General features: G+C 46.0%; 2 long non-coding RNA genes across 4 annotated transcripts; one reads left to right on the forward strand and one right to left on the reverse strand.

Moving 5' to 3' along the window:
* The first annotated feature begins 66,760 nt into the window (after nucleotides 1-66,760).
* Nucleotides 66,761-114,502, forward strand: LOC132537985 (uncharacterized). Of its 3 annotated transcripts, XR_009549382.1 has the most exons (4): nucleotides 66,761-66,875; nucleotides 67,034-67,174; nucleotides 107,809-107,923; nucleotides 112,090-114,502. It is a non-coding gene; the product is annotated as an uncharacterized LOC132537985 (long non-coding RNA). The 3 variants fall into 3 exon arrangements; XR_009549381.1 differs by lacking the exon at nucleotides 66,761-66,875 and having other exon boundaries at nucleotides 66,901-67,174; XR_009549383.1 differs by lacking the exons at nucleotides 66,761-66,875; nucleotides 67,034-67,174 and adding an exon at nucleotides 106,656-107,694.
* Nucleotides 94,099-98,489, reverse strand: LOC132538246 (uncharacterized). Its single transcript, XR_009549649.1, has 3 exons — nucleotides 98,395-98,489; nucleotides 98,118-98,198; nucleotides 94,099-94,352 (listed from the first exon to the last, which is right to left on the reverse strand). It is a non-coding gene; the product is annotated as an uncharacterized LOC132538246 (long non-coding RNA).
* Nucleotides 114,503-144,179: the final 29,677 nt, after the last annotated feature.

Here is a 144,179-nt window from a genome sequence, read left to right on the forward strand (position 1 = left end):
GGATACATGCTGAGGTCACCACATCTGCCCCAGCATTACTGTGATAGTTGTTTAGATCCCAGGTCCTTACTCCCCACCTGCAGGGGGGAAGCTTCACACGTGGCGAAGCAGGTCTGTTGGTGTCTCTCTTTCTCGCTTCCTCTCTATCTCCCTTCTCAATTTCTCTCTGTCTTATGAAATAAAAGCAAATAAGGGGGAAAAAAAAAAAACCAACCTAAACCACCAAAAACGTTGATACATTCCTCCTCCTCTTCCTTCTTCTTTTGTCATTGTGGCAGCTTACACTGCTCTGGGCTGACTTTTTCATACAGAAAGACAGAGACAGAGACAGAAGGAAGGATGGGGAGACACCAGGTTACTGAGGCTTCTCCTCATATGGTGGGAGCCAGGAAGTTGAACATCTCACCAGCTGGATCATTAATAAAAAACATACGTATTTATTGTGGATAAGGACAGAGAGGTGAAGAGGGAGGGAGGGAGGGGAGAGAGAGTTTGTGAAAGAGACCAGAACACTGACAATTCCTGAAGTATAGCCATGTCCAGGGAGCACACATCTAAGTGAGCAATCTCACCAGCCAGACACTTATTAACAGAGCACGGCTCTAGCACTTTCAATGGCAGGGGCTGAGCTCGGGACCTGGTGTTTATGAGGTCAACACTCCAGTCACTGCCCTACCTACTGGGCCGAGCCCCTGGAGGGTGTGAGACTCAGAGGCACCAAGAGATGGGCCAGCAGGCCTCCTCTGGGCACAGCGCTTCTGTTTAGTGGCCGCCACCTTCGAAGCTGGAGGCTTGAGCTCTAGTCTCTCCACAGCTGGCCCATGGTGCCCAGGGTTCCCACTCTTTCAGTTCGTTTCCGAGGGGGAGGTGTGCAACGAGAAAAGTGCCCTCCACTTGACTTCTCTGTCTGAGGTCTGAGAGCTTTGCTAATGAACTCAGGGAAGGAGGAGGGGGCGAGGGGGTGGACTTGGGTGCAAGGTACAGGCAGGGCAGCCAGGGGCAGCCTGGCAGCCTTAGGGGCTTGTGAGAAGAGACCCGTCTTCTGCAGACCTTGACAAGCCTCCTGGCCTCTGCCAGTGTGCCCTTACTAAGGCTCTTCACACCTCCTGATCAGGCTGCAGGCAGGGGTCACACTCCCTGTTCCCTGGACAGAGAGGCCTGGCACAGGGGAGCCTGGCCCTTCCTCTTTCAGCCCTTCTCTACCTCTAACCCTTCTCCCTCCCTCCCTCCCTCCTGAACAGACACTGACCTGGCACTTCCCCTCCTGGGGGAGGGGTGAGGGAGGACCCTCTGCCCAGCACAGGGCCATGTTGGCTGCTGCCCCAGGGAGCTGTGGGCACATGCAGCCATCACGCAGGCTGTGAGTCAACAGCCAGCGCTGTAAGTAAGTGGCGGCATCTCCCTGGGTTAATATTAACTGTCTGGGCTGGCTGAGAAGGGAAGAGAGGCAGAGGCGTGGCATCCCTCTAGGACATCCCAGCAGGGTTCCTGAAAGTGCACAGCACGGCGTGAAGGGCTGGGGGCTGACTGGGCCCCAGGGATACAGGAGCTGTCAGAGGACAGGAAGCCCTTCAGGTCAAAGTGGGGTCAGAGGTCAGGACTCGCTCTGGGAGGCCTTGGAAGGGTGACTCCTGGGCCCATGGAGGAGGGGGTGAGCAGGGTAGCAGGGAAAAGACATGGAGAGCAATTATTGTGCTGGCTGTTTGCTGGATCTCCCTCCAGACAGACTCTCCCCAATAGGGGAGTCTGATGGTGGTGGTGTGTGGGGGGGGTGGTTTTGGAGTGTGTGCGGAGAGGAGCAGCTCTGGGCTTCTGGCAGAGGGGAGGAGGGAATAGGAGCACACAGGCCTCTGTGCTCATCAGATGTTCTGGCAGGAGGGGACATGACAGGACTGACTCTGTTTCCGAGCTGAAGGTCATGGGTGTGAGGTGGGCCCAGACCTCAGCCCTCCAGCCTGTGGTGCTGGTGGGGGAAGCACCCCACCTCCCAGACTTGGGCAAAAGGGTCACAAGTCTGTGTCCCCTCTCTTGTCCTTGGAGTCTTATCGCCAGCTGATAGATAACCAGCCTGGTGGCCAGATGGCTCAGGAAGGCCTATTTAACTCCTTCTGGGATGGTTCAGGGTCAGCTCCCAAGAAACTGGGGGAAACAGGCCAAAAGAGGAAGATGAACTTTTTTTTTTTGCTTAGCAAATGTTTCCTGAGCTGCACAGAGTGACAGGCCACAGGGGGCACAGACCCCTGGGCCAGGAAGAACAGTTCCCCCTTTCCAGGAGGGAGAATGTAAAACTAAGAAGGCACTGAAACACCCACAGGAGGACTTAGCACCAGGGCTGAGGCACTAAAAAGGGGTGGTCTCTCCTCTCCTCTCCTCTCCTCTCCTCTCCTCTCCTCTCCTCTCCTCTCCCCTCCCCTCCCCTCCCCTCCTCTCCTCTCCTCTCTTCCTCTCCTTTTTTCCCTCCCTCCCTTCCTCTTTCTGTATCTCTCTCCCCTTTCTTTCTTTCTTTCTTTCTTTCTTTCTTTCTTTCTTCTCCCTTCCTTTCCCTTTTCTTTTCAAATTCCAATATCACTGTATTGAGCAAATGCTGACTGACAGGACCTCTGTTGCCACCAGGGTGATAACATTTCCTCATTTTCCTGAGTCAACTATCACTACATTTCACCCTTAAACAAACCATCTTATTTCACCGTGAAGCTCCTGTCCTCCCCTTTGTAACTCTGCCATCCTTTCTGACCATCTGAATTTGCTAAAACAGACTGCCATCATCAAGAATTCCAGGTGGTGTTTCTCTGCCCTGGGCTCGCATCTACTACCTACAGGGCCAGTTAAAACATGGGTGTGCAAGGGCAAGTCTTTTGAATAGGCCCCGGAGTGATACTTCAGGCCTGTGGATCACACACACTGAGAAGAGGGTGCCAGTGTTAAGGGGTGGAGTGAGGTTAATTGAACACAGAACTCAGTAAGATGAGGGTGGGGACCAGTTCCCTTGTTCCCTTCCTGCTGGCTGGAGGCAGAAGGAATGGAGGCCGGATGCTGTCTGTAGTTCACTGCATGGGGCAGCTACTCAGCTGGGGACAAAGCCTCCTCCACACGCCAGCTGTCCCTTTCTGGAGAAGCATTTGGAGTCATTGCTTGAGTTGACTGCCCACTTGAGAGCTTAGTGTGCTCTCACATGTTTGTGGGGTCTCATGGGGTTTAAGGAGGGGCAGGCAGATAGCATCATGGTTATGCAAAGAGACTCACTTGACTGAGGCTCCAAAGTCCCAGGTTCAATCCCCTGTACCACCATAAACCAGAGCTGAGCAGTGGTCTGGTAAACAAAACAAAACAACTAAATAAAAAATATTAAATAAAAAAGAATTACTAATTGTAGGAGACCGGGTGGTGGTGTGTCTGGTTGAGGACACGTGTTACAGTGTGCAAGGATCTGGGTTCCAGCACCCAGTCCTTACCTGTGGATCGAGAGATTTGCCGATGGTGAAGCAGTGTTGCCGGTGTTTATCTTTCTCTCTCCCTCTCTATCTTTCTCTCCTCTCTCAATTTCTCTCTGTCCTATCAAATAAAATGGAAAAAAACCCAACCAAAACAGCAGCCAGGAGCGGTGGGTTCGTAGAGCCCCAGCAGTTACCCTGGAGGGAAATAAATAAATAATATTAAAACAATCTCTCTCTATAGATATATATGCTGGATCTCAGACACCTCACAGGTAGCAAAGAGAAGGACTTTCTTGTCCTTCAGTGACCCAGTAGGTAGTTGCATTTTTTTTTTCTCTAGGGTTGTCTCTGGGGCTTGGTGCCTGCACTCAGAATACATAGCTCCTGGAAACTATTTTTTTTTATTGGATGGGATAGAGAGAAATTGAGAGCCGAGGGAACAGATAGAGAGGGAGAGAGAAAGACACCTGTAGACCTGCTTCATTGCTCATGAAGCAACACCCCCCCCCCCAACAGGGAGCAGGGGCTCGAACCAGAATTCTTGCATGGGTCCTTGTGCTTCATACTATATGTGCACTTAACCTGGTGCATTACTGCCTGGCCCCCAGTAACTGGGTTTTTGTAAAAATAAATAAATAAATATCTATAAAATCATATGATGGACTCATAGATTATATCCTTTATCCCAGGCCAGGGGGATAATAGTGAGACATCACTGTCTATTGATTTCAAATTCCCTTTGGTTTCCAATAGACTGGGCCTTGTGGGGTTTGCATGGTCTAAACACAAGTGCCAATGATTTGCCAAGTAGCCAGGGTGCAGACTAGGGGCTAAGTGGAAGTTGTCCTGAAAGGACACAGGCTCACTCCCAGGCTGTAGCCAGCTCAGGAACTTTGGGCTGGGAATTGGGACTCCCCCTGAAGCCTTGTGGGGAGGAGTGAGTAGTGGGTATCCAGGATCACAGAGAAAACTCCAGAGAGCCCTTTGACAGGGGTGACTGTTTACACCGAGGTTAAAACAGTCTGACTGACTCCCACACCTATGAACATCTAATCTTTGACAAAGGGGCCCAGACTATTAAATGGGGAAAGCAGAGTCTCTTCAACAAATGGTGTTGGAAACAATGGGTTGAAACATGCAGAAGAATGAAACTGAACCACTGTATTTCACCAAATACAAAAGTAAATTTCAAGTGGATCAAGGACTTGGATGTTAGACCAGAAACTATCAGATACTTACAGGAAAATATTGGCAGAACTCTTTCCTGCATAAATTTTAAAGACATCTTCAATGAAACGAATCCAATTACAAGGAAGACTAAGGCAAGTATAAACCTATGGGACTACATCAAATTAAAAAGCTTCTTCACAGCAAAAGAAATCACTACCCAAACCAAGAGACCCCTCACAGAATGGGAGAAGATCTTTACATGCCATACATCAGACAAGAGTTTAATAACCAACATATATAAAGAGCTTGCCAAACTCAACAACAAGACAACAAATAACCCCATACAAAAATGGGGGGAGGACATGGACAGAATATTCACCACAGAAGAGATACATAAGGCTTAGAAACACATGAAAAAATGTGCCAAGTCTCTGATTGTCAGAGAAATGCAAATAAAGACAACAATGAGATACTACTTCACTCCTGTGAGAATGTCATACATCAGAAAAGGTAACAGCAGCAAATGCTGGAGAGGATGTGGGATCAAAGGAACCCTCCTACACTGCAGGTGGGAATTAACTTGGTCCAACCTCTGTGGAGAACAGTCTGGAGAACTCTCAGAAGGCTAGAAATGGACCTACCCTATGATCCTGCAATTCCTCTCCTGGGGATATATCCTAAGGAACCCAACACATCCATCCAAAAAGATCTGTGTACATATATGTTCTTAGCAGCACAATTTGTAATAGCCAAAACCTGGAAGCAACCCAGGTGTCCAACAACAGATGAGTGGCTGAGCAAGTTGTGGTCTATATACACAATGGAATACTACTCAGCTGTAAAAAATGGTGACTTCACCATTTTCAGCTGATCTTGGATGGACCTTGAAAAATTCCTGTTAAGTGAAATAAGTCAGAAACAGAAGGATGAATATGGGATGATCTCACTCTCAGGCAGAAGTTGAAAAACAAAATCAGAAGAGAAAACACAAGTAGAATCTGAACTGGAATTGGCGTATTGCACCAAAGTAAAAGACTCTGGGGTGGGTGGGTGGGGAGAATACAGATCCAAGAAGGATGACAGAGGACCTAGTGGGGGTTGTATTGTTATATGGGAAACCGGGGAATGTGATGCATGTACAAACTATTGTATTTACTGTTGAACGTAAAACATTAATTCCCCAATAAAAAAAAAACAGTCTGGCTGGGAAGCCATCTGGTATTTGGCTGTGGAGGGTTTTTCCCTAAGCGTGAAGTTCCAGATAGTTCCCTGGAGAAGGTGGACGGGTACCGGGCCTGAGAGACTTGCCTGGACCACTGTCCACATTCAGTGCAGAGTCACTCCAGCTGCAGGTCCAGGTTTCCAGATTCCTTCGCCCCCACCTGCTGAGCAAGGAAGCCTGGGCAAACCAGTTTGGATCCAGGAAGAGGTTTGTTGAACTCTTCTTGGCCATCAAGACCCTGTTTGGGACAGGAGCAACAGCTCTGTTAGGATGTGGTCTGGCGGAAGGCCGTGGCAGCAGTGGCTGTTGAAATGCTAAAGAGTAACATCACCCCTTCTCTCTTCTCTCCCTCAGCTGCCTGCCTGCTTACTGTGCAACCCCCTCCATCCCCCCCATACACACACACACACACACACACACACACACACACACACACACACACAGTGCAGCATGGGATCATTTGCAGAACTATAACTCAGGGCATGTCTCCACTTCTAGAAATGGTCCGAGGCTGTTGGGTAATACAAAGGAGACTGTTTTTGAGACTGGGGTTTCTTGGAGAGGACATTCAAACACCCAGGTGGCAAAAGGCATTGAGTTGGTGTGACAGTGTGACAATGACTCTAGCTCACTCGGGTCTCTGACAGGTGTGTATGCAGACCTGAGTGCCCGTATGCTCGTGTGCGCATGCACGTGCGTGTGCATGTGCGTGTGCGTGTGCGTGTGTGTGTGTGTGTACAGTTCTGATGTGCTTGATGGTCAGCTCCTTTGTGTCAAATCTGCCTTTGGTTTTTCTCCATTGATTGACTTGCTGTTTGTTTTCAGGCAGGCCTTCTCTTATTTTGTTCATGCAACCAAGACCACGTGGGTCCAAACATTTCAGGTGACTTAGATGTCTTCAGTTAAGGGTCTGGTGAGATAGCACAGCTGGGAAGGCAAGAGCTTTGCCACTTCCACAGCCCAGGTTCCAGTTCTTGGCTTTCACAACACTGGGGGAGGCTACACTATTATGACCTCTTGGTTTCTCCTTTTCTACCTGGGGAAAAAAAAAAGTTTGGTCTGGAGAGGTGAGCCCTGGTGATGACAAGAAACAAACAAACAAAAGCTCTCAAAAACAACAACAAGAAAAAAAAACACACGGCCCCAGTCAAAGGTGAATTAAGCCAAACAAAACCCTCTCAGTTAACTGTGCAAGCCGCACTGTCTCAGCTGTGAGTGGGGCTGCGTGAGTGGTAAGAAGCATCTCTAAAACTTTCCCAAACCCTCACCTTCCTTGGCGCAAGGCTGTTTCTCCCCGCGATGGAGACTTTTCCTGAGTGTGAGGCTGCTTTCTTCTGAGGCAACCCCCACCCCGCTCGCCTCAAGTCCTGGGTCTTGTTTAGACTTGTCACTGAATAACATCCTTGTCCTGGTGGACTTGTTTCCTGGCCAGGCTCCCTCCTGCTACAGCTGACCTGGATTTTTTTTCTCCCCTTCTCCTCGGCTGCTTTGACCCTCAGAAGCTTTGCCCAACAGACTGAGTTACCTGCGGGCCAGACGCGCGCGGTGCTTTCTGATTGTTCAGGTTCTAGTTCTTAGGCAGATTTCACGCACTTGCTTTGCAGACCTGAAAGAAACCTTCATTGCTGGAGACGGGAGATCTATCTGTTCCTGGGCTTTGTCCATTTGCACTCCCGGTTCCCAGTTCTTTGTTTTCTTCGCCATCTAAGGCGTAAAAGTGGGCTTCTTTTTTAAAAAGTGAGCTCTGTGCTCTTTGTGAGGAAGGTGGGAGCAACCCTTTTGAGTGGCTGACATCAAATATGCATATTACAGAGCATGGCTACAATTAAAATTCTTTTTATTATCTTTTTTTACATCTCCAAAATTTGTATTTATTTATCTATTGGCTACAGATAGAAACTAAAAGGGAAGGCAAAGATAGAGAGGGAGAGACAGAGAGACACCTGTAGGCCTGCTTCACCACTTGTGAAGCTTTTCTCCTGCAGGTGGGGCCTGGGGACTTGAATCCGGGTCTTTGAGCGCTGCAACATGTGCACTCAATGGGGTGCACCACTACACGGCCCCCCTTTTTTTACATTTTTACTAGTTTGAGGGGGGATGGCATCCCATTTTAACTTTAATTATCTTGATTATTAGTGAGGTTGAACAGCTCATATATTTGCTAGCTATTTGTAATGATTGTATTTCTTCTCTGAGATGCCAATCTTTGCTCTGAGGAACCTTTAACCAATGTGTTCAAACCTTGCTATGTATTATACTGCAGTCATTTATTACCTTATTTTGTTGTCAACAGATAACTGCTATAAGTTATGGGGTGGGGAAGGAATTCAGAAACTCAAAAAGGTCATAGCATTTTGGATCACAAAGATTGTATGGGGACTATCCCTTGATTTTTATTTATTTATTTATTTATTTTAAAGAATTTTTAAATTTTATTTTTGTTATCTTATTTAACTTTTTTTGGAGTTCTTTTTTATATTTATTTATTTTCCCTTTTGTTGCCCTTGTTGTTTATTGTTATTGTTGTTATTGCTGTCATTGTTGTTGGATAGTACAGAGAGAAATGGAGAGAGGAGGGGAAGACAGAGGGGGGAGAGAAAGACAGACATCTGCAGACCTGCTTCATCGTTTGTGAAGCGACTCCCCTGCAGGTGGGGAACCAGGGGTTCGAACCGGGATCCTTACACCAGTCCTCGCTCTTTGTGCCATGTGAGCTTAACCCACTGCACTATCCCTGACTCCTTATTTTTATCTTTATTTGTTTATTGGCTAGAGACAGTCAGAAATTGAGAGGGAAGGGGGTGATAGGGAGAGAGACAGAGAGACACCTGCAGCCCTGCTTCACCACTCATGAAGCTTCCTTCCCCTGCAGGTGGGGACCAGGGGCTTAAACCTGGGTCCTTGCACACAGTAACATGTGCACTCAACCAGGTGCACCACCACTCGGTCCCCGCCTTGATTTTTACAAATGAGAGAATTCATAATTAAAGAGACAGAAGATGTGTTACAGTTAGTTAGTGGTAGTTAAAATGGATTCTAGTTTAAGTTTGTTTTTTCCTCTGTTCCTCACCCGCCCCCTCAACTATGAAGCCATGTTGATGAAGAATATCATTGTCTGTTCTTTTCTGGGCACTGTGTCTTCCAAGTCCAATTTCATGGACTTAACAGAAAGCAGTTTGCAACACTGTTGGTCAGGGGTGAAGGCAAGTTTTTTCAGTCGCTGGGAAGACTCTCCAGAGCTCTGAAAGGCATCAGCCAAGAAAGCATCTTCGATATAGCAAGGAATCTGGGCAAGTTTGGAAAGGAGGGTTCTTATCTCACCTCCAGTCTGCAGGCTTAGACTAGAGTCTCTGAGAATTCCCCACTGCTTCCAGCCCCCAGAATCAACAGCCAGAGTAATTCTTGATTAAATATAAGCCTGTCGATGTCCTCGGTTATCAGATGAGGATGCCTATGGACTATAAAATGGTTTGATGTTCAAATTCTGACACAAGTACGGTTTCTATACTGGGATTGATAGATGTGTTTTTTTTTTTTTTTTTTTAATAAAAAACATTTAATTTATTCCTTTTAAAACATGAACTCTTGGGAGTTGGGCTGTAGTGCAGCGGGTCAAGCACAGGTGGCTTAAAGCACAAGCACTGGTGTAAGGATCCCAGTTCGAGCCCCGGCTCCCCACCTGCAGGGGAGTCACTTCACAGGTGGTGAAGCAGGTCTGCAGGTGTCTGTCTTTCTCTCCCCCTCTCTGTCTTCCCCTCCTCTCTCCATTTCTCTCTGTCCTATCCAACAATGACAATAATAATAAGTACAACAATAAAGCAAGGGCGACAAAAGGGAAAATAAATAAAATAAATATTAAAAAATTATAAAAAACCCATGAATTCCTTTTCTAATTTTCTACGTTTTTTTTGTTGTAGATTAAAGATTTTTTTGTAATCACACTTCCTCTGCCTAAAGACCTCTAAATGTCTCATGTGTACGTCTTTTATTTATCTGGTTTAATTGGGGGATTAATGGTTTACGTCAACAACAGAATGTAGTAACAAAAAAAAAATACAGCAGTTTGTACATGTATAACATTTCTCAGTTTTCCACACACAAAAAAAATTTAAACACCCTCTATGTCCTCTGACACCATGTTCCAGGACTGGACCCTCCGTCCCACCCAGAGTCCTTTGCTTTGGTAGAGTACACCATGTGATTATCTTTTTAAATATGAAATTTCTCCCTTTTCCTTCCTTCCTTCCTTCCTTCCTTCCTTCCTTCCTTCCTTCCTTCCTTCCTTCCTTCCTTCCTTCTTTTCCTTCCTTCCCTTTTTCCTTCCCTTCCTCCCTTTATTTCTCCCTTCCTCCCTTTTAATAACTTTTCACTGGAAATGGGGTGTCTTTTTCTTGTGGCGTATCTTTATTGATTACTTCCTGGGGGTAAGGGGAGGTGAGGGGGCTGTTTATCGTGCTACTTGATCACGGGGTGTGTGATTTGACTGACATATCTGGGATACAGTTCCACCTGGAACACCATCCCATCAGCTCTCACCCTTCACCCCTCACCTTTTCTCTCACACTCTTCTGCTCACTTTGTCTCTAACCCCCTGACCTTGGACATTCCAGACATGCTCCCTCTGTAGGGTGGATGTGTGGCTTCCTCTGTTTCTCACTTGCAAGTCTCGGCTCAGATTTCTTCTCTGGATGGAGGCCTCTATTGGACAAGACAGTACCTGGCAGATGGGCAGTGTCGTCCTGTGTGTGGAGAGGGTTACAGAGAGGACGCTCACTCTTCCTCCGATCCTTCCTTTTCCCACAATGAAGCTAAATCCAAACTTGACTGAGCCCACTCTGAGCCAGGTTTGCCTGGGTTGAGTGGCCAGTTGGCTTCAAGTTTGCAGCCATGGAGGGAATCTCTCGTGACTGTCCTCCTCCTCCACTTCTGCTTCAGCTACTTCCTTTTTTGCAGTGTGATAGCCCGTCTTGCAGGCATGGCTTTCTCACAAACACCTTCGGGCCACGCTTCATCTCAGCATCTTCTTTCTGGGAATCCCTCTGGCTGCTGGGTTCCACGCCCTCTGTGGCGTGCAGCTGCCTCTTCATGTAAAGGTTGGTGTCTGTCCTGTGGACAGCCAGCCTCAGATCCCTGCAGAGGAGAGCCGTCGAGGAAACAGATGTTGAGAGAGTGATGTCCTTTCTGAGGTCACACTCTGGGGGAGCAGCAGAACAGGGACATCACTGAGCCTCAGTCTCTTTGATGTGATGCGGAGCTTCTAAGACTGTCTCCCACAACTCCGGGGTGTGGGCCATAGGCTGTTCTGGTTTCCAGTTGTCTTGATGACTTGGTGCTTCCACACTGAGGGAGCATCTCCAGGAGGCTGGCAGAGCCACTCCACATATCGGGGAGAGAGGCATAGGTTTCCTGCCTGGTGACTGGGAAGAAATTCTAATTGCTACCCAGGAGTGTGATGAGGCCTTGCAGAATGCCTATGGGAGAAGAGGGAAGATAGCTTCAGGGATATATAAAAAGGCTTTCATGCTTGAGGCAACAAAGGTCCCGGGTTCAATCCCCAGCACCACCATAAGTTAGAGCACCCTGTCTCTCTCCCTCTCTCTCTCTCTCTCTCTCTCTCTCTCTCTCTCACACAGCCAACAGGTGCTGCTAAATTCTAGAAGCCCAACTGGAAAATGAGTCAACATTTATGGCTCACCCTCACACCCTTCATTCAACTGATAGGTGGTCAATTCTGCTCTCCAGGCATTAGAGAAACAGTCACACATAACCCCTAAGCTGAGGACCCCAAAGTCCAGAAGGGGAGAGAAAACAACCTACAGAGTAATGTTCATAGTTTAAAGAGTTTAAAAGATAATGGGACCCAGGCAAGGGAGCCACCTGCAAGACACAGAGAGAGGCAGGCCTGTGGTTCTGAGCAACCCGGAGGTTCAAAGGGATGGGAGTAGGGTTCACAGGACCACCTGCCCCAGGAAATGATCCTTGTCATCTCTTTTTCCCTTTCCCCACACTGTTAAGTTGACTAAACGTAGGAAGGTCAAAGACCAGCATCTTTAATTTTCTTATCAGAACTGAGCAAGCTTGTCTCAAGTTACAGTGATCTTTCTGAAAAGGATGAGAATGTGAATGGCTAAAGAAGTTGGAGGGTTGGCTGGTGGTGGCACATCTGGTTTAGCACACATATTACCAAGGACCTGGCTTCAAACCCCCACTCCCCACCTACAGGGGGGATGTTACATAAGCAGCAACGCAGGTCTGCAGGTGTCTGTCTTTCTCTCTCCCCCTCTCTATCTCCCCTGCCTGGCTCAATGTCTCCCTCTGTCCTATCCAATAAAAATAGAAAGATAAAGAAGTCATAGCTTATATACACAATTGCATACTGCACAGCGGTAATAAACGCGTTTTCCTTTGTTACAACCCGGATTAGAGTAAGAGAGAATCCTTAGTGATCTCACTCACAGACGGAATCTAAGAAGCAAAGATACAGGTGACTCCTCAATGGATGAGAGTCTATGGCAGCAGATTTGGGGACTCAGAAGAAAGAAATGTGTATTACTAAGGGCATGCAGGTGACCTAAGTCCCTACTGTGGAATGGGATGGCTTGACTGAGGGAAGGGTAGGGGATCTTGGTGAAGCATGACAACAAACATCCTGTAAATACAGTATGAAACGCAAGGATCCAGGTTCAAGCCCCCAGTCCCCCACCTGGAGGGGGACTCTTCACAAGCTGCAAAGCAGGTTTATAGGCCAATGTTTTTCTCTCTCTCTCTCTTTCTCTCTCTCTCCCTCCTCTCTCAATTTCTCTCTTTTCTAATAAAAAGGAAAAAAAATGGCCTCCAGGAGCAGTGGATTCGTAGTGCAGGCACCAAACCCCAGTGATAACCCTGGAGGCAAAAAACAAACAAGCAAACAAACAAACAACAAAAACCACTTCATAGACTTCAGGTGCTGCCATGGAGAATTTCACTTCGATAGGTCAAACTAGAATGTTGTGCTTTCAGTCCTTCCATTACCAGTGGCAGGCGAGAAGTGTTTTCTAGTGGCATGGGACCCATCTTTAATTTGCTTTATTCCTCTTCATTCCCCTATTCCAGACACTCTTGTTTTTGAGCCAGTGGTATCTCTTGATTATTACCCCCTGGCCATGTCCGAGCCCACCTTGCTGCCACCCCCATCTACCTGGCCCGTCCACTTGGTCCCTCTGCTGCGGTCGCCCCAGGCGCTGATCCCAAACTGATAAGACATCTCATCACTGCTCTGTTCTGGGGGAGAAGCCCAGAGCACCTGATTGCCCAGTGCACCAAGTTCTCTTCCAGCAATCCAGGTGCTCAGGGAGGTTCTCTTCCTACTCTGCAAGTGTCCTTGGCTTCAGCCAGCTTCAAAGCAAACAGAGAGCCCATGGCCAAGTGCAACAGGAAGTCAAACTCTTACCACCCTGCCTTTCGCATGAAGGGAACTGTTTTCCTGCTGTTGAAAGTACAGTGAAGGGCTGTGTGCTGCTCCAATCAGCCTCCTGGCTTCTTCGCTCTGGAGAATGTGCATACTGGTTAGAGGAGGGACTGGTGAGAGGAGAAGTGGATTTGATGAGAAACGTGGTTTGACCTTAAGTAGGTTTGAACTTACTGTTTGCCTTAAAGGCAAGATATAGAAATAGAGAAATAGAAGTGGGTGTGAGTTCTGAGACCATCAGCCCATCTGATCTGCTGCAATATCAAGTTACATGCTAGGTAACCTCTTTTGAGGGGGGCGGTCTTGTCCCAGTCTCTCCTCCTATCCCCAAGCCTTCTACCTTCAGGCCAGACTAGCTTTTCTTTTTAAATAGGTTTAAAAAAAAATTTTTTTTTTCCTCTAAGGTTATTGCTGGGCTCGGTGCCTGAGCCACGAATCCACTGCTCCTGGAGGCCATTTTTCCCCCTTTTGTTGCCCTTGTTGTTGTAGCCTCGTTGTGGTTATTATTATTACCATCGTTGATGTCGTTCGTTGTTGGACAGGACAGAGAGAAATGGAGAAAGAAGGGGAAGACAGAGAGGGGGAGAGAAAGACAGACACCTGCAGACCTGCTTCACTGCCTGTGAAGCGACTCCCTTGCAGGTGGGGAGCCGGGGGCTCAAACCGGGATCCTTAAGCTGGTCCTTGCGCTTTGCGCCACGTGCGCTTAACCCACTGCGCCACCGCCTGACCCCCTTTAATAGATTTTAATGAATTAATTTTTGCCAGAACACTACTCAGCTCTAACCAGCCAACTCCCCCACCCCCCTACAACTTCTTTAGCCATTCACATTCTCATTCTTTTCAGAAAGATCACTGTAACTTGAGACAAGCTTGCTCAGTTCTGATAAGAAAATTAAAGATGCTGGTCTTTGACCTTCCTACGTTTAGTCAACTTAACAGTGTGGGGAAAGGGAAAAAGAGGTGACAAGGATCATTTCCTGGGGCAAGTGGTCCTGTGAACCCTATTCCCATCCCTTTGAACCTCCGGGTTGTTCAGAACCACAGGCCTGCCTCTCTCTGTGTCTTGCAGGTGGCTCCCTTGCCTGGGTCCCATTATCTTTTAAACTTTTTAAACTATGAACATGGAAGTCGGGCTGTAGCACAGCGGGTTAAGCGCAGGTGGCACAAAGCACAAGGACCGGCATAAGGATCCCGGTTCCAACCCCGGCTCCCCACCTTCAGGGGAGTCGCTTCACAGGTGGTGAAGCAGGTCTGCAGGTGTCTGTCTTTCTCTCCTTCTCTCTGTCTTCCCCTTCTCTCTCCATTTCTCTCTGTCCTATCCTACAACAACAACAATAATAACTACAACAATAAAACAACAAGGGCAACAAAAGGGAATAAATAAATAAAATAAATATTTAAAAAAAGCTAAACTATTAAACATTATTACTCTGTAGGTTGTTTTCTCTCCCCTTATGGACTTTGGGGTCCTCAGCTTAGGGGTTATGTGTGACTGTTTCTCTAATGCCTGGAGAGGAGATTTGACCGCCTATCAGTTGAATGAAGGGTGTGAGGGTGAGCCATAAATGTTGACTCATTTTCCAGTTGGGCTTCTAGAATTTAGCAGCACCTGTTGTTGTGGTTGTTGTTGTTGGTGGTGGTGGTGGTGGTAGGTGTGTGTGTGTGTGTGTGTGTGTGTGTGTGTGTGTGTGTGTCAGACACAGAGTGCCAGTTTTCCCGCTTTGGCAATGATGCCCAAAGCAAATCCTAATCCTTTTGCTCAGTAGAGGGGCCAGTCCAGAGACTTGCTCCATGCTTACCAAAGAAGGTGCCCTGTTCTTGTATTCCTGGGAGCCATCTGCTTTGGGCCCAACTCCTCTGGCTACAGAAGGAAAGTGCTCCCTTTAGAGCCCTGCCCCAGGGAAGGCACATCCCACCTGGCATGCCCAGATTAGAACTTCACTTTCCTCTGTTCTTCCCTGGGTGCTGGGGGTCAGTCCCTCCAAGAATCCTTCCTTGTTCACTCAACTGCAGTGAATTGGACAATAGTCCCAATAGCCATATATTGTCCTTGCAGAGCAAAGAGTCTGTGATGGGAGGGTAGGGTCACTTCGTGAATAGGGAATGTGTGTGGAGCTGGCAAAAAATAAAATAAAATAAAATAAAGACACCTGACAGAATGAGGTGGGAGAGAGGATAGAGCAGGACAGATTCTATGTGCACCTGAAGGAATTTATCCATGAGTTAGACTGAAAATGTTTGAGTGTTTATACAGCTCAGATCAAGCAAAAACCACAGGGCAGTCCCCAGGGTTGAAGAAACCAGGGGTGGGGAAGAAGGGGGACTAGGAAGATGGGTTGGCGGGGCAGATACCATGGCACTAAAATTCCCAGGAGTGACAGAATGGAGATTATAAGTGTAGTAAGGGTCTTTCCTGTGCACCACTGTGAAGTTCCCCCAGGGGATTGATAAACCCACTGGTGAACTTCCCAAGAGGCTTTACTTCAGCGATCTGGAAGTCGGTCCAGGCATCTGTTCAGGTCCTTCCATCTCCATCGTGCACCTTGGTGGAGAATGAATGCATGAATGAATGTGAGGGCGAATGAGCAGACACAGGGGAAGGGTGTGGTTCTTCTCAAGGATGGGAAGGATGTTATATGGAGAGGAAGAAAGGTTGGTGCAGGAACTTGAAGAGAACCTCTAGAAGGACAGTGGACAAACTCCTGGGATCTCCCTCCTTGAGTGCTGCAGCAGGTCTGGCCTCAGGAACCCTCCTTACCTTTCTCTGCGTGCAGAGACTGGGCCGCACCTCCACCTGGCATCTACTTCCTTGGGAGGCAGTCCTGCTCTGGGCCTGGCTCCTGCGGCTCCCGCAGTGCCAGCAGGAACTACGGCCCCTACATGTGCAAGTGGCTTAGGGAGTGTCACGTGCAATGTGTCAGTGTGTGAGGAAGACTGGTTTCCATCTTGGGGGAGTTCTGAAGAGATACGGACAGAAGGAAAGATGCTGACTGGAAGTGACTTCATCCACCCTAAAGGAGTTTGTTTAGAGGCCACATAATTGTTCATATGATTGATGACTCATGAGGTACTGTGCTTGTTTAGCACTTGTCCTCACTAACTACCTCCCCCCAAACTGTCATGATAATGACCCCGTAGGCAGGGGAAATCAACACTACTGGGGCCACGAGCAAACATGGTGGGTCCTGTGTCAGCTGCCAACAACATCCGCACCCTTGCCCCCACCACAGCAGCTGCTGTAGTCCTCCAGTTGAGAACTTTGCCTGGTAGAATTACAGTCATCTTTCTGACTTGTCATTTGACGATATAAGATTCAGAAATTTGGGGAGTCGGGCCGTAGTACAGCGGGTTAAGCGCATGTTGCACAAAGCGCAAGGACCAGTGTAAGGATCCCGGTTCAACCTCTGGCTCCTCACCTGCAGGGCAGTCGCTTCACAGGCAGTGAAGCAGGTCTGTAGGAGTCTGTCTTTTTCTCCCCCTCTCTGTCTTCCCCTCCTCTCTCTTTTTCTCTCTCTCCTATCCAACAATGATGACATCAATAACAACAACAATAATAACTACAACAATAAAACAACAAGAGCAACAATACGGAATAAATAAATAAATAAATATTAAAAAATAGATTCAGTAATTTGTTCCTGCCTAACATCACTGATGAATTCCATGGAAGAGTCAGGATTAAATTGCACTTCGGTCTGCCTTTTCTCTCTAGAACGGAACCTTCAAGACAACAGCATTTTTTTTGTGACTGTTAACCAGCAAATCACCTCGGTGTCTTTTCTCACTTCACCTCACCTCACCTCACCTCACCTCACCTCACCTCACCTCACCTCACCTCACCTCACCTCACCTCACCTCACCCCACCCCACCCCACCCCATCCCACCTCACCTCACCCCACCCCACCCCATCCTACCTCACCTCACCTCACCTCACCTCACCTCACCTCACCTCACCTCACCTCACCTCACCTCATCTCATCTCGTGCCTTTGCCTCTTCCAGCTGAAGGAAGCTTGTCTTCTCCTGATCCGACCCCTCTGACTGACAGTGTATTGGGCTCAAGGGAAAAGAATTTGGTGTCTTCCAGGCTGGGACTGTGGATCGACCTGTCAACACCCATGTTCAGTGGGGAAGCAATTACAGAAGCCAGACCTTCCACCTTCTGCACCCCATAATGACCCTGGGTCCATACTCCCAGAGGGATAAAGAATAGGAAAGCTATCAGGGGAGGGGATGGGATACGGAGATCTGGCGGTAGGAATTGTGCCCTTATTGTGCTATGGTCTTGTCAATGTTTCCATTTTATAAATATATACATATACATATACATATACACATACACATACACATACACATACACATACACATACACATACACATACACATACATATACATATATATGAATTTGGTGTCTCCAAGGGAACTGTGTCCAGGGAATAGAATATTTAGTATACGGTAGGCAGGCTTCCCTAAAAACGTCTGAAATGGGTTTTTTTTTCTTTGCACACATGCTCTTCTCTCCCCCCCCAACACACTAGCAAAAACAACAAGTTAGGAAATTAACACAGAAACAAATCAGGTGTTTTGAGATAAGTAATCTGTCCTCAGACTTTAAGGTTTTGGGATGGAAATATTTAAATGATTATTGTACTCACCTTCACTTTCTTTTTTCATTTACTTTTCATTTGGATTAGTGTATGTATAGGTATCACGGACAAGACTTAAACATCTATTTATTTAAAGTTTATTGATTGATGAAAGGAGAGAGAGAGACGTTGAGAGAGAGAGAGACAGGGGAAGAGAGCCAGTTATCACTCCTGTACGTGCATTACTGAGCTTGAACGCAGGACCTCATGCTTGAACATCCAAGTTTTATCCACTACATTACCTTCAGGACTGCCATGCACTCACTCACGGTTTCACTGAGGTGTTTGGCAATGTCTGGGCCCCACTAGAATAGGGATATTTATCCTGTGTTCTCAGTGTGAGCTTTTGCATGTATTCCTGTGCTTAGCATGAACTAGATGTCACATAGTGCTTGCTAAGTTCATGAAAAATGCTAAAATGCACAGAAAGATTACCATTTTAATGATTTTAAATGTTATTTTAATTTATTTTTTGTCACCTGTGTTATTTTTTACCCACTTGTTTTCTTTTTTTAAAAAAATTACTAGTGATTTAATAATGATTAACAAGATTTTAAGATAATAAGGACAAATAGTTTAATAAACAGGAACCCAAAGGCAGAAATAGACAGATGAAGCTAGGGGTTTTCATGTAGGAAGAAGCTAGGGAGTTGCCCATGACATTAGTAATTTTTGCCTGAGCCTGATTAAGTTACGTGCAGGTGAACTGAAAGTATTGTCTGGGAAGATGGTATCAGAGTTGAGACTAGGACTCCATCCGTGTTATTGCTGAGGCTGGGAGCCTGCACAAATTCAGTGTTCCTGGCAAGTAATTGTTTTCTTTCTTGCTTTTCCTGAGAGAGGGTGTGAAATTTAGAGAAATGAGAGAGAGAGAGAGAGAGAGAGAGAGAAAGAGAGAGAGGGAGAGAGAGACCTAAAGTAAGTACTGTTCCACCACTCATGAAACTCCCCCCCCCTCATGAGGATGAGAGATTGAGTCTGGCTCCTCCCACAGGGTAGCAGGTGCATTCTACCAGGTGAACCACCATATGACCTGGAGTTATTAAGTGTGTAGCTCAGAGGCACTAATGATTCTCCCACCCTTGTGGAATCATCTTCGACACTGCTGTCTCCAGAACTTCCTTGTCTCCCTGTAGGACGCTCATCTGTCCTCATTAAACACTAACTCTCCTGCCCTTCCTCTAGCCACCCCTGGCACCCACCACCCTAGTTTTGGTCCCTGAATGTGACAATTGTAGGTGTGCCTTATAAGTGGGATCAAATAGTATTTGTCTTTTTTTTTTTTTTAATATTTATTCCCTTTCGTTGCCCTTGTTGTTTTATTGTTGTAGTTATTGTTGTTATTGATGTCTTTGTTGTTGGATAGGACAGAGAGAAATGGAGAGAGGAGGGGAAGACAGAGAAGGGAGAGAAAGACAGACACCTGCAGACCTGCTTCACTGCTTGTGAAGTGACTCCCCTACAGGTTCTGTTCTTATTTTTCAACTTCTGTCTCTGAGTGAGATCATTCCATATTCATCCTTCTCTTTCTTACTGATCTCACTTAACTTGATTCCTTCAAGCTCCATCCAAGATGAGGTGAAGAAGGTGAATTCACCATTTTTAATAGCTGAGTAGTATTCCATTGTGTATAGAGACCACAGCTTATTCATATACTCATCTGTTGTTGAAATGGGCTACATTTTAATGCAAGTTCATGTATTTCAGTTCTCTAGGTTCCACATTTGAGCAAAACCATCCGGTAGCTGTCTTTCGTCTCTTTAATTCACTAAGCATACTCACCTCTAGTTCTGTCAATTTTTGTCCCCAAGGATACAATAGCATCCTTTAAAAAAATCATTTATTTTATTATTGGATAGTGACAGAGAAATTGAGAGGGGAGGGGAGACAGAGAGGGAAAGAGACAGAAAGACACCTTCAGCCCTGCTTCACCATACGTGAAGCTCTCTTCCTGCAGGTGGGGACCAGAGGCTTGAACCTGGGTCCTTGTGCACTGTAGTGTGAGTGCTTAACTAGGTGTGCCACCACCTGGCTCTGTATCCTTCTTTTTCTCCTTCTTCTTCGATTATAAGAATATTATTTCATTGAATATTTGTCTCATAAATTATTTATCCAATCATCAGTTGATGCCAAGCTCTTGCTTTCAGTCTAGTCTACAATGAGGATGAATTTTCCTTTCAGTCTTTTAAAATTGCATTTTGAGTTTTACTGCCAGTGCTATAATTAACTTTTCCCCCCCCTTTAAACCACAGCACTATTCAGATCTGGCTTATTGGTGGTACTGGGGATTGAATCTGGGACCTTGGAGCCTCAGGCATAAAAGTCTTCTGCAGAACTCCTTTGCTATCTCCTCAGTTCCAGAGCCATATTTTAAAGCATCGCATGATTAGAAGATCGTCTCTGACAATGAATTTTCAGAACGTGACTTAGAATCATCAGAGGGTTCCATTGTCCACTCTTGATTTTGTTTCAGGCTCCACCGAGCTCTGGATCTTTCTCTTTCGTCTGGACCAGCATGGGGCATGTAGAGGGGGCACAGTGTGATGGTGGTGGTGGTGGGGGGGGGAGGGTAGGGGAGGGCTGATAGGAGCTCTCAGCTTCTTTATGACATTCTGCACATGTGCATGTGGGACAGGGCTAGCAGCTGCCCGGCTGCATCACTCTCTGTCACTGTCTTCCCTGTGTTTCAGACTGAGTTTCTAACACCCCAGCAGCCGCCTCCTAGGGAAACTATTATGGGGGGTGTGTGGAGGGTGGGGGGGGGGTCAGAGGTTAAAAAATAGCTCAGTTCTATTAAAGCCACTTTACAAAATTGGGTCTTCCTGGTATCTCCACCATGTTTGCTCCGGTGCCCTTCCTCTGGGCTTCTTGTCTGTATTTCAGCTCCCCTGCTCTCCCCGGAATTTGCGGGCGCTGCGGGAGGCAGGTTCTCGTCTCCAGCTTCATCACGGGGAAGCTATTCTGAGTTTCAGAAGGCCTCATAAATCTGCTCCCCAGATGCAAGTCTCCATAAAAGGCCCCTCTCTTTTGTGCAGTCTCAAATTTCCCTGCTGTTTAAATTCAACAAGTGGATGATCAAATGGAGGAGGTTCATTGTAATACCAAAAAAAAAAAAAAAAAATCAACTTTTAAAAAACAAGCAAGGCTGTGAATTACGACCTCCCTCCTTGTATCTGGGGAGCAGGTGAACAGGCAGCTTTGTTGAATTGCAAGTCAAGGGTAAACTGAAGGCCACTAACCAACCCATAGCTTTGAGAAAGTAAAATGTCACCGGCGCTCTGCACATTATTTATCTCTTCAAAGGAGTTTCATAACCCAGAACGGAGCCTATTGGTGCCAAAGGGCAGGAGAGTTAGTTTTCCTGTAAAGAGGAAGACTTAAGGGGGAGATAGACAGAGCAGAGGCCCAGTTCTGTTGGGGGTAACCTTGACCTTGGAAGCGTAGAAGGTAACCTTGGAGTAGTAAACAAGGGCTTCACTTCCTACCACACAGGCCTAGATGGCATTGAACAATGAGTCAGGGACTGCTGGGGTGGTGCTGTGTGACCCTTTAAGACCCTGAGAAATGACGCTGAGCTGGACACCAGCTTGGGACTGATTTCTGGAAGCTTCCAGCCTAAGTCTTCATTTTCTTCCTCCCTCCCAGGCAGCAGGGCTGGACCTCCTCCACCCTGCCCCCAAGGCCCTTCTTTTGCACAATGGATGGGAAAAGCCTGCAGCCCTTATTCTATTTCACACACAATTCTCTCCTTTTTTTTTTTTTTAATGATTTTTTATTCTCAATCATAATTTTTTTTATTAGTAATTGACAAGATTGTGGTATGAGGGGTAAAGTTCCACACAGTTCCCACCACCAGAGTTCCATATCCCATCCCCTCCATTGGAAGCTTTCCTGTTCTTTATCCCTCTGGGAGGATGGACCCAGGATCATTATGGGGTGCAGAAGGTGGAAGGTCTGGCTTCTGTAATTGCTTGTCTGTTGGACATGGGCACTGGCAGGTGGATCCATACTCCCAGCCTGTCTCTCTTTCTCTCCCTAGTGGGGCAGGACTCTAGGGAGGTGGGGCTCCAGGACACATTGGTGGGGTCGTCTTCCCAGGGAGGTCAGCTTTTGCTTACTTTTTATGATTTTTATTTATTTTATTTATTTAATTTTTATCCCCTTTTGTTGCCTTTGTTGTTTATCCTTGTCGTTGTTGTTACGATTGCTGTTATTGCTGTCGTTGCTGTTGAATTGGACAGAGAGAAATGGAGAGAGGAGGGGAAGACAGAGAGGGGGAGAGAAAGATAGACACATGCAGACCTGCTTCACCACCTGTGAAGCGACTCCCCTGCAGGTGGGGAGCCAGAGGCTCGAACCCAGATCCTTACACCGGTCCTTGCACTTTGCACCATGTGTGCTTAACCCGCTGTGCCACTGCCTGGATCCCTCTGATTTTCTAAAAAGTAATATAAAGTCAGCACACACTGATAAGAACACTTTTAAACCACACTAGATCTTCATTAAGACAGACTCTCAGGGGCCGGCAAGGTAGCTCCCTGGACAGTGCATGGCTTTGCTATGAGCTCGACCCAGGTTTGAACCAAGCCCAACGGTTCTCAAAGGAATTTTTGGTGCTGTGATCTTGTTTACTTTCTCTCCCTACCTATCTGTCTCTATCTAAAAATTAGTCAATCAACTAATCTTTAAAAAAGAGACACTCAGCAAATAGGGAGTTGGAATCACAGTAGAACTCCGGACTTGCAAGCCTGAGCTCCTGAGTTCTATCCCAGGGACCACATCTGCCAGAATGCTGCTCTGGTCTATTTCTTATGAAATGAATTAATATAGATATTATTTATTTTATTATTGATTTAATAATGATTGACAAGATTGTGGTTTAAGAGGAGTACAATTCCACACAATTCCCATCACCAAACTTCCATGTCCCATCCATCCCTTCCAATGAGAGCTTTCCTATTCTTTATTCCTCTGGGAGTATGGACCAAAGATGTTTATGGGGTGCAGAAGGTGGAAGGTCTGGCTTCTGTAATTGCTTCTCCACTGGACATGGGCATTGACAGGTGGCGCCACACCCCCAGCCTGTTTCTATCTTTCCCTAGTGGGGCAGGGCTCTGGAGAGTTGGGCTTCCAGGACACATTGGTGGGGTCATCTGCCCAGAGAAGTCAGGATGGTGTCATGGTAGCATCTGCAACTTGGTGGCTAAAAAGCATTAAGCTATAAATAGAACAAATTGGTTAATAGGAAACTAAAGATAAGAATACAGCAGAAGACATTTGGGGTCTTCAGCTTGGAAGAAGCTAGGAAGTCTATTTTAGGTATATGCCAAGGACCCAATGACTTTACTAATTTTCGTCTGAGCCCAACAGTTAACATGCATATGGGCTAAAAGTATTGTCTAAGAAGATGGGGTCAGAGTCGGAAATAGGGCTAGAAAGCTGTATCAGGGCAGAGAGTAGCTCCAAAATATGGGAAAAGTAGATAAATACCATTAACTATAAACCCCATAAGTCTGATCAGGGGCTGTGTCTATTCACATTCAGCACAGGAGCCTGTGTGACCGAGGTCTGAGTTCACATTCCATGGCCATAGCTAGGAACATTCTAGGTTGCACTCATTTCAGGACCAGCCTTCCTCAAATGGCAGAGTATGTTGACCCAGCCTCCCTTCAGAGAGTGGGGCAGTTTACTGTTATTCTACGTTGTGGACAAGATTTTGTAGTAGTTCACAGAGGGTTGATGATGTTGTTCCTGCTGGAGATGACCAGCAATGGTGGAGAGAGGGATCTGTTAGAGGTCTAGGCCCATTATATCCATGTGGGAATCCCAGGATTCCCTGACTAGGGCCCCAGATGATGGGATGGACTGGTAGTGACCAAAAGGGCCATCATTAAAGTGTGCTGGTCTCTTGCCCTTATCCAGCCTTTCCCTTACTTTTTTTTTTCCCACCCACAGCATTGCCCAGATCAATGTTAATCCTCTTGAGTTCCTGTTTTACAGAAATGCAGATCATATATCAGATTGCTCTATATTAAAAGAGCGAAGTCTCATCTAGGAAGTGGTGCAAAGGCTGGAGCCATGCTTGCGAACATCAAGTCCTGATTTCCAGCCTCAGCATTGTCTACACGGCAGTTTCTCACTCTTTCAAAGAAACATCTTTATGAATCTCCATAAAATATGGGAATCAGACTAACCTATTATTTTACAACTTGCTTTTTTCATTCACAATATATCATGGACATGTTTCTAGGGGCCACAGACTGAGGCTTAGTCATTTGCAAGTTCTGTAGCCCTATGTTCAAAAGTCAGTGACTGTTTATTCAATCCACTGGGTAGGCATCATCAAATGAACTTTTTCACTTTATAAGTTGTATGAAGGCCTAGAAATTCTGTGCATATTAAAACTGGAACTTTTGGTTATGCAGAAAAGATTTCTTAAAGTGGGACCACCAGTTATGCCCTATTTATTTTTTAATTAAACTAATTGGACTGAAAAGTATCTCATTGTGATAGTATGCCTGTCCTGGCCAAGACTCAAGTTCAAGTCCACCCCCCCCCCCCCCCCGCATTGCGTTGAAGTATTATTCTCCCTGTCTTTCTATCTCTGTCTGTCTTTCTACCTGAAAAAGTTGGCCTGGGCAGTGAAGTCTAAATGGTTACTAATATTATTAATTCAATTTAAAAAGATTTTATTTAGGGGCCAGGTGGTGGCGCACCTGGTTGAGCGCATGTATTACAATGCGCAAAGACCCAGGTTTGAGCTCCCAGTCCCCACCTGCAGGAGGAAAGCTTTGTGAGTGGTGAAGCAGTGCTGCAGGTATCTATCTCTCTCCCTCTCTATCACCTTCTTGATTTCTGGCTGTCTCTAGCCAATAAATAAAGATAATAAAAAATAAATAAAGAGAAAGAAAAAAAAAAACCAGATCATCACACTGGTCCATGAGAAGCTTGGGATTTAACCCAGGACATCACACCTGAGAGTCCAATGTTTCATCTGCTGTATAACCTCCTGGACTTCAATTTAATTATTTAATTTAATTTATGGTATCAGCTATGGTGAGAGAACTCATTTCTCTGTATGCTCACACAAACCGCATGCTGCTAGAATTTCATTTTTTGCCACAGATATTTCATTATTATTTTAATCCTGAGTGCTTTGACCGCTGCCTAGCATTTTTTTCTCATAGAGTTATTGACCATTTGAATTTCCTTACATGTTAATCCCCCCCCCCCATTGCCACCAGGGTTATTACTCGGGCAGTGCCTGCACTACAAATCTATAGCTTTGGGCAGTCATTATTATTTTTTTCCTTTCAGTTTAATTAGATAGGATGGAGAGAACTAGAGAAGGGAGAGGGAGGTAGAGAAGGGAGAGAAAGAGAGACTCCTGCAGACCTGCTGCACCACTCATGAAGCTTTCCCTCCTGCTGCTGGGGAGCAGGGGCTTGAACCCAGGTCTTTGCACATGGTGATGTGTGTGTTTGACTGGGTGTGCCACCACCCCCGCATTGCCTGTCTTTATAAATTATTTTTCAAGCATTTTGGGGGTCATTTCATTTTTTTTGCTATTCATTCTGGGGTTAAAAAGAACTATTGGGGATGTTAAGCCTAAATCTGTCACAGTGACGGAGATATACGTGGTTTTTTCCTTGCTGTTATTGATCTTCTGACTTCATGGGACCTTTGATAAAGAAGACACTGTAGCTCTATGGCAAAGCTCTACCTTCCCCTTCCCCTTCCCCTTCCCTTCCCCTTCCCTTCCCCTTTCCCTCCCCTCTCCCCCTCTCCCCCTCTCCCCCTTCCCCCTTCCCCCTTCCCCCTTCCCCCTTCCCCCTTCCCCCTTCCCCCTTCCCCCTTCCCTTTCCTTTCTTTTTCCTTTCTTTTTTTCTTCCAGGGTTATTACTGGGGCTCAGTGCTGGTACTACAACTTCACTGCTCTTGTTGGCCATTTTTTTATTTCCATTTATTGGACAGGACAAAAAGAAATTGAAAGGGGAGGGTGAGATAGAGAGGGAGAGAGAAAGAGAAACACCTGCAGAACCACTTCACCACTTGTGAAGCATCCCTCCTGCAGGTGGATAGTGGGGGCTTGAACCCGGGTCCTTGTCTAGAGTAGTACGTGTGCCTGCCTAACCAGTTGTGCCACTGCCTGACTCCTGCAAACTTTTTTGTAATGTCAGGTCACTCCAACTATCTTGTTTGGTGTTTGAGACTTGTTTTGCTTGAGAAATTCTCTATCTCAAGTGAACTTTTCAATATTTTCTTCTATGTTGGTCATCATTTCTCCTTTGGTTAATTCTGCTTCTAAAGACCCCTTTTGTTTCTATCCGCATTGGTCATCATGCCAGGTTCCCCTGCATTGCTTGATGCTGTGGTCTATTTACATAATCACTGTTTTGCCTGAGACCCGCCCTGCCTCCAGGGTATTGGTTTAATCCCCACTGGTTAGAACCTTCACAATAGCTGAAGACCTGCCCTGCCTGTAGGGCATTGGTTTAATACCCACAGGTTAGATGGAAGCTTGCTACCTTCGAGCTCTTTTTTTTTTTTGCTCCACCCCCTCTCCTAGCCATTTCCTTTTTCCCACTTGCCACTTCCGGTTAAAGATCATATATATATATATATATATATATATATATATATATATATATATATATATATCTGATCAATAAAGAGAATTGCATTGCATTCCCGCTCAGCCACGTGTTCCAGAGTCTCTCTCTCTCTCTCCAGTGGTGCTAGCCTGGCACTTCTAAAACTGATATTGTTAATTTTTAACATTGGAAGTCTTAATTTCTCCCAGAATTTTTTTTAAAGTGTGGTATGGGTGAGAATAAACCTCATTAATTTTTTTTTCCTAGATGCTTGCCAGCTATAGCAACATTGTTTATAAAACAACCTTTTCCTCTCTTTGGATTGATTGTATTGTAATTTCTTACATATCCTTGGAACTGTTTCTAGGTTCTCTAGTTTCTTCCATGGATCTATTTGTCTGTTCCTGTGCCAATTCTATAAAATTTACAATGGTTCTAATCATTAGTTTAATATGTGGAAGGACACACTTTCTAACCTTTAAAAAGTTTTTATTTTATTTTATTTTTTTCCAGTTATTATATACTTATTCTCTCATACAAATGTTACCACCATTCTACCTCGCCTGTAAAAACACTCTCTTGGTATTCTGATTAAAATTCTTGGTAAATTACTATATTAATTTCAGAAGATGCAGACTATTTCATAGTTTTTCCATTTGGGATCCTTTTGTCATATATATGTATATGTATATATATATATATATGTATATATATTTATTTATAAAAAGGAAACATTAACTAAACCATAGGATAAGAGGGGTACAATGCCACATAATTCCCATCACCAGAACTCCTTGTACCATCCCCTCCCCTGATAGCTTTCCTAGTCTTTAATCCTCTGGGAGTATGGACCCAGGGTCATTGTGGGATGCAGAAGGTTGAAGGTCTGGCTTCTGTAGTTGTTTTGTTTTATATTTTTAAATAAAATTCCATGGTTTCATTGAAGGTCTGTATGCTTTGGTTACATTTATTCAAAGATATTTTGTGTTTTCTCTCCTATTATGAAGAAGATTTTCTATCAAAACATCAATCACCAAGAGCACTGTTGGGAATAGGTGGCTTCTTGTCCCTATAAACAAAGGGAAAGAAGACATCTTTAGCTCATGACAGAACCTTGTGAGAACTGATTTCAGAAAAGGTCTGGTGGAAACAGGGCTCCTGGCCCTTTTTGTCCTGTTACCCTTTTGGCTGGCTGGTCTGCTCTGGCCACTTCATGTCTTTGGTTTCCCAATCTCCTGGCTCACCTGTATCCCCTGCTTCTCTCAAAATCCTCAAGTCTTGGAAGATGATAGCTAGAGAATGAACTTAGGGCAGAAAATAACTCATGCCTGATTAGGATTTTTAAATTAAGCCTTTACCTGTTTCCAGACTCTAATAAAACTACTGATTTTTTAAACACCCTAAAAATACCTTCCAGGATAAAAGCCTTTTGCTATTTTTTTTCTATAGAGCAGGTTCATAGAAAAAACTGGGAGGGAGGGACTGACATTTTTCATATATCCCCACTGCTCTTGTATACATGCTGTATATACAGCCTTCCTTGCTATGGAAAACTTCCACTGGAGGTGGGCTGGGTGGTGGCGCACTTGATTGAGTGGACACCTTACGATACTCAAAGACCCAGGTTCAAGCATCTGGTCCCCACCTGCAGCGGGGAAGCCTTGTGAGTGGTGAAACAGCACTGCAGGTGTCTCTCTGTCTCTCTCCTTATCTCCTTCCCTCTCAATTACCGGCTTTTTCTATGGATAAGTAAAGACAAACTACAGTCATTCAAAATTCCTAAGTTTGCATTAGAGTTCACTCTTGGTATTGCACATTCTGTGAGTTTGACAATATAAAATGTCATCTATTATTATATTATTTTATGGAATATTTTCGTTGCCCTTCAAGTATTTTGATCCCTCTTCCTACCCTGGTCTCTGTCTAACCTGTATACTTTTTAACTGTCCATTCTTTTCAGACTGCAACCTTTTAGCGCTTTTTTTTTGTACTTTATTTAGTAACTACTAATCTTTTTTTTTTTTTTTTAACCTATCTCTATTCTCTTGCCTTTTCACAGAATGCCATCTAGGATGGAGCCTTTTCAGGTAATAGACACTTAAGTGTCTGTCATGTTGTTTCATGGCTCAATTGATCATTTTATTTTATTATTTTTATTTATTATTGGATAGAAACAGAGAGAAATCAAGAGGGGACAAGGGAAATAGAGGGGGGAAAGAGACACAGACACCTGCAGCCCTGCTTCACCACTCGTAAAAGTTCCCTCCTGTAGGTGGGGACCGGGGGCCTGAACCTGGGTCCTTGCACACTGTAATGTGTGCACTTAACCAGGTGCGCCACCGCCTGGCCCCTGACTGACCATTTTATTTGAGTGTAGAATACAGTCTTACAGTTGGAATGAGCCTCAGTGTATTTATTCATTTATTACAGAAGGTTATCTTGGATTTTTCCAAGTCTTGACAATTATAAATAAAACTCTATAAACACTTATGTGCAGGTTTTCGTGTGGATATAAATTTTCAGCTCTTTTGAGCAAATACCAAAGGACACAATTTCAAGATCACACATTTAATTTTATAAGAGAAAGCCAAACTGTCTTCTGAAGTACCTATATTATATCTTATTCCTACCAGCAATGAGAGGCCTTTTTGATCCACATTTGATATTGTTAGTGTTCTGGATTTTTACCATTGTCACATGTCTGTAGTGGTACCTTATGTTGCTTTAACTTGCATTCCCCTGGTGACGTGACATGGAACAAGTTTTTATGTGCTCACCTAATATCTGCATACCTTCCTTTGTGAGGTATCTGCTAAGGTCTTTGGCTCATTTTAAATTAGAGTTTTCTATATTGAATCTTCAGAGTTCTCTGTACATTTTAGATAACAACCTTTTTTCACTTATTTGCCTTGTAAATGTTTTCTGTCAGTCCGTGGCTTGCCTTCCAGTCCCTTGACATTTTCTTTATTAGAGCATAAATACAAAATTTTAACCATGTTCCTTCCTCCCTCTCCCTCCTCCTCCCCCTCCTCCTCTGCTTCCTTTTCCTCCTCCTTCTCCTCTTCTCTCCCCCCCCATTTCTTTCTTCTTCTTTTTTTTTTCTTTCCTTCTTTCTCCATCAGGAAGATTGCCCTGTGCAAGGTGTCAGGTGGTGGCACATCTGGTTGAGCACACATGTTAGGCCTTGTACACTCTTTGTTGGAAATGTACCTCAATATTTCACTTTGGTGTTGCTGCTAAAATGAGACCTCTTTTAATTTCCACTTGTTAATATCTGCTGTGCTGTATCCTTCAATGAGACCTTCTTTTTTGAACTGGTTGTTGCCAGCTAAACAAGAAGTTTTGAATTTTTCATATTTATTACATGTAGCTACCTCATCAAATTCTCCTGTTATATGTTTATTACTTTAAAAAATTATTACCACCAGGGTTATCATTGAATGATAAATCCACTACTTCAGGCAGCCATTTTTTTTTTTTGATAGAAACAGAATTTGAAAGGGATGGAGTTAAGAAGGGAGAGAAGAAGAGAGATACCTACAGCCCTGCTTCAGCACTTCTGAAGCTTCCTTCTTGCAGATAGGGACCAAGGACTTGAATCTGGGTCCTTGGGCACGGTAATGTGTGCACTCTACTGGGTGTGCACCATCCAGTCACAATAGTGTTTTCTTCAAATTATAGACTCTTAGGGGCTAGGTGGTTGTGCACCTGGTTGAAGGCACATATTGCCTTGCACAAGGACCCAGGTGATGAGTTATGAAGTAGTGCTACTCATTTCCCTCTCCCTCTCCCACTCCTTCTCTGTGCCTTTCTCTCTCTCTCACTGTCTCCTTTTCCTCTCACTTTCTCTGTCTCTTTAAAAAAAATAAGAGAGATCACATTATAGAATCTTCTGGTCTTCTGGGTCTGTAGTCACCTATCTGGCCTTATTTCTTTGAATATCTATAGTCGTTAGTTAATGTTCTTATCTTGCTGTGTTAATGAGAACTTCTAGAAAGCAAACTGAAAGGCTTTGATAAGGAACATCCATACCTTAGTCCAGATTTCAGTGGCATGGCTTTAGCACTTCACTGTTTAAAATGTTGTTAGTTTTAGACACATGAGTTTTTACCATACTTGCTTTATAACTCACGGTTGACTCTTGAACTTTATCAAGTGCCTGTCATTGTTTAATGTTATTGTTTCCTCCTCTTTGCATCAGCCAGGAGGGCCCCACGTTGACTGTTGCTGCTGTCAGCTGGTGTTACAAATGTCCCAGGTAGCAATGAATTGGCCGACTTGGGTAACCTGTAGTTTCCCTGTCAGTGTCAGTGGGAAGACATATATACAGCAAGGCAGGGCTTTACAGTAAAGGGTGGAGATGAGTTTGCCACTTATTGGGCTCTGGGAAGCATCTGAGTGCATTCAGGAAGCTAGGCAGGGGTGTGGGAAGGGGTGTGGGGAGGAGGCAGTTGCCAGCTGTCATCAATCAAAATGTCACCCTGAGCTCCTGAAGCTTGGGTGGGGCTAAGGGTGGAAACCACACTCACTAGGAGTTGGGTAGAAATTTCAAGAAACCACTGTAGCAGAGACCTGCATCTGGATGAGACTCCACCTGAGTTCTACCGAGTCTGGGTGTAGGAAGTGAGGAGCAGTGGATACTTTGGCTTCATCCTGCAGCCCGGGCTTCTTATAAAAGGCTCAAGAGTGTGCTTCCTTGTCTCTGCCAAGTTCTTGTCATGCAGAGAGTAGGACGGGCATCTGTGAATACGACTGGGTGAAAGTGCTGAGTAAGACTCACCTTGTCTTGTGTCCCCATAGATACTGAGTGATCTACTCTTAACGAAGAAAGGACTATTTCTTTTTCAAGTGTACATTTATTTATTTATCTATCCATTTTTATTTTTTATTTATAAAATGGAAATATTGAAAAAAAAAAAGGATAAGAGGGGTAGAATTCCACAAAATTCCCACCATCAGAACTCTGTATCCCATCCCCTCCCCTGAGAGCTTTCCTATTCTTTGTCCCTCTGGGAGTATGGACCCAGGGTCTTTATGAGGTGCAGAAGGTAGAAGGTCTGGCTTCTGTAATTGCTTCTTCACTGAACATGGGCATTGACAGGTCAATCCATACTCCCAGCCTGTCTCTCTGTTTCCCTATGGGGCAGGGCTCTGGGGAAGCAGAGCTCCAGGACACATTGGTGGGGTCATGGACTCAAGGAAGTCTGGTTGGCATCCTGGTAGCATCTGGAACATAGCTGAAAAACAATTAAGATATAAATCAGAACAAAAGGACTATCTTAAGACAAACAAACAAATAACCATGAAGGTAATCCTTTAGGGGGAAGGTGTTGGCGCACCTGGTTGGGCGCACACGTTGTAACACACAAGGACCAGAGTACAATCCCTCAGTTCCCACCTGCGCGGAAAAGCTTTGTGAGTGGTGAAGCAGTGCTGTCTCTTTGTCTTTCTTTCTCTGTCTCCCTCTTCCCTCTTTATTTCTGACTGTTTCTAGCCAATAAATCAATAAAGGTAATTTTAAAAATGTAAAAAAAATTATTTCTTTAAAAATATTTATGGGCCTGGGGAGACATCATAATGATTCTGCAAAAGGCTTTCTTTTTTTCTTAATATTTGTTTATTGATTTTTTTCCCTTTTGTTGCCCTTGTTTTATTGTTGTAATTATTATTGACATCGTTGTTGTTGGATAGGACAGAGAGAAAAGAAATGGAGAGAGGAGGGGGGAGACAGAGAGGGGGAGAGAAAGACAGACATCTGTAGACCTGCTTCACCGCCTGTGAAGCGACTCCCCTGCAGGTGGGGAGCCGGGGGCTCAGACCGGGATCCTTATGCCGGTCCTTGCACTTTGTGCCACCTGCGCTCAACCCGCTGTGCTACCACCCGACTCCCTGCAAAAGGCTTTCATCCCTGAAGCTCTAAGGTCCCTGGCTCCATCCCCAGCACCACCATAAGCTCAGCCTGAACAGTGCTCTGGTCTCTCTCTCATTAAAAATAAATAAAAAAATATTTTTAAAAATGATGCATTCATTATACGAGAGAGAGAGAGCACACAGAACTCTTCTCTGGTTTATGTTGTGTTGCAGATTAAATACTGGGCCTCAAGGACGCAAGTCCTGTGCTTGACTCACTGAGCCAGTGCCTGGTTACGTACACACAAATCCATTCGCAATAAATATACAGCCTCTATGAAAGAAAAATCTGATCTAGGAACTACAACAGTGGGCAGGCAAGATAGCTCACTTAGACAGCATGCTGTTTTGCTGTGTGTGCGACCCAGCTTCAAGCCTGGCTCCCATGACAGTGAAGCAAGGGTCAGTGCTCTGAACTCTTACTCTCTCTATCTCTGTCTCTCTGTCTCTAACCAACAACAATGCCATCAACAAAAATAGAATAATATATAAATAGCAGTGAAGGTTAAGTAGTAAATTCATCCCTAGAAAATAACATCGGTTGGCCTGTTGGTGTATTCAGTCTTTTTCTCTTTTCTCTGATCTGAGATCATATAGAATCTATATAGGGGATAGTTTTCTGTTTTGTCTTTCTTTTCTTTTCATTTATTTATTATTGGCTAGAGACAGAGAGAAACTGAGAGGGGAGGGGACACACACACACAGGGAGAGAGAGAGAGAGAGAGAGAGAGAGGGAGAGAGAGAGGGAGAAAAAGGGAGAGAGAGGGAGAGAGAGGGAGAGAGAGGGAGAGAGAGAGAGAGAGGGACTTGAAGCTCTGCTTCACCATTTATAAAGTTTTCCCTCTGCAGGTGGGGACCAGGGGCTTGAAGCTGGGTCCTTGCACACTGTCACGTATGTGCTTAACTGGGTTGCCACCGCCTGACCTCTCTGCTCTGTCTTTCTAGTGTGTCCAAGAATACAACTTGGATTTTGTTACTCTTCTGTGTACAGGATCATTGTGGAGTGACTCTATGAAGTCACGAACACTATCTGTGATAGTTCATGGAGTCCTGTCTGGGCTTGTGCCAATTCACAGAAGGATTTGAGGCCACTTCTCTCCACTGCACCTGAGTCCTAGGCAGCCTCGGTGCTGGGGTCCTTACTTGCCCGTGTGAGGTCTCCTCCTCACCATCTCTGGAGTACACCTGATGTCTCCTCTTCCTCTTGTCTTCCCCAGAAAGACTGTCACAATGCCACATCCCACCCTTTATGACAAAATAGCCAAATTCCTCGTACGACTCCTCACACCAGTTAGTGCCAAGCAGTTAGAAGAGTGACGGCCGTGAGTGAGACACGAAAGGCTTGGCAGCTTATGCAAAGAGGTGGCGTCTGGAAGAAATCAGCTTGACTTGGGTGAACTATTCCCCTAACACCCCATCCTTATTTTTCTTTAATTTTCTGCTTTTTGATGTTTTTTTTTTTTAAAAGAACTAATTATTTTAATGAGAGAGAGAGAGAGAGAAAAACCAGAGCACTGCTCAGCTCTGACTTACGGTCGTCCTGAGGAATTTCTGGGACCCCAGATATGCAAGTCTGGTGCACTACCACTGAATTCATCTTCCTGTCTGTCTGCATGTCTTCTTTCCTTCCTGCCTTTCTTTCTTCCTCCCTCCCTTCCTGCCTTTCTTTCGTCTCTCACTATCTTTTTCCCTCCTTTCTTTTCTTTCTCTCTTTCTTTCTTTTCTTTCTCCTTTCTTTCTTTCTTTCTTTCTTTCTTTCTTTCTTTCTTTCTTTCTCTCTCTCTCTCTCTTTCTTTCTTTCTTTCTTCCTCTCTCTTTCTTTCTTCCCTTATCTATTTATTTTTTTTACAGAGAGAAATGGAGAGAAGAGGGGAAGACAGGGGAAGAGGAAGATAGACACCTGCAAACCTGCTTCACTGCTTGTGAAGTGACCCCCCCCCCCGCAGGTGGGGAGCTGGGGGCTGGAACCAGGATCCTTGAGCTGGTCCTTGCGCTTTGCACCATGTGTGCTTAACCGTCTGTGCTACTGCCTGGCCCCCACCTCCTTTGTTTTCTATCTTTCTAGATTTATTTATTTCCTGACTGAGAGACCAGAGCACCTCTCTGACATAGATGGTACTGGGGATTGAACCTGGGCTTTGACACATGCAAGTCTCAAGCCACAGTGCATGGTCACGCAGGCACCCACCCTCCCTGGTAAACTCGCATGCCCAAGTTATTACTATGATTTTTCTTTTTAGATATTATTTTATTTTAGTGTGTGTGAGAGACAGAGGTCCTGGGAGGAGGATACAGAGAGACCAGAGCACTGCTCAGCTCTGGTTTACGGTGGTGTGGGGGACAGAACCTGGGACTTTAGTGCCTCAGGCATGAAAGTCTTTTTGCAGAGCCATTATGCTATCTCCCCTGCCCCTAAGTTACTGTTATTTTTAAATACTTGTTCTGTAAAGTAAAATTCAGGTCCTGTGATATCCCCACAGGTGCTTACTGTGAAACACCTGCAGCAGGTCTGAGGTGGACTTGTCTGCTGCCCATGTTCCAAAAGGCCTTCAGCATTGTGGGGACTCTTCTGTGTGTAGGAATCACCCTGGGATCTTTAAGAAACACAGACTCATTCTTTAGGTCTGGAGGAACATGAGCTTCCCTATTTCTTGGCTTTTTCTTTTAAATTCACATGAGGTTAATTGGACACATGAATAAAAATTAAAAAAAATTGCATTGGTGTATGGCAGGAGCTATTTAATTTTTATTGCAAATAATACAGTATTTGGTGTTTGCATTCTTATTGACAAGTGATGCTGTGGAAAGAGTACTTTTGCTGAATCTTTTTGTTTGTTTAAAGATTTTATTTATTTATCAATGAGAAAGATGGGGGGGGGGAGAGAGAAAGAACCAAACATCACTCTGATATATGTGCTGCCAGGGATTGAACTCAGGACCTCAGGCTTGAGAGTTCAATGCTTTATCCACTGTACCACCTCCTGGACCACTGTACTGAATCTTAATTCATCAGGCTCATGCTCCCTGAACTTCTTGCAAGCTTCCAGGGCACTTGCTAATTAAATTTCACTGTTGGTTTCTCCATGATCATTTGGAAGTGGTTTCTACCTCTCCAGTTCCTAGAGGTGCCCACCTCTAACGAGATCATGCAATAAAGTGAATATGAAGATGGACTCTCTTGCCCATACCCAGTGCCTCAGTCTGACCTTTACAGGCACCATTCTTGAAAGCATCCCTCCCCCCCCCAAAAAAAGTGTCCCAGTTCTCCAGGGCCCATGGACACAAACTCTTCCAGGAACTGTGTCCTCCTTGTCTTTATTGCTGGCAATCACATGGGCCAGTGCAGTGGTCCCACAGGCGCTATGCAATGTTTGCTTCATGAAATAGTCTAGTGATGTAACAGCCTGTCCCTGAGATTCCGGATGTTTTTCTCTCTGTCTCTACTGGGTTCTTCTTCTTTATTTTTTTAAAAAGTTTTTCTTAATCTTTATTTATTTGATAGGGACAGTCAGAGATCGAGAGGGAAGAGGGAAGAGGAAGACACCTGCAGCCCTGCTTCACCACTTGCACAGCTTTCCTCCTGCAGGTGGGGACCAGGGATTCAAACCTGGGTCATGTGCATTGTGACATGTGCACTCAACCAGGTGTGCCAACACCTGGCCCTTCTTTTTTGTCTCTAGGGTTATTGCTGGGGCTCAGTGCCCGCACCATGAATCCACTGCTCCTGGAGGCCATCTTTCCTCCCTTTTGTTGCCTCTGTTGTTGTGGCCTTGCTGTGGTTATTATTGTTATTGTTGATGTTGTCCGTTGTTGGATAGGACAGAGAGAAATGGAGAGAGGAGGGGAATACAGAGAGGGGGAGAGAAAGACAGACACCTGCAGACCTGCTTCACTGCCTGTGAAGCGACTTCCTTGCAGGTGGGGAGCCGGGGGCTCAAACCAGGATCCTTGAGCCAATCCTTGTGCTTTGCGTGGTGTGCGCTTAACCCGCTGCGCTACCACCCGACCCCCACACCTGGCCCTTCTACTAGGTTCTTCATACTTTTTTCTGTAATAGAGAAGAGGAAGTACCCTGGTCTTCCTGGTCTTAGGGGCCAGGGTAAAGGATCCAGAATGTACACATCATCACATTGCCAGTTAGGATGTGGGCAGAATTGTTTGAATAACTAGTTAGCGACCTTGGGACTGGCCTCCAGTGGCAGCGAGAGCTGAGCCTCTGTGGCTGCTTCATCCGGCCTCTGGTCATCACTAAGCTTTTTCATTTAAAAAATTATCGTTATTTATTTATTGTTTAGAGACAGCCAGAAATCTCGAGCAAAGGGGGTGGTAGAGAGGGAGCGAGACAGAGAGACACCTGCACCCTGCTTCACCACTCGCAAAGCTTTCCTCCCTGCAGTCAGGGACCATAAGCTCGAACCTGAGTCCTTGTGCATCATGACGTGTGTGCTCAACCAGGTGCGCCACTGCCCAACCCTCCAAGCTTTCCCATTAAAAATTTTTTTTATATATTTTTTTGTTTATTTTTCCCTTTTGTTGCCCTTGTTTTTCATTGTTGTCGTAATTATTATTGTTGCCATCGTTGTTGGATAGGACAGAGAGAAATGGAGAGAGGAGGGGAAGACAAAGAGGGGGAGAGAAAGACAGACACCTGCAGACCTGCTTCACCACCTGTGAAGCGACTCCCCTGCAGGTGGGGAAGCGGGGACTCAAACTGGGATCCTTCCCCCGGTCCTCGTGCTTTGCGCCACGTCCGCTGAACCCGCTGCGCTACTGCCCAGCTCCCAGCTTTCCCATTTTAAACAAGATCCCCAGACACACTGCTGCTGGTGGGTCACTGTCTGAATAGCAAGGTTTTGAATGCATGGCACAGTTTGGCTACTATCTGAAGCATGTCTGCTGTTAGGCATGTACGTTCAGGACCGGGCTGTGACACACATGGCTGAGCGCACGTTACAATGTGCAAGGACCCGGGTTCGAGCCCCCGATTTCTACCTGCAGGGGGGAAGCTTTGCGAGTGATGAAGCAGGGTTGCAGGTCTCTCTTTCTCTCTCTCCTCCTTCTCCTCCCCTCTGTAATTCTGGCTGTCTCTACCCAATAAATAAATAACGATAATTCTTTTTAAAAAAGAAACATATACATTCTACAGCTTTTGCTGCTGCCTGTCTGCAGATTCTGTTGTTGCTCTAATAGCCTTCGGTTGATAGGTCTCTCCATCGGCCAGGAAAAACAAAAAGTGGATGAGCTTTGCTATAGAAAGTATGGATTAAACAATCTCTTGTTCTGGCGAGCTACTTCACTTGGGAAGATACTGGCTATATCATTCTCTGTGTGCTGGAACCTGAACGCTGGGGTGTGTGTGTGTGTGTGGGGAGCTTCAGCTCTGTGGTGTCTTTCTAGCTCTCCGTCTGCTTCTATTTGGGAATAAAAAAAATATCTGGGAGTAATGAAGCTCCTACAATGACAAAATAATGATAAGATGACAAAAAATAACTTCCCTGTTCTCCAAGTCCGCACGACTGGGTAAAGGAGTTTCCAGCCTGTACTTATTTGGAGGGCCATCCTCTTTTTTTTTTTTTTAACCTATTTAGGATGATTTTTGTGACCCTCATCTTGCACTTCCTTATTTTTTTTATTTTAATTTTTAAAATTATTTTCCCTTTTGTTGCCCTTGTTTTTTTATTGTTGTTGTAGTTATTATTATCGTTGTTGATGTCATCATTGTTGGATAGGACACAGATAAATGGAGAGAGGAGGGGAATACAGACAGTGGGAGAGAAAGACAGACACCAGCAGACCTGCTTCACCACCTGTGAAGCGACTCCCCTGCAGGTGGGGAGCTGGGAGCTCGAACCAGGATCCTTACACTGGTCCTTGTGCTTTGCACCACATGCACTTTGCCCACTGTGCTACCACCAGACTCCCATTTTCTTTCTTCTTTTAAAAAATCTTTTAATTTATTTATTGAATAGAGAAAGCCAGAAATTGAATGAGAAGGTGCATATAGAGAGGGAGAGAGACAGAGAGACATCTGCAGCCCTGCTTCACCACTTGAAAGGCTTTCCCCCTGCAGGTGGGGACTGGGGGCTTGAACCCTGGTCCTTGGGCACTGTAATCTGTGTGCTCAGTCAGGTGTACCACCACCCGGTTCCCCATCACCTTGTATTTCTTACACTACTTCTGTCTGAGAGGCTTGGAATTCTCCCTGAACCTTCCCATTGTCACGGATTCCTTATTGTGACCCTGTGGAAGTAACACAAGGTTCTGTTGATGTGGAATCGCAAACATCTCTTGACCCAGCATGATTCAGCTAAACCACCATGGAGGAGCTAGACTCTTAGAGAGGTTGAGCAATTGGCTCGCCGTTTCCATGAGCCTCAGAACCAGGTAACCTTAGGCAGGCTTGCTGTAGAAGATGCGTCCCGTGGAAGGATTATCACACAGTCTGCTGAGGCCTTCTGTCTTCCTCTTTTGTAAAGCTTTTCTCTTCCACTGAAAAGCCCTATTTTGTGTGTGTTAGCAACAAAAACATTTCTTCCATGGGCATAGCCAAGAAACCAGGGTGTCCTTGTGACAAGTAAGGTGTTTATGTGGTCTGTCTCCCTTCCACTGAAAAGGCATCAGGGAGGAGCTGGGCATGGCAACTCCCAGTTGACCACACACATTTCCATGTGCAAGGACCTAGGTTCAAGCCCCCAGTCCCCACTGTCATGGGGGAACTTCAGAAAGTGCTGAAGTAGTACTAGAGGTCTCTCTCTTTCTTCTCAATCTCTCTCTTTTCTATCAAATTGGAAGAGTAGTAAGTATTAGAAGAAAGAAAAGGCATCAAAAATGCAAATAAAATTTCATTTGCATAAACTGTCTTCCTCCTCACATCTTCTCTCTGGGAATATAAAAATTTTTAAAAGAATTTATTTATTGATGAAAAAGATAGGAGGAGAGACAGAAAGAACCAGACATCACCCTGGTACATGTGCTGTTGGGGATTGAACTCTGGACCTTGTGCTTGAGAGTCCAATGCTGTATCCACTGTGCCACTTCCTGGACCACATGGGAATATAAAACTTAACTTCTGGACCCAAGGACCTGAGAGCAACTGTGGACCCCTGCCTTAATCCCCCCGCCTTTCCTCCCTTTGCTCTATCTTTTGACATTCCTGTCAAACTCCACGGTGTCCTCTGAGGCGACTCCACTCATGGGGGCGGGCGGCCTATGGCTACCTCTCAGGAACTCGTGGTTACTTCCGAGCGCAAGACTTGGGAGTGGAGCCCTGTGTGTGTGGTTGCTCCATGTGTCTTTGCTTTGGACAACCTGCAACCCCCCCACCCCCACCTCCCCCGTCTAGAAAGCCACTCCTAAGGCCTGAAGAGATCTTTGTCCATATAGACAAAGTTTGTGAGGCTTTAGGAGTAAGTTGCTTAGTGGACTTGTCCTCTGGCCTTGTTCTTCCTATTATTTCTACAGCCACAAACCTCTCACACAGAGGGGTTCTGCTATCATAGTCTCTCTCTCTCTCTCTCTCTCTCTCTCTCTCTCTCTCTCACACACACACACACACACACACACACACACGATGGAATGCATCCAACAGCAGACACTGACTAGGACTGCTTTGTCATCATTCTCCTTTCTGGACAAACATCACCCCAGTCAGTCACCAGGAATTTAAACACGTCATTACCTCATGAGTGAACGTCCAAGTCAGTCCCGTTTCTTATTCCTCAACTTATCTACTATTTTGCCAAGCCAAGCAATTAAAGCTGTGTAGATCGACATCTGCCTTGCTCACTCTCCTTCTAAACAGTTACCCTCATGGGAGTCGGGCGGTAGTGCAGCGGGTTAAGCGCACGTGGCGCAAAACGCAAGGACCAGCGTAAGGATCCCGTTTCGAGCCCCCGGCTCCCCACCTGCAAGGGAGTAGCTTCACAGGCGGTGGAGCAGGTCTGCAGGTGTCTATCTTTCTCTCCTCCTCTCTGTCTTCCCCTCCTCTTTCCATTTCTCTCTGTCCTAGCCAACAACAATGATGACATCAATAACCACAACATAGTTAAACAATAAGGGCAACAAAAAGGGAAAATAAATAAATATAAAAAAAATTTAAAAAAAAAAGAAAGGTTTAAACAGTTACCCTCCTGGCCCTTTATGTAAACTCTCTGAACCCAAATCCTACAAACTAAGCCTCACAAACTAGGATCAACCCATTCATAGCCCCTACATGGGTAGGGGGACTGGCAGTGGGGGTCAGGGTCAGCACTGTGGGCTGGACCATCCGCTTTCTCTTAGCTACAGAAAAAGACAGGATTTACAGGTTTGGGGCCAGGTTATTTCTAGGAGTTTCAGTCATGTTCTACTCCTGTTTGCAACCCCTCTTTCCCAGGTTCAGACTTCTGCACACTTCCGTCCTCTTGTTCATGGACATAGGGCCTCCATGTTCCTGTTCCCAGTAGAGCTAAGCTCCTGGCCTGGTCTGGATGAAAGGCCTTCTATATCCAAAGGGGACACAAAGAGGAGGGGAGTGGCATAAAGCTGAAGGCAATGTGCATTCAGATGTTTGCATTAAACATTAATCAGGCCTAGGGGAGAGGCTGGTCTCTCGTGCTTATACTTGTTCCAGTTCTTTGGTGTGTGCAGGGCTGGCTCTGGGAGGTGGGGGACAAATGGGGGTGGGGTGGGGGGACAAGGTCAGGTGTCCCCTTTGAGCAGCTCAGGGCTCAGGCCCTCACCCTGCCCTCACCTTGGCACTGTGGTTCAGACTACTAGGAGCAAGTTCAAAGAGCCAAGAGATATGGGAGTTTCCAGCAATATCCAGAGAACATCTGGTGGCCAGTCTTTCACCTAGACAACACCCCCAAGCTTTCAGAAAAGAGCAACTTGAGTTAAGGATCAAATGAGAATGATGGCAGAGGACAGAGAAGACCCAGGGCAAATGTAGGGGTGGATCTATCTAAGGGTGTGTGTGTGGAGGGCGAGGGGGTGGACAGGGACATATTTTTCCCAAACAGATTCAGAAAGTCATCAAAGTAGGTGAGAGGGGCTAGGGGCTGACCAACCATCCCCAGCCATTGCCAGCACTTCAAAAAAATATTTTTGAAGGGCTTAAGTATATTTTATATTGATAGTGTGTGAAATAATACATTATAGTTGATTGCATATAGGATGAGGTGAGATATTTGTAAAAGACCTGGTAAAAAAAAAAACACTATGCAGTATTGTACATGAGATGAAATCTTAGGAACTTTTAGTTCTTCTGAATTGTTGAATTATTCATCTAAATTAAAACTGCCCTTAATGAACTTACAGTTGCTCTTTTTAAAAAAGACTTTTATATTTCCCCTGGAAATTCTGCAGAAAAAGAAAAGCAAATAATTGGCATTTTCTATTGACTTCCTTCCTTCCTTCCTTCCTTCCTTCCTTCCTTCCTTCCTTCCTTCATTTCTTTCTTCCTTTCTCCTTCCCATCTTCCCTCCTTCTCTTCCTCTCTCTCTCTATTCCTTTCATTCCCAGAGCACTTCTCAGCTCTGGTTAATGGTGGTGTGGGGGACTGAACCTGGTACATTGGAGTCTCAGGAATGAAAGTCACTTTGTATTACCACTATGCTATCTCCCCTGCCTGTAACTGGCATTTTCTACGTTTCACATCCAAAGCAATGCATTGACACAAAAATCAGGGCCTCCAAGTTTAGCAGAAAAAGTAGAAGAAACGCTGGGTTAAAGATGTGAAATTTCTGAATAAAAGGGTAATTTACCAACACCAGAGAAAGTCAAATGGTCTTGAGAATGTCTCATTGAAATGTGTGACTTATGTGTAGAAGAGGCATTTGAAAATGTTTTTGAAAAAAAAAAAATTCCTGCTGAACTTGACTTCTAGTATTACCAGGAGCCTTGTGGAGATTGTCTTTGAAAATATTTTTATCATAGATGTTGGGGGAGGAGCTGGCTTGGTAACATGATTGTTCTGTACCCAGGGAGGGACCCTTCTCAGAGGAGACAGGGGCACGAGGTGTCTGTTCAGCTGAAGTTTCTGTGTCCTCTCTCTCTTTCTCCCCTCCCTCCCTCTCTCCCTTCCTTCCTTCCTTCCTTCTTTCCCTCCCTTTTTTCTTTTTAAATATACAATCTTTTTTAAATTTAATTTTATTTATTCATTTATTATAGAATAGAGATAGGGAAATTGAGAAGAGAGGGGGACCTAGAGAGGAAAAGCGACAGGAAGACCCCTGCAGGCAGCATTGTTTTGCAACTTGTGATGTTTTTCCCCTGTAGGTGGGGACCAGGAGCTTGAACCAGGGACCTTTTGAACTATACTATGTGTGCTTAACCAGGTACACCACCACCTGGCCCCTCTTTCTTTCTTCCTTTCTTTCTTTCTTTCTTTCTTTCTCTCTCTCTCTCTTTCTCTCTCTCTCTTTCTTTCTCTCTTTCTCTCTCTCTCTTTCTTTCTCTCTTTCTTCCTCTTACTTTTGAGAACCAAGGTTCTCAGTGCCTCCAAATCCACTCAGCCAAGGAACCATGTACTGCTCCTTCCTGTTGGCTCTCGTCACCAATGTCTGGGCCTGTTCCCATCCTAGCTTCACATGAAAGACTTGGAAATTTCTTCCTTTATTTTTTAATATATTTTCTTTATTTATTGGAAAGAGAGAAATTGAGAGGGAAGGGGGAAACAGAGAGCAGGAGGGACAGAGACACAGACAGAGTGAGAGACACCTACAGCACTGACTCACCACTTGTGAAGCTTCTCCCCACCAGTGGGGGCCAGGACCTGAACCCAGCTCCTTGCACAGTGCCACGTGTGTGCTCAACCAGATGTGCCACTACTTGGCCCCAAGACTTGGAAATCTCCATAGCTGTCCTCTGGCCCAGTTCTGTCTGGCACAACCACACTGCCCTGGGGCACAGGCCTGTGTTGGATCCTGCTGCTCTGTACCATCAGTCAGACATCTTAACAAAGGGCAGATACCCAGCTGAAATAGGTCAGGGAGAGGCAAAGCTCAGGGGGCGGGGTGTTGCTTCAGCATTGCTCAACTTTGCAGCTTCCTAGAGTGGTCCCAGACGCTCGGAAGGCTGAGAGCCACTGGCCTGGGAGTCCTAAGAATATCTTGTCACTTGGACTTGACTCTTGGCTCAGCTGTGGTGTTACCTTTGGGCAAGTTATTCGTCATTAAATGCCTTGGTTTCCCCGTCTTAAAAAGGAGAGTGAAGTTGAAAAACAAGATCAGAAGAGAAAAACACAAGTAGAACCTGAACTGGAATTGGTGCATTGCACCAAAGTAAAAGACTCGGGTGGGTGGGTGGGGGAGAATACAGGTCCAAGAAGGATGACAGAGGACCTAGTGGGGGTTGTATTGTTTTATGGAAAACTGAGAAATGTTATGCATGTACAAACTATTGCATTTACTGTGGAATGTAAAACATTAATTCCCCAATAAAGAAATTAAAAAAAAAGAAAAGAAAAGACAAGGAGAGTTATAAAAGCACCAACCAATGCACACAGTGTTGGTTTGAGCATCACTAAATAATAAGAATGTGGGGAGTTGGGCGGTAGCACAGTGGGTTAAGTGCACATGGCGCAAAGCGCAAAGTCTGGCATAAGGATCCCGGTTCAAGCCCCTGGCTCTTCACCTGCAGGGGAGTCGCTTCACAGGCGGTGAAGCAGGTCTGCAGGTGTCTGTCTTTCTCTCCCCCCCTCTGTCTTCCCCTCCTCTCTCCATTTCTCTCTGTCCTATCCAACAGTGACGACATCAATAACAACAACAATAATTGCAACAACAATAAAAAGGGCAACAAAAGGGGAAATAAATATTAAAAATAAATAATAATAAGAAGAATGTGTGTCTCTGTGTGTGTTTGTGTGTGTCTCTGTGTGTGTGTGTCTGTGTGTGTGTTTGTGGGTCTGTGTGTGCGTCTCTGTGTGTGTGTGTCTGTTTGTGTGTCTGTCTGTGTGTGTGTGTGTGTGTGTGTGTGTGTACTGTGCATAGTCAGCCTTTGCCATCAGTTCCATGAGGAGCCTGTCTCTGCAGGAACAGCCACGAGGGCAGCAAAGAGGTGGCAGGCATGTGCCTCCCTGGAAAGGAGGGTGAAGACTGGGGTCAGAGACCTGGGGAAGGGAGCACTGTTGCTTGTTTGCAAACATGGGAGAGGGGTCCCATGGCTTCCTCCAGCACAGCTATTGGTAGGAATGTGGGACAAGGTATCCCAGTGGGGGCTGACTCCTCCTGGCCAGGCCCAGGCTGCTGATGGGAGCCCCCATGGAAGGTGTATTTGAGGTGGGAGGGGCTGCAGGCGATAATGCCTGTGAGTCTAAAGCCACATCCAAGGGGTCAGTGGGGGATAGTGCAAACTGACTGCAAGTCAGGGGTGAGCGGGGCAACCCCTGCTGAGGGGCGCGAGGGTGGAGCTGCCCATAGCGGTGGGGTGGGAGGAGGTCAGAGCCCAGAGGCAGCAGTGTGGGGCTGGGGCTCTAGTCAGTGAGAAGCGGTTGGCCATGAAACCCTCTGGGTGAACTGGCTTTGCTGTAGGAAGAGGGTCACAGGAGAAGACACTATTATTGGGGTGTCAGAAAAGTCATGACATATTTTTCTGTGCAAAAACACATCATGACTTTGCAACAAATATATATATATATCAACCAGGGTTATCACTGGGGTTATATGTCAACACAGTTCTACTGTTCTTGGTGACCATTCTTTTTTAAAATAGAGGTTGAAAAGAGAAGAAAAGAGAGAAGACAGAAAAGAGAGAGAATACAGAGAAGAGAGAGGAGAGAGAAGTCAGAGAAGAGAGAGATAAAGAAGAGAGAGAGAGGTGAAAGAGGAGAGAGAGAAAGAGAGGAGAAAGAGAAGAGAGATAAAAGAAGAGAGAGAAGAGGAGAGAGGAGAAGAAAAGAGAAGACAGAGAAGAGAGAGAAGAGAGAGATAAAGAGGAGAGAGAGGAGAGAGAACGAGAGAGGAAAAAGAGAGAGAGATGCAGCAATATTCTGATGCTTAGGAAGTTACCCCCCCACCACCACCCTGCCCCTGCAGGTGGGGACTAGGGGGCTTGAACCAGGGTCCTCATGATGGTGACCTGAGTGCTCTAATGGGTGTCTGGGGTGAATATACTTTCTATTATCCGAATTTGTCAGCAGAGGCTGTTTCCTCACACCACAAAGGTCAGCTCCTCCTCCTCCCCATAGTGCACCCCTAAACTTGTTCTGCCTGGAAGGACTCTGGAGCCTGCCTGCCTTTGCTTTCTCAGCTGGGGCGGGGGACTAGCTTTCTCTAGAAACGCAGCTGCACTTCTCCCTCAGGGCGTCTGCCCTTGCTCACCCTGTTGCTAGGCCAGCACCTCTTGACTTCCCGTTTGCCTGAGCATGGCACAGGATCACGTGGCCACTGCTTGCTCCCCACCCCCCCAGTGTCTCCAGCTCCTCTTCAGGGCTGGCAGGACACCTCCCTCGTCTCCCTCCCTCTCTCTCTCTCTCTCTCTCTCTCTCTCTCTCTCTCTCTGCAGTTCTGTCCTTGGAGCACAGGAACACCCTGGACCTCAAGGCCTTGCAGGACTCCAGAGAGCTGCACCCTGTTGTTCCACTGCTCCTGGCTCATGTCCCCAGAGCCCTGGCTCTGCCATCCTGCTGCCCTCAAGATGTCGCCTGGCATTTCACATGCCCCTTTCTTCATTCTCTTTTTCCCTTTGGCCTTGCCCCCTCCTTCCCCATCCTGTCTGGATCCTTCAGTGGCCCTGCTGCCCTGACTCCCTTGGCCTTCCACTGGGTCCCCAGCCCCCCCCCCCATTCAACCCTGACCTCATGCTGTGGACAGGGCTGGAGAGATGTCTGGCCACCCCTCCTGAATGCTGGCCGGCTGTGCCCAGCCTCCTTCCTTGAACTCTGTTTTTAGCTCCTGATCAGATTCCACGACAGCTGCTCTAAATCTTTTCCGCTCATCTCCAGCTCGCTGACCCAGCTCTGCCTCCTCTCCCCAGCAGACCTTCTCCGGAGCTGGGACACTGACCACTGGATACATGCTCCTATCCCCCTTCCCTCCCTCCCTCCTTTCCTCTTTCATTCTCTCTCTCTCTCTCTAAAATACATGTTCCCTATTTCTCTTGTCCTTTGATTCTCTTTTATCTTTATCGTTTCCAAGGCTCAGCCTTCTCTCTGTGCCCCACCTCCCATCTCTTCTTCCCCTACCACCCCGCTCCATCTCCCTTCTTTTTATTAATTTTATTTATTTATATTTTATATTGGTTATTTAATAACAATGAACAAGATCATAAGATAACAGGGGTACAATTCCATACAGTTCCCACCACCAGCGTCCCATTCCCTCCATTGGAAACTTCCCTATTCTTTATCCCTCTGGGAGTATGGGTCAGAATTCTTTTTTGGGGATGCAGAAGGTGGAAGGTCTGGCTTCAGTAATTGCTTCTCCGTTTGACATAGGCATTGGCAAGTGGATCCACACCCCCAGCTTGTTTCTGTCTTTCCCTAGTGGGGCAGGTCTCTGGGGAGGGGAGGTTCCAGGACACATTGGTGAGGTCGTCTCCAGGGAAGTCAGGTTGGCGTCATGGTAGCATCTGCAACTTGGTGGCTGAAAGGCATTAAGATATAAAGCAGAACAAATTATTTAATAAACAGGAACCCAAAAGTAGGAATAGAGCAGATGCAACTAGGGGTCTTGGTGTGGGAAGAAGCTAGGAAATCTATTGTAGGTATATTCCAAAGGTCCCATGACTTCAGTAATTTTTGTCTGAGCCCGATAGCTAATAAAAGTATTTCCTGGGAAGAAGGTGTCAGAGTTGAGAATCCTTTCTCCCTTTCTTGTCTTTCACATCCATCTCCTCTGAACCCCAAGGCTTATTCTGATCTTCACCTTCAAAACCTATCAATGTAGTCCTTCCTTCATCTGCATCCCCTCCTCTCTCTCTCTCTCTCTCTCATCTTTTTCATTCCCTCTATTCCTCCCTACTGGGTTCCCTCCTATCGCCCCCCCCCCAACCCCCTGTCCCCTGAACCCTTTCTCTGGACTCATGACCCTGAAACAGTCTGCTCCCTTGATGTCTGTCCACACTTGAATTTCACCCAGGCTGCACGCGTGAGCTCTGTGGCCTTGACCCTCACTTAGCTTGTTCTTTCTCTCCCAAGGCTTATCTCTCCCCTCTGGACATGCTACACTGAATTCACAGAGTAGCTGGGAGCATTGTATGTTGCAAAACAGAACATGGTTAGTGCAAAATAAAAGGCATCCTTGGGGTCAGGAGGTGGTACACCCGGCTGGCTGAGCACATGCATGACCATATGTGAGGACACGTGTTGAAGTCCCCAGTCACTGTCGGCAGAAGGGAGGTTTCATTCATGGCAAAGCAGTGCTGCAGCTCTCTCTTTTTCTCCTTCTCTCTCTCTGTCTGTCTCTCTCTCCTCCTCTCTTTTTTTCAGTTTTTACTTATGATGAATAGTAGGTTACAACACTGTAAGATGACAGCGTCTAGTTCCACACCACACCCACAACCAGAGTTCTGTGTCCCTGCCCTCCCACCCCCCAAAGATAACCACCAGAGTTCTCACAAACCTTAGCAACAGTTTGCTTGATTCTGTTTTTCTCCCCACTTGCAGTTTCTTTCTTTCTTTTAATATTTTTTTTCTTTTTTCCCCCCTCTATTTTGTTCAATAGGACAGAAAGAAATCGAGAGGGGAGGGGCAGATAGAGAAGGAGAGAGAAAGAGAGACGCCTGCAGACCTGCTTCAACTCTTGTGAAGTGTCTCCATTGCAAGTGGGAACCAGAGGGCTCAAACCTGGGTTCCTGTTCATAGTACTATACGCGCTTAACTGGGTGTGCCACCACCCAGCCCCGTTTCCCTCTCAGTTTCTTTCTGTCTTGCCATACAAAAGGATGAAACAAAGAAAAAAAAAGAAAAGAGAAGAAAAGCAAAAAAGGAAAAAAAAAAAAAAAAGACCACCAGGATTGATGGCTTGCAGGCATGAGTGAGCCCCAGTGATAACCTTGGTGGAAAACAAAGCAAACAAACAAAGCCAAAAGCCAAGACCCCACAGGCTGTTCTTATCCACTGCTTATCTCTCTGCTTTAGCCTTTGCTTCCTCCCTATGCCTGTTGAGCTCCCCTCTGCCTTGAGGGCTAGGTCCCTTCCTCCCTCTGGTCAGGCTCACGGCCCTTCAGCTCCTTCTCCTGAGTCTTGTTCCTTGTCACACTGAAGGCTGAGGTTACCCACATCTGAATCATGCACAAGGGCCTCTGGGCTCTTTCTAGAATACGTTTGACTTTGTGACCTGGAACAGTGACTCAGTATCTGTTCTCACATTTAAAACAAATGTTTGGTGATAGCTAGGTTTCTCTTTCTAGCCTAAAAGCAAACAATCAGACAACAACCTCTCCCTTGCTCCTCCTCACCATAGGATGTGATCTTGTAGAATTGACAGTGAAACAGGGATTTCCCAGGCAAAGAAATGAAAAGATACCCATTTCTGACGATCGCTACACCTAGCTGGGTTGCTGTAGCCTCCGCACTGCTTGTGGGAAAGACGAATGCTCAGGTTTCTGAGACTGTCCTTTGACAGGTCGTTAGTCTTCCCTCACTTGGGGGAATTAGTCTGATTTCTCGTGTGGGAGAGGAAATGGTCAGACCGGCCCACCTCTCTGATTCCTTCCAGTTTGATCAAGCCACAGTTCTGGGATTCTATGCTTCAGGCATGAGACCCTCACAAATGACTTTTTTTTTTTTTTTTTTTTTTTTGAGGAGGCCGGTTTTCTGCAGGTGCGTCAGTTAATCACGTGTTTTCAGAACACGGCAGGGTGTGCCTGCTTTGGTGTTGGCGCACACAACGCAGCAGTGTTGGTAGCTGCATGGATGGTCTCACCTGAGTTGCTGGGGGTGAGGGTGAGTTGGCAGAGCAGGAGCTAAGGGGTCTGGGTGGCTGGCTGGGCTCAGTGGCTGTTGCAGGGGAGAGTCGGTGGTTCGGTTGGTGGCATCTGCCACTCCTGGCACTCCCTTCCACATGGTGACTCTGCCTTCAAGTCTCTGGGCTTGTCACATTACCCACAGCAGCCTGAGATGGCTCTTACCCCATTCACTGGCTCCCCCCCCCATTCATCCTTCAATCTGGGGGATTTACAAAGATTTATACCATTAAGAGCAAGATCTCAGCAACATGCTGTATGGGAAAAACGTGTTTTGCCCTGCCCGAGTGTGTGTTAGTTTCTAAGCTCTTCTGGGCAGGGACCCATGGGGTGTGTCATGTCTTCGGTGTGAAGCTTTAGTCCTTCCTGAGGTCACTGCTTCATCTGAGGCCCGTGTTCCAGGACCAAATCTCACTCCTGGCCAATGTGTGTGGTGAGCCCTGCTTTCAGGGCTCATCTTAGATGCCCCCCCCCCCAAATCCAAAGAGGTGGGAGGTGGAGGAAAGTCTATTCCTCACTCTGGCTAGAGAGCAACCAGCCTGGGGGCACTGCTCCCCCACAAGCTGGAGGCCACGTGTTGGATTCCCCTAGATGCACAGGTGTTGGGCAGGACAGAGCATAGTGGAAGCTTTCTCTCCTGTGAACTCACACCGTTCAAATCAGACTGAGGTAGGTCCTATCCATAGATTTTGTGGTTGTTATTTTTGCCTCCAGGGTTATCACAGGGGTTCAAGTGCTGACACTAAGAATCCACTTCTCCTGATGGCCATTTCTTCCCATTTTATTGTATAGCTCAGGGAGAAATTGAGAGAGGAGGGGGAGATAGAGAGGGAGAGAGAAAGACACCTACAGACCTGCTTTGTTGCTTGTTAAGTGTCCTCTCTGTAGGTGGGGAGTTGGAGGGCTTGAACCTGGATCCTTGTGCTTCATACTATGTGTGCTTAACCAGGTGCATCACTGCCCGGCCACCCCATAGCTGGTTCAGGAAGAACCCAGAATAGGACAGGGACATCCCAAAACAGCTGTTTAGACACAGAGGATGGTGGCAGACATGCGGCATCTTTCCTCATTCTGTCTTTGTGATTTGGGGGGGATTTATGGACCCCTTTCTTCTTTGCTGATTGTCCTCTCAAATGGGGACCAGCCATCTGGAAAGATCCACTTCATCACTTGGTCAGGGGTAAAAAGAAGGGGATGTAGACACTGCAGTAAGTCTAGATCTATTTCTCTGTCCACCTGCCTGCCTCCTTCCCTTTCGCTCACAACTCAGTCTTCCCTGCTCTGACTTTCTCCAGGGGAGTGTGAACACATCTTATTTCCAAAGAAGAGTGACTCTGCTCAGCATTCTCCTCCACAACTGCAGGCACTGTCAAACCCTGCCAGCTCACAGCAGGCTGGGAGACCCAGGAGTTAGGTGACAAGATGACATTCGTGGTCTGGGCACCGGCCGCCTCCCCAGCCTGTTCTTTGAGGGAGCCCATCCCATCTTGATACAGGGATTGGCACCCTGTGTCTGAGACATTGCAGATGTGTTCATTTTGTCTGTCTTGCTTTCCCTGGCTTTGTCTTTGGGGTGGGGGAGATAGCATAACTGTTACACAGAAGGTTTTCATGCTTGAAGCATTGAAGTCCCAGGTTCAATCCCCAGCAGTCCTCCAAAATCAGAGGTGTGGAGTGCTCTGACAGAAACAAAAAACAAACAAAAACAAAACAAAAAGCAAGCAAGCAAACAAAAAACTATTTGCTTTGTCTTTCAGAGGAGAAGAAACAGATGAACCAGATGGAAGCCGCCTCTTTCCAGTTCTCCAAATTGTAACAGTTGATAGAAAGTTCCAGAAATGTTACAGGGACAGTTGAATGGGGTAGAATCAGGAAACCAAACCACAGAGAGGAGGGGAATCAAAAGTAAATTTTCCTCAGGAGAAGTGGTTCTGTGGAACATCACAAAAGGAGGTGGTGGGGGCGTTGCTTTTGAGCAAGGCTGAAGTGGGTGGCAGATGTGGGCCTCTTGGTGGGAATCCCAGTCCCAGAGATGACTGGCCTCCAATCAGTAGTCCCAGAGAGAATTGGAAGAGATAGCAGTCTGCCTTCCACCCTGGACATCATGGCCGCCATGGAAACCAAGTTCTGTTGTGACCCCAGCAGGAGTTTGGGACTAGAAGCATACAAATGACATCACCCTGAGGAGGTGCTTCAGAGAAGAGAATGTAGAAAAAAACACAGGGGACTTTGAGCAGGCTGCTCTCTGGCTGCTGCTGCTTCTCCTGGCCGCAAGCATCTTGGCAGAGGTGTGCCAGGTTCCTTCATGGCTACTTCTCCTGGAAACTGAACACGTGTGACTCTGCCAGCCGATAAACTTTTAGACCCCTCTACAGCCATGCGCAACCATTACCAGAGCTGGTCATTGATTATCTTATGGGACTAAACTTTTGATAAGTATACTCAGACTTTATGGACCTAGCGTACTCTTAACCCTTGATGATAAGTGCTTATTTTGCCTTTTACCTATTTCACTCTAACAAACCTTGTATTGTTTAAACCAGTTCCCAGCTCCCGCTGTGAATGCTTTCACACACCGCAGCAGCCACCAAACCCTTTTTAAGTTAAATAACAGCAAAGTTCCAAATACATATGCTAAGTGAGCCAAGGAGAAATGAAGCCTATTCAGGGGACACGTGTCCCAGGTCCCTCCCACCACAGTGGACCACTGGGCTACACACCTGGCCCACAAAGCCTGCTCGTGGCTGTCTGTGGAGCCTCCAGAGGTTGGTTGGGGACAAGATGGCATGAGGGCTGGCAGGCTCTGGCTCACCTGCTGTGTGCTGAAGCTGTGGCCTTGACACTTGTGCCCGCTGGGCCGAGGCCAGGCAGCACTTGTTTGTGTGAGAAAGGAGCCCTGTGTGTTCAGAGAGAGATGGCATCCTGGGGGGAGGTAGACAGATTCAGACAGACTCAGGGAACAGAAGAATGAGACAGTAAGCTGTGGGGATGAGGTGACATCGTGGTGCTCAAAGCCAGGACAGTTTGCTCAACTCAAGAAATGGAAACTTTGGAACTGAGTTGGAAGTTTGAGAAGTCAGTGTGCCAGGGCCAGGCAGAAATCTGCCATCAAAGGAGTGGCCCACCTCTCCCTCTCCTTTCCTCTCTCACTTCTCTCCTCTCCTCTCCTCTCCTCTCCTCTCCTCTCCTCTCCTCTCCTCTCCTCTCCTCTCCTCTCCTCTCCTCTCCTCTCCTCTCCTCTCCTCTCTTCTCCTTCCCTCCCCTTTCCTTCCCTTCCCTTCTTTTCCCTTCCCTTCCCTCCCCTCTCCCTCTCATTTCTTACCCTCCCTTCTCCCCTTCCCCTCCTCTCCCTCTCCTCTCCTTTTTTCCTCTCCTCTTCTCTCCCTTCCCCTCTGTTCCTCTCTTCTCCCTTCCACTCATCTCTTCTCCCTTCCACTCCTCTCTTCTCACTTCCAGTCCACTCCATTCCACTCTCCTACACTCCCATTCACTCTCCTAACCCCCTCCCTCCTCCTCCCCTCCCCTCCCCTCTCATCTGAGTCTGTAGACTGTATCTATGCAAGATTTCTTTCCTTCCTCACAGGCCCGAGGTAGCTCTGAGTAGTCCTGGTGACAAAAAGATCACCTTCCAGCTAGGCGTGTGTGGCATGCTGACAAACCCCACTCCAACAGCACCTCGGCCTCCAGCATAATTCAATTCTGGTCTATGTTGGTGCTGGGGATTGAACCTGGGACTTTTGGTGCTTCAGCCATGAGAGTCTCTATGCATAACCACTCCACTATCTTCTCTCCGCTGTTTTTGTCTTATTTGAACAAGAGAGGGACACACAGAGAAAAATATAGAGACCCAAGCATTGTTCAGCTCTGACTGTAGGGGATTGAATCTGAGAGCTCAGAGTCTCAGGCACGAGAGTCTTTTTTTGCAGAACCATTATGCTGTCTCCCCCCCCCCCCCATCAGCAATTCTTCAGGGAGGTGTCTGCTCAGGCCACATGATGAGGTGGAACCCTGAGCTCCCCTTCTCCTGCTGAGCAGGCAGGCTGGCCACGTTTTTAGCAGGTAGAGAAGTAGGTTTGGGGGTGGAACAGGTAGGTGGGGAAGTGGTGGGCAGGGCAGAATGAAAGCTGACTCTGACAAGGCACTTTGACCAGGGTCAGGATGGACGCCAGTCAGGAACAATGGTCTGGCCGAGGACTGCCGCCTGGCACAGCTGGTAGAGCAGGGCTGCATTCGGTGAGGACGGGACACCACGTGGCCAGGAGGGGGCTCAAGGGCCAGCAGGGTAGAAGAGAACAGAAGTAGCAGCATGGGCAGAAGGGAGCTTTGTGCTGTGGCCATGCTGGGTGTGACCCAGAGCCAGCACACCAGGCACTTTGGGCAGAGTGGTCCCTTCAGTGCTTGAGATGGGCCCTGAGGAAGAGGTCATGGGGGCGTTCCTGATGCAACAGGCCCGTGGGGACACAGAGCCATGACTGTGCATGGACACAGGAAGAGAGCAGCCAGGGAGAGACCTCAGGAGGAGCCGAAGCTGCCTGCACCTGTGCCCAGATTCCTGACCTCAGCCTCCAGACTTGAGGAAGGGAGTGGCTGTCATCTCTGCCCCACCTGTCTGCGGCATTTGTCTCTGTTGCTGGATGGAGCCCTCTAATGTGTGTAGAGGGATAGTTACTGACCAAGAAGCAGAACTAGGATTCAGAGGGAAGCCTGCCAATGCCCACCCTTGCTGATGAGTCAGAGAGGAGTGAGCCAGGATGTGTGTGTGTGTGTGTGTGAGTGTGTGAGTGTGTGTGTGTGTGTGTGTACACGCGGGCATGCCAGAGAGAGCAAGGAGCTGAGGACAAAGAAGAGGAGAGGCTGCACTGTAGTAGGTACTGCAGATGATGGGGTTGGGGTCATGGAGAAGGTGAGCTGGGTGGGGTGGGCAGGATGGTGGGGCTGTCATGGAGCTGATGTTACAGACCTGCTATGGAGAGCGTGGGGCCATCTTGAAGCAGGAAGGGGTTAACATGAGGCAGACCGGGTTGGAAAAATCAGTGGAGGAAGCAGATTTAAAACACACACATTAAAAAGCACGTTTCTCATACTCTACCACCTGAGGAAGATGGGTCCTGAGATGAGTGCAGCCTGGAATGTTCCCAGGTGTGACCAGAGAATGTGAGCTCAGACCAATAGGGATGCAGAGGTTACACAGGCTCCTGTGCTGAATATGGGCCCCAGCTCAGATCAATGGGGTTTACACAGTTAACTGTATTTACATACTTTCCCCATATTTGGGAGCTACTCCCTTCCCTGATCCAGCTTTCTAGTCCTTTTTCCAATTATGACACCATCTCCCCAGACAATAACTTGGGTCCACCTGCATGTTAGCTGTCAGATTAAGGCAAAAACTAGTTTAGCCCTGGGCTCCTTGGAATATACCTAGAATAGACCTACTAGCTTTTTTCAAAGTGAAGACCCCCAAATCTTCATCTGCAATATTCTTGCCTTTAGGTTCTTGATTGGTCAACAAGTTGTTCTGCTTTACACCTTAACTCTATTTCAGCCACCAGGTTCCAGATGCTGACATGATGCCAGCCTGATTTCCCTGGGTAGACAATCCCACCAGTGTGTCCTGGAGCCCCACTTCCTTAGGGCCCCACCCCACTAGGGAAAAAGAGAGACAGGCTGGGAGTATGGATTGACCTGTCAACACCCATGTTCAGTGGGGAAGCAATTACAGAAGCCAGACCTTCCACTTTCTGCATCCCACAATGACCCTGGGTTCATACTCCCAGAGGGATAAAGAACAGGAAAGCTGTCAGGGGAAAAGGTAGGATATGGAGCTCTGGTGATGGGAACTGTGTAGAATTGTATCCCTCTTATCCTATGGTCTTGTTACTATTTCCATTTTATAAATAAAAACAAAAAACACATTGCCTAGGAAGTGACAAAGTGACCAGAACCTTGGATTTCAAAGCTCAAGATCTAGGGAGCTGGATTGTGGTACATTCACATGAGCTCACATGCTGCCATGTGCCAGGACCTGGTTTGAGCCCCGGCTCCCCACCTGCAGGGGAGAAGCTTCACAAGCCATGAAGCAGGTCTACAGATGTCTCTCTTTCTCTCTCTCTCCCTCCTGCCCTCTCTTCCTTCCTTCCTTCCTTCCTTCCTTCCTTCCTTCCTTCCTTCCTTTCTTTCTTTCTTTCTTTCTTTCTTTCTTTCTTTCTTTCTTTCTTTTTTTGCCTGCAGGGTTATTGCTGGGGCTCAGTGCCTGCACCACACACCCACTGCTCCTGGAGGCCATTTTACCCATTTTGTTGCCCTTGTTGTCATTATTATCATCATTATTATTATCACTGCTGTTATTGAATAGAACAGACAAAAATCGAGAGAGGAGGAGAAGACAGATAGGAGGAAAGAAAGACAGACACCTGCAGACCTACTTCACTGCCTGTGAAGCGACCCCCCTGCAGGTGGGGAGCCAGGGCCTCAAACCGGGATCCTTATGCTGGTCCTTGTGCTTTGTGCCACATGCACTAAACCCACTGTGCTACTGCCTTAACACCCCCCTCTCCCTTTCTATCTCCTGTCCCCTCTTAACTTCTCTTTGTCTTATCAAATAAAATAGAAGGAAAAAGAAAAAAAAATGTCCACTAAGATTATTGGATTCATCACACAGGTACTGAGCCCCAAGGATATCCATGATGACAATATAAAAATTAAAGATAGATAAATAAATAAAAGCATGAGGTCTCAAGTTCAATCCCTGAGATCATGCATGCTACAGTAATTCTATGGTTCTCTCGTGATAATAAATAAAATATAAAAACTATGCATATAACACACATAACAACCCTTACTCACACACACATGTGTACATCACAACATGCCTGCAATACCCCACATACGCACCAGGCACAACCACACAAACCACATGTTTGCACACGTCCACTCTCACCTACATACACACCACAGTGCAGACGTGCAGGCTGGGGGCCAGCTGGAGGCATACCTAGTTGAGTGCACTCATGACAGGGCACAAGGACCCGGGTTTAAACCCCCTGGCTCCCACCTGCAGAAAGAAAGCTTCACAAGTGGTGAAGCAGGGCTGCAGGTGTCTCTCTGTCTCTCTCCCTCTCTAGCTACTGTTCTCCTCTCAATTTCTCTCTGTCTCTATCCAGTAATAAATAAAAAAGGATTCTTTCCACATTAAAAAATATCTATACAGACTACACACACACACACACACACACACACACACACACACACACACACACACACACATTTTGCTTTGAGTTGAGCTTGAGGCTTCTAGGCCTGAGCACCTCTGTCAGAGTTGACTCCTGGGGCAAGGGGTGATGGGGGACAGAAGTCTGGAATTCTCTGGAGTGTTTGGATGAAACTGGGTCCCTAAGGCCTATTGTGTCTTACTTGCAGCTTCCTGGGAACAAAACCGGTTTTGATTTGTTTTCTTGTCTCTGCCAAGTCATTGGAGCATGGCCGCCCTCCTGCTCAGACTCAGAGGTTCCGCCTTCAGAGTCTGTGTTGCTCACTGGTTTGCTCTGCACTTCACTTTCAAGTGTGGGAGCTATCCAAGGATGCGGTTGAAGGTCAGGAGCTGATTCACATAGGACTTGGACAGGCAATCTGCCTTGTGCCTGGCCTGAACTGGTGTGAGCCTGCAGTGTAGCTAAGCCCCAAATGTGGATTCATGGTATCTTATGCCTTTAAAAACATATAGCTGCCATTAGCTAACTTCACCTAGCGACACATCGCCAACACTGCTAGGATGCCAGCAGGAAGGGGCCAGGATTCCCAGTGTCCAACACAGACTGGCACTTGTGGAGGGGCTGGAGGGGCTGGGTGGTGCCCCCCCCCCCGGTTGAGTGCACATGTTACAGTGTGTAAGGACCTGGGTTCAAGCACTTGGTTCTTACCTGCAGGGGGAAATCTTTAGGAGCAGTGAAGCAGGGCTGCAGGGGTCTGTCTCTTTTATTCTCTCTCTCTTTTTCTTTTTGTAAGTATTTTATCTATTAGTGAGAAAGATAGGAGAAGAGGGGCCAGGTGGTGGTTCACCTGGTTGAGTGTACATATTACAGTGCACAGGGATGCAGGTTCCCACCTGCAGGAGGAAAGCCTCATGAGTGGTGAAGCAAGGCTGCAGGTGTCTCTCTCTCTCTCTCTCTCTCTCTCTCTATTTCCCCATCTCCTTCAATTTCTCTCTGTTTCTATCCAATGATAAATAAATAAAATTTTTAAAAAAGATAGGTAGAAGGAGGTAGAGAAAGAACCAGACATCACTTTGGTACACGTGTTGCCAGGGTTCGAACTCAGGACCTCCTGCTTGAAAGTCTAATGCTTTCTCCACTGTGCCACCTCCTGGACCACTGTCTCTTTCACTCTCAAGCTTCCCCTTTCTCTCAATTTCTGGCTGTTTCTAGCCAATAAATAAATAAATAAATAAATATAATAAAAAAGTATTTGTGGAGCAGTGAGTCAGTCAAGGGGCTCAAGTGCGGTCCTTCCCACCCCTAAAAGGGTACAAAGTACTCAGCACCACTTGGAATAGATGTGAATCAGCTTGATAATCACCCCCCCCACACACACACACCTTGGAAACACACAGATTTTTTTTTGCAATTAGCTCCAATTTTATTTTTATTTATTTATTTTTATTGATTTGATAGTGATTGACAAGACCGTAGGATAAGAGGGATACAATTCCACATAATTCCCACCACCAGAGCTCTGTATCCCACCCCCTCCCTTCAAAGCTTTCCTATTCTTTATCCCTCTGGGAGTATGGACCGAGGATCATTATGGGATGCAGAAGGTGCAAGGTTTAACTTCTGTAATTGCTTCTCCACTGAACATGGGTGTTGGCAGGTCGATCCATACTCCCAGCCTGTCTCTAAGAGATGCTATTTTGAAACCAGGAAAGGATGAAAATCTACAGTGAGTGCTGTTAGTTAACATGGGGAGATGTTCTTTTGTATTTCAGGTGGGTGTGATGTCAATGAAAAGTCTGTTTTTGTTGGTGGTGGGTGTACACCTACCTGGTATAACTGTTCTTTGGAGTTGACCCAGTAAAATTCTGATGAAAATTTATTGGTTGAAAACTGGAAGTAACCCAGATGTCCAACAACAGATGAATGGTTGAGTAAGTTGTGGTCTATATACATAATGGAATACTACTCAGCTATTAAAAATGGTGAATTCACCTTCTTCACCTCCTCTTGGATGGAGCTTGAAAGAATCATGTAAAGTGAGATAAATCAGAAAGAGAAGGAAGAATATGGGATAATCTCACTTATGGACAGAAATTGAAAAGTAAGAACAGAAGGGAAAACACTAAGCAGAACTCGGACTGGAGTTAGTGTACTGCACCAAAATAAAAGACTCTGGAGGCAGGGAGGGTTCAGGTCCTGGGACATGATGTCAGAGGAGGACCTCGAGGGGGTTAGATATTCCTGCGGAAAATTGAGAAATGTTACATATGTACAAACTATTGTGCCTTACTGTCGACCACTAATTCCTTCAATAAAGAAAAAATATATTGAAAAAAAAAGAAAGAAAAATTTCTGGCTGAGTCTTGGTCCAAGTCCAGTTCATGACACAGATTTCCCCTCCACGGAAAGGTATTTGCAATGAAGCAGTTGTCCCCCCTTTTAAGGAGAAAATCTTGATAGTAGTAACATGGAGGTGTTAAAATAGAAGTCAGAATGAGTCACTAGCAAACTGTTTCTGACTATACAGAAAGAATTGTTCAATCCTTTTTTAAAAGAAAGAAAGAAAGGAATAGAATAATTGCCCCGAGAAGTAGCATATCTGGTAGAGCACACATATTGCCATATGCAAGGACTTGGGTTCAAGCCCCTGGTCCCCACCTGCAGTGGGGGAGCTTCACGAATGGCGGAATGCTAACCTGTATTAGTTAAGATCTCTTTGTTCCATACAAGCAGTGCTGACTTCCACAGGAAGTGAGGTGCAGAAGTGAAGGAAGAGAGGGAGCTGTGACCATGAGGTGGTTGTGAGGCTTGTCCCTATGACCTCCCACGGGTAGATGAGAAAGAAGCTGGTCTCCCATAGAGGAAGGAGGGGCCAGCGGCTCCAACTGGAAGCTACCAGAAAACAAGCAGGTCCATGGGAGTGGACAGGCACTTGCCTTCACAGAGGACACTCGTCTACATGGTCGTCCGATAGGTCTTCAGAACCACCTTCTCCCCACCCCCCACCCCCACACACTACTCGTTCTAGAACGGATGTTGGGGAGGGGAGAGCCCATATAAGTGAGTCATGGCCCAGGAAAAAGTATCCCTTCTAGAAGTGCAGAGAGCAAGGCAACATCCCAGCAGCTCAACAAAGGGCCATTCATGGGGAACAGGTGTGTGGCATTTGCATTAAGCTTGGAGGTCTGTTAATAACCGGGTCCCCAAGCATTCCGACCTGCCTATCAAACAAACCCAGCAAGTCCTATCTCACACACACACACACACACACACACACACACACACACACACACACCAGTATTTCTGTTTGACAGTGAGTCCTATTTTGAGGCCAGAAAAGAGCTGCCTAGGCTCTAGTTTCTACTCCTTCTTGGTAACCACTGCAGAAGCTAGAGTGTATGGAACAGTGGGTCGTGTTAACATACTAAATGCACTCACACAAACACCCCGTCACTCAGCTGGCATCCAAAAATCAAATAATGCTAAGGCATCTAGGCCAACAGGTCACAGTGTCGTGGGAACCCTGGAGTATGCTGGACGTAAGTGATTGATGTAATCTAAATACATTTGTATTAGTGATTTAGCTGGTTTACAGAATGTTAGGATTTCAGGAGTCTGTGTTCACATCCACATATATCCTGCTCCACCCTGCTCCCTAAAGCAGGGCTTCCTGGGGTCCCACAGTGCTGGCTGTTTCTGCCCACTGGAATGCACAGAACCCCAGCATTCTGAGCAACATCAAGCCACTAGTAGTTTGGCTTTGTAGTTTTGATGTTTTGGGCACTAGGTTTGGGTTTTTGCTGATACTAGTTTTTTTTTTTTTCTCACTCTCCCCCCCCCCCCCCCCCAGCACTGCTCAGTTCTGGCTTATGGTGGTGCTGGGATTGAATCTGGAACCTTTGGTGCCTCAGGCATGAAAGGCTTTTGCATAACCATTATGCTATCTCCCCAGCCCACTGTTTCTTTCTTTCTTTTTAAAAAATTTTTATTTATAAAAAGGACACATTGACAAAAACCATAGAAAAATGGGGGTAGGACTCTACACCATTCCCACCAGCAGAGCTCTGTATCCCCTCCCCTCCCCTGATAGCTTCCCTGTCCTTTATCCCTCTGGGAGGATGGACCCAGGGTCATTATGGGATGCAGAAGGTGGAAGGTCTGGCTTCTGTAATTGCTTCCCTGCTGAACATGGGCTTTGGCAGGTTGATCCATACTCCCAGCCTCTCTCTCTCTTTTCCTAGTGGGGCAGGTGTCTGGGGAGGTGGGGCTCCATTGGTGGGGTCATCTGCCCAGGAAAGTACAGTTGGCATCATGTTCACATCTGAAACCTGGTGGCTGAAAGTAGAGTTAACATATAAAGCTAAATAAATTGTTGACTCATCATGAACCTAAAGGCTGGAATAGTGCAGATGAAGATCTGGGATTCTCTGTTTTGTATATAGTTAGTAAAATAACCAGAAAGCTGGATCAGGGAAGAGAGTAGCTCCCAAATATGGGAAAGGTGTATAAATATTGTTGACTGTAAACCCCATCGTTTTGATGTGATCTGGGCCCGTATTTAGCTTAGGAGCCTACGTGACCTCTGCATCCTTATAGATCTGAGCTCACATTCCCTGGTCATGAGTAGGAATGTTCCAAGCTGCCACAATTTCAGAACCCATCTTCTTCAGGTGGAAGATAGAATATGTTGCCCAGCCTCCCTTCAGTGGATGGAATATTCTCTACTGTTGTTGATCCATACTGAGGGCAAGGTCCAAGGTCCTACAATAGACCCCTTTGTGGGCCCCCATAGGACATAGTGGTTTTATTTTTGGGGGGGGGGGTAACAAACATTATTATAGGTTGTAAACTAAAGCAGAATAATTTTCACAAGGGAAAACAGTATGCGTTTTTTGGTTTTTACATTGACAGTACAAATCCTGATACTAACTAGATACTCAATTGTAGTAACTAAAACATCAGTGAATTTGAATAAATAGGTCTAGCATATTTTATTCTAAACCAGAGATTCTTGGGCTGGTTTTCTTCTTCTTATTTTTTTTTAAATTTCTTTTAATAAAAAGGAAACATTGGTGGATGTGGGGCCAGGCCAGTGCTGCAGGTGAAATGGGGCCCCAGGTCTCGTATAATCCCTAATGCTCCCACTACCAGAGTTTTGTGTCCTCTTGCTTCTCCAGTGGAATCTGTAGTGGTTCTCCCATGGTCACAGACATGGATTGATTTTATATCTATGACAATTTATATTTTTTGCCAGTTATTTCCTATATTCTTGCCTTTACTTCCTTTCTATGTCACACCTACTCCTATTATTACTTCCGAGTGTCCTTCCTTTTTTTCCTCTTATCTCTGATAAGAGAAACAGCACCCGGCTTCCTCTGGCGTTTTCCAGGTTCATTTCCCTTTCACTGCTGGTACAAAAAACAAGATTCCCGATGACAAGCGATTTGGGTCCTGGTGAAACTGGGAGTCAGAGTCCTTGGGTCTTCATCTCCTGTCCTTTACTTCTGGGAGTATGGACCATAGTACAGAATGTTTTTCTGTCTTTCTTTGTGGTGGGATGAAACACAGGGCTTGGAGAGCTTTCTATTTCATTTCCCCACTTCTGTTGACTCTTTCTGAAACATTTAGCTCTATTTTAAATTTTTATTTTTAAAAGTTTATTGTTCATTGGATAGAAATAGAAATTAAGAGGGATGGGGGAAATAGAGATGGAGAGAAAGAGAGAGGGAATGAACAAGAGAGACACTTGTAGCCCTGCTTCATCATTTGTGAAGCTTTCTTCCTGCAGGTGGGGGCCAGGGGCTCGAATCCACGCCCTTACACACACACACACACACACACACACACACACACACACACACACCCTCTCCTCCAGCCTTCAGAGTGTCTGAAACAGGAAAGTGTGGGGTTACCTTTACTACTTTACTATCTAAACTGCCGCTCTGGGGCAGCCCCACTGAGCAAGGCTTTGTTCCCTTTGAAACAGTGGGAAGCCCAGGAAGAGAGGCCAGGAAAACCTGGAGTCTGGCCCAGCAGGAAGGGAGAGAGCTGAGCTCTTCAGTCCAGGCAGTTCAGCACCCAGGACTTTCTTAGAATTTACCTGAAAATAAGATCTACTGTGCCCCCACAGTTGCCTTCTGTTTTTGGATTGGTGTAGCAGCTCCTTAAAAAAAAAAGGGAAACCAAGAAGTTAGAATGACAAGTGTGGGTTTCCTTAGTCCGCTGGTGTCCCCACACAGGCAGCAGAGGAGTTAAATTGCAGTAGTGCAAGGAAGTAGCAGAGCAAAAGTCACTGCTCTTTCTTGGAACTTGTTTCTGCCTCTCCAGTTATCATTTCTCAAGTCCTCTGAAAGCCTGCCAAGAACTGTCTGCTGAAGTAGCAACAGGCTGTGCAGCCAGCACTGGGTGTCCCAGTCCTTGGGCGTAATGCAGAGCAGTTTTTACAGTTATCTTTTTAATTGGCCTCTATCTGCTTTTCTTTTAAGCAGGGCCTTTTGGTGGAAAGTGCACTGAGCTGGGTGTGAGAGCCGGGACTGGGCTCACTGGGCTTCAGGAACTCCTGCCTGGTGGGAGGTGGCAGATGGCTCTGACCCAGGAGAGGAGAAGCACTTTTTTTTTTTTAACCTAAAGGTTCTCCTGCATTTTTTAAGAGTCCATGTTCTAGACCTGGGCTTGGCCAACTCTGATCCCACTCCCTCCCTCCCTTCTAACCTCCCTGTATAGGTGATCCACAGGCAAAGTGTGGTCTTATGTTTCCAGTGGTTGTAAAAAAAAAAAAATCCCAGAGAAGATGTCTGGCTCATGTTCTATGAAGATGAAGTGACCTCCCATGTAGGGTCCATCTGTATGGCTAAGGGGGCAGGCAGCAGTCGACCCTCTGTATTTTGGCTACAGCTGTGTTCACACTGTGCTGGTGGCTGGGTGCCAGAGGCCACATGGGCCGTGGTGCCGAAATGCTTACTCTCCGTTCTTCTGCAGGGAAGCCTGCTGGTGCTTGCTAGTTATAGTACCACACAGCATCCATTCTCAGTCCTGTCCTTGTGCAGACAATAGGAGCTCTCCGAGTTCCTTTAAAAAGTTCCTTGGAAGGCTGGTGAAATAGCTCAGGTGGATCTGGTGCTCCGCCAGTGCATAGCCCAGCTTCCCCTCACTGCACTGAAGGAAGCTTTGGTGCTGTGGTCTCTCTCTCTCACTCACTCTCTCGTTCTCTCTCTCTCTCGCTCTCTCTCTCAACAAACAATAAAAAAATACTTTAGGGTGGGAGAGATAGCATAATGGTTATGCAAACAGACTCTCAAGCCTTCATACTTGAGATACTGGGGTGCCAGGTTCAATTCCCAGCACTGCCACCATAAGCCATAAGAGAGCTGAGCATGCTTATTTTTATGGAGGTGGGGAGACAATGAAATAATGGATGTCAGAGTATCTGGAGAAGGACAAAAGTAGAAATGCATCATCTGACTAATATTAAGAAAAACTATGTGCAGAAATACCCAGCTGCTGAGGCTTCTAGGTGAAGACAGAATAAACTCTTATTAATAGTTTGTACAGGGGCAGAAAAGCTGGCTCAGCAACAGAGCACATACCTTCCATGTGTGAGCCAAGTACATGGACTCCTAAAAACGCAGGAGGAACTTTAGATAAAAAAAGAAAAAAAAATAATTTCACAGGAGAGCACCTTGGGTGGGAACAGGTGAAGCTCCACTGACGGAGGAGTGGTGCTTTGGTTCCTCTCTCTCTCTCTCTCTCTCTCTCTCTCTCTCTCTCTCTCCCCACACACCTCAGAATATGGGATTGAAAATTGGGCCAGGCTGGTGGCTCAGCTCAGTGGTGTTACCTATGTGAGGTCCTGGGTTCTTTGTCTGAGTGTATGGAAACGAACTGTATCTTTGTTTAGTGGCGTTGGGAGTGTCTAGTAGACATTTCCCCCAGGTATGTGAACTTGGGAGCAGGTATGGGTAGGACGCAGAACTGACTCAATAGGTTGGTGTGATTCTAAGAGGGTATTTTATGCCTCAAATACTTCAACAGTTGTTATAAAGCTGTTTTAAACATGAATATAAGTGAAAAAATATTCACCGAACTTTATTTCAATTTATTAGTCTTATTTTTTAATTTTTCTTAGGGAGTGCTGGGGATTGAACCTAGGACTTGACATATATGCTTTGCCACTGAGCAACTTTCCCAGTCCACAACTTTACTTCAGTGCTAACACTGTACGAGCTCCTCCTCCTCCTTCTTTCCCTATTTCCAAAGTGAATGTTAACCTGCACTGCCTGAGATTTGTTTGTATATTCCATGCCAAGTTGCCTATAGGCAAAGACATTGCAGGGCAGGGCCAATATATGGTGATGTGCTAAGACTTTCATGCCTGGGTCACCAAAGGTCCCAGGTTCAGTCCCCAGTACCACGTAAGCCAGAGCTGAGCAGTGCTCTGGACTTTCTCTCTCTTTCTCTCTCTCTTCCATCTTTTTAAATGTATATAAATAAATAAATAAAAATATTTAAAAAACAAATTATAGGAGACTCATAGCAGCTATGATAATGGGTTTTGTAGTGTTTAACAAGAAAAGCAAATTTAAGCCTGTTTAAAATATAACTCATTAGAATGTTGGGGGGAAAATAAACATTTACAATGGAATTGAAAACCAGGAAATGGGGGAGTCTGGCAGTGGCACAGCTGGTAATGCACAGGTGATGCAAAGCACAAGGACTTACGTAAGGATCCCGGTTTGAGCCCCTGGCTCCCCACCTGCAGGACAGTCACTTTACAGGTGGTGAAGCAGGTCTGCAGGTGTCTGTCTTTCTTTCCCCCTCTCTGTCTTCCCCTCCTCTCTCCATTCCTCTCTGTCCTATCCAATGATGATGACATCAATAACAACAACAATAATAACTAACAATAAACAACAAGGGCAACAAAAGGGGATAAATAAATATTAAAAAAAAGAAGAAGAAGAAAACCAGGAAATGTCAGGTGCTGGTGAGGTCATGGGAAAAGGGGAACTCTGTTTCCCTGCTGGTGGGAAGGTAGACTGGCGCAGCTCCTCTGGAAGGCTGTATGAATGGTCCTTAAATAGGTAGAAATGGAATTGTCCTGTGACCCAGCAATGCCACTCTTAGACATTTATCCAGTGGAGGCTCAAGCACTTCTTCTTCTAGCGTTTGCCCTTCCTCTGTAGCCAGTCAACAGCGTCAGGCTGAAAGCTGTCAGGAGCTGCTTGTTGCTGGCTTTGAAAGTGACTGGGATCCATGTGGATTCAGTCGGCTAGGAAGGATCGTCAGTTTCCCCAATGAATGGGGACTCACGGGATGCACCACGGGAAGGTCGATCCAATGCAAGCACTAATCAGAAGGGACATATGCACCCCTGTGTTCATAGCTGCATTATTCACAATAGCCAAAGAGTGAAAGCAGCCTAAATGCCCATCGGCATATGACTGGGTACAGAAGTTATGGAGTCCTGGAATACTACTGCTGCAGTCAGAAAAGATGATTTCATGTCCTTTGAGACAAAAATGGATGGAACTGGAGGTGGTTGTGCTTAGCAAAATAAGTAAAGAGTTGCAAGACAAGGAAAAGTTTCACTCATATGAGGAATCTAGAAAACTGATCCAGGGCTGGGAGTAGGTAGCATAATGGTTATGCAAAGAGACTCTCATGTCTGAGACTCCAAAGTCCCAGGTTCAATCCCCCACACCACTATAAACCAGAGCTGAGCAGTGCTCTGGTAAAAAACAAACAAACAACTGATGCACATAGACTTGCAAAACAAAACACTAACCTCTGAATTCAAACAGATTATTCCTAAGACTTTGTGAGAACTGTTGTGGTTTTCTTTGCGAAGTAGGAGGGTGGGGACAAAAAAACGGTGGTGGTGGGTGCAGTCTGAAATTATACCCTGTGATCTTGCTGTCTTGTAGCCTGCCAATAATAATAATAATAATAATAATAATAATAATAATAATAATAATAATAGTCTTGAGTCAATTTCAGGTGGGCTGTGAACACATTTCACACAGAAAGTGAGGTGCCTCTCTCCTTCCCAAGGAGCAGAAAGATCTGGACACGGAGAACATTCACCATAGCTCCTGGTGTGCTGTTTTCTTCCAATAAATGTTAGCGATTCCTGTAGTCATGGTGGGTGGGGCAGCTAAAATGTCTAAGTCAAAATAGATACTGTGGGTGATGGGCGTATGAGCGAACGCCTGGCCGTTTCCTGCCTGACTAGGTCAGGTATTTTTGTTGTCCAGCTCACTGACTTGTAAGGAATGAAAGAGTCTAGCAAAGTTCACAATCAACTGTGAGCTTTGTTGAAAGATGGCACGAAGGCAGTTCCAGTTCTGTAGCACTGGACGGGTGACTTCTTCTTTTTTTTTACATTAGTATCCACCCAACAGAATGATGAAATACTCACTGGTCCTTTGAGGTGTCAGAAAGGGTCAATAAGCAACAACAAAGGATCTCTTACATCTCACAATAAACACTGCAACTCTTCTTGACACCATCCATGATAGACACCATCTGGGATTGGCTTTCACGCCAGAGGTGGCTCATGGCCATGAAGCAGGGTGATGACAGTGGCCTCTTGGAGAACTGAAAAATGTTAACTGGTGGGGCACCTGGTTTTGGACTCTGAACTTAGGAGATGATATCAGGTAATGACCTTTCTTTCTTTCTTTCTTTCTTTCTTTCTTTCTTTCTTTCTTTCTTTCTTTCTTTCTTTCTTTCTTTCCTTCTTTCTTCCCAAATCCTATTATCTTAGTCTCTAGCTTTTGCATGAAGGGTAAGGCTGGGGGGCATGGGAGTTGGGACACTGGAGTGAGGAAGAAAGCTTTGGAGCAGCGGTGAGTAGACAAGAGAGTAGGGAAGATCAGGGCTCAGATGGTGGAGCACCCAGTAGAGTGCTCATGTTACAGTGTGTGAGGACCTGGGTTCAAACCTCTGGTCCCCACCTGCAGGGGAAAACTTCAAAAGTGGTGAAACAGTGCTGCAGGAGTCTTTGTTTCTCTCTCCATCTCTATCTCTCCCCTTACCTTTTACTTTCCCTCAGTCTTTAGTGAACAGATAAATAGATGAAATGTTTTTAAAAGGAGTAGAGAAGATCGAAGGACATGGAGGATTGAAAGAGTAAGCTGTGTGCCATGAATGGATGCTCCATCTTTAGTGATTGTGAGAAAGGTCAACAAATAAGTGAATCTACTTTTTTCAAAACTGTATTTTATTTGTTTCAATGAGAGAGATACAAGGAGAAAGATACCGAGATTAGAGCCCTGCTCAGCTTTGGTAGCTTTGCACTTCCATCCTGTGGTAGTGCACGGGATGGAACCTGGGACCTCAGAGCCTCAGGAATGACAGTCGTTTGCAGAACCATGATGCTGCCCCGCGCCCAGGACCCAAACGTAAATCTATCTCTTGGATGATGAACTAGTGTTGAATTGGACACCACACTGGACAAGATGGCCCCCCCATGGTTCTTGGTTTCACCCCTGAGTTGTGCTCGTTGAAAGCACATAGTAATTGTACTTACTGGGTCAGTAGCCACTATCCTGGTTCCATGTATGTGTCACATGAGCAGGTATGTGTCACATGAGCAGAATGCACTGGCTCTCCATGGCTTCTATTGAAGGAGTGACCCAGTGAACGTAGCAGCACCTTAGATACAGGGCTCTGGTGGTGGAAATTGTGTGTAATTGTACCTCTCTTATCGTGTTGGTGTTTCCATTTTTTTTCTAATCTTTTTTTTAAAAACAGGTTTTAAAAAATATTTATTTATTTATTCTCTTTTGTTGCCCTTATTGTTTTATTGTTGTAGTTATTATTGATGTTGTTGTTGTTGGATAGGACAGAGAGAAATGGAGAGAGGAGAGGAAGACAGAGAGGGGGAGAGAAAGACAGACACCTGCAGACCTGCTTCACCGCCTGTGAAATGACTCCCCTGTAGGTGAGGAGCTGGGGACTCGAACCGGGATCCTTGCCAGTCCTGACACTTTGCTCCACATGCACTTAACCTGCTGTGTTACTGCCTGACTCCCGGTCTTTCCATTTTAAAAATAAAAATTATATATATAAAAAAACATTTTTTTTTCCTCCAGGATTTTTGCTGGGGCTTAGTGTGGAGTGTTCTTATACTTAAAATGGGAACGTTTGCTATATAGGTTCATAGAAACTGTTGTGAAGACTGAGTACCTGAAAAAAATGAAAATGCTTAGATTATATCTAAATGTGTCCTATAAAGGTTAGCTCCTGGCATTATTTATTAATTTATTATTTTTACCAGAGCACTGTTCAATTCTGGTTTATGGTGGTGTAGGGGCCTTGAACCTGGGACTTAGGAGCCTCAAGCATGAGAGTCTCTTTGCTATTTACTCTCTCCCACTTTTTTGTTTTGCCTCCAGGGTTATCGCTGGAGCTCCGTGCCTACGTTACTAATCCATCACTCCTGGAGGCCATTTCTTCCCTGTTTTTATTGTCCTTGTTGTTTCTCACTCACTTCTAACATTAATCAATCAATCAATTAATTAATTTTTTCCAGAGCACTGTTCAGTTCTGATCTATGGTGGTGCAGGGGGATTGAACCTGGGATGTTGGAGCCTCAGGCATAACCATTATGCTATCTACCCCCACCTGCTTCTAGCATTATTTTATTTATTTATTTAATTTTTAATTTTTTTTCTTTTATTTATTTTCCCTTTTGTTGCCCCTATTGTTTTTATTGTTGTTTTAGTTGTTAGTGTTGTCATTGTTAGATAGGACAGAGAGAAATGGAGAGAGGGGGGAAGACAGAGAGGGAGAGAGAAAGACAGACACCTGCAGACCTGCTTCACCGCCTGTGAAGCAACTCCCCTGCAGGTGGGGAGCCGGGGGCTCGAACCGGGATTCTTATGCCGGTCTGCGCTTTGCGTCATGTGCGCTTAACCCGCTGCACTATTTTAAAACCAGTAAAGAAATTTGTATATCCCAAACATTTAAGATCCCAGAGAGCTTTGTAGAAGGGAGGAGAGGAGGTTTACAGCGCTCTGACTCCAATTCTTCTGGGGTATATCTGAAAGAGGTGTCTTTCCAAAGGCAAGGTCATGAAAACAAATGAACGAGAAAGGGTTAGACTATTGATATAACACACTGCAGTGGTTAGAACCACAAGGTCTCTCCACTTTGGTGATATTTGTCATTTAGGGGTAGGTCATCCTTTGTGGGGGTGCAGTCCCATACACGGTGGGGTGCTGACTGGAAGGCAGTAGTGCCCTCTGGATTGTGACAATCCAAAGTCACCGCAGATATTAGCACATATTGCCCAGCGGCTCTGCTGCCTCTGACTGACCGTGAATGACTTAGACTGAAGGATCGCCCCACTGCTCTCACACCTACAAGCTGCAGCCTACAAGCTCCATGACCTTGCCTCTTCCTCTGGGGCTACCTCACAGGATCACTGCTGCAGGAAGCACTTAAGGAAACACTATTGAGCAAGTCAGTGTTCCATCCAAATGAACTCCTCCTTTGTGAAGATAGGAATGCCATCTTCTCTCCTGCTGTAACAGACTCTCACCAGCAAACTGGAACAACAGCGAAGTGGGCTAAGAAGATTAGAGACACAGCAGACTGTCACATGGGCATTGGTCTGCCTTCCATTCATGGCCAGCTAGAAGAAAAGTGTCTCACACATTGGATTAACGGAATGGCTCCAGGCCCTCTGAAGAACTCAGGCGGCCTTAATAAGGGTTCTGGGCTTAACCTTGGAAATCTGGAAAACAACAGGGCACAGTGTAAGCTGTGTGAAGAAAGAACGGAGACCCCCCCCTTTTTTCTTTTTTGCCTGGGCCTTGGTGCCAGCAAGATGAATCCACTCTTCTTGGCAGCCATTTTTTCCATTTCTTTTTAATTGTACAGGACAGAGGGAGGAGGGGAGCTAGAGAGGGAAAGAGAAAGAATTACACCTACAGACCTGCTTCATCGCTTGTGAAACATCTCACTTGCAGGTGGGGAGTTGAGTCTTGAACCCAAAATCCTTGTGTGGGTCCTTGCACTTAGTATTGTCTGTGCTTAACTGGGTGCACCACTGCCTGGCACCCCACCTCATTTTTTTTTTTTGTTTGTCATAAGAGCTGAGCTAAATCCCAATCTTTCCAACACTCAGTCTGAGTAATATGCCTCAGCTGTCAAGCGCCCTTACAGTCTGAGTGCGTGGCCCATCCTCACTGCAGACTGGCCACATCTCCTTGTCCCTCCATCTTGCCTGTGGTCTCTGAAGGCAGACCCAAACTGCTCTGTGTTCTCTGAGACTTCCAGCCAGGAACTTTAGGCAGAGCCCAGACTGGGGTTGAAGGGCGGGGAGTGTCACAGATGGGAGTTAAAATCCACTGGAGCAGCTAACAGCTCGTGATTGATTTTTATGGGTGCATAAATCAAGCAAGACGTGAACTTTAAATTGATTGCAACACGTTGCTTTATCGCTGTGTTCTCTGATTATTTAATTTCTGGTCCGATCTTATCTCCTCTTTCCCAAGATGCCTCTGAAGGCTTTCTTATGGGCAGCCTAAGTCATGCTTTCTTTTCTTCTGCCAGTATTCCATGCTCCCAGGGCTCCTGTGGATGGGGAAATGTTTTATATAGCACAGCTTAGTGGTGTGAGGGACTCTCCCTTGCCTGTAGCGAATTCTTTAGGGTTTGAAGGAAAACACACACACACACACACCAATAACCTTTTTCAATCAAGCTACCCTGTGCTTTTTTTTTTTTCCTATCTCTTTAATCATTGCAATCATTTTAAGGTTTGGGTTTATTTTCATGTTACTCATTTTTTTAAAATAAAATTTCGCTTTCTCTTTTATCCAATATTCACATCTTAACATTTCAACATTACCTTGAGTGTTATTAACCAAGAAAATGCTCGGAAATACTAATCTGCTTATGTAGATTTACTCTCTCTCTCTCTCTCTCTCTCTCTCTCTCTCTCTCTCTCTATTTCTTTCCTGAGACTCTGATATTAAGGTCCTGGTAGAAAGAAAACGGCTAAACTGGAAAGAATTTTCATGAAGAATTTTAGGGAGAGTTAAGGGAGGCAGCCTGGGCTGGGGGGAGGTCTCTTGGGACCAGCTTGGACCACTCTGAGGCTGTGACAGGCAGGTCACAGGGCTGTACAAGTCTGATGAGAGGTATGCATGAAGAGGTAGTTAGTTACATGGGACTCAAAGTCCAGTAGTCTCACTGAAGGACTTTCAGAAGGACAGGGGGAAGAATGCTCTCTCTCTCTCTCTCCTCTCTATTTTATTAGTGATTTAATATTGCTTTATAAGAATACAAGACAACAGGGGTATAACTCCACACCACACCCACCACCAGAGTTCTGAATCCCCATTCCCTCCATTGGAAGCTACAACAGTTCTCCCAAAGTTGCAGACATGGGTTAATTATTATTTCTACAACTATCTGTCTATATTTGTACATATTTGTACCCCTCCCTTTTAAGGTCTTATTTTCTCTTTCTTTGCAAGTCCCTCTCCCTCTCTCTCTCTCTCTCTCTCTCTCTCTCACACACACACACACACACACACACACACACACACACACACACACCCCTACCTATTACTACATCCAAATGTCCCTCTCTTTTTCCTTTTCTGTCTCTGGGTCCTGATGGAGTTGAAGTTCAGAGCCCTCTGGTCATCTTCCCCTAACATTTCTCCCCTACTGGGAGTATGGATCACAATTATTTTGGGGTTGCAGAAGGTGGGAGTTCTGGCTTTTGTAATTGCTTCTCTGCTGGACATGGGTGTTGGAATGCTCTCTCTCCTCCCACTTCTTGGTTTCCTAATGGTGTCTTTGGCCAATTGTGTGACTGGGTCCAGAGAGATTAGCTTTCCTGGCACAGAGGACAGAGAAGGAATGGTTGTGGGTTGGAGAGAGCCCCAACAGAAGAACTGGCACATTTGCCTGTTGAAATCTTCTCTCGATTATCAATAGATGAGCAGTTCTCAGCAGATTGTCAGTGGTGACCGGTGCACTGGAAGGCAGGCTTGCCGATTCTATGATTCCATTCTGGCTGTGTTGAAATGCACTAGAGTCTTCTGAGAGGCAGGCAGACTCTTCTTAGTTTGGGGAAACTTGTCTTCCTCCCTCTTGACTTGTCTTGTGTCCATGTGCTGAGGAGGAGACAGCTACCTTTAAAAACCATCCTGCTTATAAAGCCAAACAAATTGCTGACTAATTATGAACCTAAGGCTGGAATAGTGCAGATGAAGTGTGTGTGGGTTTTTTTTTTTCCATTTTGTAAATAGTTAGTAGGCATATTTTAGTTATATTCCAAAGGGCCTGTGGCTATATTAGTTTTTTTTTTCCCCTGAGCCTGAAATCTGATATGCAGGTGGATCTAAGTGTCTGGGGAGATGATGTCATGGCTGGAAAAAGGAACAGAAAGCTGGATCAGGGAAGAGAGTAGCTCCCAACTATGGGAAAGGTGTATAAATATTGTTGACTGTAAACCCCATACATTTGATGTGATCTGGGGCCCATATTCAGCTTAGGAGCCTATGTGACCTCTGCATCCCTGTAGATCTGAACTCACATTCTGTGGTCATGAGTAGAACGTTCCAAGCTTCCCCAATATCAGGACCCATCTTCCTCAGGTGTAGCATAGAGTATGTTGTCCAGCCTCCCTTCAGAGGATGGAACATTCTTTATTGTTGTTGATCCACGTTGGGGGAAAGGTCCTATGGGGGCCCACAAAGGGGTCTATTGTGTTGTTCCTGATAGAGATGACTGATAACAATGGAGAGAGGGATTTCCTTGAGGTCTAGGCCCATCATGTCTACTTGGGAATCTCAGAACTGCTCTACTACTGCCCCAGCTGATGGGGTGGCCTGATAGTGACTAACTCTCTTTTCAGCCACCAGGTTCCAGATGCTACCATGATGCCAACCAGACTTCCCTGGACAGACAACCCCACCAATGTGTCCTGGAGCCCCACTTCCTCAGAGCCTTGCCCCACTAGGGAAAGAGAGAGACAGGCTGGGAGTATGCATGGACCTGTCAATGTCCATGTTCAATGGGGAAGCAGTTACAGAAGCCAGACCTTCCACCTTCCGCATGCCACAATGACCTTGGGTCCATGCTCACAGAGGGTTAAAGAATAGGAAAGCTTTCAGGGGAGGGGATGGGATATGGAGTTCTGGTGGTGGGAATTGTGTGAAGTTGTACCCCTCTTATCCTATGGTTTTGTCACTATTTCCTTTTTTTTTTTTTTTTTCCTCCAGGGTTATTGCTGGGCTCGGTGCCTGCACCATGAATCCATCGCTCCTGGAGGCCATTTTTCCCCCCTTTTGTTGCCCTCATTGTTGTAGCCTCCTTATGGTCATTATCATTGCCATTGTTGATGCTGTTCATTGTTGGATAGGACAGAGAGAAATGGAGAGAGGAGGGGAAGACATAGAGGGGGAGAGAAAGACAGACACCTGCAGACCTGCTTCACCGCCTGTGAAGCTACTCCTCTGCAGGTAGGGAGCTGGGGGCTCGAACCGGGATCCTTAAGCCGGTCCTTGTGCTTTATGCCACATGCGCTTAACCCACTGTGCCACCACCCGACCCCCCACTATTTCCTTTTTATAAATAATATATATGTTATTTGGTTATACACACACACACACACACACACACACACACACACACACACACACACACATATATATATATATATATATATATATAAACAATCCTGCTTGTTCAGAGAAGGCAGAGCTGAGTCTCAGCCCTGCTCCAGATGGAGGGAAAAAGGACCCCAGGGTGGGGCTGCACTCAGGAGCTTATGGGGTGTCTGACACATGCTCCATGGATGCCTGGCAGTGGCTGTGTCCTGTGTTAATATCTCCCGGCTTCTCCTGCACCACACCTTTCTGCCCTAGGAGTTGCCAGGCAACCAGCGGCACAGCTGCAGCCTGGCCACACCTGGCTGCAGCTGCATGGCCTGGATCTCCTCTGCCTCTGGGCTCCTCTTCATGTGTGGGACGACAGAGAACCTTCCCAGAGATCTGGGGCATGTGTGAACCTGGAAATCAGGTCATGAACAGTCCTGCGGCAGCCCTCCAGCCAATAAAGACCAAGGGACCGGAGGTCAATGTCTCTTCCAGAATCCTAGAGAGAGAGAGAGAGAGAGAGACGCATCCTCCAGACCTTTTGAGGGGTCCCATGGGGCTGAGTGATATATGCTTAAGGTAACAAGCAGGTTAGTAGTACATCTGTGGACTGCCATTGCTGGCCTTACTCTCCCCAAAACAAACTAGTCTATCTTGGTCTCTACTCTAGGGGAGGGAAATCTAGGTGAAGACAAATGTCCTGTTCCCATCACTTACTAATATATTTTTTTTAATTTTTAAAATTTCTTGAAATATTTATTTACTTTCCCTTTTGTTGCCCTTGTTGTTTTTTTATTGTTGTTATAGTTATTGCTGTTGTTATTGTTGGATAGGACAGAGAGAAATGGAGAGAGGAAGGGAAGACAGAGAAAGGGAGAGAAATACAGACACCTGCAGACCTGCTTCACCACCTGTGAAGTGACTCCCCTGCAGGTGGGGAGCCAGGGGCCCGAACCGGGATCCTTACGCCGTTTCTTGCACTTCACCCACTGCGCTATCGCCCGACTCCCTCTTTACCAGTACTTTAGGAAAACTTTAAAGGCCATGGATGCTGGGTAGTGATGCACCTGGCTGATTCTTGCACACATCACCATGAGCAAGAATCCAGGTTTGAGTCCCACATGCCCACTTGCTGGGGGAAACTTCATGAGCAATGGAGCAGGTCTGCAGGTATCTCTCTTTCTCTCTCTATCTCTCCCTCTTCTCTCAATTTCTCTCTGTCCTATTAAAGAAAGAAAGAGAAAAAAAACCTTTAAGGGTCAATTCAAATGTCACCAGTTGCTCACACAGCTCTGTCTCTCCAGGTAGAAGAAATGGTCTACCTGACTCTTCCCTAGTGCACGCACATTCTATTACTGTGGCAGTAGAACGAATCTGTCCAGTAATGCAGTTTTGTGGCCTACTGTCTCTCCACTCAGCCACACTCCTAAGTTCAATCAGGAAACTCTCCTTTCCAACCCTCGTCTCTGCGAATGCTCAGGCAGGTGGAGTCCATGGAATCTATTAGAATGTTAGAGTTGCGTCTGATACTGTTGAAGTCAAAGGCGATAATCTCAGAACCTGTGACTTGGTATTCTGATATTTGTGGCTGTTAAGATTTCAAAGCTAGGGGCCAGGTGGTGGCACTAGGTTCAAGTCCCTGTTCCCCATTTCGAGGAGGTGGGGGGAAGCTTCTTGAGCAGTGAATCAGGGCTGTATGTCTCTCTCTCCTCATCTCCCTGCCCAGTTTCAATTTATTTCTGTCCTATCAGGGAAAAGGAAAAGAAAGAGAAAAATAAATAGCTGCAGGGAGTGATGGGCTTGTCATACGGGCACCAAACCCCAGCGGTAACCCTGGTGGTAGTAAAAAAAAAAAATTAAATTAAATTTTAAAAGATCTCAAAGTTGCAAGGTTCCCTTTTTTAAAAAAAATCTTAAATTTTATTTATTTTTAATTTTAATCTTTACTTATTAGATAGAGACAGTCAGAAATTGAGAGGGAGGAGGAGATAGAAAGGGAAAGAGACAGAGACACCTGCAGCCCTGCTTCATCACGTGTGATGCTTTCCCTCCTGCAGGTGAGGATCAGGGGCTTGAACCCAGGTCCTTGAGCACTGTAACATGTGCACTAAACCAGGTGCACCACCACCGCCGCCGCCCAGCCCTGAGGGGTTTCCTCTTTCAGCTCTTTGCAGTCCTGCGGTTGCCTGAAACTGAGATGGGATTGGGTGTGGCAGTTTGGTCCAGCAGGAGCCTGGGTCTGGGCCACGAGTTGTGCAGTTTCTCAGGGTCCCTGCTGAGAATGGCTTCTGGTTTTTCGCCCTCTGGAAAGGCCACTTCACTGCATTATGGCTGTTGGGCTTTGTGGGTGCACCCGCCAGGGCACAGGGGCGCTTACTTGCGAGCCAAGGAGAGGCAGCCACCCCACTCAAATGTGGAGCTTGCAATTCCCCAAGAGTACAAAACCCCAATGGACTGACAGCATGCGGGAATCCAGCCAGAATGGAAGTGAGTCCAAGGGCAGTGCGTTATGTTCACACTGATTAAGCCGGGGAGGGGAGAATGAGTCAGGGAGGCAGTGGGGGAGGAGGGGAGGCCATCTTTCTCTGTCAGGACCACGATGTGCTCCAAATGCAGAAAGTACTTAAAGGAGTTCTAACAACTACCAAAGGTCAAGGCTGAGAACGACCACGACACACAAGAACAGAAAATGGTGGCGGAGCCCGTCTCTCCCTTTCATCCAGCCCCTTCTTGCCCATCAGTGAGCTGACATTAGCCGGTCTCGGTATATGCACTCACGTCACAAGGTGAGATAAACTCAGTTTGATTTCTTTTATTTATTTTACTTCCACTGTTCAGGTGATCGATGACACACACGGTTGAGTTCAAAATGACAATTACATAATTTCTGTGATTCTTTGCAGAAGCTGTTCTTCCATTTTTCATTTTATCTTTTTATTATTTTTTAAATGAGTGATTTAATAATAATTTACATGATTACAAGATAATAGGGATATAATTCCATACAGTTTCCACCACCAGAGGTTTGTGCCCCTTCCCCGCCATTGGAAACTTCTCTATCCTTATTCCTACACAACTATGGACAAAAATTCTTTTGGGGGTACAAAGGTGGGAGGTCTGGCTTCTGTAATTGCTTCTCCACTGGACATGGGCATTGACAGGTGTATCCATCCCCCCAGCCTGTTTCTATCTTTCCCTGGTAGGGCAGGGCTGTGGAGAGGTGAGGTTCCAGGACACACTGGGGAGGTCGTCTACCCAGGGAAGTCAGGATGGCATCTTGGTAGCATCTGCAACTTGGAGACTGAAAGGTGGTAAGATATACAGCAGAACAAATTGTTTAATAAACAGGAACCCGAATGTAGGAATAGAACAGATGAAATTTGGGGTTTTAGGTGGGAAGAAGCTAGGAAGTCTCTTTTAGGTACATTTCAAGGGGCCCATGACTTTATTGGATATTAATTTTTTAATGGTGACTGGCCAGTGTAAAAGATGAGCAGAAAGATTTAAATATATTTCTCAACTTCTGTCTATGAGTGAGATCATCCCATATTCATTCTTTCTGGCTTATCCTGCAAGCTCCATCCAACATGAGGTGAAGAAGGTAAAGACACCATTTTCAATAACTGAGTAGCATTCCATTGTGTATCTATACCACAACTTATTGAAAAATAAGAAAGAAGGAGAAACACAAAGCAGAACTTGGACTGTAGTGGGTGTACTGCACCAAAGTAAAGGTCTCTGGGGTAGGGGGAGGAGTGTTCAGGTCCTGGAACGTGATGACAGAGGAGGGCCTAGGTGAGGGGTTAGACGGTTACTTGGAAAACTAAGGAATGTTACACATGTACTAATTACTGTATTTTACTGTCTACTGTAAATCATTGATTCCCCTAAGAGAGGGAGAGAGAGAGAGAGAGAGGAATCCTTGAAAAAAAAAAAGATATATATATGTTCATCCATTAAAGACATTCTAAAGGAAATGGAGGATAAAATGATGGGGTGGGGAGTCGGGCTGTAGCGCAGCAGGTTAAGCGCAGGTGGCGCAAAGCACAAGGACCGGCATAAGGATCCCGGTTCGAACCCCGGCTCCCCACCTGCAGGGGAGTCGCTTCACAGGCAGTGAAGCAGGTCTGCAGGTGTCTATCTTTCTCTCCCCCCCTCTGTCTTCCCCTCCTCTCTCCGTTTCTCTCTGTCCTATCCAACAATGACGACAACAACAATAATAACTACAACAATAAAACAACAAGAGCAACAAAAGGGAATAAATAAATAAAATAAAATATTTAAAAAAAATGATGGGGTGTACAGTCAACAATATTTATACCCCTTTCCCATATTAGGGAGCTATTTTCTCCCCTGATCCAATTTTCTGGTCCTTTTTCCAGCCATGACATCATCTCCCCAGACAATAACTTGGATCCACTGGCATATCAGAATTCAGGCTCAGGGGCAAAAAGAAAAAGGAAAAAAAAAACTAAACTAGTATAGCCACAGACTCTTTGGAATTTAACTAAAATATGCCTAGTAGCTATCTACAAAATGGAGGACCCCCCCCCAACTCTTCATCTTTACTATTCAAGCCTTTAGGTCTATGATTGGTCAACAATTTGTTTGGTTTTGTATATTAACTCTCCTGTGAACCACCAGATGCTAACATGATTGCTGACCAGACTTCCCTGGACCCACCAATGTGTCCTGGAGCTCTGTTTCCTCAGAGCCCTGCACCACTAGGGAAAGAGAGAGGCAGACTGGGAGTATGGATCCACCTGTCAATGCCCATGTTCAGTGGGAGAAGCAATTACAGAAGCCAGACCTTCCACCTTCTGCATCCCACGATGACCCTGGATCCATACTCCCAGAGGGTTAAAGAATAGGAAAGCTACAAGGGGAAGGGATGGGATATTAAGTTCTGGTGGTGGGAATTGTGTGAAGTTGTACCCCTCTTATCCTATGGTTTTGTCAATGTTTCCTTTTTGTAAATAAAAAATTAAAAAAAATAATGCCATTAAAGTGGTTATGCCATGTTCCAGGCTTTGAGTGCATTGTGTGTAAGTACACAGTCAAACATGTGAAACACAATGCTTAGATAGATAACAACTGTCTATGAGGATAGCTGGGTAGCTGTTCCTCTTGCCAGTGAAATGTGCCAGGTGCTGGGAATACAGAGATCAAGCCATTGTCTCTGGTCCAGGGCTTCACAGGTTAGCAGGGGATTAAGATCAACAGCTTCCAGGCCAGCACACCCCCACCTGTGTGAGGAGCAGCTCAGAGCATGACTGGCTGGGTCTCACTGAGCCTGGCCACCAGCAAACACAATTTCTCTCAGTTAGCCTCCAGACACCATGAGGAGGCTGTGCTGAACTTGTCACTAAGTGGCTGAGCTGTGATGGCACTTGTTAGGGTCCTTCTTAGTGACTCAGCACTCAGCTCAGCACTGATGCCATGCACCCTTTCCTGCTGAAGCCTAACTGTCACGAGAACAGCCTTTACTTCTGCTGTATCAGTCTCACGAATAAAAAGAAAAGGATCTGTGTGTTCCTTATAGAGATCCCTTCCTTCCTCCTTCCTTCTCTCTCTTTATTTCTTCCTTCCATCCTTCCTTCCTTCCTTCCTTCCTTCCTTCCTTCCTTCCTTCCCTCATTCCTTCATTCCTTTATTCCTTCTTTCCTCCTTCTTTCTTTCTCTCTTTCTCTCTTTCTTTCTTTCTTTCTTTGTCTTTCTTTCTCTTTCTTTCTTCCTTCCTTTCTTTCTTTCCCTCTCTCTCTCCTTTCCTTCCTTTTTTCATTCCTCCTTTCCTCCCTTCCCTTCTCTCTTTCTTTCTAGCTTCCTTCTTCCCTTCCTTCCTTTCCCTCTTTCCTTTCCTTCTTCCCTTCATTCCTCATTCCCTCCCTTTCCTTTCTTTCTTTCCTCCCTCCTTTCTTTCTTTCTTGATTAATAATATATTACAAGACTATAGTGCTACCGAGTATAGCTCCACACCACACCCACCACCATAATTCTGTGCCCTTACTCTCCCCATGGCAACTATCATAGTTCTCAAAAAGTTCTAGACAGTTTGTTTCTGCCAGCCCCCAGGATCCTGTATTCCAGTTCTCTAGATCTCACATATAAGTGAAACCATCAGTAGTTGTCTTTCATCTCTTACCATTTTTCCTGTAAGCATAATCAACTCCAGCTCTGTCTACTTTGTCCTGAAGGACATAGTTTGCTCCATCTTTTTTTTCCCCACGGAGTAGTATTCCATGGGACATATTTTCCATAACTTTCTAAGCAGTCATCTGTAAATGGTAATTTAAGCTGCTTTCAGTCCTTGGCCACATTGAATATAGGGGTGCACAAGTGATTTTGGGTAATTGTTTTCATGTTCTATGGGTAAATGCTCAGAGAGGTATTGCCAGACCGTATGGTAAATTCATTTCTGTTTAAGAACTTCACACAATTCACACCAACAGAACTCTGTATCTATCCCCTCCTCTGATAGCTTTCCTATTCTTTATCCCTCTGGGATTATGCACCCAAGGTCATATTGGGGTGCAGAAGGTGGAAGGCTTCTGTAGTTGCTTCCCCGCTGAACATGGGCGTTGACAGGTTGATCCATACTCCCAGCCTGCCTCTCTCTTTCCCTAGTGGGGAAGGGCTCTGGGGAAGCAGAGCTCCAGGACACATTGATGGGATCGTCTGTCCAGGGAAGTCTGGTCAGCATCATGCTAGCACCTGGAACCTGGTGGCTGAAAAGAGAGTTAACATACACAGCCAAACAAATTGTTGACCAATCATGGACCTAAAGGCATAGTTTAGATGTAGCCTAAAGTTTAGGCTGAAAAGAGAGTTAACATACACAGCCAAACAAATTGTTGACCAATCATGGACCTAAAGCCATAGTTTAGATGTATGCCTAAAGGCATAGTGTAGATGAAGTGCTGGGGGGTTCCTCCATTTTGTAAATAGCTAGTAGGCATATTTTAGTTGTATTCCAAAGGGCCTGTGGCTATATTAGTGTTTTTTTTTGTTTTGTTTTTCTGCCTGAGCCTGAAATCTGATATGCAGGTGAATCCTAATTATTGTCTGGGGAGTCCAAACTTCTTAAGTTAGGTTTTTTGGTACTTCATCTCCTTGCCTTATTGTTATTTTTTTTATTAATTTATTCATTTTTAACATTATTTATTTGGGTTGGGCAAATAAATAATGTTAATTATTTATTAACATTATGTTGGCTCACCCAGTTAAGTGCACATGTCACTATGTGCAAGGATCCAGGCTTGAGCCCCTATCTCCCCACCTGTAGGGGATCTGCTTCATGAGCAGTGAAGCAGGTCTGCAGTTGTCTCTCTTTCTCTCCCCCTCTTTATATCGCCTCTCTGTCCCATCAAATAAAAATAAAAAGAAATCCACTTTCTGCAACCCTTGATGTCCCTTGGTCCATACTCCCAGAAGGATAAAGTAAAGGAAAGCTTTCAAGGGAGGGCATGGGATACGGAGTTCTGATGGTGGGAATTGTGTGAAAATGTACTCCTCTTATCCTATGGTTTTGCCAATATTTCCATTTAATAAATGAATAAATAAATAAATATTGTTAAAAAATGCATATAATCCAACTAAAAAAATAGAAAGAAAAATAAAAAAAGGAAAAAAAAAGCCACTGGGAGTGGTGGATTTGTAGTGCTGACGGAGCCTCAGTGATAACCCTGAAAACAAAAACCAAACAAACAAAATACAAACTTTATTTATTTTATTTGATAAGACAAAGAGAAATTTAGAGGGAAGAGGGAGAGAAACAGAGAGACACCTGCAGCCCTGCTTCGCCACTTATGAAGCTTTCCCCTTGCAAATGGGGACAGAGGGACATGGGGTCCCTGTGTACTGTCATGTGTGCACTTAACCAGTTGCGCCATCACTTGGCCCCTCCTGCCATGTTTAGCAGCCTTTTATTAACATTTTTCTTGTTTGGGATACACAGCTGTGTGCGCAAGCCCTCCTACACACATGCGCGCACGCGCGCGCACACACACACACACACACACACACACACACACTCAATTCCGTGTGTGCATAGCAGCACCCAGCTCACAGGCATAGCTGGAATTCTCACACTTGAGACAGTTCACCAGAATGCGGGGAATGATGGATTGCCTGGCCTGGGTCCTTTGCACTTGGCACCTGCTGGAAGATCTTCTAGCATCTCATTTCAGAGCACACCTGTACACTGAGGGCCAGGCCAGGCCAGGCTCCTGAGTGGGGTTGGGAAAGCTCTTCTTCAGGGCAAAGTCCAGCTGAAGAATACATGTTTCTGTACATTGTTGAGTGGCCCTACTCATGCAGAACTTTGAGGCTACAGGGCATTCCACACCTCGGGTTCCAGCTTCACTGATGCGTCACTGTGGAAGATGGTTTGGTTTGGGGGAGTAAAAATGAATGATTTCACTTGGAAGAATGAAATGCCAGGCCTTTCATCCTCCTTGGAGTTAAAATCTCCCTTTCTCTCTTTAAATAGAAGCAAGCAATATGTTTCTAAGACTTGTAAGAACTATGATGGTTATCACTGGTGGGTGGGTGGGAAGGGACACACTGTGGTTACTTTGTAATCTTAGAGCCTTGTAACCCCCTATTTTAATGTTTAATATTGTTCTTTATCTACATAACCAATATAAAGTTAGTTCTAGTCTCCATGAAGCATTACATAAAAGCCAAGAACTATAATAAGGAATACAGGGTGTGATAAGATAGCAAAGATTGAATGCTCTAGCATCTGCAATATTGATAAGATTTCTTTTTCATCTCATCTTCCCTCTCCCCCTCCTTATTTTTCTCCTCCTTCCTTTTTCTTTCTTTTTTTTTTTTTTCCCTGCAGGGTTATCTCTGGGGCTCAGTGTCAGCACTATGAATCCACTGCCCCTCCCCCATTTTATTGAATAGAGATAGAAATTGGGAAAGGAAGGGCGCTAGAGAGGGAGCGAGAAGGAGAAACACCGGCAGACCTGCTACACCACTTGTGAAACTGACCCCCTGTAGGTGGGAAGCTGGGGCTTAAACCCGGATCCCGGCACGAGAACTAACACTTAACCATGTGCGCCACAGCCCGTCCCCTGTGACTTGTCCATTCCACCAGGCGAGCCACCACCCAGCCTAACCCACCTCCATCTGCACCGTTTACTATCTTGTGCAGCCAGAGGCTAAAATGGGTCGGGGCATAGAATCCACAGCAGACCACAGCAGGGACTGAGAATCAAAGTAGGAGTGGGGGCCTCCGGAGCAGAGCCTGGGCCTCGAGGAGTTTCTGTCGCTGGTGTGTTGGAGGAATTCTCATAGACACCTGCAGACCCGCTTCACCACTTGCAAAGCTTCCCCAGGTGGATTCTTCCCCAGGTCGATTCCAAATTATATTCCTCCATGAGGATAATTTCTGGAACCATCCGTTCCACCCCAGTTCCATGGCTGCCAGTTCTTAGCAACATCGCCCCGCCAGATATTCGTCGGGATGCGGCATCATCTAAGTTTATTTCCCACGTCTACGCTCGACCGGACCTGCCAATATACGCGGAGATCTTCGCCCACCCTGTCCAACGCTTGACGTCTTGTCATCCAATCTGGTCCCCTACGCCTACACGGAACTTCTCTGTTCCAGACTCTTGGAAACAGAGTTGGCAGTCAGCTGAGGTAAAGAACAAACACCTCATCACAGACCCCTGCAAGCGTCAACCCAGCTTTGACCTAGCACGTTATGATCGGGCCCTCCTCAATCGCTATCAAACAGGCCATGGCCGGTGCGCTGCTATGTTCCATCGCTGGGGAGCCAGAGACGATCTGAACTACCCCTGCGGCTCCAGACAGACTATGACCCACATAGTCAACGACTGCCACCTCTCCAGATTCAAAGGAGGTCTCGAAACTTTACATCAGGCTCAACCTGACGCTGTTGACTGGCTATGGAAGAAGGGCAAACACTAGAAGAAGAAGTGGTTCCTGGGGGCTCGAACCTGGATCCTCGAGCGAGTCCTTGTGCTTAGTACTAGGTGCGCTTAACCTGGTGCGCCACCGCCAGGCCCTCAGTTTTTCCTTCTGATCGATCGTGACACTGAAGAAGCAAGTTCAGAAAGAGTGCTCACAAGCCACTCCAGTTTGGGGACTTCTAGTTCTCTGCTAAAGGGAAGTAGCTGGTATTTGAATTGTTAGTTTTCCAAACAACAACATTTTCATTTGATGGCTTTGTTTTTTTAACACAACTTTAATTTTTCTAAGAAAGTGAGAGATACCAAAAAAAAAAAAAAAGACCAAAACGTAGCACACAACTTTTATTTTTTTTTAAGAAAGAGAGAGGTACAAAAAAAAAAAAAATCAAATAGCTCTACCATTCATAGAGTTCTTGCTCTGTCTTTGTTATCTCATGTCATGTGCTATCAGGTTCCAGCCAGAGCCTTACAGACACAAAACAGGCAGTCAGCTGCTGAGGCACTACCCATACTTTGCAAACCTCTTATCTCTTAGCTGAAATCTTACACACTTAGTCCATTTTTATTCAAAAATAATTTAATGAAGCCAAAGTTTTATCCTTTTTTTATTTTTAAAAAGGAAACACTGACTAAACCATAGGTTAAGAGGGGTACAACTCCACATAAGTCCACCACCAGAACTCTGTATCCCATCACCTCCCCTGTTAGCTTTCCTATTCTTTATCCCTCTGGGAGTATGGACCCAAGGTCATTGTGGGATACAGAAGGTGGAAGGTCTGGCTTCTGTAATTGCTTCCCTGCTGAACATGGGCATTGACAGGTTGATGCATACTCCTAGCCTGTCTCTCTCTTTCCCTAGTGGGGCAGGGCTCTGGGGAATCAGCTCCAGGACACATTGGTGGGGTTGTCTGTCCAGGGAAGTCTGGTTGGCATCATGGTAGCATCTGGAACCTGGTGGCTGAAAATAGAGTTAATATATAAAGCCAAACAAATTGTTGACTAATCATGAACCTAAAGGCTGGAATAGGGCAGATGAAGAGTTGGGGGGGGGGTCTTCGTTTTATAGATAGTTAGTCAGTAGTCCTATTTTAGTTATATTCCAAAGAGGCCCATAACTATACTAGTTTTTTTTTTCTTCCTGAGCCTGACATCTGATATGCAAGTGGACCCAAGTTATTGTCTGAGGAGATGATGTTGTGGCTGAAAAGGGATCAGAGAAGAGAGTAGCTCCTAAATATAAGAAAGGTGTATAAATATTGTTGACTGTAAACCCTATCCATTTGATGTGATGTGAGGTGCATATTCAGCTTAGGAGTCTATGTGACCTCTGCATCCCTGTAGATCTGAGCTCACATTCTGTGGTCATGAGTAGGAACATTCCAAGCTGCTCCAATATCAGGACCCATCTTCCTCAGGTGGTAGAATAGAGTATGTTGTCCAGCCTTCTTTCTGAGGATGGAACATTGTCTATTGTTGTTGATCCACTTTGGGGGCAAGGTCCTATAGGGGCCCACAAAGGGGTCTATTGTGTTGTTCCTGATAGAAATGACCAGTAACAATGGAGATAGGGATCTATTCGAGGTCTAGACCTGTCATGTCTGTTTGGGAATCTCAGGACTTCCCGACTAGGGCCCCAGCTGATGGGGTGGCCTGATAGCGACTATAGAGTAATTGTTAAAGTATGCCAGTCTCTTGCCCTATCCAACTTTTGTAGTCCTTACTTTGATGAGTGACTGAGGCAAGTATAACAGGAAGTAGGTGAGGAGGGTATCTAAGTCTAAGTAGACACTATTTCGTTAGGAACTTTATGATGTCTTTTTAGGTCTTTCTACTTGCTTGCTGCATATACTGACTCACTGCAGACTATTGTGCACTTCTGCCTTCAGGTCTATATTTTGCCCTAATTTATGGAAATATGAACGTATGTCTTATCTCATGGAAACGGTCTACATCTAGGTTTTGGAACTTTTTTAAGAAGTGAACCACCTGAAATGGAATTTGAGAATCCAATTAAAGGAAAGGTCTCACCTGAGTAATGAGGCTGAAGATTTGACATTCCACTCCTGACATCTCTGGACACAGTCTGAAGTGAAGCATGCTGAGGTGGTACTCATTGCGTTGATTAGGTTGGGATCGGCAGATGCAATATCACTTGGTATGAACTGAGAGAAGCATGAAGGAAAGTGAGCCCACCCTAGATTTTCCATGACTGGGGGCAAATATAGGCTCTATAGAGAAAGAAGGAGGTTCCTGATGTGTTACGGTTTATGAAGGCAATAGATAGTTATTGCTGTAATCAAATTATTTGGCAATTGGGCTAACTTTGAAAATCCCTTTGTTAGTATTTGCTGTATCATACACAACATCACCATAATTTATGTCCTTTGACATTATGTATATAGCTGTGCTTATAGAGTCATGCCACCTGTTGCTTCTGTTCTCCCTGGTCTAAGCTTTTAAGAGAGTCAACATTTTAACATTAAAAAGTTTGAGACATTCAATCAGGTTTTCCACTCTCATATTCATTAAATAGTGATTTATATGACTACAAGTTAATAGCAGTGTACAGAAACACCATTCCCACCACCAAAAAGACTGTGTCCCATCCCACTCCCCCCTCTACCCCCCCATGAAGCCAAACATCCACCGTCACCCTCAACCCAGAGATTTTTTACTTTGGTGCCCTACTCCAAACTCAGTCAAATCCTGCTTTGAGTTTGCCTTTCTGTGATGACTTTTTAATTTTGTTTTGGATTGAATTATTTTATGCATAGAATGTCTGATATAAACATCAGTCTTTACCATGATACAGAAACTCACATTCTTAGAGAAAACGTTGCCATTTGCTATTTATTCCTCAGTAGATTTCATGTTTAGAAAGAATATTCTAGCTTGGCTTCTGGGTTCACAGGACAGCTAATTAAATATGAGAAATATATATATATACATATTTCTCTCTTTTTAGATATTATCAGTGACTTAATATTTATTTACAAAATTATGGGATAACAGGGGTATAATTCTACACTGTTCCCACCACCAGAGTTCTGTGTCCCCATTCCGTCTATTGGCAACTGCAGTAGTTCTCCCAAGGTCACAGATATGGGTTGAGCATTACGTCTATAAATAAATATATACTTACATATAAATATATACACAAACATATAAAATATATATAACAAGCACAAATTATATAAATTATTATTGTTGTTGTTGTTATTGTTGTTGGATAGGACCGAGAGAAATCGAGAGAGGAGGGGAAGACAGAGAGGGGGAGAGAAAGACAGACACTGGCAGACCCGCTTCACTGCCCCAGAAGTGACCCCCCCCCCCTGCAGGGGGGAGCCAGGGGCTCTAACTGGGATCCTTATGCTATGCTTTGCACTTTGCGCTATGTGCACTTAACCCACTGCGCTACCGCCCGACCCCCATAATAGTGATTTTTTAAAGATAAAGACACAAAGAAGGAGAGACAGAGCGTCACACACATGGCCAAGCAGTGCATTATGCAGTAAGCTATTTTGCTGGCCCAGTGATTAGTGGATTAGTGAACCCTGACAGCTAGGTGCAGCAGTGCTCTTCCTGCCTTTCTGATTAGCTCTGGGAAGGGGAGAGATGAAATAGGAAAGGAGGAGGTGGGTTCATAAAGATTACCTTCTATTTTTTCATTTTTTACTTAGAGGGACAGTGGGAGACGAGAGAGAAAAAGAAAGAAATGGAAAGAGAGAAAGGGAGAGAGAAATGTAGCCATTCTGAGGGCTGAGTCTGTACAGCAGAGCCATTAGTGGACGGACCGCCAGAAGTCTGCCTGCATGCGAGACAGCACTGAGCTTGGCCCCAGGGCGCTTCCACAGGGCTCCCCCGGGTAACACTTTGTACATGGGAGCACTGTCCTCACTGAGGAACTTGTTAGAAGTGCAGATTAGGGGGCCAGGCGGTGGCTCACCTGGTTAGGCACAAGGGTCTGGGGTTCAAGCCACTGCTCTCCACTTGCAGGGATCCACAGTCTGCAGGTGTCTGAGGGTCTACTTCACAAATGGTGAAGCAGATCTGCAGGTGTCTGTCTTTCTCTCCCTTTCTTCATCTCCCTGACCTTTCTCAGTTTCTCTCTGTCCTGCCCAATAAAATGGAGAAAATGGCCGCCGGGAACAGTAGATTTGTAGTGCCGTAACATTGTTTAGGTTTTAGATACAAAACCATAAGTATCAAGAGCTATTCATTGTGCTGGTAACCAAGTATCATTTCTCACCTTTGCCAGACACCTGAGCCCTCTCGTCCAGCTCATCTTCTTCCCCTGCCTTTCTGGGTGTCTGCCATCTTATTCTTGTTCATCTCAGGGCCGGTTTTGGTTCCACCAAGAAGTAGAATGAATAGAGGCATGGGCAAGGAGGACAGGGTGTAGGAACACGACTCAAATATAATGACAGGTGAGCTCTTGCCTCTTGTACCAACATGGATGGACCAGAGGAGACTTTGCTCAGTGAGATAAAGCAGACGGAGAAAGACTAACATGGGGAGGCGGGCAGTGGTGCACCTGGTTAAGCATACATATCACCATGTGGAAGGATCCAGGCTCCAGCTCCGCTCCCCATCTGCAGGGGGGACACATGAGTGGGCAGGCAGGCCTGCAGGTGTCTATCTTTCCTTTTCCCTCTCTATCTCCCCTCCCCTTTCAATTTCTCTCTGTTTTGTCACCTGAAAAAAAAAAGGGTCCTGGTGGTGGCATACCTGGTTGAGTGTCCATATTACAATGCACAAAGACCCAGGTTTGAGCCCCTGGTCCTCACCTTCAGGGGGAAAGTTTTGCAAGTGGTGAAACTGTTAGTACTGCAGCTGTCGATCTGTCTCTCCCTTCCCTCTAGGTTTCTGGCGGTCTCTATTCAATAAAAAAATAAAGATTACAAAAACTAAACAAGATTAATATATATATATATACATACATATATATATATATATATATATAGAGAGAGAGAGAGAGAGAGAGAGAGAGAGAGAAAGACAAACACCTATGACCTCACTCATGTGTGATAAAGATGGAAAGCCAGTGAATAAACAAACTAGTCAAGTTTTACCAGCTTTCCAAGGACTTCTCAAAGAATGTAACCAAACTGCACCATAGGAATCCGTGAGACAGCTCTCTCTGAGCAAGTGATGTGTGTGTCTGTGTGTGTGTATGTGGGGCAGGGGGTACCTGGAATTTGTATTTCTCATAAGCAAGTGGCCAGTGGTCTCCAAGACAGCTTTTCCCCTGTCCTCCGTGGATGACTGCAGAGGAAAAAGTGTTCTATGCTGAGAGAGGCTCAATGAGCAGAAAGGGTTCCGATAATGCCAGCATTGTTTTTCTCTTCAGCAAGACAGGGAGCAAGAATAACATGGGTTCCACTTAGGACTCCCTGTCTGAGCTTCTGAGTGCTTCCACTTGACAATATGGTGTCTGTCCAGAAGCTGCCTAGCACTTGCTGCTGCCCCTGAATTCTGGTTTCCAGTTCCTCTTTCCAGACGGAGAAGCCGAGGCTGGATCCACAGAGTGATTTGTGTTCTAAGGTCACAGAGACCTAGGTCAGGAGCTGGTGGGGGCCCCCACCTTGGCTGAGCTCCTGGCCCTTCACCCCTGCCTTAGAATCGGGGAGGAGGTGCTGAGGAGCTTGTGGGATCAGCAAAACCACACAGCTCGCTCTCCGGGGCCCGCCCGGGGGAATAACAGGAATCTTTATCATCCTTTCCGTCAGAAAGCACTTATTTAAAACCCCTTGGCTAGCTTGAAGGGTGACCTGGCCAGTCACTCTCCATCACATGGCACGGAAACTGGCGATTAAATTTAGCAACCCACCGTGGCGAGCTCAGAGAGCTGTTTACCCGCTCACCCGCCTGAGCGGAGCCAGGCTTTCCACTCCTAAATCAAGAGGTTTCCCCAGAAAGAGAAACGAGGCTTGGTGGTCACACTGAATTACAACACCTGTTCCCATCTGTAACCGGGCGTCCTCAAAACGCCACAGGGGACCCGAGGTTCCAGGCTGGCCCCTAGGCTTGCTGCCTGATGGAGGCCTTTGGCTCTTGCAGGCTGGGAGATGCAGAAGGGGAGGAGCTTGATCCAAGGACAGCTTGTTTGTTTATCCATTTCGGCGCCCAGAGGGACAACGTTACCCAGAGAAAATGTGTCATGTCCTTGCATACCCAGAACAGATTACTGCCCTTGGCAGTCAGAGCTGTGCAGTGATGGCAAAATAGCAAAGAGTGGTGAAGGTGGCTTATAGGGAACCGTGTGTGTGTGTGTGTGTGTGTGTGCGCACACCTGGACCCAGGATGCTTGTCGGCCGCAGAACTCTGCTTTCACATATCCATTACTGTCCACAGTGAGCGTGTGTCTGAACCTGGTGGTTGGTGGTATGTGCTGGGCTATTTAACCAGAGGAGCTGCTGCTTGTCATTTTAGCAGAGCTGTCAGCCAGAAACCCAAGCCTCTGAGCCCCTGGAGTCTAATGGTCACAGCCCAGAGATGTGCCAGCTGGGCTCCATACCTATGACTTGTCTACCCTGTTGTATCTGGCAGATAATGGCTGCCCAACTTCCCAGAGGGCTTGTCTCCAACAGAAGAATCCCAGAGAACTCTCCAGAGGGGAGGGAAAGACTCTTTGGCCCCTTCTCCCTGAAGGTGACAGTACTGTTTTCTGTCACCTGAAGCAATTGCTATGCTGGTGACTTGGGCATCAGCATCTGTCTAGTCTGCTTGACGTAATAGCACATTCCAGGAAAGGGGAGGGAAAAAAATCAGGTGCCTCACATTGGGCCCCTGTGGGGAGGAGAAGGGTCAGAGGATGGGAAGGTGGTAACTTAGAAACCAGAAAAGTGGCTTCTAATTTTTCATATCAGGAAAGGGAGTGATGACCCAGGGGTGCGGAATGACCAGAAAGGGGCCAGAAACTGTCAGAAGTCCACTTACACCGTGGCCCACAACTTCCCCCCCTTCCACAAATCTACCTGTCACAAACCTTTCCTTGGTCCCTGTGTTCTTCTGCCTCCTCTTCCTCCTGTTCTCCTTCTTGTCCTTGTCATTCGTCCCTTCCCCTCTTCTAGACCCAGTGCTCAAGAGTGTCCTGCACAGATGCTCTCTGACTTTGCTGCCAGCCCTGGGCTGTGGAGGTCAGTGTTTGTTCTCCGTGGTCCAGTAGAAAGGTCAGCTGACACTCCTGTGGCCTTGAACCTGAGCTGGTGGTGAAATATTTTCAGTGCCTGCATTCCTTTCTGCAGGAAGGGGACACAGTTGAGCCTCTCCCTCCTATCCTCATTAAGATGATGATTCTGGATGAAGGAGAGAGATGAAGTGCCAACACCCACCTCCCAGAGGGCCCCCTGGGCAGGGTGAGGAATGTCTTCACTGAATTCACCATTCAGATCCTGACCTCCTTGCCTGTGTTCCTCATCCTGCAGAACAGGTTGTAGCCTCGTCTACACTGTGTTCCACTCAAGGTCATGCAAGGTTGGACGCGGTCATTGTTTTGAGACAAAGAACACTTGAGTCCCTAATCTCTGTTCAGCATCAGGATGTAGTCACCTCTGTTCTCTGTCCAGCCCTGTGGGGGCGAATGGACCTGTATCTCGGGGGCCGTGGAAGCCTGCCCACAACCTTCCCCCCACCCCCCGCTGCTGCATCCGCCTCTGAGTCTCTGACTCTGTACCTCAGTCCACACAGATGACTTCTGCATGGGGGCTGGGGGCAGAGACAGAGCCTGGGGGCCCCACCTGATCACGGGAAGCTGCTACACATGCAACTACTTTGGGGAGACCAGGCATTGGTGCACCTTGTAGAGTGACTGTGTGCTTATTTTTTTAATTTTTTATGTATAAAAAGGAAACACCGACTAAACCATAGAATAAGAGGGGTACAGCTTTGCACAATTCCCACCACCAGACCTCGGTATACCATCCCCTCCATGGATAGCTTTCCTATTCTTTTTTTCTTTTTTTTCTTCCAGGGTTATTGCTGGGCTTGGTGCCTGCACCATGAATCCACCGCTCCTGGAGGCCATTTTTTCCCCCTTTTGTTGCCCTTGTTGTTGTAGCCTCGTTGTGGTTATTATTGTTATTATTGCCATTGTTGATGTTGTTCATTGTTGGATAGGACAGAGAGAAATGGAGAGAGGAGGGGAAGACAGAGAAGGGGAGAGCAAGATAGACACCTGCAGACCTGCTTCACCGCCTGTGAAGCGACTCCCCTGCAGGTGGGGAGCCGGGGGCTCGAACCGGGATCCTTAAGCCAGTCTTTGCACCTTGCGCCACATGCGCTTAACCCACTGCACCACCGCCCGACCCCCCATAGCTTTCCTATTCTTTATCCCTCTTGGGAGTATGGACCCAAGGTCATTGTGGGATGCAGAAGATGAAGATGAAAGGTCTGGCTTCTGTAATTGCTTCCCCACTGAACATGGGCATTGACAAGTTTATCCATATTCCCAGCCTGTCTCTCTCTTTCCCTAGTGGGGAAGGGCTTTGGGGAGGCAGAGCTCCAGGACACATTGGTGGGGTTATCTGTCCAGGAAAGTCTGGTCACATCCTGCTAGCATCTGGAACCTGATGGCTGAAAAGAGTGTTAACATACAAAGCCAAACAAATTGTTGAACAATCATGGACTTAAAGGCTGGAATAGTGCAGATGAAGTGTTGGGGGGGCATCCTCCATTTTGTAGATAGATAGCTAGTAGGTATATTTTAGTTATATTTCAAGGAGTGACTGTGTTTTATAATGTGCAAGGACCAGTATTCAACCCCCCAGTCCCCACTTGCACGAGGGAAGCTTCCTGAGTGGTGAAGCAGTGTTGCAGGTGTCTCTCTCTCTCCATCTTGCAGTGTCTCTCTGTCTCTTGTCTCTTTCTCTGTCTTCCCCATCTGCTCTCAATTTCTAACTCTATCCAATACATAAATAAAGAATTTTAAAAGAAAAAACCAGTTTGGGGACTCAGGTGGGGTGGGCTGGATGGGAAAGTGTGAGCTGAGCATCACTGACATGCCCCATTCTGTCTGACTTTATTCCTGCTCCTTTGTGCTTGGCTATCTGAAGCAGGTGCCAAATGGAGGACACACAAGGCAGACTCTGAGCTCAGGATGGCTGCAGCGGCCTCAGGACTTCGTGGTCTCAGCCTGCATCCAGTCTCTCTGGTCACACATCTTCTGCTCAGCCTACCTCAAGGGTACTGCTAAGGAAAAACCAGAGCAGGGCACAGAGGGAGAGCTCTCTTTTTGCGTGGGCTGGTCAGGCTCCCTGGCAGCTGGGTTCTGGGACAAGATAGACCTTCTGCTGTTCCAGCTCCACCCACAGTCCACAGTTCAGAGCTGGGGTGCTCCTGACATTGCTTTTTTTTTTTAAAGTTAAATTTTATTATTGATTTAATATTGATTTACAAAATTACAAGCTAACAGGGGTACAACTGCACACCATTCCCACTACCAGAGTTATGGGTCCCTATTCCTTCCATTGGAAGCTACAGCAGTTCTCCTAAGGTTGTAGATATGGGTTAAATTTTATTTTTACAACTATCTACATTTACCCTCCCCCCTTCTTCCCCCCTGTGGTCCCGTCTTCTCTTCCTTTCCAAGTCACACATACACCTATTACTACATCCAAATGTCCCTGTCTAGTTCCTATTCTCTCTTTGAGTCCTGATGAAATTGAAGTTCAGAACCCTCTGATCATCTTCCACCTGCCATTTCTCCCCCACTGGAAGTACAAACCAAAATTCTTTTTGAGGTGAAACAGGTGGGAATTCTTGCTTCAGAAATGGCTTCTCCTGACCATGAGACATGGATAAAAAGGGGTCTAGGGGGATCCCACTGGCTTCTAGTGCAGGGGGGTTCTTAGCACCTGTGTCTCAAGGTGATCTCATTTTATTGGTAAGAGGGAAGACCTAGAAATAAGTAACTTGCTAGTTGATGCACAAAGTGGCCCAATTTTCTATTTATTTATTTACAACATGGAAATACTGACAAGACCATAGGACAAGATGAGTACAGTTCCACACAATTCCCACCACCAGATCTCTGTATCCCATCCCTTCTCCTGATAGCTTCCTTATTCTTTATCCCTCTGGGAGGCTGGAGGTCTGGCTTCTGTAACTGCTTCCTTGCTGAACATGGGCCTTGACAGGTCAATCCATACTCCCAACCTCCCTCTCGCTTTCCCTAGTGGGGCAGGGTTCTGGGGAAGCGGGGCTCCAGGACATATTGGTGGGGTCATCTGCCCAGGGAAGTCCAATTGGCATCATCTGGAACCTGGTGGCTGAAAAAGAGTTCAGATATAAGGCTGAATTTTTTTTGACTAATCAAGAACTTAAAGGCAAGAATATAGCAGATGATGATTTGGGGCCCTTGCTTTGGAAAAAGCTAATAGGTCTATTTTAGGTATATTCCAAGGGGCCTATGGCTTTACTAGTTTTTGCCTGAACTTGACATCTAACATGCAGGTGACCTAAGTTATTGTCTGGGAAGATGGTGTCAGAGTTGAAAAAAGGACTAGAAAGCTGGATCAGGGAAGAGAGTAGCTCCCAAATAAGGGGAAAGTATATAAAAGTATTCTTAACTGTAAACTCCACAGGTTTGATCTGGGGCTCATATGCAGCACAGGAGCCTGTGTGACCTCTGCATCTCTATAGGCCTGAACTCACATTCTGTGGTCATGGCTAGGAACATTCCAGGCTGCACTAATTTTGGGTGGTAGGTAGACTATGTTGTCCAACCTTCCTTTGGAGAATGGAACATTCCCTACCATTGTTGATCCACATTGAGGGTAAGGTCCTATAGGGCCCCAATTTTCTAGCTCAGTCAGGCACTTCTTTTGCCTCAAAAATAGACTCCCTTCAAAAAAAAGAAAGACAAAAAGAAAAACTGGGATGTGCAGGTATTAAAAATAAAGAGGTGGGGAGCTGGGTGGTAGCGCAGTGGGTTAAGTGCACATGGCGCAACACACAAGGTCCAGTGTAAGGATCCTGGTTGGAGCCCCCGACTCCCCACCTGCTCTGCAGGTGCCTGTCTTTCTCTCCCCTTCTCTGTCTTCCCCTCCTCTCTCCATTTCTCTCTGTCCTATCCAACAATGACATCAAGAGTAACAACAATAACTACAATAATAAAACAACAAGGGCAACAAAAGGAAAAATAAGTAAATAAAAAAATAAAAACAAAGAGATGGAGAACCATCAAGATAGTAAGTTGGCTATTGCACTGGCTTTGCCATGCACACCAGCCGAGTCTGAGTCTGGTCACCACTGTACTGAAGGAAGAGATGAGACTGTTTCCTTTTTCCCCCATTTGCCTGAGATTCAGGTAGGGAATTCCTGGATGAAGGGCAGGACTGGTTTCTTCCAAAGAGAAATAGGGATTCCTTCTCCCCCACACCCTGTCCCCTAGTCTCTTCCCTAGATGCTTGGGTGCTCAGACAGACAAGTCACATGCTTTTGTCCACAGGATTTCACAAAGACTCCGGAAGATGGTTGGACAGATAGGGAGCCTGACCTTTGTCCCATGCTGACCCATGTCAGCCCGTAGCTTAGCACATTTCACCACTGCTCCAGACAGTGCTTTGAGGGCACTTCAAGGTCAGATTGGTGGCTTTGGAGGGGGGGGTTTCCCTGACCACAGCCCTTTGACTCATGTATTATTCAGAGATTCCCTAGCTTCCTATGCAGTTTATGGAAGACTTAATTCCATCCAGGGAACAGTCATGGCTATAGGATGCCTGACAATTTCTTTCCTTTTCTTTTCTTTTTTATTGAGTTATCACTGAGGCTCAGTGCCCGCACAGTGAATCCACTGCTCCTGACACACCCATATTTCTTCTTCTTTTTTTTTTCTTTTCTTTCTTCCTCCTCTCTCTTTCTTCCCTTCTTCCTTTCCTTCCTCCCTCCCTCCCTCCCTGTCTTTCTTTCCCCTCCCTCCTTTCCTTCTTTCTTGAGATGGGACAGAGAGAAAATGAAAGAGAGGAAGGAAGATAGAGAAGGGGCCAGGTGGTGGCACACCTGGCTGAATGGACATATTACAATGTGCAAGGATCTGGATATTACAATGTGCAAGGATCCACCTGTGTATGTGAGGAGAAGCTTCACAAGTGGTGAAGCACGGCTGCAGGCGTCTCTCTCCCGCTCCCATCTTAGTTTCTCTCTGTCTCTATCTAGAAAATAAAAAAAAAAACAAACAAATGAATAAAATATTTAAAAGAGAAGGAGATATAGAGACACCCACAGACCCCTTTCACTACTAGTGAAGTGTTCCCCCTCCATTGCCACTGCAGGTGGGGAGTGGGGGCTTGAACTGGGGGCTTGAACTGGGGGCTTGTGCCACCTCTCAGCTCTGCCAGGCATCTCCGAAGCTCGCTTTGCAGTAAAGTGCACATTACAAGAAATTCATTAGCTGAAGAGCCAGGTGGTCACATGTTGGGCCTTAAAGCCAGTGCCCCCCTTGTTCTGCTCCAAGGTCTATCTTTTCCGACCTGCCACTTCCGGTTTCTAAGACATAAAAAGCACTGTCTCTGATCAGTAAAGGCATTGCATAGCCTTCCCGCTCCGCCACCAGTCACTGGTTCCTCTCCCGTGTCGCTGAGTAAGCAGCAGCCCAGGTTGGCTGCGGTCGAGTTCTCTCCATCCCAGAGAGCACGTGCCCGGGAAGAAACACCCTCACACACCCGGCAGTCACACACCTTGTAGAGTGGGCATGCCACATGCAATGTTCCACTTGAACTCCCGAGAGCATGGTCAGGTAGCATATGGTTCATGTCCAGTGCTGTGCACCCAGCCCCACACCCAGCCCCAGCACCTGTCTCCCCACACTGAGATGGTCTTTACTGAGCACTGGCTTCTCTTCCTACCCAAGGAGTTGAAACCCAGCATCTGCTTTCTCCCCCTGTGGATCTGACCTCTCTGGAGACCACCTACCGATGGAGTCACTCAGCAAGTATCCTTTGTGACTAGCTGGTCTCAATGGTCGCAACGTCTTCTTGTCTGATCCGTGTTGCAGTCTGTGTCTACAGGTCTTTTTTAAAGGCTGAGTGCTATTCCAGTGGTGGATGAGTTAAACCTGGCTTATTCCTCTATGAGTGGAGCCTCAGGTTGCTTCCACCTCTTGGCTATTGTGAACAATACTGCTATAAACATGGGGATAGAACTAACCGAGATATAATTTTAAACTTTGTAAAAAATATTTTTTAATTATCTTTATTTATTTGTGGGATAGAGACAGTCAGAAATCGAGTGGAAAGAAGAGGCAGAGAAGGAAAGACAGAAAGACACCTGAAACCCTGCTTTACCACTCGCAAAGTTTTCCCTCTGTAGGTGGGGGTTGGGGGCTCGAACCTGGGTCCTTGAGCATTGCAACATGTGCACTTAACAAGGTTTTGCCACCACCTGTCCCCCTTAAACTACTTTTAAAACATTTTTTATCATCTTTATTTATTTACTAGATAGAGAAATTCAGAAATAAAGAGAGAAGGGGGAGATAGAGAAGGAGAGAGACAGAGAGACACCTGCAGCCCTGCTTCACCATTTGCAAAGCTTTCCCCCTGTAGGTGGGGACCGGGGGGTTGAACTCAGGTCCTTGCGCATTTTAACATGTGTGCTCCACCAGGTGCGCCACCACCCAGCCCCAGTAACTGAGCTATTTAATATTGAAACCCAACTTCTAATTCTTTTGGGTAAAAATTCAGAGATGGGACTGCTAGGTCACATGTTAATTCTTCTTTCTTATTTTATTTTATTTTATTTTATTTTATTTTATTTTATTTTATTTTATTTTATTTTATTTTATTGAGAGATCTCTAGCCTGTCTCCCATAGCAATTGCACCACTTCACTGCTCAGATTGTTTCCTTTTTTTCCATCCCTCACTGGCACTCGGTTTGATTAATAAATAACCTAGTGGCTGCTGGCTGTCTTCCAGTGTTCTAACTGCGTGTTTGGCAAAGCTGGGACACCACCCAGGCGAGCTGCTTTGCCAGTCCTTTCCTTGAATGTAGAAATCATCAGCATGCCTCTTCTATGAAGCCTTCCCTGAATCACCACCTGACAGGGTCTCCTGAACCGAGAATGTCTGCTCTCTTCTCGGCTCCCTGGGGTCACTTGGTTCTGTTCTCTTGTTTGCACCTGTGACAAAACACACAGAGTATAAAGTTCGCCCCGTTCTCCCCTGCAGAGTGCAGAGTTCAGTCAGCGCCACAGAGCACGCCCCTGCTGCCATGCAGCCCTCCCCACAGCCACCTGGCCACCCCAACTCAAGACTCCCTTCCCATTAAACACTACACCCCAACCCCTTCTTCAGTCCCTGGTCCCCACCACCTACCTCCTGTCTCTGCATGGGACACCTTTAGAGATCTCTTGTGAGTGAGATCACATGGGGTTTCACGACGGGCCAGACTCCCTGAACATGGTGTCCTCTGGGCTCCTTGAGGTCACAACCACGACAGCATCTTGTGACACTGCTGACTCTCTAGGGCTCCCTGTGAGGGTCAGGGGTCCGTGGTGCCGACCAGCCGAGCACAGCACAGTGCTCTGGCTGCCACAGCCCTGTGGGGGGTGCGGCTATGGACCTCGAGTTGTCTGGGGTTGTGGCTGTGCAGGCAGTGACACCCCACACTTGCAGGGGATAATGATGGTGGTCTCTGAGTAGCTTAGTCATAGGGTACAATTCTCTCCTTGATCCCTGAGCTCTTGGGAGGTCCTGAAAACCAGGTGTGCAGGACCAGGTTAAGCAGACAAGCCAAGCCCCAGCTGGGGCCTGCCCCCTCTAAGATGTTCTGTCTTGAAATGTGCCCTCTCCTGGAATCCTGTGGCTGAGACTCTGCAAGGAGCTGTGCTCAGGCCTCTCTGAGCCTGTTGGAAGGGGGCATGAGGCTCATTTGTGTGTGGGCTTAGGTGTGCATGTGTGCGTAAGTACACGGACATTGGCGTATGTGTGCCCATTTATGCATTGCTTATGCACGTGTGTGCTTGTGCACAAGTGTGGATCTGAGTGGGTGTGAAAGTGTGTGTTTGAATTATGTGTGTGTGTGTGTGTGTGTGTGTGTGTGTGCGCAAGGGGATTGTATTAAAACCCATGTGTCTAAAGATGCAGAGTGTGTGTGTGTGTGTGTGTGTGTGTGTGCGCGCGCGCACAAGGGGACTGTATTAAAACCCATATGTCCAAAGATGCAGGGAGGAAGCCCCATCCCTGCCTCTGCTGGGCCTTCCTGTAGTGAATCCACAGACAGGTTGGTGGTGTGGGCAGACCAGGGGTTGCCAGGAGCAGAGCGAGTGGGGTGCAGGCAGGAGCCCTGGGTCTGCTGCTGGGAGTGCTTGGGCAGGAGGGTGAGGGGGTGTGGGGGACAGAAAGAAGGAGGGCAAGGCGGAAGAAGGGCAGGAGGAGGAGATGGAGGAGGAAGGGGAGGGGGATGAAAGGTGGGGGAGACAGAGTAGGGACCCAGAAGGGAAGGGAACAGGTTGCCATAGGAACCACCCTCTACCTCTTCCATCAGAATCCAGTTCCTTGGAACTCCAAGGCACACAGGGTACCCTGGGGCCAGCAGGGTCTGCTCCCCCTGCAGGGGCCTGCTAATAACTTTGGTGCACACAGGCACTGTGACTACACTGCCTTTTGTCCCCAAGGGACCCCCCACAGCAACCCCAGCCATCTCCATGGGGAGGTGACCCCATGCTGTGTCATGCAGACCTTGGGCTGGTTATGGGGCAGAAGTCACTAGTGGTGGGGGAGCTGCCAGGGGAGGGGACAGCTCTGAGAAGTACCCCAGCTGCCTAAGGCTGGCTCAGGGATTGGGAGGCTCTCCAAGGCAGGTCAGGGCTCTGGCACTTCCTCTACCTCCAGCCAGAATCCCTGGAGTCAGAGCCTCGAGCCAGGCTATGCCCAGTGGCTGGGGAGGTGTGGGTCGGTGAGGCTGGGTGTGGAGGCCAGGCAAAGGTTGGTGTGGCAGGGGGAGCCAACCACACGGAGGCTGCCTGTGACCCTTCATATCCTGGAGAAGAAGCTGCTTGCAGAGAAGGTGCTGGTGAAAAGCCCTTCCTGTCAGCAGGCCCAGGGGATGGACAGAAGAAGCCTGATGTGGGAAGACCAGAGAGGGAGTCTGCTGCCCGGGCTGGGCCTCTGCCCTGGTCTCTGACAGTCATCTGGCTTCACGTATTCCTTCTCTAACAGGTGCAGCTGTTAGAGAACATGACATTAACCCACCTCCCCAAAGACCAGACTCATGCCCCTCTCCTCTATCCTGCTGCCTTCCCACTGCCAGGAATACCCTGCCCACACCTCCATCGTCTCCTGTTGGGACTTCTGGGGTCCCTTGAGGGACCCCCATGTTCTAGGTCAGTGCTGGGCTACTCAGAATGAGGCTGGGAGAAGCCTACTTCTCTCCCTCCTTCCAGGGGCACTGCCCTGCTCTGAACTCCAGACCTGTTACCACTGATTTTAGAGGTGCTTTAGACTAGAAATAGAAGGTACTAGATTTTAGTAGGTCAGTTTCCACTCAGGATGAGGACACTTGATGTCAGTTCCTGTGAGTGTGTGTTTGTTCACCCTTAATCTTCCCACCAAAGTCTACTTACTCCCTGCCCAATTGTTCTCCATCTCAAATACCTGTTAGCTCTCCCTCTCTCTCACTCTCCCTCCCTCCTCTCTCTCTTTCCTTATCTCTCTCCCTTTTTCTCTCTCACCCTCTCTCCTCTCTCTCCCTTTCTCTCTTTTTCCTTTTCTCTCCCTCTCTCCCTTTTCTTTCTCCCCCTCTATTTCCCTCCTTCTCTCCCCCTCCCACTCTTCCTTCCTCTCTCTCTCTCCCTCTTTCTCTCCACTTCCCTCTCTCCCCTTTCTCTTCCTCCCTTCTCTATCTCCACCTCTGCACTCTCATTTCCTCCTTTCTCCCTCTCTCTCCCTTTCTCTCCTTCCCCCCTCCCCCCTCTCCTCCCCTCCCCCTGCAGTTGGTGGGCATGTAGCCACACCCTCCACTATAGCCAGCTTCTCTCTGCCACTGTATCTACAAGAGCAGGGCTGAGTGTGCTCTGATATTCACCGTTTTCACAGAGAAACAGCCCTGCCCTAATGGATCCATGTGGGGTTTCAGCAGGGTTATTGGCTCATTCCTCCAGCAGCTGCTCCCTCCCTCCATCTGCCCTCAGCCAGGGTCTGGGGGCACTTGGCTCCCATGTGCTCACCAGCTCCTCCTCCTCCCAGGGCAGATCTGAAGTGTGTGTGTGTGTGTGTGTGTGTGTGTGTGTGCACGTGTGTGTGTGCCTGTGTGTGTGTCTGTCTCTGTGTGCCTGTGTATGTATCTGTGTGCCCGTGTATGTGTGTGTGTCTCTGTGTGTATCTCTGTGTGTGTGCATGTGTCTGTGTGTGCCTGTGTGTGTTTGTCTGTGTGTGTGTCTGTGTCTCTGTGTGTGCGTGTGTCTGTGTGTGCCTGTGTGTGTTTGTCTGTGTGTGTGTCTATGTGTGTGTCTGTATGTGTGTGTCTCTGTGTGTGTGTCTATGTGTGTATGTGTCTCTGTGTCTGTGTGTGTGTGTTTCTGCCTATGGCCCTCCTGCAGCTGGTGCCAGACTCTGTCACATGAGGCTGCCAAGTGCCCTGGGTCTCCATAGCCCAGTCCTCCTGAGGGTCCAGCTGTGTTCTGCTTCGTCTTCTGGGAATGGTCTTTCTCTGTCCCTCACCTGGCCTGCCTGTGTCTGCATGGCTCAGCAGAACCCCTTGAACTTTCTTTTTTCCTTTTCCTTTTTTAAAAATTATCTTTATGGAGTGGATAGAGACAGCCAGAAATCAAGAAGGTAAAGGAGGTGATAGTGAGGGAGAGACAGAGAGATACCTGTAGCACTGTTTCACCACTTGCAAAGCTTTCTCCCTGAAGGTGGGGACTGGGGGCTCAAAACCTGGGTCCTCACACATTATAATATGTGCACTCAGTCAGGTGTGCCACCGCCTGGCCTGATGAGCTTTCTCTACGTGCCTTCAGTGCACTCTAGAACCTTTCATCACAAGATATGTCACACTATGTGGCAATCTTATTCATCCATCCATTCATTCATTCATTCATATATTCAGTCATCCATCCATCCATTCATTCTGTGTGCCAGTTACTTATCTAAGTATGTTGGATAAGGAAAAGAAAGAAGAGAAGGGGAAGGGGGAGGAAGAGACAGGAAGATCCCAAGTTCCCTGTCATCTCTAAGGCTTACTTAATAGTGGGGAGGGCCTAGAAATTAACTTGGATTAGAAAATGGGACAGAGGGTATCAGGGATGAGGAAGTCTCAAAGAGAGAAAAAAAAAAACTTCAGGAAAAAAGTGAGAGAGGTTCTTAGAGTGTTGACATCCCCGGTGAGGCAACAGACTTGCTGGAAGCTTCACAGGAAGTGAAGGTGACTTTGGAGGACAGGGAAGGAGCCACACTGATATCTGGAGAACCTTCTGGAGAAAGAAGGATAGCTTAATTTGAAGATTCTGAAGCAGGAGCACACCCATCTGGTTTGTTAGCACATGAGGCTAATGTAGATTCAGGAGGGTGGGGGGCAATGGGGAAAGAAGAGGAGGAGAAGGAAGAGAAAGAGGAGGTGGAGGAGGAAAAGGAGGAGAAAGAGGAAGAGGAGGGGGAAGAGGAAGAGGAGGGGGAAGAGGAAGAGGAGGAGGAAGAGGAGGAGGACAGAAAGGCCAGAGTGACAGTTAGCGGTATTTATATACTTACATTATATTTCAGACTACTCTCTGCCCTTTCCAGCTTTCTGGTCCTATTCTCAACTCTGACACCATTTTCCCAGACTATATATATATATATATATATATTGCATCTAGGGTTATTGCTAGGGCTCAGTGCCTGAACTACTAACCCACTGTTCCTGGAGGCCATATTTTCCATTTTGTTGTTATTGTTGTTGATTTTATTGCTGTTGGATATGACAAAGAGAAATCAAGAGAGGAGGGGAAGATAGACAGGGAGGAGAGAAATATGACACCTGCAGACCTGCTTCACTGCCTGTGAAGTGACTCCCCTGCAGGTGGGGAGCCGGGGGATCGAACCAGGACTTGCTCTTCATGCCATGTGCACTTAACATGCAGCACTACCACCCAACCCCTCCCCCCAGATTACTTTTAGCACCCTTGCTTGTTTTCTGCCAGGCTCAGGCAAAAATTATTAAAGTCCTGGGCCTCTTGGAATATACCTAAAATACACTTCCTAGCTTTGTCCCTCACAAAAGATCCTTAGTTCCATTTGCTCTATTCTTGCCTTTAGGTTTCTGTTTACTAAACAATTTATTCTGCTTTATACCTTAATGCTTTTCAGCCACCAAGGTCCAGATGCTACCATGATGGCATCCTGACTTCCCTGGGCAGATGACCCCACCAATATGTCCTGGAACCTCCTCTCCCCAGACCCCTGCCCCAGTAGGGAAAAAGAGATACAGGATGGGAGTATGGATCCACCTGCCAGTTCCCATGTCAAACAGAGAAGCAATTACAGAAGCCAGACCTTCCACCTTCTGCTCCTCATAAAGAATTTGAGGGCAGGGAGAGTTCAGGTCCTGGAACAGAATGGTGGAGAACCTATCGGGGGTTAATTGTTGTGTGGAAAATCTAGGAATGCTATACATGTACAGTATATTGTATTTACTGTTCACTGTAAAACATTAATCTCTCAATAAAGATATTTTTAAAAAAGAAAGGGGAAAAAAAAAAAGAATTTTGGTCCATACTCCCAGAGGGATAAAGAATAGGGAAGCTTTTAGTGGAGGAGATGGAATGGGAACTCTGATGGACTGTATGGAATTGCATAACTAAATCACGAAAGAAAGAAAGAAAGAGAAAGAAAGAAAGAAAGAAAGAAAGAAAGAAAGAAAGAAAGGGCAGAGTGAGTAGGGAAAACCTTGTTGGGGACCTGGAGACAACCCTGGGCTTCACTTGGGGGCCACAGGGGCCCCTGCAGTGCGCTTGAGAGGAGGAGCCAGAGGTGGGTGAGTGCTCCTTGAGTCTTATAGCTGCAGTAGAGGCTATGCTCATCTCCCTGGAGGGCGGCTGACATCCCATCCTATTGACCTTTGTTCCTGAGACTCAGCACCTCAATCAATAGAGCACGCATGAGTGACACGTCTTCCAGCAGCCAGAGCCAGGCTCCCACAGGCTCTGCAGGTCTTCTGACTATTGAAGGAAAGTTTTGGTAGCTTGTGCTTGTCCCTGCCAAGTCCCTGGGGCTCTTAGCTGCCTGCATGAACATCACTATGGCAGCAATATACAGCCAAACCAGTTTTCCTTGTTACCACAGAAAGGATTGCTTCAAGGATCAGTGTCACTGGAGGGAGGAGCCTGGGGTATATCAGGAGCACTGTCCTCACACACTGATGGGCTCTGTGACACAGGAAGCCACAGTGAGTCACTCACCAACTGTAGGTGCAGGAGGGAGAGGGTAGGACTCAGGATCTAAAACGGTCCTTGTGATGAGAGAGAGAGAGAGAGAGAGAGAGAGAGAAGGGGAAGGGAGAGGGAGAGGGAGATTGAGAGAGAGGGAGAGGAAGGGGGAGAGGGAGAGGGAGAGAGAGAGAGGGAGGGGAGAGGGAGAAAGAGGGGGGAGAAAGAGAGAGGGAGGGAGAGGGAGGGGCAGGGGAGGGGGAGAGGGAGAAAGGGGAGAGAGAGAGAGAGAGAGAACAGGGAGCTGGGAAAGGCCTTGTCCTTGTGTCAGTCAAGAGAGCAGCTGAATTCAGTGGAATTGAAGCTAGGGGCTTTTGGAGTGGGGAACACCCACCACTCTTGAGTTGAAAGTGTGAAGCAGTTGCCCCCCTAATTCACAAGCAGTCTGAGAAGCTGCTCTATTGACAGAAGGATGATAGCAGGTGACAATATCTGAGAGTGGGACAGTGAAAAGGGGGGCTGGGGAGACAGCATAAGGTTATGTTAAAGGACTTTTATGCCTGAGAAACCAAAGGCTCCATGTTCAGTTCCCAGCTCTGCCATAAGCCAGTCTTCTGTTATCTATCTATCTATCTATCTATCTATCTATCTATCTATCTATCTATCTATCTCTGTATTTTCCCCACTGTCTCTCTTCCATTAAAATAAATAAATAAATACTAATGTAGTCATGGGCCTTTTGAAATGTAACTAAAATAGGCCTACCAGCTATCTTCAAAACAGAGACTCCAAATCTTCATCTGCACTATTCCAGCCTTTAGGTTCTTGATTAGTCAACAATTTGTTTAGCTCTATATATTAACTCTTTTTTCAGCCACCAGGTTCCAGATGCTACCATGATGCCAACTGGACCTACCTAGGCAGATGGCCCCACCAATATGTCCTGGAGCCCTGCTTCCCTGGAACCCCACCTCACTAGGGAAAGAGAGGCTGGGAGTATGGATTGACCTGCCAATGCCCATGTTCAGCAAGGAAGCAATTAAAGAAGCCAGACCTTCCACCTTCTTCATCCCACAATGACCTTGGGTCCAGACTCCCAGAGGGAATAAAGAATAGGAAAGCTATCAAGGGAAGGGGATGGGATATGGAGTTCTGGTGGTGGGAACTGTGTGGAATTGTACACCTCTTATCCTATGGTTTAGTCAATGTTTCCTTTTTATAAATAAAAATAAATAAAATATTTAAAGAGAGAGAGAGAGACACTCCTCAAACTGCATGAGGCCACTCCCAGGGTCTCACATGTACCCTCTTGGGTCCTGGGTCCTGGATCATGGGTAACGCCACCCTCCTCCAGTGAGTTCATGAGGAGGGTGAGAGGATGAAGGAACACTGGTGAGCACTGAGGGTAGTGGACTGAGTCCAGGAACTCTTGGGCACCATTCTTAACCTGTTTGTGCCTCAGTTTCTACATTTATAATCTAGGGAAAATAATAATAACACTAGTAACAAATGGATAGTTTTTTTTTTCTTGGCTTATTCTAAGAGAGGGTTAAATGAGACCAGACATTTAAAGACACAGATAAAAAGCTGATTCTTAGTAAGTACCTGATAGGTTAGGTGTTACCATTACAGAGATACAGTTCCCACCTCCGTTTGCGTGTGCCTGGCCTCTTCCTACTTTGGAACAGTTGCAGACTTGTGCATGTGCTTCTCCCTTTGTTTGCTTGCTCATTCAGTGACTCCCATTAGTGTTCAAGAAAAGAAGTAACATAACAACACCTTCTGCATGTATGTTTGAAATCTCCCTTTCTCCTTTTCTCTTTCCCTTCCTCCTTCTTCCTTTCCTCCCTTCTTTCCTCCCTTCTTTCCTTCCTTCCTTCCTTCCTCCTTCCTTCCTTCCTTCCTTCCTTCCTCCTTCCTTCCTTCCTTCCTTCCTCCTTCCTTCCTTCCTTCCTCCTTCCTTCCTTCCTTCCTTCCTTCCTTCCTTCCTTCCTCCTTCCTTCCTTCCTTCCTTCCTTCCTTCCTTCCTTCCTTCCTTCCTTCCTTCCTTCCTTCCTTCCTTCCTTCCTTCCTTCCTTCCTCCTTCCTTCCTTCCTTCCTCCTTCCTTCCTTCCTTCCTCCTTCCTTCCTTCCTCCTTCCTTCCTTCCTTCCTTCCTCCTTCCTCCTTCCTTCCTTCCTTCCTTCCTTCTTTCCTCCCTTCTTTCCTCCCTTCTTTCCTTCCTTCCTTCCTTCCTTCCTTCCTTCCTTCCTTCCTCTTCTTTTTTCTCCCATCCTTCCTTCCTCTGTTCCTTCCCTCCTCCTCCTCCTTCTCCTCTCCTCCTCCTTCTTCTCTCTCCCCTCCCTCTCTCCCTCTCTCTTTCTCTCACTAGAGTTATCACTGGAACTCAGTGTCTGCATGAGTCCATCACTCCCTACAGTCTTCTCTCTTTCTTTTTGATAGAGGGTAACAGACAGAGAGAAGAAGGAGAGAAAATGAGGGACCGTGCGGCACTACTCCCCATTTCTCTCAAAGTTTCCGACCTTCTAGGTCTTCCTGTGTAATAGCCCTGGGGCTCGAACCTGGTTGCTCAGGCTAGGCAACTTGTGCACTCTACTGGATGAACCACCAAACTGTCTCCTGAAACTTTCTTTCTCTCTCTCTTTCTTTCTTTCTTTCTTTCTTTCTTTCTTTCTTTCTTTCTTTCTTTCTTTCTTTCTTTCTTTCTTTTTGGCACCAGGGCTCTTGCTGGGGCTCAGTGCCTGTCCTATCAATTCACTGCTCCTGGCAGCTTTTTTCTTGTTCTTTTTATTTGGGTAGGACACAGAGAAAATGAAAGGGGCTGGGAATTTAGGATGAGAGAGACACCAGCAGTCTTTCTTCACTCTCCGTAAAGCTTCCCCTCTGCTGGTGGGGGCAGGGCCTGTGTTCTTGCTCTTGGTAATGTGTGTGCTCAACCAAGGGCAACATCAGCCAGACCCTGAAGAAATTGAGATGATTTGCAATATAGCATGAAACTGAGGGGGGAAATGACATCCAGTGAAGAAGGTCACTGAGGCTTGCTGTGTGCTTTGAAGCCTTACTATGTTCTGGTTATTGATAATTTTCAAAAATACTTATTAATTTAAGAAAGAGAGAGAGAGAGAGAGAGAGAGAGAGAGGTGCCAGAGCATAGCTTCCACACCTGTGGTGCTAAGGATGAAACGTTATAGACAGAAGGAATCTATTCTACTCACTCTGCTACCTCCCCGGTGGCCTGGATAACACTTCTCAGCCTGTACACAGATTTCACAGTGGTGAGCAGTAATTGGTACTTTGAGAAAGCACTCACTTCTTCTCTGCTGGGGCTTGTCTCCCTGGGCTTATGAAACTCACATCTGAACACCACCTCACTGTTTGTTGCTCAACAGGGACCTGGAAGTGGCCAGGAGGGACCGGGACCCTTAAGGTGCTCCAAGCTCAACAAAGAAGAAGCTACAGTTCCAGGAATGCTCAGGACATGCCTCTTCTTCTGAGAGTCAGGAGGTGAGTAAGCTTGTCAGGAACGAAAGGTGGGGTGGCACTTCTGGGAATCTGTGCCCCACAGGCATCTGCCGTAGGAAGAACCTACATAAACCGCTTAATCACAGCAGCATGGTTGTGGATCCACCAGACATCCACCAGCAGTGGCTGGTGGATGTCTGGGAAGCAATCTGAGTGTTCATCTACAGAAGCCAAGCCAATCCTGACATCCCATCCTGGAATACTATACAGCCAGAGAAAGAATGATTGTCTGTGCACAGCTAGGGAAATCTTCCCAGGATGCACAATGGCGAGACAAAGCAAGAAGCACAGAACACGCCTGGCTATGCTTTGTGTAGAGAGGAGAGTGGCAGTGTTCCTTTGTGTCTGCAGAGACTAGAAACATAAAGAAGAGATGAGTGAGTGTGTTGTCCAGGGGAGGACTGGACGGGCTCAGGGTCCAACAAGTTTTCCTGATCATTTATCACTGTGATTTTTTACATTGACTTCAAACTAAAGAAAGAAATAAACAAGCAAATCAAGAGAAATGCTTTAAGGACATTTTCAGGAGTGAGACCAGTGTGAGCTTAGACTCAGAAGCAGTGAGACAGAATCAGCCAGAGAACAAAGTCTTCCCTATATTTCACTAGATGCTCCCACCCTAGACTTTTTTTCAGATAGATAGCTAGGCAGATAGATGGATGGACAGACAGACCACACAGCACAGAAGCTCTTCCAGTGTGTTGGGGGCTTCTTTGCCTACTTGGCAAAGCAAGAGCACTGTCCAGTTAAGCTCATTTTTAGCTTTTGATTTCTGGAATCTCTAGAAAGAATGGGAATTTTCAGCCCAGTTCACTGCCACTTCCAGGAAGTACCATAAATTAGGCAATTATCATATGATTGAAGTCTGGACAGGTGGTATTATGGGCTGTCTGAGACAGCGCTCATGTGTCCCAGCTTTGGAGGAAAAAGCTCAAAAAGCTCTTTTCTTTAATATTTAATATTATTTTTAATGAGAGAAAAAGAGAAAAAGGAAGGGGGGAGAGAATAGGACTAGAGCTCTGCTCAGCTCTGATTTATGGTGGGTGTGGGGGATTGAACCTGGGACTTTGGAACCTCAGGCATGAGAGTCTTTCTTTGCGTAACCATTATGCTATCTATCCCCTGCCCCCTAGGTAAGAAAGTTCTTCTCTTTCCACCATCTTCTGCTTTTCATCTGGGGCCTGTGCTCTCATTTTCATCCTGCTTCTTGGGTGGGAAGTCATTTCATCTCTCCTCAGGAAAAGGCGGTGCTGACTAGCCATAGAGAAATGATATATTTATGTGGTGATGTGTAGCTCTGAAAACAATTATACAGGGACATACATCTGCACACACACGAATGTGTGTAAAAGTATACACTCACACACACACACACACACACACACACACACAAGATATAACACATTCCCCCTTCAAGTAGGACTACATTGAGAGTTTTCTAGAATATTCATTATCAACAGTTTTAGCTTGTATACCTTCCAAAGGAATTTGGGAAACAAACCAAAACCTTTCCCAACACTTATAAGTGAACATCAAACATATTTTATCTTAAGTTTAAACAGTTGCCAAGGAGATAGTTTTTGGCCTATCATAAAATGGTAACACTTTTTTAAAAGATTGCTGCCCGGGCTTCATGCCTGCATGACTTCACTGCTCTCATTAAACTCTCTTTTATTTATTTTTTTCCCGGCTTGAGGTGAGAGACAGAAGGCGAGAGCTAGACCGAAACGGAGAGACGTCACCACATTGCTCCTCCACTTGTGAGGCTTTTCCTTGTGTGTGGTGACCTGGGGCTGAACCAGGGTCCTCCTGCGTGGTGAGATGGTACTTGACTGGGTGATTATCTCCTGGTCCCCATGTATTAGTAACTTTAATTAAGCTATCACATCACTTGAAAACATGGGCCACGTTTAATTTAAATATAATGATTAGAAGGGGGCCAGGTGGTGGCACACCGAGTTAAGCACACACAGTATGGTTCGAACCCCCGGTTCCCCACCTGTGGTGGGGGGGGTGTCTCTGCACAAGCGTGAAGCAGGTCTGCAGGTGTCTTTCTCTCTCCCTCTCTGTCTTCCCCCCTTCTCAATTTCTCCCCGTTTTATAGAAAAGAAATAAAAGGCCACATGTGGTGGATTTGTGGTGCCAGCACCAAGCTCCCATGATTGGAGGCAAAAAAATAAAAGCAATTATAGATATACTGATTGAATATGATCTTAATTATATCAACAGCTCTTGCTAGCATCCAGATGTTTCTCTGCTTCCTTTTTTTCTCCTTAAATTCCCATTCCATCTCTCCACATTTCTCCTCATGGAGTGTGTTTTTATGCCAGAAAGTCTTTTGTTGATCTCACAATTAGTTTTTATTTTTTTTTAATTTGTGATTAATAGTGGTTTACAAGATTGTAAAATTACAGGGTAAAGTTCCAGAATGCACCCACCATCAACTTTCTGTGTTGTTTTTCCTGTAGGTATTTTAAAAATAACAAATCTATGTGTGTGATAGCAATATTATGTTTGTTTGATTTCCTGTGACAGGTTGCTAGTTTTCTCTCTCTGTCTCTCTCTGTTCCCTCCTTCCTTTCCTTCCCTTCTTCCTTCCTTCCTCCCTCTTTTCCTCTCTTCCTTCCCTCCCTCCTTTCCTTACTTCTTCCCTCTTCCTTCCTTCCTTCCTTCCTTCCTTCCTTCCTTCCTTCCTTCCTTCCTTTCTTTCTTTCTTTCTCTTTCTTCTCCCCTCCTTCCTTCCCTTTTTTCTCTCTCTCTCTCTCTCTCCCTCTCTCTCTCTCTCTCTCCCTGCCTCCCTCCCTCCCTCCCTTCCTCCCTTCCTCCCTTCCTTCCTTCCTTCCTTTTTTCCTTTCTTTTTTTTTCTTCAAACTCTAAACCAGTAGGCTGTCACTCAGTTCAAGTCTATGAGTTCACTGTGGGTTCTTTGGGTCCAGAAGGGGTTTCTGATTCAGTTGTGCTAACTCATGTCCCCATAGCCACGCTGTGGACCCTCTCAGTTGAGGGTTCTGGGAGGCCACTGCTGGAGTCTCTGTCCTTTGTGTGGGGCTGCTCCCCCTCCAGTGGGTCAGCCTGGGCTCCCTCCCAGGACAGCTAGGTCAAGGGAGGGAGAGAGTAAACAAGCAAAGTCTTTATGAACAGCTTCAAAATAGACTTATCTCCACTTCTGCCACATTGTATTTGTCAAAGTGAGTCACAAAACCAGCCCAGAGTGAAGGGAGATACACAGTGAAGAGTTTCAAACTGAACACAGGGCCAAGACTTTATTTCATTTCTACAGAAGCAACTTATCTTGGGGAGTAGTGTATGTAGGAAGATTTTTTTTTTTTTTCAATTTCAAATTCTACTTTTTCGTTTGGGGTATAGAGAAAAGTGTGAAGTTTTTGTATATAAACCTTGTACCCTGCAAAAATCCTAAGCAAATTCTAGAATTGCTTATTAGTTCCAGGACTGTGTGTGTGTGTGTTTGTGTGTGTGTCTATGTGTCTGTGTGTGTGTCTCTGTGTGTGTGTGTCTGTGTGTGTGTTTGTGTATTTATTTGGCCAGTGCTTTCAGTTGTTCTGCATAATCATGTCATCTTTGAACAAAGACCTTTATTTTTCTCAGTTAGAAAGATTTTTATTTTGATTTATTACTTATTCATTTGACTTTCAGTGTGATTTTTTTAAATATTTATTTTATGTATTTATTCCCTTTTGTTGCCCTTGTTGTTTTATTGTTGTAGTTATTATTGTTGTTGTCGTTGTTGGATAGGACAGAGAGAAATGGAGAAAGGAGGGGAAGACAGAGAGGAGGAGAGAAAGATAGACACCTGCAGACCTGCTTCACCGCCTGTGAAGTGACTCCCCTGCAGGTGGGGAGCCGGGGTTCGAACCGGGATCCTTATGCTGGTCCTTGTGCTTTGCGCCACCTGCGCTTAACCCGCTGCACTACAGCCCGACTCCCTTCAGTGTGATTTTTGCCTTTATCCTGGTCTTGATGCGAAAGAAGCAAGGTTTTATTTTCTATTTTTTAAATAAAAAATTTAAAATTATCTTTATTTATTTAATAGAGACAGCCAGAACTCGAAAGGGAAAGGGTTGATAGAAAGAGAGACAGAGAGGCACCTGCAGACCTGTTTCACCACACTCAAAGCTTTCCCCCTGCAGGTGGGGGCCTGGGGCTTGAACGCAGCCCCTTGTACTTTGTAACGTGTGCGCTTAACCAGGTGCACCACCACTTGGCCCCAAGAGATGAGTTTCTTATCATTAAATATGATGCTGATTTGTAGGGTGTTGTGTGTGTGTGTTTTTTGTGTGTGTGCCCTTTATCAAGATTCTCCTATATCCTCATTTTACTGAGAGTTTATACTATGAATAGGTGTTGGATTTCCTCAAGTGTCTTTTCTGTATGGACTGGTATAATCATGTGATGTGTCTCTTTTCGTCAGTTGATGTGATGAATTATATTAATTGATTTTTGATGTTGAAGCAGTGTTGACTGTAGAGTATAGTTCCTTTTTAATTTCTTTATCAGGGGATTAATGGTTTACAGTTGACAGTAAATACAATACTATGCACATGTGTAACATTTCCCAGTTTCCCGCATAACAGTTCAACCCTCACTAGGTCCTCTGCCATCGTGCTCCAGCACCTGAACCAGCTCCCCTCCCAGAGTCCTTTACGCTGGTAAGTTACCAACTCCAGCCCAAGTTCTGTTTAGTGTCTTCCCTTCTGACCTTATGATGAGTATGATTCTTTTATAACCAGTTGGGATTCACTTTGCTAATATTTTGTTGAAGATTCTTACATTTCTTTCATTAAAGGCCTTCCTCTCTCTTTTTCTTTCTTCCTTTCTTCTTTTCTCTTTTTTTTCTTTTTATTTTAGATAAAGATAGATAGATAGAAATAGAGAGAAAGAGACTGAAAGAGACCAAAATTCTCTTTAAGGTAGTGGGGTCAGTCTTAAACCTGGGTCGCTCACATGGTAAAGGAGTCCACTGTCCATCCAAGTGTTTTCTTTTTACTTCTCTATTTTTCTTATAAAGCTTTTTTTGGTTTTACTATTGAAGGTAACGTTGGCCTCAAACAATAAGCTGGGTAGTATTCCCTCTACTGGAATAAGATTTTTTAACAACACAATTTGGTAAGAAATAAATTTCAAACTGTCTTTTAAAACAGCACATATTGAATTTCCTTCAGGAAATGACATAGAATTTTAATTCCAGGACTTTAGGTAATAATGTATCTTAAAAACACCACAGCTATAGTTACAAAACATCTATATCCCTAGATCTGAGCTCATATTCTGTGGTCATGAGTAGGAACGTTCCAAGCCGCCCAATTTCAGGACCCATCTTCCTCAGGTGGTAGACAGAGTATGTTGTTCAGCCTCCCTTAGGAGGATGGAACATTTTCTACCATTGTTGATCCACGTTGGGGGCAAAGTTCTATAGAGGCCTCCAAAGGGATCTATTGTCTTGTTCCTGATGGGGATGACCAGTGGCAATGTAGAGAGGGATCTATTCGAGGTCTAGGTTCATTGTGTTTGTGTGGGAATCCCAGGACTCCCTGATTAGGGCCCCAGCTGATGGGGTGGCCTGATAGTGACTAAAGAGTCATCCTTAAAGTATGCCAGTCTCTTGCCCTAACTCAGCTTTTGCAGTCTTTACTTTCATTAGGTTAGCTTTGGAGTGACTGGGGGAAGTGTGTGGTTGTCTTTCTATCCTCCTCTCCTTTCTCCCTATTTCTTTCTTTGATAGGAGTTTGGGGGGGTAGAAATGTTGATTTGTCCTGACCCCCTTTTCTTCACAGCACCACATCACTAGATACAGACCATCTCAACAGGGGCCAAATTCCACTGGATAAATGAGTTTTCCCATGAGAATCCAAGAAGCAAGGTGCAAAACTCACAGGCAGATGTATAAACTCCCAGGCCCTATGAGCTGATGGGATTCCATTGCTCAACAAAGGAGGCTTCTTCTTCCAGCATCCTGGTGTCTCTCATCCTGGGAGAATGGGCCTGGTGAGATGCTAGAGGGATGAGATGAGGGGTGAGATGCTCTACTTGCCTGTTATAAAGAAGGGGAAGGTGGCCAGAGTATTGCAGTAAGGTGGGTCTCTCAAGAATATTTAAGCTATCAGGAACAACAAAATAGACCCCTTTGTGGGCCCCCATAGGACCTTGCCCTCAACTTGGATCAACAATGATAGAGAGTGTTCCATCCTCCAAAGGGAGGATGGACAACAGACTCTATGCCCCACCTGAGGAAGATGGGTCCTGATATTGGGGCAGCTTGGAATGTTCCTACTCATGACCACAGAATGTGAGCTCAGATCTACAGGGATGCAGAGGTCACACAGGCTCCTAAGCTAACTATGGGGCCCAGATCACATCAAATCAATTGGGGTTTATAGTCAACAATATTTATACCACTTTCCCATATTTAGGAGCTACTCTCTTCCCTGATCCAGATTTCTGGTCCTTTTTCCAGCTATGACATCATCTCCCCAGACAATAATTTGGATCCACTGGCATATCAGATTTCAGGCTCAGGGACAAAAAGAAAAAGGAAACACGCACACACACACACACACACACACACACACACACACACACACACACACACACACTGGAGGACCCCCCCCCCCAACTCTTTATTTGCACTATTCCAGCCCTTAGGTCCATGATTGGTCAACAATTTGTTTGGCTTTGTATGTTAACTCTCTTTTCAGCCACCAGGTTCCAGGTGCTAGCATGATGCTGACCATACCTCTGGATAGACAACCCCACCAATGTGTCCTAGAGTTCTGCTTCCCCACAGCCCTTCCCCACTAGGGAAAGAGAGAGGCAGACTGGGAGTATCGATCGACCTGTCAACACCCATGTTCAGTGGGGAAGCAATTACAGAAGCCAGACCTTCCACCTTCTGCATCTCACAATGACCCTGGGTCCATACTCCCAGAGGGTTAAAGAATAGGAAAGCTATCAGGGGAAGGGGTGGGATACAGAGTTCTGGTGGTGGAAATTGTGCAAAGCTGTACCCCTCTTACTTATGGTTTAGTCAATGTTTCCTTTTTATAAATAAAAAAATAAAAAAAGAATATTTAACCTGTGTTTCCTGGAAAGACTTCCTGAGCCCCAGGGTTAAAGTGCCCCCCCCCCCAAGGGACCTATAGGCTGACATTTCTTGCAATAGAGAAAAAGTCACTAAATTCTCTGAACATAGTTGTGAGTAGAACTGGGGAAAACTTTAAACACTAGCTTTGAGGATGGTGCATTGAGAGGTGCTAGGAATTGATCTCCAGACCCTAAGTAGTCTGAGTGCAGAGACAGACCCCCTTACCTCCACCATCAGGATGCCCGGTTTGTGGTGCTGTTTGTACAGATCTGCCCAAACTCATACACATACCGAACAGACTGTCTTGTTTCCTTTTGCCTCTGGGGTTATCACTAGGGCTTGGTGCAAGTACTACAATGGCTTGCTTGCTTTCCCTTTCTTTCTTTCTTTCTTTCTTTCTTTCTTTCTTTCTTTCTTTCTTTCTTCCTCTCTCTCTCTCTTTCTTTGATAGGACAGAGGAATTGCGAGAGGAGAAGATGACAGAGAGAGAGACAGACACCTGCTGACCTGCTTTATCACTTGTGAAGCAATCCCCTTGCAGGTGGGGAGATGGGGGCTCAAACCGGTATTCTTGTACCTGTCCTTGTGCTTAGTACTGTGTGTGCTTTACCTGGTGTGCCTCTGCTCCCCCCTCCCAGACTTTCTTGCTGTGAATGTGCAGGCCAGTCTAGAAATCCTGCAGCTCCCACTCTGGTGTGCTGAGTTCATCTGCATTCTAAAATCTAGAGAAAGGAGTGGCCTATACCCCTGTGGTTTATTATTTCTGTTGGTTCTGTGGGTCACTCTGGGAGAGTTTTATCTGGGTTCCCTCTGATTGTCCCATATCTTGTGTGTGTGTGTGTGTGTGTGTGTGTGTGTGTGTGTGTGTGTGTAGGACGGGATTTAAAGCCTGTGAGGTGTTGTACACGTGAATCTGCCAACTGGAGCTCCCTGTTTTCTTCCCTGCAACACCACAGACTATCTCAGTGTCCCAGAGACCAGCTGAGGGGTCATAAAAAGGTGGTTGCAAAGCCTTCAAGAAGAGAATGACTGTCAAGTTCCCCTTAGATTTTCAAGCCGTCCCTCCAGACTGCCTACACCCTCACTTTTGCCAACTTTTTCATGCTTGGTGTCTGGGATGGAGCCTCTGTTTTGATGATGTTATGGAAATATCCGTGGAACAGCTCAGATTATTACAGCTCTGAGTGTTACAGCTCAAGTGTGTTTCAGCTCAAGCATGCAGCTGATCCAAAGGACGAGTCTGAGGCCAAGACTGCAGGGAGGGCAGGGAAATACTTTATTATTACACCTCATTACAGCAACCAGCAGGAAGATCCAACAGACTCTTTCCAGGCTAGACTAAACTCCTGATTTGGTTGTCCTTGGTTTTGTTTTTTAATTGTTGTTGTAGTTATTATTGTTGTTATTGATGTCGTTGTTGGATAGGACAGAGAGTATTGGAGAGAGGAGGGGAAGACAGAAAAGGGGAGACAAAGATAGACACCTGCAGACCTGCTTCACCATCTCTGAAGCGACTCCCCTGTAGGTGAGGAGCCGGGAGCTCGAACCAGGGCGGTCCTAGTACTTGATGCGCTTAACCCACTGTGCTACTGCTGGACTACCTATAAAACTCCTGATTTGGAAAGGCACTTATATACCCTTTAAGCTGGGTGCAGCATGCATTGATTGGTTACAGGTAGTTTTGGAAAAGGTACACTGTGATTGGTTACCAGTTAGTAACAAAGTGCACCAATCAGCTGTGTTCAGGTACAAAGGCAATGTACAATGGATTGGCCACATTGTGAGTCATCAAGGAGGTGGACTGGTTACATCCCACGCCCAATCCGGACTGCTAGGGTGCAAGTGAATACAAAATGAAAAGTACAATTTGGTTGGTTACATTCTAGAAATGAAAGGATTCAACCCCATTGGTTACGTTTCTAGTCCCCTGAAATGCAGGCACTGAGGACCGCCTGTCTGTCTATTGTGGAATCGGAGAACATTTTATTTCGTTGAAAATATGGTAACATCCTTGACGTGGCAAAGGTGCTGTGAACATAGGTGCTCTGAGGGATGGGGGGTCATTGTCGGGGACAGTCTGTCTCACTTGTTGTCTGGAAGAGAATGTGATGTCAGAACCCACATGGCAATTCCACCCAGCATGTTATGGGGCCCACAGGCTAAGAGGCCGGGCCTGCAAGATAGGAGGATCCAGGCCCCTGCATCCTGGGGGCGGCTTGGTGACAGTGGCCGCTTGCCTATCTGCATGGTTCTAGGGGAGAAATCAACAACAAACTCCCATTTTGTCTGAGTCATGGGCACTGTGATTTTTTAAAAAATTTCTTTCTTTCTTTCTTTCTTTCTTTCTTTCTTTCTTTCTTTCTTTCTTTCTTTCTCTCCTTCTATCTTTCTTTCTTTCTCTTTTTTTTTGTCACTTGCAGTCAAATCTACATACACCATCTCAACCTCTTCTGCCTTTCTTAGATTTTATTTTCTTCCTTTCCTTCTTTTTCCCCTTCTTTCTGTCCTTCCTTTCTCCCTCTCTTCCTCCCTCCCTTCCACTTCTTTCCTTCTGCCCTTCCTCCTTTCCTTCCTTTCCTTCTTTCTTTCACTACCAGGGTTATTTCTGGGGCTCTGTGCTTGGTGCCGGCACTATGAATCCACAGGACCATGACACCTGGTGGCCATTTATCCAGGGCTTTTATTTTTCTTTCGATTTTATTTTTACTTGACAGAACAGAGAGACATCGAGAGAGGAGGGGAGAGAGAGAAGGTGAGAGAAAGAGACACCTGCAGACCTGCTTCACTGCTCGTGAAGTGTCTTTCCTACAGACGGAGAGTAGGGACTCGAACCCGGGCCCTTGCTCACAGTGATATGTGCACTTAACTGGGTACATCACTGCCCACCCCTACCCCCTCTTAGATTTTTCTAGTGCCATTTACCAGCCCAGCTCACCATACTCAGCGTTTTCTGCAGGTTCAGGGGTTGGAGACAAAGGGAAGAAGCCCAACCCTCTGGAGATGCCTTCATGTTGTTTTGAGGCAATTTCCTGTCCCACTTGGCAAGACTGGGGGAAATAAATTAGGAAGGTGAACAGGAGGGTTGCTGTCCTGAGACAGGAAGAGACCAGGTGTTGTCACAAGCTTGGAGTAGCTCCCGGTTGCATGTCTTTCTCCATCACCTAACGCGTAATCCAAGGGAGTGTCCGTCAACCACAGTGGCAGGTCCCAGAATGTTCCAGAATGTTCCAGGCGAACTGGGAAAGTAAAGTTTGCCATCCGTAGATGCGAGGCTCCGTGGTTCATTTGGATGTGGTCAAGAGCAGGCCTGCTTCCTGACCTAATGATAAGCTGCGTATCTCAGAAGAATGGCCCATCTGGAAGCCATTCCTAGATTTGCATAATGAAGAGATGACTTGGAGCGGGTATTCTCTGGGCTCATGTGTCTTGCATATGCATGAGGTTGGCTTTCAGAGATGAACAACTCCTCTCCTCCCTATACTTTCCCCCTCGAATTTTATGGTTTGGTTTAGCCTTTATTTATAACATGTCACATGAAGAAGTGCAGCAGGCACTACCCAGAGGCCGCATGGTATCATATCATTTTACATATTCCCTACTCATAATTAGTTTGGGCTGTTTTAAGTTTGAACCTCCCTGCCTTCCATAATGATATGATATGATAGACACAAAGTGTTAACTAGAAACAGAAATATTCTCTCTGCTTCCTTCCCTCAAGGTCAGCTCCCCAAAACCCTGTATCCCACTGCCTGCTACCCACACACTTCTGAGGTTTATTCACCCACCAGTATAAGAAAGAAAGAAAGGAAAAATGGTTTTATCTGCAAGTTTTCAGCCACTCTTGGAGGCCAAGAGACCTTGAACCCTTACCTTGTCCCTCTCTCTTGCTAGCTGAATGGTACACAAACAAGCAGGCAGATAGGAGGCATCCCTCTGTCTGAAAGGAGCTCTGTGCAAGGCTGATTCTGTGACCTTGCTTCCTTCTCATCTGAGTTCAGAAACCTTGTTGCTACAGGGGACCATTCCCAGTTTTTAAAAGCTCCAATAGCGTGTGAACTCTGGCCACTCAGACCCTGTCTTCATCCTCAGATGCAGCATCTTGTGGGAGTTTGCATTGCCTTTCACTCTCTGAGACAAACAATAGGATGACAGTCTAGTCAAGAAAGATTTCATGCCTATACATAAATGCTCATATGTTTCCAGGGGGCCTGGCTCACAAGACACATTTGCATATACCAGGACTGTATTCACATACCTCAAACACAACTGTGCCTACAACAGTTGTAAATCTCTACTTCCAAATGAAGTGCCTTGGAAACACCTTCTTTGACAAGACTTTATACCTCCTCCTCTGACTCGTGTGGTGTTACAGTGGCTGTGTTACCATGCATTCAGTTCCTGTAGCTTGTACTTTGTATCCCGAACATGGTTTTTCATATTTAAGAAGTACTTGCTAATTATCCCATAGTTGCCTAGGCAACCAGTCCAAATGGCCATAGTGGCCCTTGGTGGATAAGTCACTATCCTGTTTATATTGTCTGTGGTGACACTGTGCTCCAAGAGACACTCACAGAGCCTCCAAAAAAAAGTGCTAACAAGTTGGACTTTGATTGGTGGGCATGTGAATTATAGCATCATATTTTTACATTCAGATAAGAAGGGTCTGCAATGAAACCTTACACGTGTATAGAAAAGAACTTTGCCAAGCATTCTGAGGCTTTCACTGTAATTGCTATTAGATATCACAGGGAGGATATCAGTCAAGAACAAGGTTGTCAGACCCACAATATAATTATGTGTGAATGTGAACAAGCTGTGTTGCTCTCTGGAGCCTCAGTTTCTCCTCTGGATAATGAAAATAATGATCTCAGTGTTCCTCAAATCTCGGACATCTAGTCTACCATAACAATTTTTGCCATTTCCTCATGTCACTTATACTACTATTTTCTTCATATTTTTTATTTCTGGAAATTAGCCATTTCTCAATTTAAATTGGCATTATCTACCTTATCCAAGGCAGACAAATATATCTGTGAAGTGATGGGCTGATGTACTTTTTCCTGTCACATTAAAATAAATACATATCTCAAAAATTTAAAAAAGATACTTACCTATGTTCCTTTGAAACTTTCTCAGTTGTCAGTGCACTTTGAGACTGTGGCTTGAGACCCAAAGAACAAGAATGTAGAGCTTAGTATAAGACCTGCCACAGAAATACAGAGACATCTGTTCCTACTTCATTCTTGCCCTTCCTTCTCAAGAACAACATGGAGTACCTGCTCACAGATGAAGAACTACAGTTCCCAGGATTCCATGCAACTAGCTATAAATGGGAACTATATTTCAGACAAAGAAACCTCACAAAAGCCGTGGTGACAGTGGGTTGTTGGAAATCCCCTGGATACTGAAAAGGTACCTATTTCTACTAACCCCCTCACTTTGGTCACTTAGATGTGGACGGAATGCTGCCAGCTCCAACTGTGAGGAGGAGAGGCTGAGTCTAGGAAGGATGCAGCCAAGAACCTGGAAGGCTAAATCCTTGGCCTTTGCATAGGATGCTCCTGCTGCCTGGAGTGGACAGTAGTAACCCCAAAGGTGTGCCTCGTCCTATCAGACTCCCTGCCTCACAAAGCACCCCACATTCCTGATACTATGGCCATTAGATAAAAAGAAAGGGGGAGATGTCAGGCCTTAAGCCAGCCCCCCCTTGCTCTGCTCCATCCTCCATTGCTGACACTATGGTCTATTTACATAATCATTGTTTTGCCTGGAAGATCCCCACCTTTGATCTATCTTCTTTCTACCTCGAGACCTGCCCTGCCTGCAGGGTATTAATTAATCCCACCAGTTAAAATCTTCAAAACCATTGCTATGGAAGCTTTCTACCTTCCTGTTCTTTCCTTTTCTCCACCCCCTTTCTTAGCCATTTCCTTTTCCAACTTGCCACTTCCAGTTATAAAAGCGTTGTCTCTGATTAACAAATATACATTGCGTTCCTGCTCCGCCATGAGTTCCTGGTTTCTCTCCCATGTTGCTGAGTAAGCAGCAGCCCAGGTTGGCTCTGGTTGAGTTCTCTCCAACCCAGAGAGCATGTGCCCAGGAAGAAACACCCTCATGCTAGCCTGGCATACCTTCTGCACCCCATAATGATTCTTGGTTCATACTTCCAGAGGGATAAAGAACAGGAGAGCTTTCAGGTGTGGGGAGGGGGAGAGACTAAGGAGTTCTGGTGGTGGGAATTATGTGGAATTATACCCCTCTTATCCTATGGTCTTGTCAGTGTCTCCATTTTAGAAATAAAAAAATAAATACAAAATTTTAAATTAAAAAAGATATAAAGCAATAATCAGGAATTTAAAGGTAAGAATATATAGCAGATGATATTTGGGGGTCTCCATATTGGATAACGTGTTGTAATTTAACTTAAAAAGGGTTTGTGGAGCTGTGATGGCACATAAAAGGATTCACAATGGGGACCTGTGAGCGGGCTTAAACAATACAAGGTTTATTAGGACATTACAAAAGCATGGGACATATAGTTAGATATACAAAATAAGCAACTATCATCAGAGGTTAAGAGTACATTAGGTCCATAAAGTCTGAGTATAATTATCAAAAGTTTAGTCTCATAAGGTAAACAATTATCAGCTGAGGTAAAGGTTGTTCACGGCTGTAGAGGGGTCTAAAAGTTTACCAGGTAGCAGAGTTACACATGTTCAGTTCCCAGGAGACATAGCCATGGCAGATACCAGGAGCACCTCCGCCGAGATGCTTCTGACCAAGAGAAGAAGCAGCAGCCAAAAAGGAGCGACCTGCTCCAAGTTCCATGCTTTTATATATTCCCTTCTCTGTCACACATCCTCAGGCTGACATCATTCATGTGCTAATAGTCCCAAACTCCTGTTGGGGTCACAACAGAAAAGGGTAGTGGGGTAGTAGGTCTAGTCTAGGTATATTCCAAGGGGCCCATGACTTTACTAACTTGCCTGAGCTCAACAGCTAACATGCAGGTAGGCCAGATATTGTTTGGGGAGATGGTGTCAGAGTTGGGAAAAGGACTAGAAAGCTGGATCAGGGAAAACAGTGGCTCCCAAAAAGTGAGGTTAGAGAAAAGCCCCGAATATTGAGAACAACCGTTAACCTGAAACCAACTGTTCCTTGTTCTGCATAAATATTTCCACCTGTACTCACCCTGTGACCACAGTGGAGTAAAACTAACATTTAACAACAAACAGAAAATTATTAAAAGACACAGAATTTGGAAACTAAACAACATGCTCCTTAAGAACCACTGGGTCAGAGACTCACTCAAGCAGGAAATTCAAATGTTCCTGGAAACTAATGAAAATGAAGACACAACCTATCAAAACATTTGGGACACAGCTAAAGCAGTACTGAGAGGGAAACTTATAGCCATACAATCACATATTAAACACCAAGAAGAAGCTCAAATGAACGACCTTACTGCACACCTCAAGGACGTAGAGGAAGAGGAACAAGGGAACCCTAAAGCAACCAGAAGGACAGAAATCACTAAAGTTAGAGCAGAAATAAACAACATCGAAAATAAAAGAACCATACAAAAGATCAATGAAGCCAAATGTTGGTTCTTTGAAGGATTGAACAGAATTGACAAACCCCTAGCCAGACTCACCAAACAAAAAAGAGAGAAGACTCAAATTAATAGAATTGTAAACGATGGAGGAGATATTACAACTGACACCACAGAAATACAGAGAATCCTGCAAAACTTCTATAAAGAACTATATGCCACCAAGCTAGAGAATCTGGAATAAATGAAACAATTCCTAGAAACATATGCCCTTCCAAAACTGAACCAAGAAGAACTACAAAATCTAAATGCACCAATCACAGACAAAGAAATTGAAACCGTTATTAAGAATATCCCCAACAACAAAAGTCCTGGACCAGATGGCTTCACAAACTAATTCTACAAAACTTTCAGGAAACAGTTAATACCCATACTTCTTAAGCTATTCCACAAGATTGAAGAAACAGGAACACTCCCTTCCACCTTCTATGAAGCCAACATCACCCTGATACCAAAAGCTGATAGGGACAGAACAAAAAAGGAAAACTACAGACCAATATCTCTGATGAACATTGATGCCAAAATATTAAACAAGATCTTGGTCAACCGGATACAGCAACACATCAAAAAGATTGTTCATCACGACCAAGTGGGATTCATCCCAGGAATGCAAGGCTGGTTCAACATCCGTAAGTCAATCAATGTCATTCACCACATCAATAAAAGCAAAGCCAAAAACCACATGATTATCTCAATACATGCAGAGAAAGCCTTTGACAAAATCCAACACCCATTCATGCTCAAAACTATACAAAAAATGGGAATAGATGGGAATTTCCTCAAGATAGTGGAGTCTATATATAGCAAACCTACAGCCAACATCATACTCAATGGACAGAAGCTGAAAGCATTCCCCCTCAGATCGGGGACTAGACAGGGCTGTCCACTGTCACCATTACTCTTCAACATAGTATTGGAAGTTCTTGCCATAGCAATCAGGCAAGAGAAAGAAATCAAAGGAATACAGATTGGAAGGGAAGAAGTCAAGCTCTCACTATTTGCAGAGGATATTATAGTATACATAGAAAAACCTAAAGAATCCAGCAGAAAACTACTGGAAGTTATTAGGCAATACAGCAAGGTATCAGGCTACAAAATCAATGTACAAAAATCAGTGGCATTTCTTTATGCAAACACTAAATCTGAAGAAGAAGACATCCAGAAATCACACCCATTTACTGTTTCAGCAAAATCAATAAAATACCTAGGAATAAAGTTGACCAAAGAAGTGAAAGACTTGTATACTGAAAACTATGAGTCGCTACTCAAGGAGATAGAAACTGATACCAAGAAATGGAAAGATATCCCATGCTCATGGATTGGAAGAATAAATATCATCAAAATGAATATTCTCCCCAGAGCCATATACAAATTTAATGCAATACCCATCAAAGTTCCACCAAGCTTCTTTAAGAGAATAGAACAAACACTACAATCTTTTATCTGGAACCTGAAAACACCTAGAATTGCCAAAACCATCTTGAGGAAAAGAAACAGAAATGGAGGCATCACACTCCCAGACGTTAAACTATATTATAAAGCCATCATCATCAAAACAACATGGTACTGGAACAAAAATAGGCACACAGACCAGTGGAACAGAATTGAAAGCCCAGAAATAAATCCCAACACCTATGGGCATCTAATCTTTGATAAGGGGGCCCAAAGGATTAAATGGAAAAAGGAGGCTCTCTTCAATAAATGCTGCTGGGAAAACTGGGTTGTAACATGCAGAAGAATGAAATTGAACCACTTTATCTCACCAGAAACAAAAATCAACTCCAAATGGATCAAAGACCTAGATGTCAGACCAGAAACAATCAAATACTTAGAGGAAAACATTGGTAAAACACTTTCCCACCTACACCTCAAGGACATCTTTGATGAGTCAAACCCAATTGCAAGGAAGACTAAAGCAGAAACAAACCAATGGGACTACATCAAATTGAAAAGCTTCTGCACATCCAAAGAAACTATTAAACAGAGAGACCCCTCACAGAATGGGAGAAGATCTTTACATGCCATACATCAGACAAGAAACTAGTCACCAAAATATGTAAAGAGCTCAGCAAACTTAGCACCAAAAAGCAAATGACCCCATCCAAAAATGGGCAGAGGATATGAACAAAACATTCACTACAGAGGAGATCCAAAAGGCTAACAAACATATGAAAAACTGCTCTAGGTCACTGATTGTCAGAGAAATGCAAATTAAGACAACACTAAGATACCACCTCACTCCTGTAAGAATGGCATACATCAAAAAGGACAGCAGCAACAAATGCTGGAGAGGATGTGGGGACAGAGGAACCCTTTTACATTGCTGGTGGGAATGTAAATTGGTACAGCCTCTGTGGAGAGCAGTCTGGAAAACTCTCAGAAGGCTAGACATGGACCTTCCATATGATCCAGTAATTGCTCTCCTGGGGTTATACCCCAAGGACTCCATAACACCCAACCCAAAAGAGGTGTGTACTCCTATGTTCATCGCAGCACAATTCATAATAGCTAAAACCTGGAAGCAACCCAGGTGCCCAACAACAGATGAGTGGCTGAGAAAGCTGTGGTATATATACACAATGGAATACTATGCAGCTATCAAGAACAATGAACCCACCTTCTCTGACCCATCTTGGACAGAGCTAGAAGGAATTATGTTAAGTGAACTAAGTCAGAAAGATAAAGATGAGTATGGGATGATCCCACTCATCAACAGAAGTTGAGTAAGAAGATCTGAAAGGGAAACTAAAAGCAGGACCTGACCAAATTGTAAGTAGGGCACCAAAGTAAAAACCCTGATGTGAGGGGTAGACTTGCAGCTTCCTGGGCCAGTGGGGGGTGGGAGTGGGTGGGAGGGATGGGTCACAGTCTTTTGGTGGTGGGAATGGTGTTTATGTACACTCCTAGCAAAATGTAGACATAAATCAGTAGTTAATTAATATGAGAGGGGGAAATCAATTGTATGTCTCAAAGTTTTTCAAAACACAAACTGAATCTTTTTAATATATAGGCTGTGTATTTGATATGCGGACTCTCTCAAAAGCCTAGACCAAGTAGATTAGAAGCATCCAATAGCACAGCTATATACAAGATACTGGGTACTGTACAGCAAACTATAACCAAAGGACTTTTCAAAGTTAACCCAATTAACAAATAATGTGATGATAACATTAACTATCGATTGCCTTTTTGAGCCATAAGACAGCAGGAACCTCACATCTCCACTATAGAGCCCCTACTTTCCCCAGTCCTGGAACCCTTGGATAGGGCCCACTTTCCCGTATGCCTCTCCCAATCCATACCAAATAATATTGCATCCGCAGATCACAACCTAACCAACGCAACGATTGCCACCTCAACATGCTTCACCTCAGACTGTGTCCAGAGACTTCACGTGTGGAATGACAACCCTTCAGCTTCATTACTCAGGCGAGACCTTTCCTTTTATAGTACACTCTAATTTCATCTCAGGTGGTTCACTTTCTAACAAAGTCCCATAACCTAGATATACACCAGTTTCTGTGAGAGAGAGCATATGTTCACACATATCCATAAACTACTGCAAAATATATACCTGAAAGCAGAAGTACACTAGAGTTTGCAGTGAGTACCTCCCTAACACTTCCTCTCCACTATTCCAAGCTTTGGGCCCATGATTGCTCAACAATTTGTTTGGCCTCGTATGTTAACTCTCTTTTCAATCACCAGGTTCCAGATGCCACCAGGATGCTGGCCAGGCTTCCCTGGATTGAAGACCCCACCAATGTGTTCTGGAGCTCAGCTTCCCCAGAGACACACCCTACTAGGGAAAGACAGAGGCAGACTAGGAGTATGGACTGACCAGTCAACGCCCATGTTCAGCGGGGAAGCAATTACAGAAGCCAGACCTTCTACCTTCTGCAACCCTCACTGACCCTGGGTCCATGCTCCCAGAGGGATAGAGAATGGGAAAGCTATCAGGGGAGGGGGTGGGTTATGGAGATTGGGTGGTGGGAATTGTGTGGAGTTGTACCCCTCCTACCTTATGGTTTTGTTAATTAATCCTTTCTTAAATAAAAAAAAAAGGTGGGACGAGAAATAATCAGGGTCGCAGACTCTCCCTTTGCTTGGAAGGGTGTCTGCAGCCTAAGCTTAAGCTTCCTAATAAAGGCTCTTGCTATTGCATGTGATTCTGGTCTTCTTTGCATGAGATTGGGACTCGAACTTCTGGGCATAACACCAAATATGGGAAAAGTATGTAAATGCCATTAACTGTAAACCCCATTGATTTGATTGGGGGCCCATATTCAGCATAGGAGTCTGTGTAACCTCTGCATCCCTGTAGGTCTGAGCTCATATTCTGTGGTCACAGCTAGGGACATTCTAGGCAGCACTCATTGCAGGACCTATCTTTCTCAAGTGGCAGAGCATGTTGATCCAGCCTCTCTTTGAAGAATGGGGTAGTCCCTACTGATGTTGACCCACATTGAAGGCAAGGTCCTGTAGATGCCCACAAGAGGGTCCTCTATGTTGTTCCTGATGGAAAAGGCCAGTGAGAGTGGGGAGAGAGATTTGTTAGAGGTCTAGGCCCATCATATCTATATAGGAATCCCAGGATTCCCTGACTAGAATTCTGGATGATGGGGTGGGCTGGCAGTGGCCAAGGAGCCATCATTAAAGTGTGCCGGTTTCTGCCCTTATCCAGCTCTTGTAGTCCTTACCTTGTCTAGCAAGGTTAGCTTTGGAGTGATTGAGGGAAGTGAGATAGGAAGTAGGGGAGCACAGTATCTAGGTCTGAGTAGAAACTATTTAAGTACTTTGTGGTACCTATTTTTTTTAAAGTGTCTTTCTACTTGCTGCACTTACTGAGTCACTGCAAACTATTGCACACTTTTACATTAAGATATGTATTTTCCCTTAACTTACGAATACATGTGCTCTGTCTCATGGATCCTGGTCTATATCTAGATTCTGTGGCTTTGGAGGTGCATCACCCAATTTTCTAAAAATGACTGTTTATTTGAAATAAATAAATCATCTATAGTCTTAGACCAGAGAGACCAGAAGCAACTGGTTATGTCACTATATAAGATACAGCTATAAGTGAATATCATTAAATGGCATAAATCATCATAAGGTTTTGTATGATACAGAAAATCCTAACTATGGGATTTTCAAAGTAAACCAAGTTTCCAAATAACTTGGTTACAATAATAACTATCTATTGCCTTCTTAAACCCTAAGACAACAGGAACCTTCCCCTTTCTCTATAAAACCCATATTCCTCCCATTCTGGAACCTCTGGGGTGTGACTTGTCTTCTTGCATGCTTCTCTCTCTGTCTGTCTGTCTGTCTGTCTGTCTCTCTTTCTCTCTCTCTTAATCTTTATTTATTAGATAGAGACAGCCAGAAATCAAGAGGGAAGGGGGTGATGGAGAAAGAGAGATAGAGAGACACCTTTAGCTCTGCTTCACCACTTGCAAAGTTTTCCCCTGCAGGTGGGGACCAGGGGCTCAAACCTGGGTCCTTGTGCATTGTAATATGTGTGCTCAACCAGGTGCGCCACCAATCAGCCCCCTGCATGCTTCTCTTGATCCATACCATTTGATATTGCATCTGCTGAGCTCAACCAAATCAATCCAACCAGTACCACCTCGACACATTTCACTTCGTGCTGCGTCCAAAGACAACAGGCATGGAACGCCAACCCGTCAGCTCTAGAAATCTGGTGAGACCATTTCTAACTCATAGGAATTAAAGAGTTGTTATCCACTAAAGTTTTATCAAGCACTGAGGGAACCTATGGGTTTGGAGAGGTCTGAGCCTTGCTCCAATCTTGTGTGGTGGAAGCCTGAGTGCTCCCCAGTTCTGCAGTGGAGACAACTGCAAGGACTGATAACCAGTCCACTGGTCCACACTTCACTCTGGGGACAACCATTAAGGACGAGTGGGAACTCTCACTCTGACTTTGCCATAGGTGTAAATGCACAAACATATGACTATCCTCCCTTTGAACAGCAAAGTCACACGGCAATAGACTGGCATCAATTTAGAAGTATGACTGCACCACTACTAGTTATATTTATACAACAGATGCTACAGAGAAAGGAAGAAAAAGAAAATGAAGAGAGAGAAAGGAAAATAAGGAGAGGGAGGGAGAAAGGAAGGAGGGAAGACAAGACTTTTCAGAAGCCTTCACTTGCACAGGGTCTGAGGAGAAGTAGCACAAGAGACTGAGGGTTGAGGACTGAACTTAGGCCAGTGGTGAGACAGAGTCTTGCAGAAGGGACTGGGGGCTAAGGCAATGTGAGAAGAAGGGGAACCAGTTCATTCTCAGCAGTTTAGGCGTCTCAGGAGCTGTGTCCAAAAGTGTGGCCTCAGAAGTCCCTGGAAGAAGCAGAGAGGACCAGCTGGAAGTACCAGGATGGGCTACTTGGCCCAGGCTGGATACCTCAGCTCACCTCAGAGCCTGGAACTGTGGGTGCAGTGACAGGCCTGGGCTGTGCTCCTTCCTGACTCCCCCCTCAAAGGAAGGAGGTGGTGAGAATCTGTGCCATGTGGGTCGATGTCTCCGGTGTCACAGAGCAACTGGTTTTGGTTGGCTATGGCACTGAGTGACACACTTACTTCCGGAACCCAAGTCCCCCAAGTTCACAGTATTGGCTTTTCAGTGAGCTCTGTGGTGTGGTGTTATATGCGAACTTCTGCCAGATGAAATCCACACACCATCAGCCCTTTAAAAAGAAACTCCTTTTTGAGTTCTAAAATAAAATGATGTTGTTGTTGGCAGGCTCCAGTGTTTAAGTAATACTTTTAGATGGGGTGACTTAAGGGGCATGGGCATGGGTTAGAAGCTCACACATGCTTTTGTTCAGCCATCAGTTCATTCATTCCCGTGTCAGGGCACCCAGACTGGTGTAAAGCTGGTAGCCTGCTTGCAGGGGGAGAAGTTGCTGGAGGAGTACTCAGCTCACAGTAGTCCTCATAGATTCTTCTAGCTGTTGGCATGTGGTCCTTGACCACATCTGTCCAAACCAAGATGCCTGGGAGTTGCAACAGACGCTCCGGTTCCTCCTAACTTTGCACAGAATCTCTCACTAGGAACCCAAGATTTCACTATATGTTTAAATGAGGACACTTTGTCTACACGGGGCTGAATAAAATATGTGACTAAAATGAACTCGACCTGTTTCTTTTTTCTTTCATGTGGCTACTAGGACATTTGTAATCGCACAGGGGTCTGGATGCAGTTTCTCACGCACAGAGCTGAGTCATCTACACACAGAGTTCTTCTCCAACTTTCTGTGCCAACATTCGGAAATAAACTCTTCTTAGAATATAGACACAAAAGACTTTTTATGAGGGAAATATCAAAAGTTATGAGCTTAGGCCTCTTTGGTAGGATTATTATTATTATTATTATTATTACTGGAGAAGTAAAGAACTTTATGCCAGTAATGCCAGGCTTGTGTGGGGGCACTGCGGGAGGCAAGGTGTGTTATGTCCACAGCAAGGGCGTGGGTCACTGATTCCTGGGGACTGAGGACAAGGCCATGGTGTATGCCGAACAGGGAATCTGAGTTGTCCTTTAGTCATGGAGAGGAAGGGTGAAGAGATGTCAGCACTAGTGAAAATGCTGTGTCTGGGGTCTGGGTGGTAGTGCAGCTGGTAGAGCACAGGCTAATGTGCACAGGAACCCAGGTTCAAGCCCCCGGTCCCCACCTACATGGAAAAAGCTTCCTGAGAGGCAAAGCGGTGCTGCAGGTGTCTCTCATCTATTTCTCTCTTTGCCATCTCTCTCAATTTCTCTCTGTCTCTATCTAAAAAATAATAATTTAAAAGGGGCGGGGATGACTGCTGGGAGGGGTGAATTTGTCATGTTAGAAGCCCAGCAATGATCCTGGTGGAAAAAAAAGCAAAACAAAACAGACAATAAACAAAATGAACAAAAATTCTCCCTCCCCCCTTACCAAAAAAAAAAAAAAAAAAAAAAAAGGAAAGAAGAAAGAAAGGAGGGAAGGAAGGAAGGAAGGAATTGAATTATAGAATGGTGTTCTGGGCTCTGAAGGCCTCTGCAGAGCTGGGAGAGGAGAGGCAGATGACGACCCTCACCTTCAGATGTCACTAGAGAAATAGCCTTTCTCGAGGATGATGAGTGTGCTTAAGGAACATGCCCCAAAGTGGTCTCATTAATTCTCTCTCTCTCTCTCTCTCTCTCTGTACAGTGAGGCCCCAGTGACAACATAAATAAAGAAATAAAAGTAGGATAAACACAAAGAGAGGCTGAACTCATAGCCAAAGTTCCCTTTTTGCAACTGGGACCAGAGGGAAATTATAACTGATTTCTTTGCAGGCTGTCTCCCCACTAAGAATCAGGTGTGAAAGGAGGGGGCTGCCTTCTGCATGCTGAGGTGTGGTCCGGAGTCACGGCTGGGGTTGTGTGCGTGGTACCTGGAGATCTTCTCGGCTGAGAATAATCAGCCCTGGGGAATAGTCCTCTCCAGGGTCTCCAGACATGGGGTCACTTAACCACACCAGCTGATCTTTTGCCTCCAAGCTGCAATTTTCAAGAGTAAGAAGGTCCACAAGTCTGGAAGCTAGTGTTTAGCCCACAGGATGCTGAAGTGACTTTCTTCTGAGGAAAAAACTCAGGCTAAAACCTCCAACGCTGAGTTCCTCTTTTGCAAAGGTATTTTTTTTTTTATTAAGCCAGAGGGTAACTTTAATTTGAGTGGCCTTGGCTATAAATAAAGCGTCTTTGTTTTCATTTCACTCCATAAGGTAATTTTTATTTTCAGTGTGTCACAATCACTAGCACACTTCTGCTATAGTTTTTTTCCCCCATCCTCCCCAGAATAGCTATTTGTAATCCCAGAATTCCCCAACCGCTTTTCCACACGTCTCCTGTCTGACATGCATACTTCACCACTGCCCACATAATAGGCGCATGTCCACTACACTGCACAAATGAGAACACAAACTCAAAGGCGGCCAACAAACTATTCGAGACGCATTTCCAGGATGTCTCTGAGAACCCAGGGGGCAGTAAGGGTGTAGCAGGACTCCAGACATAACAGAGCTGCGTTTCTATCTGCAGAGGAGGCTTCCTTTCCGAAATGGAGACATACACAACAGAAAGGGAAACGTGCCGGAGTTGCCTTCTGTCTCCATCATTCCTGAGGAGACAGAAGCTCCATCCTGGCTGCCCGCACACCCTTGCTTTGGCGGTGAAGCAGCTGGGTGTCTTTGTAGCTGTCTGACTTTTCTCACTGTCTATCAGCACTGACTCCCTTTGATCTCTCTCTCTCTCTCCCTTTCTGTCTCTCTTTCTCTCTTACAAGTTGGGGGCCTGGAGACTGGCAGTTGGGAGTAAGCCTTCCTTGTGGGCTGAGGCCCTGGTGAGCTCTGTGCTCCCTCTAAGCCCTCTGCTAAACAGGCAGAGTGAGCCAGCTAACTGGCTGGAGGAAGGATTAACCCAGATTATTCACATAATGCCCTCAGCCCAGGGCTGCTGTTAGGTAGTCACGCTGTATTTATTCTGTCTCCCCCGCTGACCGACCCCGACCTGCTCTTGAGTCATAGATGCCCCTCAAGCAGTAAGTGGAAGCTCCTCCCTCCCCACCCCACCTCAGGACCTACACACAGTGTCTGGGGACCTGCCCCCCCTGCCACTATGATGTGGGCAACAACTCTGGAGATTCAGATGCTTGATGGGTCTGGGAGGCCCCCACCTGGAGCTGCTGCTGTGCTCCACACCCCAGCACCCACCTGGCTCCTGGCCCCACCTCATTCCTGAGATCAACAGTTGGGCTGCAGGTGTGGGGAGAAGCTGAGGTGGATTCTGGGAAGAGCTGTTGACTCAGGACTTCCGGAAGGAGGAGAGACAGAGGGTGTGGAGGTCTGACCCATCCCTCCCCAGGCCCAGGAGGAAGTGGAGTACACCAAGTACACCCTGCAGGCAGAAGACCTGGGATGGGCGGCCGTGAGCTCCCAGAAGTCACCCAGCTGAGCCAGCGGAGGAGCACCCCAGTCCTTTAAGGAAGCATGTGAGGCTCTCTGTGGGAGCCTCCACCCACATCTTCCTGCTGCTACTGGGTGTATCTCCTCTCCAGCTCTGCCAGGGACTCCCTGCTTCTCCTCACTCCTGCCCTTTGTCACCCATTCCATGACTTATGGAAGTGACAGGCTCCCTCAGGCCAGGCTTTCTTCATTTTGCTCAACTCCTGTTTCCAAAGGCTGCTGGGCCAGGCCTTCCTTGGAGGCTGGGGGGGTGTTAATTGAGAAGGAGCCACCTCCAGTCCAGGCAACACCCTCACAAGAGGCCCTGGGTTTGAGACTCTTATTCTCACCACTTACTCATTGCTTATGCCCCTCAGAGAGCATCCAAGATCATGTCACCTCCCTGCTGACAACCCCAGAGTGGCTTGTGGTTACCTTTAGAATAATCTAGAGCCCTTCATGGCCCGGAAGACTGTCTACTCACCCCAAGAGCCTCCACCAGATTTCTGCCCTCTGCTCCTTTATTTTTCAAATTCTCTTTATTTATTGGATAGAGATTGGCAGAAATCAAGAGGGAAGGGGTAATAGAGAGGGAGAGAGACAGAGAGACACCTGCAGCCCTGCTTTCACCATTTGTGAAGCTTTTCCCCTGCAGGTGAGGACTTGAACCTGGGTCCTTGAGCACTGTAACATGTGCACTTAGCTAGGTGTGCTACCACCCAGCCCCTGCTCTCCCTTCCTTTTCTATCATCAAATCAGCCTCTAAAGCTGGTGCCCTTGACTGTCTCCTCCTCAGAGTCTTCCCCAAACCTCGAGGCCCTAGTCATCTGTGTACTATAACCCACACCAGTCATCACCCCATCTCCCCTCTGCTGTAGTGTTCTTGGTGACACTGCCCGTTACCCCAAAAGACGTTCCGTTATGATCCGATCCCATGATGCATTTCTCACCTGGTTCTTTCCACAATTTCTCTAGAATTTACAAGCTCCCCAGAGATAGAAACTTAATCAGCCCCATCATCATTATACTCCTGGCCCAGGCCAATGGCCAGTTCCCAGAAAGAACTGAAAATGTACTGTTATAAATCAATCAGTGGACGGTGATTGGCTTCGGTGTTTACAGCCTCTCTCCTGAGATTCTGGTTCTGGGCTCAGTACTTTGTGTTTCCTCAGAAAACATAGAGGCTCCTGCCACATTCGGCAGGCAGGCAGAAAAGCATTATTCTTGGTCCTGAAAGGCTACCAGGGTGACGTGACTGAGCCCCAAGGAGGCTTGCTTGGCCTTGAACTGCTTTGGAGTGTCAGGAAATCCTGGACCAGGACTACAGACAAAGGAATTTCCTTAGGGTGCAGCTAGGACTTGAACAGGCTTTTAGATATTCCTTAATGTCCAGAAACATGGGTTTGTGTCAGGTTGTTTGTCCAGAAGGTTTATGTACTTTGATTTGGGTCAGGGAATGAACTCAGGACCTCACGTATGTGTAACACCACTGAACAGCCTCCCAAGTCTATTCCTTTTGATTTAGAGAGAAGGAAAGAAGGGGCCAGTGGTGGTGCAACTGTTGATTGCACTTGTTCCAATGCTCAAGGAACTGGATTTGAGCTCCCTGTCTCTACTTACAGGGGGGAAGCTTTGTGAGTGGTGAAGCAGGGCTGCTGGTGTCTCTCTTTCTCCCTCTCTGTCCCCTCTAACCTTTCAATTTTTAGCTGTCTCTATCCAATTAATAAAGGTAATTTAAAAATTAAAGAGACAGAAGGAAAGTGACAGAGAGAAGAGAGACACCTTACCCTAACAATACCACCCAGGGTCCTCCCCTGGAGCTCATGGTGTTCACCCATGGTGTCCCACGTGGTATTGGGCATCAGACGCAGGGCCTGTGTATCGTAAGGTATGCACACTGCTCTGGATGAACTGTCTTCTGAGCCCATTGTCAGCCTTCTTAATTCTAAAATTAAGATACAAATATGAAAGCTGTCTCAAACGAACTCTTCTCAAAGAGTAAGAAGTACATCCCCTTACCACGCTAACTGTCCTGTGGGTGTTCTCTGGTCTAGCAAAGAAACTATCTTCTTTGTCATTTCTAGAAGCTTCTGAAACTTTCTCAAAGTAACTCAAGTAACCAGTAACCTAAGTCTGTCTCTGGGGCCATCTTTCTGAGAAGACTAAAGGTCCCAACTTTCTATGTTTTCTACAACACTTGCTTCTCAGAAGGGCATTGAGCCTCTTATCACTGAGAAATCTTTCAAGGAAGATGAAACTCATCAAAACATAAATGCTTAAGTAAATAGTCTGATGGCATAGTCAGGTGTCCAGAATAGTTCAGCCATGGTGTCAGTGATGAGTTAACATGAAAATGACACAACAGTTCACTTGCATCTTCTTGCTTCTCTTTCCTATATGTGGGCTCTCCCTTTGAAAAGTGATTGCCAACAGCTCTCATAACAGCAGGAAAAAAGTCGATCTTTGGCTCAATGTCCCAAAAGTGCATTGCTTCTCCTGGCCTTCTGACTGGACTAAGAGCCCATCCCTGCACAATTCACATGGTCAGGGGTGCTATGTGATTGGCTTAGCCCAGCTCACAGGACCCACTCCAGAGCCCATCAACTTCACCGAGAACCACTAGGCTGAGAAAGAGGAGGAGGCTGGTGGGTGGTGGTGATGATAGTGTGTGTGTGTGTGTGTGCGCACGCGCGTGTGTGCGCATGTGTGTTTGCATGTGTGTGCAAATGGGGCAGGAGAGGCCAGGAGATAAACCAACAAAAGTTGGCACCTAAGTGGTAGATTTTTTTTTAATTTATTTATTGGGGAATTAATGATTTACAGTTGACAGTAAAATACAATGATTTGTACATGCAGAACATTTCCACATAATAATCCAACCCCCACTAGGTCCTCCTCTGCCATCACGTTCTAGGACCTGAACACTTCCCCCCACCCCAGAGTCTTTTACTTTGGCGCAATACACCAACTCCAGTCCAAGTTCTGCTTTGTGATTTCCCTTCTGTTCTTATTTTTCAACTTCTGTCTATGAATGAGATCATCCATATTCATCCTTCTCTTTGCTTTCTTCTTCCTTCCTTCCTTTCTTTCTTTCTTTCTTTCTTTCTTTCTTTCTTTCTTTCTTTCTTTCATTCTTTCATTCTTTTTCTGCCTCCAGGGTTATCAGTGGGGCTCTGTGCCTGAATTATGAACCCACTGCTGCTGGAGGCCATTTTTCCCACTTTGTTGCCCTTGTTGTTATTGTTACCACACTGTTGTTGTGGGATAGGACAGAGAGAAATCAAGAGAGGAGGAGAAGACAGAGATAATATATAACAGAAGACAGAGAGAAATATAGACACCTGCAGACCCACTTCACCCCTTGTGAAGCGACCCTGTACATGTGGGGAGCTGGGGGCTCAAACTGGGGTCCTTGCTCTTGGTACCATGTGCACTTAACCTGCTATGCTATTGCCTGGCCCCCTACTATTCTCTTTCTGACTTATCTCATTTAACACATTTTTTTTCAAGCTCCATCTAACCTGAAGTGAAGAAGGTGAATTCACCATTTTTAATAGCTGAGTAGTATTCCAGTGTGTATATATACCACAACTTGCTCAGCCACTCATCTGCTGTTGGACACGTGGGCAGCTTCCAGGTTTTGGCTATTACAAATTGTGCTGCCAAGAACATATGTGTACACAGATCATTTTGGATGGATGTGTTGGGTTCCTTAGGATGTATCCCCAGGAGAGGAATTGCAGGGTCATAGGGTAGGTCCATTTCTAACCTTCTGAGAGTTCTCCAGACTGTTCTCCACAGAGGTTGGACCAATTGGCATTCCCACCAGCAGTGAAGGAGGGTTCTGTTGTCCCCACAACCCAAGCAGTAGATTTCTACTACCCACCTGCTTCATTTTTTTTTTATATATAGATAAGAGGAGAAGCAGAAAAAAAAACTCTAAGGAATCCTAAAAATGTGACTGTACTTTCTTTAAGAAGTCTTTTTTTCTAGATAAAGACAGAAGGGGGGGGAGAGAGAGAGAGAGAGAGAGAGAACAACACTATAACTTCCTTAAATACAGTGGGGACTGGGTATGAATCTGGGTTGTACATTGACAAAGGAACACACTGTGAGCTGTTTCACTGATGTGTGACCATGCTTGATTCCGAGGCAGATTTAGGCAGAAGAGAAAGCTCCCAGATAACACAGCCTCAGAATCATTGGGGGTGGGGAACGGTGGAGCCAGTGGCTTTGGTGAGAGACTTCCTGAGCATATTCCATCCCATTAACTTGATCATGTAAAGATGATCCCAGGGGAGCCTGGCGGTGGTGCACCCAGATAAGCACACATAGCACTAAGTGCAAGGACCCGCGTAAGGATCCAGCTTCAAGCACCCGCCTCCCCGCCTGCAGGGGAGTCGCTTCACAGGTGGCGAAGCAAGTCTGCAGGTGTCTTTTTCTCTCTCCCTCTTTGTCTCCCCCTCCTCTCTCCATTTCTCTCTGTCCTATCCTACAACAATAACAGCAACAACAACAATGGGAAAAAATGGCCTCCAGGAGCAGTGGATTTATAGTGCAGACACCGAGCCCCAGAGATAACCCTGGAGGCAAACAAACAAACAAACAAACAAACAAACACGCTCCCTTGTTAGATGGGAGATAAACTTCATCAGTATCTATACAGGTGAAGAAGTTAAACAGAAGTCTGAAAGTTTCCACTTTTTGTTTATAAAATTAGTATTATGTGAACAGGCTATATATAGAAATATAACAATTTGATGAGTGTCTTTCAGTGTCACATCAGACTGAGATATGAATGGTAACATCTGGGAGTCGGGCAGTAGCGCAGTGGGTTAAGTGCACGTGGAGCAAAGTGCAAGGACCGGCATAAGGATCCCGGTTAGAGCCCCCGGCTCCCCACCTGCAGAGGAGTCGCTTCATAATTGGTGAAACAGATCTGCAGGTGTTTTTCTCTCCCCCTCTCTGTCTCCCCCTCCCCTCTCCATCTCTCTCTGTCCTATCCAACAAAAGCAGCAACAACAATAGCAATATGGGAAAAATTAATGACAGCCAGGAGCAGTGGATTCATACTGTAGGCAGCAAACCCCAGTGATAAAAAAAAGTTCCAAGTGATTTAGAAGGTCAAATACAACTGGGCATCCTCTCTGTACCCCCTCCCCTTTTATTTCTTGCAGGGCCAGCTCCAGCTCCAGCAAAGGGGCCAAGTGGCCAGTTCGTTTCTATCTGGACCTGGTCCTCCATCGCCCACAGGGTCAAGCCCAGACCCTTCAGACTTTGGAGACAGGACTCATGAGACATTCCAGCACATCTCTTCCTCGTCTTCTGCGTGCTCATCGCCAGCTCACCACTTACTCCAAGGGCTCGAGGCCATCCCCAGTTTCCTGTCCCTGCCACATCATCATTTTCTTGCACAACCTCATCTTCCACCTGTTAAAATCCTTACCACCATGGACATCTGATCTCAAATTCACCCTCTCTGAGACTCTCCCTGATCACCCATTCAGAGGTGAGTTCTCCCTTCTCTGCCTATGGACAGACCCTGTACAGTACAGCCCTTCTATGTGGGCTTCACTTCCCCATGGAAACAAACCCTGGGGACTGGGACCCTGCTGTCCCTTTGGTCTTAGATCTCTGTGTGACATTACTACTGTACTTAGGCACAGACATGATGAATTTCTATCCTGTTTGTGTCAAACCAAGAGTGACCAGAGCCCTCCTGCTCCCCCCTTTCTACCTCCTTCTCTCTGTTTTTTTTTTTTTTTTTTTTGGTTTATCTTGCCTGAGATGCCTTTCCTTAACATGCGTTAGTGAGCTGAGTCTAGCCTGATTTGCTGTGTTACTTCTGCAGGGCTGCTTTTAAAGAAATGGTTGTCTGAAATTCAAGGACTGTCCTTTCTGAGAGCTAGCTCCTGAATAGTGAGGACTGTAACACATGACAATGAGAACAGTGGGAGGGAATCTAAGTAAGATAGGAAGCCAGGCTTGATTTTAATAGAGCAAAGAGAGAAAGAGGTAGCTTGTGTGTGTCTGTGTGTGTATGGGGCGGGGGTAGAGTGCAGGATTTGCTTGCTTGAGGTCCTGAGTTTGCTCGACAGGATGGCAGATAATAATGTCCTGTCCTCCTTCAGTCTTCCTCATTAAACAAACAAATGATATCTCATCAAATAATTAAAAAGAAAAAAATGTTCATTTGATTACAGAAGTTAAAATGATTTGCATGGGTAAATAGACCTTATAGAAAGTTGGAAAGCAGGGGGTGGGGAAGGACACAGATAATTCTTCTAGTCATAGAAGTTTAAAATTCTGTCAGTGTGAACTATTCTATAGGAAGAAAGTGAAAATTCTAATGGAAAAATGGGCCAAGGTTTTAAGCAGGAAGTTAATGGTCGAGGAGATTCAGATGGTCGGAGTGTGTGAAAGACACAGAGTTTCACCAACCAAAGAAGCAAGTGTCTATTACAAATTGTGCTGCCAAGAACGTATGTGTACACAGATCTTTTTGGATGGATGTGTTGGGTTCCTTAGGATATATCCCCAGGAGAGGAATTGCAGGGTCATAGGGTAGGTCCATTTCTAGCCTTCTGAGAGTTCTCCAGACTGTTCTCCACAGAGGTTGGACCAATTTACATTCCCACCAGCAGTGCAGGAGGGTTCCTTTGACCCCACACCCTCTCCAGCATTTGCTGCTGTTACCTTTTCTGATGTATGACATTTTCACAGGAGTGAAGTGATATCTCATTGTTGTCTTGATTTGCATTTCTCTGACAATCAGAGACTTGGAGCATTTTTTCATGTGTTTCTCAGCCTTTTGGATCTCTTCTGTGGTGAGTATTCTGTCCAAGTCCTCCCCCCATTTTTGGATGGGGTTATTTGTTGTCTTGTTGTTGAGTCTGGCAAGCTCTTTATATATGTTGGTTATTAAACTCTTATCTGATGTATGGCATGTAAAGATCTTCTCCCATTCTGTGAGGGGTCTCTTGGTCTGGGGTGGGTGGATGGGTGGGGAGAATACAGGTCCATGAAAGATGATGAATGACATAGTGGGGGTTGTATTGTTAAATGGGAATCTGGGGAATGTTATGCATGTACAAACTATTGTATTTACTGTTGAATGTAAAACATTAATTCCCCAATAAAGAAATAAATTATTTAAAAAAAAAAGAAGCAAGTGTGAGATTAGCCAGAGGCCAGTTTCTTTTCATCCAGCTGGCAAAGCTGGAGACATTCATTCATACCCCAGTGGCAAAATGGGCATCATAGTCACTGCATGGGGTGTGAATTGCTGTCAATGTCTAGCAAAGGCATTTGGAAATATCTATAGGATTCATCATGTTCATAACCCTGGGTTGAAAGATTACTCTTAAACCCAAAGTACAACTTTCAAAATAAAAACACCAAGAGGTGAGGCCACAAGCATAGGGAGGATTCGGTGTGGCTTCAGATGGGGACTGAAGGAATCACTGCCCATCCCTTCATGAAGATATGCAGGCAGATTGTGGCAGATTGCACGCAGATAGTTCCAGCTAGGGCTATAGGACCACCACCTGTGCTCCATCCTGTCTTGGAATGTTCCTTTTATTATTTAAAAGAAATGAAAGGTAGAGAAAGAGAAAGGAAACCCCTTCTGTATGTGTTTCCATTTCTGTCTGCTCATGACTCATAGAGAAGGGAGTGGAGGTTATATGGCAAGTTTGCCAGGACAGTTAGCTCAGGGGGTGGGGTGGGGTTAGAATGGAAGGGTTGGCACTGAGAGGGGACAGATGAGACAGTGCCCCCTCTGTGTCTCCGCTCTTACTCTGGCTGAGGGACTTGCAATGGAGGGATTGGAGATTTGGAACTCCGGTGGTGGGAACGGTGTGGAATTATACCCCTACTGACATGCAGTCTTGTAAATCAAATGTTAAATTACTAATACAATTTTTAAAAATTAAGAAGAAAAGACACTGCCGCATACAGAGGCAAGGGAGCGTGAGATTTAGGGCTGTAGTTGCTTCTGGAGGGCAGTGGGGTCTCACTTCTGTGGAACAGGAATCTAGACCTGAAAGATGTGGAGGGGCCAGGCGTGGGCAGGGCAGACCTCGGTTTGTATTGGAATTGGAGACTAATCACTGAATGAAGGCCAGAGGCCAGGCTTCTTGCAGTAGGAGGAAACGTCTTCACCTGGGAGCTTTCTCCACCTCAGAGGCTCCAGGAACCTCGGCAGAGCCCAGCATCTTCAGACCTTCATTTCCAGGAAACAGAGAATTCCCGGGCAAGCAAGGACTCACCTCTCTCTAACTTGTTATTGTTCTAGATTTCGATAAGGACGTTTGGAAATGTGTGACAGTCCACCCTGAGTTTGCTGTCTGAGAGCTGGTTTTGAACAGGAGAGACTCCCACTGGCTTCAGGTGAACTGATGTTCTGTCTTTCATGGGGCAGCTGTCGATCATTTACAGGATACCACTTGGGTTATCCAATAACTCTGCACTTTCTGCTCTCAGGAAGGAGAGTGGGGTGGCAGCTTTTATTTATTTATTTATTTCATTTAAAAAAATATTTATTTATTTATTTCCTTTTTGTTGCCCTTGTTGTTTCCATTGTTATTATTGTTGTTGGTGACATTGTTGTTGGATAGGACAGAGAGAAATGGAGAGAGGAGGGGAAGACAGAGAGGCAGAGAGGGGGAGAGAAAGATAGACACCTGCAGACCTGCTTCACCGCCTGTGAAGTGACTCCCCTGCAGGTGGGGAGCCGGGGTCTTGAACCAGGATCCTTATGCTGGTCCTTGCACTTTGCTCCACATGCGCTTAACCTGCTGTGGTACAGCCCGATTCCCTATTATTGTTTTAAGGAGGAAAATTACCTATGTTTTTTTTCTGCTCCTCTGGGCTAGGGGTGGCAGGCATGGGAAGCTGTGTGGGGTGGGGTCCCCAGAGTAGCTTTTCAAGGATGGGGAGCAGATGCCGTGGGGGAGGAGGAAGTAGTCTGCAGAGTGGAGGAGCTGGATGCTTCCTCATCCAAGAAAGTCCTGCTACACAGGTGACAGGCAGGTGACTAAGAAGCCCTGTTGACTACAGGATGGCCCTTCATTCCCTCCCGGTGGCCTTTCTTAGATGGATGTTATCTCCCAGAAGTTCCTGAGATACTCAGCACTTTGAGCAACTCACACCTGCCTGGTGTTTTTGTCAATATCTTCCCCTGGATAGATTTAGACAGGAAGCCTGGAAAGTGTCTTTCCTCTACACATTGTGCTGGACACTGGCTCTTTTTCTGGAGAAATCAGGAAGTATCACTGGTTTCTTATCTACTGCAAAGGTACTGTCCTAAACCCAACCACCCGACCAAGCTGCCCTTGTAAAGGATCGGAGTGGTATTAGCAGAGGGGCCACTCAGATAGTGAACTAGAGGATGTTCCTTTCTGGGTAGAAAACCAAATCTCATATGCCCCAACCTCATCCCACCTCACCCCACTCTATCCCACCCCACCCCACCCCATCCCACCCCATCCCATCCCATCCCATCCATCCTATCCCACCCCATCCCACCCCACCCCATCCTACCCCACCCCATCCCACTCCATCCCATCCCATCCCATCCCATCCCATCCCATCCCATCCCATCCCATCCCATCCCATCCCATCCCACCCCTTCCCATCCATCCTATCCATCCCATCCCATAATGCCTGTGCCATTTGTAAAGGATCTTCTGGAGCCTTGGTTTTGTGGTCAACATGAAGCAGAAGTGCTCAGAGCCACAATTACAAATTCCCACAAGGTGTTACCCTCCCACTTGGCTCAGACCTTCAGGCTTTGTATTATTCCTTTCCCATTTCCTGTTTCTCTACACACTTCCTTTCTGCATTTGAATGGGTGGCTGGTTAGCAGCCTGGTCCCTGCATGGAGTACCTGGCATGGCAGTATCAGCATGCGGCTAGGTCTAGGGAACCTGGTGTGCAGAATCCTCTTAGGTCAGTGGGGCCAGGGAGTAGGGTAGGTGGCAAAGCTGGGTGGACAAGCAGGAAGGGACGTGTTAGTTGTGGAGTCATTTCTGCCTCCGTTCCTTGCCTCTCCCCATGTGCAAACCCACTTTCGGTCCTATCGCGAGTCAAGCACAGTTGTGGCACCTCCTGATTCGCTGTGCAAATTCCACACACACATGCTCTTCCCCCACGGGTGAGCTCCTGCTTTCAATAAAGAATAACAAAAGAACTTGTGGAAAACTCTGCGTGGTGAGGAAGCTCATCTGGGGGAAAGACTTGGCTCGATTTTATTTATTTACTATTGAAGAAGCATTGATGTGGGACACAGATAGAATGTAGATCCCAGGTTCCCCAGCTCCTACTAACATCTCTGTGTGTACTGTTTTGCTTCTTGCCAAAAGTCAAGTTTCCATGCTTTACCACATAGTGGACCCTTCTCTCCAAAGTCCCCACCACCTTCTCCCTCTCCTTTTTGGTGACTATGACACATCTAATATATATATATATATATATATATTTTTTTTTTTTTTTTCTTCAGTGTTATTACTGGATCTTGGTGCTGGCACTAGGAATCCACTTCTCCTGGTGGCCATTTTTTTTTACCATTTTATTGGATAAGACAGAGAGAAATTGAAAGAGGAGCGGGGAGATAGAGATGGAGAGGGAGAGAGATAGAGAGGGAGAGAGAGAGAAGGAGAGAGAAAGACAGACAGATAGAGAGAGAGACTTGCAGACCTACTTCACCACCTGGCTCCCTCACCTGCAAGGGTCTCAAACTCTTTTCAAGATGACCATGATGTCAGAGGGTGGAGTGAACCCAGCCCTGCCCAGACCTGTGGTGTCATTCACACCAGGGCGGAGTGAACCCAGCCCTGCCCAGACCTGGCTTCATTCAGCCTCTGGTGGCGGAGACTGGACCCAGTGCAGGGAGGGAAGTGTCTGTGGTTCACGTCACAGGTCAGAGCAGATATCTCCACCTGAACTCTGAACTCATCTGTTAGATTTCCAATTCAGATTGAGTTGGGGTGGAGAGGATGCATTTTTATTAAGTTCCAGGGGATGCTGACTCTCCCCACCCCCAACCCCAACCCCTGACTGCAACCCACAATGAACCCCTGGTGGCAAAGGCAATGACCTTTGAGTCAGAGCTCAGAGCTCAACCCCAAATGGCAGGAGATACTTTCCAGACTGATGTAAGTGCATTGGGTGGCTGGAAGTACTGAAATCTGTCTCCTCAAAGGGGGCTTGTGGATCACCTTCTAAAGCACTCACCGTATGCATTATTCTTGCCAAACAGTTGAAGAAACCAAAGGGAGGGACAATGAAGAGATGAGTGAAGTAGGAGCAGAATCCAATAAGGAGAAGGACACCCTCCCCCCTTCTTTTTCTGTATCTTCCTGGTGGACTAGGTCCCATTTTTCCTTTTGGCAAGAGGATTCTTGATTAAAACTCTTCTTATTGAAAGTTCCCCTTTGGAGGTGTCTGCTTTGCAGCACTTAGCCTTTTATCTTTGTGTATAAACCATCACAAGGGCAATATATGTTAGTTAAAGCAGCTGTGTTTGCTGGACATAGATTACCTGAAGG

The sequence above is a fragment of the Erinaceus europaeus genome, chromosome 4, assembly GCF_950295315.1.
Source record: "Erinaceus europaeus chromosome 4, mEriEur2.1, whole genome shotgun sequence".
NCBI classification, from domain to species: Eukaryota; Metazoa; Chordata; class Mammalia; order Eulipotyphla; family Erinaceidae; genus Erinaceus; species Erinaceus europaeus.